Source organism: Telmatherina bonti (genome assembly GCF_933228915.1).
Source record: "Telmatherina bonti genome assembly, chromosome: 13".
NCBI lineage: Eukaryota > Metazoa > Chordata > Actinopteri > Atheriniformes > Telmatherinidae > Telmatherina > Telmatherina bonti.
In genome coordinates, this window is record NC_136611.1 from 30,281,487 (window position 1) to 30,425,665 (window position 144,179).

The following is a 144,179-nucleotide window of genomic DNA, read 5'->3' on the forward strand; positions in this document are numbered from 1 at the left end:
CCAATGAAAGAAAAAGGAACAGGAAGAGACCAACACAGAGGTAAAAAGTGCAGATGATCCAGAAGCTAATTTAGCTCATAGCTGCTCAGTCTGTCCTCCTGATGACCACCTGGAGGCTGAAAACAAGAACAGGGACTTTTGATATTATCAGAACAAAGCTGTCTAGCTGTTCAGCTTAAGGGTAAAATTAAGGAAGTTAAATGATAAGATTCATAAGAAATAAAAAAAAACGATATGTACGACCATTACACATAAGTGCATATCTCTGTTATGAGTACAATAATGATAATAAAAGAGTAAAACTGGTTGGAGGAGCCCCTGTGAAGTGTTTCTTGGGGCCCCCTGAGACCCAAGAATCACCTCTGATGACACCAACCGGTGTATAGAAATAGGGTCCATTGGACACAAGTCAGCATCCACCACAAGGACGCTACAAGGAATCAGGTAAGCTTGTGTAATCACACCTATATTTTCTGCTCTGGATCAGTTTTACACAAATAAACCAGAAGTATAGTGCAAATAATAAAATGAATTGTTTCCATTTTCTTTTTAGCATCACTGTTTGCTATGACTTGGCTGGCTATTTGAAAATAAGTGTAACTAGCAATGAAAGGAGAGTGTACTTGTTTGGATGGAGGGACTGTATAAGAATTAATTGGGGAAAATACCTTACTTAAGGAAAGATAGTGGTGGGAGGTACAATACCACTACTATTACTACTACTACTACTAAAAATTAAAGAAAAAAATGGTAATAATAATTATAATAAATTATGAGATTACAATGTTGGCAGAGCTGTCTCTTTCCGGGGTATTGTGTTTCATATTAGCCTATATTTGCAAAATCAAGGAAAAAAATCCCTGCAAGACAATCACCCACTATACCAAGACTATATTTAAAGCAATTCAGAAGACAAAAAGGAGCGTATTTACCATCATGACAATCATTCACAAAAATTGCAACAAAAATTTACTCTCAGCCTTTTCCCCGTCCTCTGTCAGGCCATTTGGATTGTTAGCAACACAGCATGCTTCCACAACTGTGTTGATGACCAAAATCACTTCAGAAGTAATAAGAAGCAAAGTGAAAGCAAACCAAAACATATACTGACAATAAATCCCATCAACTTCTCAAGCAGCTAAAGAGAATCCATCTTTACTGGATGAAGAAACCAGACTTGAATGAATGAATAAGTTTGGTAATGTGATTTAAAACTGAGCACCTCCCTAGTGAGGAGGTGTTTCTTTCACTCACAGGAACATCTTGAATTCTTCTGTTTCTACAGGAAAACGTTTTACATGCAGCAGGTACTGTGAGAGTTCTGCCGACATCCCACACATGCAATAAGATGACAGTAGATGCGTTTCCATTACACCTAGAATTGCGCAAAAGCTAAATATCACACTGTAAATGGAAACACCTACATTTTTTTTAAAAAAAGTCTCAAATATCACTAAAAAGTTTTCTATGGTCTCATGAAGTGGTTTTTTTAGATACTGAAACATATTGCAGAAGTGTAATGGAAACACGTTTTTCGTATTTACGTGTCTGCGGACGTAACTTTGGGGATCATGACCAGTTCATTTCCGGTAAAGATGGTGCGATGTGGGAAAAAAAAAAGAATTTTAGAGTTTTAGACAAGAAATGAGGGAGAAAAGCTTCTAAAAACCATGGCAAATTCTCTGCAGTAAGTAAAAAACACCAAAATAATGCTACGTGCCTACTTTGCATCTCGCGACAATAACGAGATTTTACGAGACTTGAGGCTAATGCGCTACACACTGTTCAGTGGAAACATCTGCAAATTGCAAGTTTTTTTTGTCGAAACTTACAAATATCACTTTTATTATGCAAAAAAAATGTAATGGAAACACCGCTAGTTTTAACTCTGTTGGCCACAAATTTGATCTAATGTAACTTTATCTAAAAAAAAAAAAAAAAAAACATTCTGCATGTTTGTATATTTTCATGCTGTTTAGTTTTCTAAGAGCAACTTTTTGGACAGCAGGTGAATTATAGAGTCAGAGTGGCAGTGGCTGAGATGTCAGGCTGATTTCCCATTGCTTTGCAGTTCTGGGACCCAGTGGCCAAACATCCAGTTCCACACTGCCAGACTGTTCTGAAGGGTCTATTGTGTTTGTCACCATCTGTCTACTCCGGTCAGACTTGTTGTCTTTCATTTGGAGGACCCCGCTTCAGATGTTTGTGTGTGTGTGTGTGTGTGTGTGTGTGTGTGTGCACCCATGTGTTTCAATATCAGTGTGCAGGTGTGAGTGTTGCTGTGTTTACACATGTACCTGTATGCTATTGATTTTCTTATATATGTGTCTGGACGTGCACAGAAGTATTTTCACCCCCATCAATCCCACATGCTGTTACAGAATAGCATCTCGGATTTGGAGCCCATTTTTTCTGTCGCACAACCAGTGAGACAATCAGTCACACACCCATCCACCTTCCTCACATGTCTATCATTGCTGATAGCAGTTTCTAACTGGGCCCAAGAGAACATGGTGTGATGTATCTGCCATTTCTTCTCAAATAAAAAGCTCCAGCATGATAGACAGATTGATATATGTATAAAATAATCCATTTGAAAATTGGCTGGGAAATTTGAAGATAATATGATGATTGGAAAGAACATCTGTAAAAGTAATGTGCAAATCTTTACCAATCTCAAGAAGCATGAAGAACTACACAGATGCAGTCAGGAAGGTGGTGGCTGCTGATTTTCATCTTTACAAAAAGCTGCTAGTTTCTATGTAATTTGACGTAGGAAGGGAACATCTCCTTGTGGGCTTAAAATCTAAAACAAAAAAAAAAAACAAAAAAAACCCAAAACATCCATCTGCCTTGTAAAATAAAGATAATGTCATAAAATAGCAATAAACACCACTTTTTTCCTTTGTCTTGTAAGAAAACGTGGAATTTGGTACCCTGCTTATTGAAAAACATTTAATCTCCTTTTAGGATTAAAGAGGAGCCTTCAGAACAAAAATATAATCAATGTTTGGGGCATGTTGTGTGCAGTTCATATTGCACAAAGCAAATACAGAGGTTGACTGGTGTTCACAAAAATGGCTCAATATGAGATTTTCCACCACAGCAGCAGGGCTTTTGGGTGACATGCGCTTTTGTTTGTTGTTTCCAGAATTGATGTCACGGGTGAAGCTGAAACAAATCTTTTGTCACCTCTTAAATCTGGCCAATTCAGCACCGCAACAGAAACAAAAGGCAGTGAGCAAGGGGACTAATTCTGTAAACATTTGTGCCTCCTTACACCTTCCCCCAGGTTCCTGAGGAGAAACAGCCTCTGCAGCCACCTCCACAGTGTTTGTCTTTGTACACCTTTAGACAAACAATGTGTTCACATCCATGCCCACAACAAATTGTGCACCAGTCATCAATAACACACCCACAGAGGCCACAGGGAGTAAACTATTTCTATTCTCCATGTCACACACATAACAGATTTCACAAACTGAAGTGATATGTCTCCCGCCAAACCTAAAAGTCAAAGCAAGAAAATTACGCTTTGGCACTTTCACAATTCATCACTTTCCATGATAAATCAAGTGTTTTAATATATGTATGTATGTATAACATTTTTAGATTAATGTTTTACATTTACATACATTTAATGATATATAATCAACATACCCACTGTGTAGGCCCTATAGTGGACTGAGAAGCCAAAAAAATCCTCATCCCTGGTGGCAGCTGGGATTGCCGTCAATCCCCTTGTCACACTAAAATGGAGAAAGTTGGCTTTGAGAAATATGTGTGAATATGTGCAATATGTTTAAAGCATGTCCAACAAATATCCGCTAAATAAAGTGATCTGATATTTTCCTAATCATATTTATGAAGTGCTAGCCTAATTTAGATAAATTGTTTCTAAGTCATGTGCAAGGAATTGTTTTATAAATAAGCGAAGGATGAGTCATAAGTTTGAGACGGAGGAAGGAATAGTTGGGCTATTCAAGCACTTTTGACGTCTCTTTCTGCAAATCCTCTGACTTGTGCTCATTGATAATCATGCCTAACTACTATATGTATGTGTTAAGATGCTGCACAGCTCAGCTCTCAATCATACCTGTCTAAAGATCAATCAATACGCCCTGATACAAAGTAGAAAAAACACTGAACTCCACTGAACGGTCTACCAGCAGGCTATAGACTGTCCATTGGCCCTGTGTCAGGATACTTCTGAAAGGATCATCTGGTGTCTGTCATCAGCAAGGTTGTTCTGCAGGATTTAGGTCTATTTTCGGGCTTCAAAGCTTCTTTTAGGCTTTCATAAGCATCCAGTTCCTACAGCTGGACATAAAATGATTTTTCACAAGACTTTAATGCTCAAAGACAAGAAAGCTGAAGACAAAGAGATTGACTGAAATGAGATTACTATCACTTATAACGATAATTTGTCATTGGATTGATGTCTCTCCCATATTTTAGTCTATCACTGTTCAGCTATAACTATATTTGAGACTAGAGTCTTGAGCATCGCAGAGCTGGAAACTGCTGTGCTCAGTGCACATGTGATCAGTGCATGCTCAATGCTTTAGTATATGAGTGAGAGAAAGAGAAAACTGAATCTTATTCAGGTAGCTGACAGCATTAAAGTCTTACAGTAACAAAACTGAATAGTTTCTGGTGTCAAACAGTTAAATCTTTTTGTAGTAGCAGAACGTTAGAGCTTCACATTCAGGGATCTGTCACCCTCAAGGTTAAATCATGATGTGTCAAAAGACAAAAATGACAACATCTCAGAAGTAATTAGCAGTTTTTTTAATCTGTGAAAGAAGAAGTTTGATGCTGACAAATGAGTAGAATCAGCACCCATCAGTGCAATCTTTCTTTAGTTGAATGCTCTCTAACCCTCAGTGGTAAAAAAGCTACGCTCAGGTAGAATAGGAGAAGCTCTTGACATTTCATTAAAAGCAGTTTGCTGCTCTCAGCTACTCCATGCTGTGAAATGAGTTGAGAGCAGCTTGTGAAAAGTTGAATAAATGATGGAGCCCTTCATGTTGCAGATGGAACTGACATGCAGCCTCAGTTTAGGGTGAAGTTAAAACTTCAAAGGAAACTATCTGCTTGTGCGAATACGTAAAAAAAAACATCTTAAGAATGACAAAGTGTAATACTCTAACAAACCCTCCTCCTTCTGATTTGGTGGTTTGTTTAATGTAATATTTTAAAGTCAACATCTTGGCAATGACTTCCAAAAAAAAAAAAAGAATGTACATCTTATTTTAGTTCTTTTCTGTATGATTCACCCGCGACCCTGAATTGGAATAAGCGGTTCGGAAAATGAATGAATGAATGAATGTATGATTCATATCTATAAAAATGGGGTCAGATGAATACCAACATGTGAAACATTTCAGTAGATCATTTATTTAAACTACCAAAGAGAGTGTGTGAAAAACTGAGTACACCATAAACACTTCCAAGACTTCAGGAGGTGAGGAGCATTCAGGTGTGTTTAAACACAGTCATAATTAGGAAAGACAGAGTTATAAGGCCATTTCCAAACTATTTAGAATAAATCAGAGTCCAACAGACAACTTTTCACCAATGAAGCTAGCCATGTGTGACAAACATGGCTTGTCGTAGCTGGAACAACATCGTTCGGACGGGTAATACCCAAGTGGGGATGTTTGGCCTTCATGGAGAGCAGCAGGTTGGATAAAAACCAAATACAGCATGTTGGCTCAAACACCTCAAACCAACTCTCAAGCTTGGAGGTGAGAGTCAAATGTGTTAAAGTCAAATGTGGGTTATCTTGGATGAAAGTGGGTCCTGTGGCAGGACAATGATCCAAAACCAAGGCCGGATTATCCAATGGAAATTATGGGTGCAGGCCCAGGGACCCATGTCGACTTGGGACCCACGTAGGGCATACACCAGCAGTTTGGACATGAAACAAAATGTATTGTTTCATGTATTGCTATTGATCACACTGGCTGAGAGATGTTAAAAATTTTGTTTCAGTGTATCGTTCACCATTTTCACAATGTTGCGGTGGGGAAGGGGGCCCCTGGAACACTCTTTGGGCCCAGGAGCCTGTGCACTTGTAATCCGGTCCTGTCCAAAACACAGTACAAAACTGAAATAATACCAGTTGAAGACATCCAGTTGTAATGCCTTATGCATATCCAGCGTAAAGAGGTTAAACATTTCTTGTGAGAGAGTTACGGCATAAATGCTACAAGATAAAATTGTAGGTTGTTTGCGGGGTGTCTTTTTCACCCGCCCCTTATTGGTACTGTTTACAGCCTGGTGTGGTGCAGCTGACACCTGCCATCAATGGCTGAATCTTCACTCTGCAGCTTAAAGTCTTTATCTCTGCTTTTCCCCTGTAATATTTAGCAGCTTGGAGCTATTAGTTTACAACCCCACATCCAGCTCAACCCATGAAACAAACCAATCAAATGCCCAGCACAGCACTGAGGCTTACAGAAATCCATTGGCTTTGTTGGGTTATTGATCTCGCCATTCAGAGCCAAAGCCTTTCTATGGCTCACAGGCCAATAAGATAGACACACATTTATATAGGATAAAAAAAAAAAATAGAGTGAAAGAGGTCTGTTATCTTTGAAGTGGTGTAAATTACCTGCTGATAATAATCCCATGAAGGGTCATGAAAGTTTAGATGCTCTGGATTTGGTCAGCTTGGGACTTTTAGGGTCAAACTTGATTAATTTTAAAAAATAATACTTGTACCTTTTACAGATAAATTAGACAGTCAGCAGGAAAAGAAAATCCCCTAATTACCATCTTTCAGCTGTATGAATGAATTTACAGTGGCTACTTGCAGGCCAAGTGACATATGAGCAACCGGTGCTTTATGTTCTCACAGCAAATTGGAATCGTTGGAGGGACATTGCATGCTTATTCATCGGGGCCTCTCTGGCAAATTCCCATTTGCATGAAATTAATATGTGGAGAGAGAAAGAAAATGGCTGAGCACTCAACTTAAACTCATTAGCAAGCCCAGCAGGCGCATTTGTTCCCCAGCTATCAAGGAATTCTGGGCTGCTTTTCATTATGCATTCTCGCTTCATGCCTCGAGTCTCTATTTGATTGGATAACAGCGTTTAACTGCTGGAGATAGGGAGCAGAAGACAGAAAAGACACTGCCTGCAGCAATGTGCTTTAAGTGTTTGGTAAATTTTAAAAGATGTTTTGTCTCCGAACAGCAGAAATAGATTCAGTGCCTCAAATGGCAGAAAATGCAGGAACTTCCATTAGGAAGTATCAGATGAACAATTGAATAAAGCAACCTATTTTATTTCTCAATCGATCACAATTGCAAGTAGTCAGATAATCAATAATGAAGCAAAGCTGTTCACGTAATCACAGCTCCAATGAGATTAATTAGTTACTCATTACTGTATGAAATATAAGGTTTTGGTATTATTATGTCTTTTCCTCATAAACTAATGGTGTGCAGCTTCAATGGCGGCTTTGCGATCCCTCAGCATCACACTGAAGACTGCAGGGGTGCGTCTTCATCAAAGTATAAAGAGATCTTAGATTCAGTTTGACAAGTTGTCTTGGTAGCAGCACCCACACATTCCCAGCACATTCCCAGCACATTCCTGGAAGGACAATGTCAGTATGAGAAAAGGCAAAGTGACCAAGACAGCCATCTCCTTGCAGGCTTTGATACCTGCGGGATCGATCAGGGGCAACACCGCCTACATTTGGTTTTTGTGGCCCTCTTTTCCACAGATCAATATTTATCTGCTTATGATGCTTCAAAAACAGCATCTCAGCTCAGTGATTCCTGTGGCCAAGGACACGCTTCCTCCATTTTACCAGTTATATTCACTCCCTCTAATCTAATTATATCTAAGCTGTCTCCTGAATGTTTAGTTTATTGTTTCTAAATGGAAAAAGTTGAATGCATTGTGGCCTTAATGCTCTGGTCAACTATCCTTTAATTGGGCTGTAAAAAGAAAGCAAGAGCTGGACATGATGTGAGTTTTTGAATCAGGCTGGTCTGCAAATAAAACTGCTTTAATTCTAAAGAAAAATCTGTTGATTCTATTGGAACTGCAACAATTAGATGAATTTTGATGTGCAAATTCAACACAGTCAGATGCTGAAAAGAAAATATGGGCTGATAATGAGTTCTGATGCTCACCTTCATTAAGAGCTAAACTGCTACAATACTGCCAGTATACCGTTCAACACTCCATTGCTTGTTTTGTTGGGGAAAACAAAGAAAAAAAAAAACTCATAAGACCTCAAGACTCAGTGCAGAAACACTAGCTGCAGCAGTTCCAATAGAATAAACAAATTTTCCTTTCGAGTTAAGCATTTTTGTTGCAGACCAGCCTGAGTGGATCTGCCAAGGAGATGTGCTTTCTTCATCAGGCCATAATTACTCTCTCTACCTACCTTGCACTGAGAATGAATTGTTTCCAGTCGCAGGAGCTGAGCTGAAGTATCTTGCTGTCTTTTTTATCAGCAGATGGGAACAGTCACATTGCCAGTTTTATTTTGGACCATATGGTGGTGACAAGGAATCTGCCCTTGCACTGACAAACTGTACAGTTCCCACTCTCCATGTGGTCATCAGGACTGGGTTATGCTGACCACAAGGAAACATTAAGGATACAAGCAGTAATACAGTGAAAAGCAAGCTTTTTTTTTTTTTTCTTGTTGTTCCTAAAGTCATGTTTTATCATTAGCTGTGTGGGAGGAGCTGAGTTTGCATGGAAATGATCAGAATTGTTACCCTTGGTGGATTCATGTAAGCTTATTCTACAACTGTGTGCAACTTTAAAACAGTACATTTCTAGCAGTAAGCAATGAAAAAGAAAAGACTGTCAGCACTTCTTTATATGATTAGCTGCCATGGATGGATAAATGTCTGTGAATATTGATCCCTCAAAGGTATAAATCCCTTATTGTTACTCACTCTGTACATCCATTTTATCAACACAGACCACAGTAGGCATAGTAGGTTTCATCTGAGTGTGAAGTTAATCTGCTTAAAAGAGACTGTGGCAACATCAAGGTTGTCAGTCTTACAAAGGGCTTGTGTGAGATTCAATTGAATGAGATGAGTTGCGACAGTTGATATAGAGAGCTGTTGCACTGATGAAATGGATTCATTGTGACGGCTGAAGATAATGAGCTTTACTCAATCAGCTTGAGAGAGTGTCCAACTGCTGTTTCAATAGCTACCTTGTTGACTGTCGGGGGTCTATCGGGGACAGACAGGCATTGTTTTCTCTGCACAGCTTTGCTCTGCAGAGGTCTAACCTTGCTCAATGCCCTTGAAAAAAAAAAAAAAACACATATACACCCAGCTCCCTGTGGGGACATGTTGGAAGACAATCATGAGTAATTAGTCATTAAAGAGCCAGCTTATCTGAGATTCCAGGTAAACAGATAAGTAATAAAAAGACTGATGTGTACCAACAATATCCCAATTTCTGGGATGGGTTTGCTAACAGCAGATGTGACAGGAAGTGCTTTTCATTTCACTCAACTGAACATGGATATTTTAGGCAAAAAAAGCAGCACTGACAATGATTTTCAATGACATTTTGATATTCACTTCTCACATTAATTCATTATATATGATAGTGACAGACAGTGAGAACTGGCACTTTCACTTTTAAAGCGTTTCCTGATGCCTTGTAATATTTTGGCAAGACATTCTTCAGAATAGCTTGTTTATGTTGTGGACTCACTGTTTTCTTAATGAACTGATCAGGTTGACTAATATCAAATTCATACAAAGATGTAGTCATGTCACCTTTTACATTACAATAGGAAAATGATCAAGGAAGGAGAACAAATATCCCTTTACGGTGCTCTGGCAACTTCTGAATTCATTCCATTTAAATAATGTGCTGTTTACACCAAAATATAGGACACTCACTTTGGTGTAGCAGCCTGTCAGCATTTTGAGATCCAGTGTGGGTGCACAGGATTAACACACAAAAAAAAATACCCATCAGAGTGACCCAGAACAACAGTACTGTGACAATGTGCTAACAAAAAAGACAATGCAGTACACCATAGTCTCCTTGAAAGAAACGATGGCTTGTGTGGGAGGTGCAGCTATTCTCCAACAGAACAGTGTAAAGCATCTGCAGTTAAACACAATTATTTTATGTCTTTTTTTTTTTAATGGAATATGGATTGCAGTAACAAGCAGCAAACCGCAGGTGCAGCTTCGCTACAATAACCAAAAATATCCAACGTCCCTGACATTTCTGGATGATTCCCATCAAAGCACTTGCTAATGTTTATCTGTGTTCATTTAGCATGAAAAAAAAAAAAACATTTCTGCTTGATGGGATTATTTTAAAGTCAAATTGTCAGCAGTGCATCTATTGGCAGGAGTACAGAGAAATTACAGAACATGACGACAGGTTAGTTTCACATCCCAGCCTGAGCAGGGAGTTGCAAAAACATAAAACTCCTCTGATTCTGCCAGTTTTCCACTGTGTTACTGACACTTCTGATACTGAACCTTTGACTCTCTTTCTTCTCGTTTTCTGTCTTTGTAGATATTTCATGTGTATCTCCCTGTAGACATTACCTTCACCTTAAAGCCATTTCGCATCACTTTTAGTTGTTCTGCATCTTTTAAGTTTTGCTACCTCTTACATGGCTTTTTTTCTTTTTAAAAAAAACCCAAAACATTTTCAAAGTCACAGCAGCCAGTTTGGATCCTGTTGACTCTTCTTCTTCTTCTTCTTCAGTAACTTGCACTTAGAGCGATGCTGATACTAACAAGTTGCAACAAATCACCTTCTTGTATTGGTGGTGGATTGGAGTTGGCAGGGGGCACCAGAGGTGGCCAATCAGTCCACAGCTTGCCACCTATCAGGGCCCACCTCTGCTTCTTCATAAAGTGCAATGTTCCCTTTTTCATATACAAGCAATCAGTCTGACAGAAGATCTAATTATTCCCAAATAGTGCTTATCTCCACATGCCTCATCTCTTATCCACAGTGCTACACATTAGAATTAATCAAGCTTTAATTGGAGAGAAAAATTTCGAGGTAATCTAATTGTAACTATGGAATTCATACTGCGATAAACGGTGCATCGTCTACATGGAAAAATATCACAGATTAAGAAACACGTCTTTTGGTTTATTTACTGCTGCTGCTTTTAAAGTATTTTGTTTGCTCACAGTGGTAGCAGCGAACAATTACCCACTAAGCATCCTGCACTCCTCCACAGAGATGTAGCGCTGCTCTAGCAGTCATCAATCCTTCATGCTAGGAGGTTATTTGTGTGTTTTTTTCCACAATTTTACAGCATATGCACGTTCTAATAAAAACTGGAGAGAAGCTGTATGTGCATAAAATATAGGACACCCAGCCAATGAATCCACTTGTCATGTTTTAGGCATGCATCACAATGGCTCATACTGCTTTAGTATGGAAGAGTAAGCTTATTATAAATGTGTTTTGATGTTTCTGTGTCCTGGTGTGATGAACTACAGCGCGACTGTTATCACCACACTGTGTAGCGGGAGTTAGAGGGTAACAGCTCAAGGAAATTAAATTAGTGGAAAGCCATAAATATCTTGTAACATTGTTGATAGCGCTACATGATTTTGGCCAAATGGTAAATGAACTCCCATAATATCTGTGGTGAAATGAAAACCTTATTCAATCGAGGTTAATAAATCATTCATGCTCCCACTTTCTATTAAAGTCTGGTTTGGTCACTTCAGCTATGCACAATAAAGCCAGACAGGGTGGGGGTTTGATGGAAAGAGCCGGTAAGGTTAGCAGTGAGAACAAGGCAACGGGAGTATTGAAGAGATTTTCAAAGAGACATTTTGTGAGTTTAAACAAAGCCAATCTGGCCTGATCCCTCCCCCTGAGGGCAGGTCGAACTCATTAGCCTCCACTTCAGGTAGTTAACGTGCTATGCATTAAAAAAGGTCAGTTATTATCATGTTAAACTATATTTGCAGAGCAAATTTTGACAACTTATGAACTGAATTTAATATAATTCAGGTTGATGACTGATTTCTGTTCCCGCATGCGGCTGTCTACAGAACGGCCTTTCAAGGAGACGTGTAAACACACATCTAAGCCTTCTCCACCTGGACAGCACTCTGTTCTTTGCAGCAGTGAGCTGGGGTGGAAAGATCAGGGGCAGGGATGCAGACAGGATTAGCAAGCTGAAGAAAGAGACAATGCTCTGATGGAGAATGGAACAAGGCTCACATGTGCACACAAGCTGCATACTGGCTGTGAATCCAGTGATATGTTCCTTCACTTTTAACATATACAGAACAGATGTATGTCTTATTTTCCTCTTCATTTTAGTTGCTATCACTAACAAACACAGAAAAGAAAGTATCCTTCTAGTCACACAATGAGGTTGACAAGAATGATTCCATATAAAGGATGTGGAGAAAACAATCAAGAAAGGTTTCTTCCAAAAGCTGCAGATACATCATCAGAACAATATTGGTCTTTGACAAAAAAAAAAAAAAAAAAACACTTTCAAGAAAAACGGAAATAGAAGAATGAAATAATTTCTGTTTGTATAATATGAAGGTCACAATAAAAATCTTTACCAGACCTACAGTCACAAGTCTAGCATGAATAAAACATAGCTATGGTACTACAAGCCCAGATAGCTCTGATAGGATGAACCACCATGCTAGACAACAGAGAAGCATGCCAGTAGCCAATATAACCAATATGACTTGGTAACCAGGAATGGTTAGTCCACAATAAGGATGATAACAACTTGTTTGTTTTACGAAGATGTGTATTCTATTGAAGGTTCAGTCATTCTTTCTCCGAACTGCTTAATCCGATTAAGGGTCATGGGGAAGCTGGAGCCTATCCCAGCAGTCTTTGGGCGACAGGCAGGGTACACCCTGGACTGCTCGCCAGTCCATCGCAGGGCCACACAGAGACAAACAACCACTCACACTCACTCCTAAGGGTTACAAATTCACCTATCATGCATGTCTTTGGACGGTGGGAGGAAGCCAGAGAGAATCCACATCTACACAGGGAGAACATGCAAACTCCACACAGAAAGGCCACTGACCAAACCTTGCCCCAGCCTTCTTGCTGGCCACTGTGCAGCCCCTATTGAAGGTTTTGTTCCAGAATAGATTATATTTATAGTTCTATGTAGTCAAGGCTTTTCTTTTATTTTGCCAAACCATATATTCATTCTAATATTTATGTTTACATGGACTGAGAGTGAGAGCCAGTGTAACTGCTATATCCAACAAAACATAATGCAAGTCCATTTAAACCCCAAAATCTCCACATCTAAGTGCCCTGTTAAAATTTTTAAAAAAAAGAAATCTTTTAAATTAGTTATATAAAGTAACACGTGCTTCAAACTAGAACATAATTCTTAAGGGAGATCCCAAACATTCATCACTGACACAATATGCACTGTATGTCTGCCTGTCTCCAGTTTTCAGCCTCGTATTTGATGGATTGGTTAGAGAAGAGAATACTGATAATGTCTTTTGCTAGATGTTGCTTGGAAATTTTATTCTTACTAACTTCAGATTAAAGACATCTTCAGCAACCCGCAGCATGCACTGACTGCTAAAATTTATCTATATTTCTCAGTCAAGACTTTCCTCACTTTTTATTATCATCAATATAATTGTTAATAGAAACACACAGCGCCCTTTGGCATATTACTTAGCCCTCATCCCTCAGAGGATGCCTGAAGACAGCTGTTGCCAGCAGAGGGAATCTGCAACAAAAACATTTACTCCAGGAGAAAGTGGGAAATAATTATCTGCAAGTAGCTTGAGATGAAACAGTTGAATGGTGCACAGATTAGAGAGCATCCTCCAGTGCCCATTAATCAAACACATTGTAATTAACTATAGATCGACTTTCTATTCCTTTCGCATAAAATAGATTACATGGCTGAGAAATGGAATGAGCAATTTCTCTCACCAGGAGACAAATACAGGAAAGGGAAGAAACAACAAAGGAGTTTCAATTTCTGTTCATGTTTGAAAATAAGAAAACAAAGAGATTTATACACCCTAGTGGTCATGAGAGGAACTGCAGAATGGCGTCCACATCAGCGATAGTTGCACAGTAAAATGAAAGGATTTTACACGTAATCTTTGTAAACCTATGCAAATATGTTCACAACATAAATCTGAATGGAAAAGAAAGCATTGTGCCATGGTTACATGTTACCATGGCGTGGTGTAAGAGCGCTACGCGGCCAGATGCATTGTAGGAAAATACACTGAACAAAAATAGAAAGGCAACACTTTTGTTCGCTTCAATGATATTTATTCATTCATAAAAAGATGGACGGAGCCTCCATGACGTCACCCGTAGGTTTCTGAAGAGCTGAATTGCAACTCAGTGGGCGGTTCCTACCATCGCCATCTTGGCAGGGGCATGCATGTCGTCTCGCCAGAAAAATGCAAATATGAGCAAAGAGGTGGAGCTGAGAGGGGGGCTGTGAGCATGGGGGTGAATGATTGACATCGAGCAAACTTCTAGCTAAGAGCCTACCGAGCTAACCCAGAGCTAACAGGGCCTAACAGGAGCTAACCAGCTAACGGAGGTAAGCTAAGCTAAGTCACGTTGTTAACTTGCTAAAAACTTGTTCTGCGTTCTTCTTACTTGATTTGGGAGATTGGGTACCTGTCAGTCAAAAGGACACGCCCCCAAACTTCAAGATTAAATTACTTTTAAACGCACAGTTGTCATGAAAGTAAACCTGACCTATTAAACAAGAAATGGATTTTTGAACCAGGCTGTAAACATGTTTATTTCTGCTGTGAAGTTGGTCTTTTTTAACGTGGGAGTCTACGGGGATTTGTTCTGTTTTGGAGCCCCTAGTGGATGAAGTGGGAACTGCAGTATTTTCCACTTCCACAGAGGCTTCCCTTGTAACATACAGATACATACAGATTTGTGTGTGTGTGTGTGTGTGTGTATATATATATATATATATATATATATATATATATATATATATATATATATATATATATATATATATATATATATATATATATATATGTTTAATATCTAACCCTCTAAACCTTGAGCTTGGCCCAAGGTCTTCATCTGCGTCTGTGTAGATTTTGGGGCAAAACAAACATTATCTTGAACGGTTGAATCTTTAGCTCCAGCAAATAGTTATTCAACACCAGATTAGGATTCACTAAAATGCTCATCCTGCAGTGGTACAATTTTATCAAATCAAATTTCCACTGCAGTCCCAGTTACTCTTGTATTTCTTCTGCATGACATGAGTCATGCACCCGTCAACTGTGTTGACGTATGTACTTGCTGAGCAGGAGAGGAAGCTCCAGGAGGTCTGAAAGTGGTCTGTTGCAGCAGAGTAAGACTTGTATTTTACTTTAGCTTTTATCACAAGAGCAGCAACGTGATGACTAAATGAGTCTTCAGGTCATGTGTCTTTCCTCACCTTCACTTCTTTTATGTGGGACAAGAGGAGCCCTCTGTTTTTACTGGAAAAAGTGAGGGGGTGGGTACTGGGTAGGTACAAGTACTATTATTAAGCACAAGTAAGGGAGCTACTGAGCAGCTAGTCTCTAAGTATGATTATGTGTGGGTAGGTTTAGGAAGAGGTTGTGGTTGGGTTTTAAACTGCTTAATGTGGCGTACTGAATGATGACACTAAAGGCTTTCTCTTCCACTGAGTGGGCTTGTAAGAAACCAGCTTTGTATCTTTTTCATAATCCTGTCGTGTCCTAAAATGAAAATATTTTGGGATTTGAATCTGCATAAAACGAAATGAATATAAACCAAACAGAATCGCAACCACTCACTCGTAAAATAAATAAGTGCGACTAAGTCTTGCAAAATGATTATGTGTGGTTATAATGCCCTATTTTCTATTTTCAGTGTGCAACATAAAATCCTTGAGCTCTAATCTTTTGTCATCCTGACTGGTTGATGTTCGCGTGATGGATCACTGTGTGCCGTCATAGATCACTATCTGGCTGCACTTTCATTATGGTTGCTGTCATGGACCGCAATCATGTTATGCTACAAAAACATCAATGACATGTCAAACCAGCATGCACATGAAATCAGCTTCGATGTTTGTTACTATTTAATAATATGCATGTTATTAATCTGGCAGGGTGTCATGGGGGCAAATTTCCTAATACTGATGGTTCTTGAAAAATGGTCTACATGGAAGCTTGATCCTGGGCTTTTTGTTGGACCATAATTTCATCCTGCCTCTCCTCTGGACATTTACACCTGACAGATCTATAGTGGAAGAAAGGTTAAAAAGACACTCTGCCACACATCTGCCCCCCCCCAAACCTTTTTCTGTCTTTCTGTTTCTGCTGTTCTGCCCTCTAATCATCCATCAGGGATGGTGTGTGTTTTCGAGAGGAGAGAAGTGGGGAGAGAAACGATGACCCACAGTTCTCTGCAACCGCTTCGACCTCTGCCGCTGCAGTCCCCTGTGGCTTTCCCTCACACACCTCAGCCACTGCACAGACCAACATTTATTCCCCTCCCTTTGCCTCCCACACCTCTGCACCACACCACCCACATGTCCTCTTCGCTGGCAGTCACATAATTGTTTTCTGTGGGAGACACACTGCTTGTGTGCATCTCTATCTTTAATTACAATCACGCAAAAGGGGGCTTGAGCAGGAGGTGCCCGACAGACAGCTTTGATGTTGTCTGCTCCTGGCCCTACACTTTTTTTTTTTTTTTTTTTTTTTTGTCTTTTCATGTCCTGATAAATGTCAGAATACTTCAATGTTAACCCCGTTCTTGCCACATATCCCTGACAGCAGTGGGGTAGAAGCACAATGTGTTTGTCCAGAACAGACTGTGAAAGCTTAGATTCTGGACTGCTTGTTTACGGGAGGTGACATTAGCCTAAAAACAAGGCCGTCGTTACTGTGCACCAAAAGTAAATTCCAGTCTGACCATCTGCATGCTTTGATGCCAGCAGCCACTTTTTTTTCTCTCCCTTTTTTTTTTGTAAACACTGGCAGAAGGTTTTTGTACGTGTGTGATGAAAACATGCCTTGGTTAGATTCTGCTGTTAGTTTTACTGCATCCACAACATTTATTATTATTATTAAAGGTAACAGAAAGACTTCTCATACGATGTAATGCCAGGTTTTCTTATGATTGCATTTTTGTGAGCATACACATGAAACATAAACCCACAGTGCAATTTAAAAGAGATAAAAATGTAAAATCAGATTGAGTCTGACTATACTGCAACATTATTCACACTGTTTATGCAGTTACTTATTTGCACCTGGAATCAGTCCCTTCTGTGTGTGCACGTGAGGACTGCTTAGCCGCTGGATCTCTGATTACTGTCGTGAGCCTGAGAGTTGGCTGCTAGTTCATTCAGCCACATGTGAACAAGAACCTGGACTGAGTCATTCACTGAGTCTCCCACCAGCTGCATTTTGCCCTTGAAACACTGAACTTATTCCAGAGTCTTCTATCTTGTGTAGAAAAAGGATCAATAAAAAAGATAATTGGATTAGTTTACAGTAGCATGAAAAATACAGGCATCCAGCAGCTGGCACGGCTCAGTTACTGGAACAATTTGAATAAATAGGATGTATTATTTGTAGGAGTCGGGATGATTTCTCATCATATTTTAGCTGCAATCACTAAAAGCATTGCATTCTGATGATTCACAAGTGTTTAAGTTATTATTTAAGCTTAAAATGAAGATGTGCATTGCTTCGTTTCCTAACCAGCAGTTGCAAAGTTTGGTCTATAGAGTTAAATTTCATATAAGCTTACATGTTATACTCTGAAGTCACACAGGGAGCTAAACAAACCAGCAGTAATAAAAGCAGAAATACCAGTAATCTTTGAGATTAAATTACTGTGCTTTTATCAGAGAAGTCTTCCAGCTTTGACAAGAACCTAGTTCTCATTGTAAAAGACAACATTTTAGACTCCCTACCTGCTTCTCCATTCTGTCGGCTCGCAAACCACCAACTTCTGTGAATAATTGATAATAGAAAAACAAATTTATCCCTTTAATCCTCAGCTGACTTTAATTACAGCATGTTTTAATGAAAGTGGATTGCCATGCAAAACCTCCAAACCTTTGCTTTGCAGGTTTGTTGTGCAGATTTTCTCTCTGAGAACCAGGATATCAAGCGCAGCTCCCCTTCAAAGACACGAGTGATTTGATGATGACGTGGTACTTCTTTCATGTCCAAAGTCAAGGGCCAAATGTGAGTCAGGATATTAATTGGAGCTGCCTGTCAGGTGGCTGGTTAATCATTTTAGCAATTATTGTGGAGTGTATTTATGTGTACGAGCTGAAACCAACATGACCTTTCCTGTTCACCATTCCTACTATGACATCAGTGATTCACATCAAAGCAATATTAAGTAATTTAGCATTGCATACTCTGCAAATTGCAATTAAATTAAAACAGAAATGCACATGAACTTTTTTTTTTTTATTTGTGTTTTCATTTGATTAATTCACACATTATGCATCAGTTTCACAGTTCTACAGAGAAGAAGCAGCATTCATCTCTCCGACCCACAACAGAGTGGAGATCTGCACGTAGGACTTGTTTATAATTAAAGCAAAGTCTTTTCTAAAAGCTTTAGCATCGATCATTTTTGCGTGCGACTAAATCAAATTTCTGTATTCTATTGTTCATCCATTAATAACAGTTTTTCTGTGTATGATTCTCACCCATTGTCTCCTGCAGAAATTGAATACATGCTGAAGAACTGTTAACACGCCACGCAGTTTCAATCAGTCCGCAAATAAGTCGGCGGTGTCAGCCATAGCTGCTGCACACAGGGATTTAAAACAATAATCTTTCCGGTATAATTTACTGGGCAATATGGATAGTCCATTTATCTTTGATTAGTTTTCTTGATGCAGGGATTTGTTCCCTTGACTCCATGTTTCATTTTTCTTTCTAATTACCTGCACTGATTCGCCCATCATGCATCGGTGCGCTGGCGAGATATAATTGCTTCCGCCATAAATCAAGAAACATTCGGGGATGTTTGGAGAGCAGCAGCTCCATTAGCGCCAACACACAGCAAAGCCCTCCTTGTGTACATTTTCATAACTCCAATCAGTCACTCTGACATTCTGATATTTGATGGTTTCCATCTCCAGCTGAGTGTCTTTGGAAGTCTCACGCTGATTGTCACGTCACTCTTTACTCTGTAACACGTATGCACAAGTGAGGCATGCTTGTTTCTTCATGTTGTTCAAAGAGTCAAGATACGGCTTGTCCCTACTTAAGTGAAAAGCACTTTGCATGTGTGACCCCCCCCCCCCCCCCCCCCCCCCCCCCCCGCCCCGAGTGGTGCATCTCAGATAAAGCCACAGATGTCTGCCAAGGTTGAGGAGCACAGGCTCCAACTCTGATAAGCTCTCAGCTGCCCTGAGTTTTTCCTCATCCCTGTAATGCAAACTTTTTTTTAATTTTTTTTTTTTATAAAAAATAGACAAAAACCTGCTTGCAGCTGCACAGCACACATTTTGTGTCCGCGGGGTTATCATTCTAATTTAGTTAAGGCATTAGGCAAATCAACATCTCCCACAGCAGTGCAGCGGGGAGAAGTGGCTGGAGGTGGAATGTGAATGAGCTAAGTTAAGGCAGACAGAACTGGGGCTTAGCTGTTAGCCTCAGGGTCAAAGTGATAATGTATGAACTTAGCTCTGGCAGGCGAGCAGCCAGCACTACATTAATGACCAACGAGTGTCTTGGTGCAGTTGCTTAAAACTGAAAGCAAAGAAAGCGAAGCTGCACGTCAGCTGATCAAGATAAACACACATTTATTTGTTGTGCTGCATCACTTCCTGTGTTCTGACTGCATCAGACTTGCTTGGTTTCCTCATTTCACAGAGGTCACACTGACCTTTAAAGGTGGAGTATGTAAGATTTTCAATATTTTCGAAAGAATTTAACTGAAAAAATAACTACAATCATAATTAGTTTTTTAAAACATGTAGGTTCCAGTCTGTCCATATTTGATGTGTTGTTAAATTACAAGTTTAATTAATGACAAAGACCCTTAAATGTTTGCCTACCAGTAAAAAAAAGTGCTTTTTGTCATTTGTCATTGATTAAACTTGTAATTTAATAACGCATCAAATATGGACAGACTGGAACCTACATGTTCAAAAAAATATCTAATTATGATTGTAGTTATTTTATTAGTTTTTTTTTTTTTTTTTAAATATTGAAAATCTTACATACTCCATCTTTAATACCTGTCATTATGCTAAAGCGTCTTCCATATTAAAATAAACCAGAATAGAAGAAGTTTTCTTTTGTTTAAGGAAAACACATTTTGTATTTTTGTGAAAGGTTTTGTTCATTTAGATGGTTTAATAATTCAGTTTGTGTGAGCATACTTCTTAGCTTTCACTATGCTTGCCTTACATTAAAAAAAACACATTACAAACAAATATCTGTCACATACAACCAAGGTACTTCTTTATTTTATTTGTCATTTAAGCTCATGAAAGATGTCAAAATCATTATGTGACTTTTTTAGATTAAAGGTGAAGTTAACAAAAGCACCTTTTGGGACATCATTGTAAACTAGTTCATGTCAACACAGCTGTAATGTTCCTCTGAATAAACAAATCTCTGACCTTTTCATTGAGGTGGCATCATGCCCACCGCCTGGGGTCGGGTTTGTCACCCTAGTAACCGAGTCAGTGGAGAAGAAAGGTGTTGCTTTCCATGGTACCAACATATCACCTCAGAGCGATGTCATACTTGTTCCACTTCATGCTTTAAGAAGTTGTTGTCCTTGCTAGCTGAAAAAAATATGTGCTATTTAAAATGACCTCTGACATAGTTACCTTTTAAATCCACACAACTGGTTTCCATCAAATGCTGATTAAGTTATATATTTCTTTGAGAGACACACAACTTTACCACAGCTAAGCTGAACAAGGACACAGATGTGAGATACGGTTGGCTGAAAACCCTACTGAGATATACAACAGCACCATCACTGCCAAAGGCAAATATGACAAAAACCTCTTTTGATAACATGTTGTGGAAGTGTGTGATCTGTTGACTTCTAGCTGTGGTTACTTTAAATCACCTTGTCTGAACAAATTTACTCAGCCATGCTCGCCTCTTTTGAACTAACCTGGAAAAAAAGCTGCTTCAGCGGATGTGAATCACAGGAGTGTAAATGGAGGTATACAGTAGTTACAATCCTCAAAGCAAATACTTTGTGACTCCTGCCCACCGGTACTCGCTGACATGTTGTCATCTTTTCAGTTGCCATGACAGTACATCAAATGAGTTAAGTTACAGGTGTCACTGACTATGATGAACCAACAGACAGTTACCGTCTCAGTCTGCAGAGCACAAGCCACCCCCCCGACTTCCTGCCAACACAACTGTTTAGGTTAATTCTTGTCCAGCTACAAAGTTTACCAGCTGAAACCACAGAGATCTGAGGTGCTTTCTAAAGATGTCTTTTTAAAACTGAAGCAGAGCTTTAAAACATTCATTCATTCATTCATTCATGATCCGAACCGCTTAATCCAAGCAAGGGTTGCAGGGAAGCTGGAGCGTATCCCAGCAGTCTTTGGGCGAGAGGCGGGGTACACCCTGGACAGCTCGCCAGTCCATCGCAGTGCTTTAAAACATCTAACAGCTTCAGTGTTTTCTGAACACAAATAATCATTACAACCTTTATTTATGAGCCTCTGATTGAAGGTAAAAACACAAAGGAACAACGGGGTGAACAGCCATCAGGTTCCACATCAGCTTTAGTGTATTGCTGCCTTTCCCTGTGAGTTCATTTTACCAAACTATCTATGTCTGACAAGTCTATCAGAAACAGAAAACAAGAACATACATGTGCTTTTTTTTTTATCATATTGGGCTTGAAGGCATTTTGTTTTTCATGTGTACGATGTTCTCAAGAGGTGGCTACAAACAGAGAAAGAAAGATTGCAGTAGGTCATCAGAACACTGACTGCAGATCAACAATCATTTTAATATGTCTTTGGTTTTGATTTTCAGCCTCATCAGTATAGACAGTAAAGTAAATGCTAGCTAGCTCATACACTTACAACACACATTACTACATGATGTATATCAATACCTCCAAAGGTTTGAGGGGTAAAATGGTTTCCAGCATGTGCATGCTTCCCTACTTGCAGCCTGGATCTGCATCCTATAAGTAAGGAGTATCATAAGCAAGATAATCAGACAACATAAACCAAAGACTGTTAGTTGAATTCTGAAAACAATTAATATCCTCAGCTTTCAAATGACTGAAAAATAAGTAAGTATGAGACGTGTTTTACAGTGTCAACTAATGTCAAAAGGCCTTTGTGTTAACACTTTTAACTTAATTATTATAATGTAAATTTATACAAAATAAAATAAAAGAAATTGTAAATTTGTTCAAAGTGTCTAAATTTGTTGAAACTAGTAAGTAAAATCATTTCCTAAAAACATTTTCTTTGCAGCTCTTATTTCAAGGTTCAAATTGCATCATAGAAAACTCCTCAGCTTTTCTAAAAATGTAGTGACACATTGATCCATGTAGAATTTATTTATAAAGTAGTTAATGTGGAGGGAGCCACTTTATGCTTTCTGTGAACACAAATTAGATGAATATGCAAACATTCCTGGCTGTCTTTTAGCAGTGCTAGATGCATTCCTGTCTGACCTGTGTCCTCCCACTGACTATGCAGAAGAGGCAGCACAGAGTGGGATGCAGCTGGCAGTGACCCAGGTTAATATGGTTAAAACACTCACACTGCCAGTGTCTGCACTTACACAGGAATGCAGGGTGCTGAATGCAGACCGGAGAGCAGGAGTCCTCAGAGTCTCACAGAGCAGCACAGGAGGATGTGATACAGTAGCTGTAGGTGCTGCATAAGCAGCTGTGTAGATGTCTGCTGTGTGGCTGAGGTGGCTGTAACTTTGATTTCCCCACAGTCTGTTTCCTGCAAACCTTGGATCAAATCAGCACCTTTTGTAATAAGCTTATCTACTGCAGGAATTTTAATTAAACACACCGTATATTCAAGACCAACTATAAAAATTCAGTCAATATGTTAACATATGTTGTACAGACCTGGAAAATGCAGGAGATGCAGGGAAGCAGAAGTAGCCAATGCAACATACAGAACAATGCAATCATAGCATGAAAATGGGTGTTTTAAAACTGTTTGTCACTGTTATTGTGATAGTATATAAAACCAGACATCTGAGTGCCCTTAGCAACTCCTCTCTGTGAAGAGTGAAAAAAAAGCTTTTGTTTCTGCTCTCAGGAAGTCAGAATTCATTACATCTTGAAAATGCAGATCATCAAAGTGCTGCAAAGATTCAAAGAAGCTCTCCTCTAACAAAGAAGGGTGCTACAAAGATTTAAGGTTCTACTCACCATATGATTATTGTAAAGATGAGGGGGAACTGAAGAAGATACACCCACAGGTGACTGTGATCTGGTATGAAAGAGCTTTGGGAATGCGATCTGCTTTCACCTAAACTAATATGCAGGAGGGGAGTTATACACTGCTCACTCAAAGCTAGAGACAGTCAGTTTGCAGGTTAAATTCACAGATAACCGAAAAAGTTAATGCCGCACTCATAATATATCAGTAGATGTAAGCAGAATCATAAGGAGGTCCCTTCATTACAAACAATGTATTGTAACAAAAAGCTAACAACAGTATGCTTCAACATAAATGTCAATATCTCAATAACTTATGTGTGGTCTTGCTCTAATGATGTCAAAATGTGAACAGTATGATGAAAAGGACTGCTTAAATGCAAGTTTAAACTTGCTTTTAAACAGACACTAGAAAATGTAATGTACATTCCCTTGTGCATTAGAATGTAATGGTTGACAAACACGTCTTCCATTTGTAAAGGTCATAGTGCGTCTGACATCAAGCAAAAGAATAGTGTGTATGTCATTCTTTCACTAATCAGAGGCTTCACTACAGATAAATATATATATATATACATATATATACACACACTTTGTACAGTGTATTTGCTTTTGCATAATATTTATTCATCTGTAGTGAAACCTGAGAAATATATATATTTATATATATTTATATATATTTACACAGTATATATATATATATATATATATATATATATATATATATATATATATATATATATATATATATATATATATATATATATGTTTACACAGTATATATATATATATATATATATATATATATATATATATATATATATTACACGATATATATATATATATATATATATATATATATATATATATATATATATATATATATATATATATATATGTATATATATATATATATATATATATATATATATATATATATATATATATATATATATATATATATATATATATATATATATGTATGCTTGTATATATATATATATATCTACACTTTGTGCAGTGCCTTTGCTTTTGCATCATATTTATTCATCTGTAGTGAAGCCTCTGGTTAGTGAAAGGATGACAGTTTTCGAGCTGAGTGTTTCACATGCAAGGACAGTTGCATAACGCGCACATTAAAACGCAGCCTGTATTAAGTTGCCAGCATCTCTCAGCATGAGAAGTGAGGTAGAAAATGTTTACTCACACGGATTAAAGGAATAATCTGTTAACGCATCTTCACACACATTTCCACATGTCGCAAAGTGACAAGGCTGCTCTGCAGACTGGGAGTATTTGCCGCTTTCATACTTGTGCTGTTTATTAATGCAGCCAACCCCAACACAGCCGCTGAATATTCATGAGAGTGCCTCCAAACGTCAGGACGCAGGAGCGGCTCTCTCCCCCCTGCCAGGGAGCGCAGAGGCGGAGAGGAGGGACAGCATGCCAGAGCCCGGCTGCATCTCTCCCACCAACACCGAGCGACAGCATCGTTTGACTGCGTTTAAGGACCAATCTGCCTTCAGCTCGTCTCGCACCGCAACCAGGAAGGCAGCGATGGACTGACGGCAGGAGAGGAGGAGGGAGGGACACCAAAAAGAGGGAAACACAGAGAAAAAAACGCCTCTTTTTTTTCTTCTTCTTCTTCTTCTTCTCAGCGAGTTTACATTGAGTGAAGGCTCCTCGGCTTTGTGTTTGTCAGAAAAACAGGAGACGGACAGACGGCGACAGCCGGGGATGCTTCGCTCCAGGCGGCTGTAGCAGCAGCGCACCTCCTGTAACATGGACCAGACATATTGGGCTTAAGGAAGCAGCGATTTAACACGTTGTGTGGGGGGGAGCGATGTTTGGCAACTGGCTGAGGTTTTTCAGGAGGATGATGATGATGATGATGATGCCTTCCCTGGCGTCGTTTTTTCTCCTGTAACATGTAGCAGGAGCGACGGGGAAGCGCATACTCAGCTGTCTGCAGGCTCGTTCAGACCCTTCACCAGCTGGAGCAACGCGCTTTGGATGCCACCAACCTCTCCCACTCTGAACTTCCAGAAGACGCCAGAGATGCCCCGCAGCGAAGTGAGCTCAGCCTCCTGAGCTGTCCGTGGTGCTGAGCAGACCAGCCAGCTCCTCCACCACTCAGCCCCTTCTCTGCACACAGCGAACACAAAGCAAATCACTGAAAGCTGTGATCAAACCTCCTGGAAGTGGAGTAAGGTTCCAGAAACAGGACACTGCGCATGGACAGTTTCTGGGCTTGACTCGGTCAGCCAGAGAAAAATCCTCTTTCATGGCTGTGGCACGTAAAATCAAAACTTTGCTGACGGTCAACATCTTGGTGTTCGTGGGGATTATCCTGTTCTCGGTGTACTGCAGGATCCAGGACCGATCCGAGGAGCTCATCCAGATAGGGCGTGTTTCTGAGCAGAGGCTGCGAGCCAGGAATGGAAAAGTTTCCAACTTGGTGGACAGGCAGTCCATTCTTCAGCGACTGGAGAGGCTGGAGGATGTGGTCTACAACCAGTTAAACGGTAAGCTTGCACTTCTTAATTGTCTGAAACAACAACAGATAAGTTTTATATATATATATATATATATATATATATATATATATATATATATATATATATATATATATATATATATATATATAGATATAGATATAGATATAGATATATATTTTAAAGGCTTGCACCCCATCTGCACTGCATGCACCCAGTTTGTCCTTAGAGCTGAACCATGAGTCAGCTTGGTAGGGAACTGGAAAAGCAAAACAAACAAACCAAAAACTCACAGAAACAATGTCGAACGTTTTGTTGAGCAAGCGTCTGCTGCCCTGAGCTTGCTTGTAAGAAACTAAGGAAGCAGTGAGATGCATACAGTGCAGTACCTTCTGTATGTGCTTACACTGTCTGTTTAGACAGATTTTACTGGGCTGTAATCTTTAACAATCTTACAGACTCTGACACCTCCCTCCTATAATGAACCCGTTGTTAACTTCGCATGAACTTCTACTCTTAATGTCTGCATGCATTAGATTCTCACTTAGCAAAAGTCTACAGGAAATGGTGAATCGAGATTTAACAGGCAGTCTTAGCTTTGAATGGAAGTCTTGACAGCACAATGACAGACTTGTAGGCCTGTGGAAACACTGAGAGCTGAGATCCTCAGCAGTCATTCTTCAAAATGAGCCATCATCTGACTTCGCCTTGCTCTTATCCGCACAATAACAACTTGTTCATAAGCACAGTCAGGCTTTCGTTCACGCAGATAACTTAGTCTTTAGACTCCCTGCAGTAAATATGAAGACCAGCCTGCAGGTTATAATGAGATGGTGGGCTTAAGGTGAAATGATTAAATGTATGTCAGCTGTGAATGACTGTATTATTATAATTAACAATTAATCTGAATACTTTTTATTCCCAAGAAAGCAATTTAGTTCTGTCCTTATTTATCAGATCTTAATGTTTATGTAATCTATATTCTGATCTGTTATACATTGATTAAAAATACAAAAAAAAAAAAAAAATCTGTATTTTGTCAAAAGTAAACCCCAAATGTTTAATAGTAATTGCAGGAATATAGAATATGTGCTTGTTTGTCTTGCAATGAAAATTAAGTTTAGATCATTTTCAGTTGTTTTTTTTGTTTTTTTTTTAACTTAATTTTCTGTTTCTCTTTAGAGAATGTAACATCAGCCCAAATAGATAATGATCAGGCTTGAAGAATGTGTGTAACAGGTGAGAAAAGCATTTCCTCATCCTGACAAATATGCAGGCTACTGTTAGAATAAAAACTATTTATTGAATTTAAGATAATGAGTAGTTTTTCTCTCAATTCCACAGAATAGTGAAATAACAGAAAAATAAAAATATCCATTGATTTATTATTGCTGCATAAACACATCAGATCCTAAATGGAGTTTGGAAATATTCACAGGAGATGATTGAATTGATTAAAAAATAAATCTTTTAGAGATGCTAAATTTCAGCTTTTTAAAAAAACACATTTCAGCTCAAACATGTTTTCCAAAGAGTTTCAGACATTTATCCACACTGTAGTAAACAGCTGTGTAATTTGAACAAATAATACTTTCCAGGTAAAGGTAAAATGAAGCCAAATAAGAAGCACATCTGGTGGGTTTATTACTGGTGAAAGACCAGGGTGAAATGGTGGTCCAGTGCAGAGACAATGTCTGCAGGTTTAGAGTTTTACACTGATCATGCATCAAGGTAATGTATTTTATTTAGCCCCATTTTACTGTTCGGGAACTATAACAACACCACAAAGCGAGATAAAAACACCTGAAGACAGTGAACGCATCTGTCGCTGTCGAGGCTGAAGCGTCTTCCACGAACTCCATCTTCTCCTTTGTGACTGTTTTATTAGCAGGACATCTCGTCCGTTCATATGCCCACAAAAACGGTGGCACTGTGGAGCTTTTTCTGCAGGATCTTGTTATTCTGCTGGAGCTTCAGCAGCTGTTTGAGGGTCACTCTGTCACTATGAGTTATGTTTGGCACCTGGCATCCAGCCAGCAGGCGCTACCTCTCAAACAGCACAATGCATCCTCTCAATCACTGGCTTCAAGCGGAGACAATACGAGAGGGACATAAGCCCACAGAGGCTGCACAACTTTTATAGACAAAAGGGATGACGTGTATTTTCCTGAGTAAAATGTTGATAGACGATCAAATGTTGAGCTTTTTATGAGTGGAGAATATTTCTGATAAATGCAGCTGGTGGACTCATTTAATATGCGTTATGTATTTTCAATTTTTTTTCCCCCTTTGAACATTGGACGGAAGGTGCTCAATTCCTCTAAGGCTTAACTTACATAGTCCAAAGAGTCACCTTCATTAATTATTTTCAGACGTGATTCCCCAGTGCAGCCCAGTTGAGTCTAAGTAGCTCGGGTACAAGAGCAGTACAACACGCCACAAACTAAGTGCGAAGCTGGCACAGTGGCCTGCCTTCCAGTTATCATATGAATATACAAGAGAATAAAAGCGTTCTGGACCCTGGAGTGAGTCCAAGAAATGTGTTCAGAGAGATGTGATATATGTTTGATAGATTGGATTTATTCAGAATGATTTCATTCTGTTTGAGGCTGGTTACGCTGAAATTCAAGTAGAGCTGCACATTACGAGGCATGCAGCGGTGACTGACGAAATGTACAACTCGCAAACAGTCTATTTCTGCACAATCCAAGTCAGAAAAAAATGGTGACTTCAACTGCAGCTGTGTAATTTATCTTGGACGGAGGCAAGAGCGCATGGAAACATTTGCTTGTTGTCACAATCTCTCCATGATTTGTCTTGAGCTCTTTAATAGCGTACTTAATCATATCCTCAGACTGCAGGTCACCAGCCCTTTTTTCCCACATCGCACACAGACCACAAATTGTATTCTATGGCTATGGGGAATAACTATAGTGAGAGGAGGACTCAGCAGCGCGCCAATAACCATTACCATGTCCAGCAGCAATATGAAGTAATTGCCCATTCCCTCTGTTGTTTATTGCTTACCAATGGCACGCCATGGGAGCCACGGCAGGGTCCAATTAGATTTAAAGGACATAAACAAGTCAGATAATTCCTTCTTTTATGGTTGTCTGATGGACAGTCACCAGACTCCTAACATGTAAACAATGGTCAAGCATTTTCAGCAGCTCATTCAACGCTGAAACGAGCAACCTGAGGGTTACCATCAGCAACGTTCTGCTGTCGACGCCGCCAGCCTCAGAATAATCAGATGAGGGGTGCCTAAGCTTGTTAACAAGCATATGAAGCTCTGTTTTTACCTTAAGTATGACATTAGAAACAGTAAATGCCTCTTCACTGTTACCTACCTGTTAAAGCCCTGAGATTCCGCATGATGCACATTTAAGATGACCCTCCTGAGAAAAAGCGGAAATGTATAATTTTTTTGAAGAAAAACAAGGATTTTTCAGGTCACAGTGGATTTGTATGTTTTAACACGAAAGATGTAGACATCCAACATAATGAGTTTTCCATTAAGTAGTGCAGAAAATCAAATCAAGATCACAGAATTGCTTCCGTCTTTGCTAACCCAGTGTTCCCTGTAAAATATTGAAGAAGAGCTTGTTTGCGTGTAATGTTTTGTGTTTGGAACAGCTGAAAGTGCTGCAGTTAAAACTGCCTGTTTTACTCGCACGTCTCTCTGATCTGGCCATAAAAAGAAAAGTAGCATCAGATAAAATGCAGATAAAGCTGAGATTTATAACCTTTTCTAAGATCATAGAGACATGTTGGACATTGCTGGTTAAGCCCGCTCGCCTGCAGACACACACACCATGCGCCGTGTTTGTTGGATTTCTGTCGTAGGTGGCTTTGAATGCAGGCAGCGTTTGAAATCCCTTACTTTCTCAGTGCAGCGCTTGAGTCATTTTGGCATGTGTGAAATGCAGCACATCGAATCGTAGAAATGCAAATGTGACAGCAGCTGTGGTTTACTATCCGTGTGATGTTTTTGGATGTAGCTCTTGTCCTCAGAAGTTCGCCTCCTATCCTTCACTCCTAAAACCTTTATGACTCAAAACAGCTGAGACCTAACGTCAAACCTTTGCAGCATGTAACCGTGGAGTCATGACAGGCTGACTAAAATCGATGTATCGCTAGGTCTCTGCGAGGGAGATGTAGGGTTGTAATATTAATACTGGCGAAAAAAAAAAACGAAAAAAAAAACCAGAGTACACAGGTTTAACAAGTTTCATGCAATTCCCTTTGATCCAAATGGGCTTATGGATTTCTTTTTTTTTTTTTTTCTTTGATTCCCTGATTTTATTATAAATGAACTTCTCTGCTGTTTTCTATCAGCATGCTGCGTTGCAACCAACACTCAACCAATGTGTTTGCTGTTGTTCTGTCAAATACTTATCGCATAAATCAGCTGCTAAAAGCAAACACTGCTGAAATCTTGTTTCGGAGACTCAAGTTTGACTCATACGTGACACAGTTGTGTCCTCGGTTTTTGCTTTTGTTGGCTCTGTGATCCCGTTTGGCGCCAAAACCACTTGAATGAAAAGTGTTGTTGAATTTGAAGTGGTCATATCAGTGATTTATGCTATTTAAATACCAATACAGCAATGCCCATGTAGTGTGTTAAGGGCAATTCCAGCATTATGGATGTTACGTTCAGATAGAAAATTAGAAAATAAACTAAACATTGACAAGCCATTGATTTGAATTAGAAAATTGAATATAGATATTTTAGTTACACTTATTGGGATAAAGCTGCAATTTGAAATGTTTTGACCCTGTGGATTTTGAGAGACATGACAAATTATCCAGCATTATGGATGTTACAAAAATAGAGGAGCTTTTCAGACTCACTAAACAAATGATGAAAACTGTGAAAATTTCTTTTGAAGACTGACATGTTTAATATAATTTTGTAGGGAAGGGTTTGAGGTACCCAAGAAACACATTTAAGAAAACCTTGTTTTTTATGTTAAGGAAAGAATTACAAAAATGTGCCGTTATGGATGTTAGACTTCTGAGATAGACAAAAGACATCGTCTTAAAATAGAGCTTTAACTTCATTTTTTCACTTCAGTCGCCTATTTAAAGGGTCAAACTACTCTGGTAGTAAAGGCTACTTTAAGAAGAAAGGCTACTTTACTTTAGGAAAAACTACTTGTTTCCCATTCAAACAGAAAGCACACAGGAAGTAATGTTTACCCCCACATTTGCTAAATTTACTGTCACCATTCGTGACAGTAGATTCGACACTGTCAACATTTCATTGTCAATTTCATTTAAATGAATTCTACCTGCAGACATACATGTTAAGCATTGAAATTATTCTTTTTATTTGTGCTCACTGATTGATGGATTATAAATTATGTAATGATGTCATTATCAGTGGAGCATTGTGGTGTAAGTTTCATGTTTCTGTTATAACTATTCTACGATGAAAACTTTATATATTATTTTGTATCCAGTGGCAACGGATACATGCTGGGACACTTGGGGAAATATTTGGAGACGGAAAAAGAAACAATTGCTTACTAATATTTGTTTTTCAACCTTAATAAAGTTGGGACACAGTGTAAAATTGAACTAAATAGAATAAAAACAGAATCAAACAATTTGAAAATCTCATAAATGTCATTCCTAATAGAGCATCAAAAGCATATTAAGTGTTAAACTCAAACAATATTAGCTCATTATCAGTTTGATCGCAGCAATACTTTAAAAAGCTGAAACAGTGCAATGGACGGCTGGTCCAGATCAAAACCAAGCCAGTATTTCACCACCAACTATCTTACCGAGCAACATTTCAGTAACATGACTGGGTATAAAAAGAGCATTTCAGAGAGGCCGAGCTTCTCAGATGTTAAGATGGGTTCATTAATCTGAGATAAACTGTTGAGCAATTTTAGGAAACATGTCCCTCGACATTCATTCATTCATTCATTTTCCAAACCGCTTAATCCAGTTCAGGGTCGCGGGGAAGCTGGAGCCTATCCCAGCTGGCTTTGGGTGAATGGCAGGGTACAACGTGGACAGCTCGCCAGTCCATCGCAGGTCCCTCGACATCAAACTGCAAAAACTTTAAGATGCTACAGTGTATAAAATTATGAAAAGATTTAAAGATCCAGGAGAAGTCTTTGCACATTGGACAAGGCTAAAGGTCAAAACTGGATGTTTGTGATCTCAGGGCCCTCAGGCAGCGCTGCATAGTTCACCGTGAAATCGTCAAATGCTGATTAAAGCTCTACATGCAAACAAGTAGCTGTGCAGACATGATCCAGAAACACTTCTGTCTTTTCTGGACCTGACCTGCAGACCAAAGAGGAAAAGGACTATCCCGCTTGTTATAGGTTGTTCAAAAGCCTGCATCTCTGACAGCAGGAGGCTCCATTTGTGATACACTTCCACATCTGTGAAGCTCCACTGAAGCTGAGAAGCAAAAAGAGGTTTTAGAACAACATCTGCTCTCATCCAGACAACATCTATTCAGGAAAGGTCTTGTATGTTTTAGCAAGACAGTGATGCATCCATCCCAACAACAAGACTTCGAAGGAGAACACTCTGGGTGCTGAACCGCTTGTAGTCCAAACCTTTCACCAACAGAAAACATTTAGAGCATCATGAAACAAAAATATCCAGAAACAGAGCTGCTACAGTCCTTCAACAGAAGTCCAAGCACACCTCCTGGTTTCAGCCCTGATTTCTTTACACAGGAGTTCTTCCTGAACAGGCCCTGCACATAAGTGCCTGGCCCATAAGCTCACAGACTTTATATGTCTCGACACTTTTTGGAGGTTTTAGATATATTAAACATGGATTGGCACTTTAAACAGAGACTAAAATCCATCTTTGTTTCCAGCTCTGTCAACAGTTTTTTTTTTTTTTTTTCCCAAGTAGAATTCGCCAGCAATCCTAGATTCCTAAATCTGTCCATGTAAACAGAAAAAGAAATGAACAGGTTCTGCTTTTACGGTGTCGCAGCTGAAGTTATATTCAATTAAACTTACTTTAAACAAGCTGACCTTCATTTCAGTGGCTGTCTCTCCTCCAGTGTTTTGTCACTCGCAGCAGAAATGCTCCAAAAATAAGCTCCCCTGGAAAAATAAAACATTAAAAAAAATAAAAAATGCTGCGAGAAAGTGAATGTGTTGCTATTCGGTTCACTCCTCTGACCAGCGCTGGATGTGTCACTGTTGTCCCACAGCTCACGGCCAAGCTGAGTCTCCTGTCATCAGCCATGCACGTCACTCCCATCCCTCTCCTCGTGCGTAGGTGCTGATGGGATGGTAGCCTCAAAGGCGCAGCTGCAACACCAGATATGCTTCTTATCTATAATGCTCAATTATGGCAAAGAAACTGACACTGTTTATATGCTAAGCCTGCTGAGGCAAAGGCTTGATGAGGAAGAAGAAATGTCACACTCACCGTCTACTATGCTGACACTTGCTTGAAGCTTGGACTGTATCTTTATCATACATATTGAGGTGCAAAGTGTAAATGCGTTGTAGTGTGTGATGGGGAAGCTGCAGAGACGCAGAGAAATACTTTCCATTAATAATATGTAGATGAGGAGGAAGTTGACAACAGAGCTTTGAAACAAGATAAGAATCAGTTCTTTTCAGCCTCGAAGAATCATGATAATGAATTCAGAGGCTCACCTGACGATCAGCAGGCGACCGCAGACCATAACGCAAATTTCACACGGAGCAGACGCTCTTCTTTCTTACGCTGTCGGCTCGAGTGATGCAGTGTTTGTATCACTAACAGTTAATGGTGACATAAAACAGCACAGAGGCACACACCCGTTTGCAAGGCTGGATAAACAATGATATGGAAGGATTTTGGATGTGTATGTTGATTCGTGTAGATGAAGCGCCCTGTGACAACATTGTTGTGAAGTGGCGCTATACAAATAAAGCTGAATTGAATGTTGTGCCACACTTTTAAATTATTATTTAATTTAAACTATGTATTTCAACAACTATTTTGGTCTTTTAAGTCTTTCATTTCACTTTTGTTTTGTTTGAAAGATAAGAAGGCCCTCAGTCTAACACACTTCCAACGCACCTGCTTTCCCTACTAGTTCTGCTCTTGACAGATCGCCTAGGCAACCAACACAACGGTCTTTTGTAAGATAATTGTGTGCCCTGAAATTATGCATTTTAGTCACAACTATATTGCTTCCCCAATCCTTGTCAGTCACTTATTACTCCCAATCTTTGCCAAGTTCATCCAGTAGCTAAAGCTAACCGGGAATAAAAAAAAAAACCAGAAACAAGAATGAAAAAAAGGGGGTAATGATATAAAATAAAGAGAAAAGAAGTGATAGAAGTATACTTGTATCATAGCAGGTGCCGTACAGCAGCATCATAAGGTGATTTTATTCCATAGCATGGACAGCGGCTCATTATATACACTTCACACCTTTGTGATGAAACTGAGAATGTTGGAAACGCACCGACAGAAATGCTCCAGAGAGAAAACCATGTATTGTATGACAGTCCAGATCTATCGGCTATAGAACTGCCAAGATGCAATGAAATCCCAACAAATCATCTCAACTTTTACACATCAGCCTATTAATAAAACCTTGCATTTGAAAGATTTGATCTGAAACAAAACACTATCAAGCTTCAGGGAGGAATTCACATCAACCCTTTTGATCCAAATCCGAGTCTGTTTGCTCGGAAAATCTGCTTCATTTGGGGAAATGTGAATGCGCCTAGCGAATTCTGATTTGGACCAGTTAAGCAGACTCGGTCCACCTATAAATACAGGTTTGGACAGCAGACAACAAAAAAGTCACTTCCTGCATTTGGCGTAGCATTGCATTGTGGGTAAATGCATAGCGATCACGTCAAGAGTCCTCTGCCTTGTCTGTTGTTCATACTGCGTCCGTTGTTGCAGTGTGTGTCTGCCGTATACATAAGGCAAAATAAAAACCCAAAACAACAAAAGTTTCGCTCCATGTTTCGCCCACAAGTGGAGGAAACAGTTTTCTTCTTCATACGCGTCTTGTTCTCTCATTTGCTAAATACTAGTGCAGCGCCACCTTTGGTGAGAACAGGGATTTATCATTGTAAAGGTTTGGCTCGTTTGATCAAAGTGCGATCTTGGTTCGCATGGATACACCTCCTACATCTGAGCCCAGTCCCCAACTGGACCGAGTCTAGTGGACTATCTTGATGTGAATGCACCTTTAAAAATGCATCCAAGTCGCAGCAGAGCATTTCAGCTTTATCGCATAACTGCATGCACAAAAATACTGTGGATTATGGCACATTCATAGGTTAGTTAGGTTAGTTAGTTAATGCCTCTGTTCTGTTTTCTCTATTTGGTGTACTTGGTATTCATGACAAGGTCTTTTTTTTAAGATAAAAATGTTACTGATTATTAAGAGATGTTTTAGGGTTCCAATGCATGTCCTAATTACACTTACCATCCCCCTTGATGTGCCTGCACTTGTTATGAGTGGCAGTGCTCGAGTTAATGCAGCTCTTCTCTGTTCTCTCAATATTTCACTTGTTTAGGCATCTGAAGACTTTAAACCAGAAGGTTATTTTTCTTCTCTTCGAGAGATCACTCAGTCCCCTACCTCCCCTCTTCATCAATATTCAGATTGCAGCTGCCTCACTTTGGACAGACATAAATCCACTTTTGCTCCTAAATAATTAATAAAAAAAAATAAAATAAAATAAATAAAAAAAGGGTCATTTTTTAATTTGTTATTGCTTTTATACAGACAAATCTGATACATTTTCATGGTTTGTCTGTGTGATTTAATAGTTGCTGTAAGTTTACTGTATCACGTCTCGGATGATGATGATGGAGCTTACAGACAATGACTGGCACCTGATGTTAGAAAAGGTTTACATCCAGCTGACTGTTTGGATAGGAAATAGAGCCTCAGTGGATGAAACAGATGCTTGGCTATAATTGCCTCATGGTGAAATGATGAAGTATGGCTGTGCTGTGCGGCGTCTCGCGCTGGAGATAGTGACAGAAGAATGCGCCACAGGAAATATCAGTTTTATTCAGATTTCTCTCAGCTCACATCGTGTCCCTTCCTGCAGTACAGCAGCACAGGCATCGAGTTATTGTCTTCTTTTTTCCAACCATAAAATAACAACTAGATTGCTTGATGCTTTCATACAAAATGCCTCACAGGATCATGGGTACATACATTTTTAACTTGCACTGTTGCAGTGGGAATAGAGCTCTTAATCCTCAGTAGCTGCTGTTGGTTTGATGCCCTACCTGCAGGCAAACACTGTCCCATTCTCTCTCTCAAAATATGTTTCAAAAGCTTCTATTTTTGTTTGTTTGTATTCACCCTTTCTTTTTTATTGTAAGAAATGTTGGTCTGCAAGAGAGGTGTTTGGTGTTCACGTCTGATGAATGTATGCAACAATCAGTTTATCCTGAATGAAAGAAGAAACGTGTGAGATAAATCAAAGCCAGACAGTGCAATCACACACCCTCAAATGACCTAGCGTGCATCATTAAAGCACTGGTTTTTTTTTTTTGGTTTTTTTTTATCACGAGTTACATCAATGCAGAAACCTTCAGAAAAACTAAGAACAAAAGCTCTAAAATTTGATTTCTTGTAAACAGCAAACTCTTTACAGGCTTTGCTGATAACTTATCATAATTATAATGTAAGGTTATTAGCTGCTGCTGAATCTTAATAATAAAGTTTGAATAAATCCAACCAAGAACCCGGGTCTCATCCTATTATAAAATTCTCTCCAACCAGGCAAAGGCAGGGGAAAAACTACACAAACAGCAGAAAACAAAGCCTACAGTCATTGTTCAGCTTCCAAGACTCACACAGAGACATCGAGGCCCTCCACACTCCAGTCTCAGAGTATCTGTTTTACTGTGCAGCAATGCCAGATGGCTCGTCCATGGTGTGAACCCCACCCTTTCTTGTCAAAATGCCACCACATTGACTGGTGCAGGGCGTGCTTAATCTCTCTTTTGGGAGAAGCCAGTTTGCAACCATTCAGCTCCAATTACAAATCTTCAGTAGCACCCGAGGATTTGAGGCCATCCAAATATGGTGATTACTGCACAGTTCTTGGAGGGGTGAAGCTGAGGGCTGAGCTCTTCATTGGTATGCGCTGTTTACTTACTGTCTGTGTGTCCATCTGTTGATATGGAGAACAGACGCAGCTCGATTATTCTGTGGAGGCCACGCTGGAAGCTTGACTCGCATAACAATGATCTGACATCATCTCACAGTTTCATGGAATTTTAAATAGTGATCACCGGTGGATGTAGCAGGGACACATGACATCATGCCCTGATGGCACACAGTTGAAATACAGGTGCTGAACAAACGTGATGTTTCAGGTTGGGTGCTGCTGAAGGGAATTCAGGAAGAGTTTTTCATGTTTTATTTCCATCTTGTGAGATTTACTGAATTTACATTTTAGTGTCCAATTTAAGTCCATTTGGAGCCAGTCTGAGGTCACCTCTGTCGGAGGTGATCTAACTGTGTGATGGCACGCTACAGATAAATTACTACACCTAAAAACAAAATATCAACTGACTTAAACATTGTCTACTCTCGTGCATCATCGTCTACGGTTTTGCAGCTTTTGGCTGGACAGTTTAACGTCACCGTTTTGGAGCTCTTAGTGAATGACTGAAGATGTTTTTTCAAGGCAAGTTTTAAAGAGAACCGAAAGAGGGGTTAATTGTGTAATCAGTAAATGCATCTGTAGGAATTCATTGGATAACAATTTGGTGGAAACCATTTTAAAAAAAGTTAACAAATTCTTATGTAAAATTTGCAAAAATCATATTTTTGCAAATTACTTGCTAGCATCCACCACCATTTGTGTCACTATTTCAGACGAAGTGGAAGTGGGAGTATTGCTTCACTCCTGACTCAGCTCCACTCATGACATAAATCAGTATTTATACAGTACTAGTCAAAAGTTTGGACACACTTTCTTATTAAATCCAATGGTCTAATTATCTGTGTATTTGGCGTAATATCTGATTTTGGTAACAGTATAGATACAGCTATAAGATTTTCAACTCCAATAATTCAATCTGATTTGTGTCTCTTCACTCTTTTTTCTATATAACTAATACATACCATCAAATCTATGCTTTCTGTTATTAGCCTTCAGTGCACCAACACTGCCAGTAATGGCCAGTAACTCCATCTGGTCCTTCTCAATGAGTTCCTGCACACCTGCAGAAATGTCTTCTGTTTCAGAGCTAAATCTTATTCACAAATTTGCTGTGATGGTTTGCATTTCAAAATAATCTCCTAAACAGTCACACAAGCATGGTACAGTTTTAATTATTAGTCGTAAAACGTTACAGTCAGTGCACTTCTATGCCACTTCAGTGCGCAGTAGCATTAAGATGGAAGTCAAATGCAAGACATTTGTTGGTATGATTTAGTCAACTCTCATCTATTCTGATTTAAAATCCAGTCTGAAGTGAATCAAGTGGTTAGTCATTTGAATGAAAACGCTTAAAAAGCAGAATTGAGTGCGTGCGGAAGACGATAACCAGAGACTGACACAACATGACTTACAGCTGTGCTCTGTATATCCAGTCTGCTTCTTTTGCAGTGCTTTCCCTCTGTGTGCCTCAGCATCATCTCATCTATGTGACGCCTGTGTCCCTGTGGGTGTTTTGCAGCTTTTTTTTTAACTGACAGGCAGTGTAATGATGCCCCATGGATGCGCCCCAATGGGTCTTAGAGCTGCCATACACCAGTTCCTCCCAGTGCTGCGTGTCAGTCAGCTGTCCCTCTGCATGGCAACCTCATCTCACCTGTCTCTGCATGTTTTCTGGCACTCTGCTGGAACACTTGGTCATCTACATCTATGTGACTGTCTTTCTTGCATGTCATTTACTTGACAGGTTTAGCAAAGCCCATGGGTCTGGTAGAGGGACCTGGAGGCCTTGGCCAGGGGGGAGCCGCTGCCACCCTGGGAGAGGACAGCCGTGATACAGAAGGGAAGTATGAGGAATATGGCTACAACGCTCAGCTAAGTGACCGGATCTCCCTTGACAGAAGCATCCCCGACTACAGGCCTAAAAAGTATGTAACCTTTTTATTTTTTCTTTCTTTCTGCCATGTGCATTCACCTCCCAACAGCTCTACGTGTCTTTTTACTCTTGGCAGGCTTGTGTCATAACCTTAAAAGTGGTAACCAGAAGGTTTGGCAGTTTAATCCCTACTGCATTTGATGGGTTTCAGTTTGTAAAAGCACACAAAGCGCGGCGCCTTTTGCCAGGATAGTGGCATTTCTATCAAGCTTTCTCTTTTTTTCCCTGCCCTTTTCTCTTTCTTTTTAGCTCTTTAATGGTATTTAGATGAACCATTAGGGCATTTACTGTTCCAGACATGGGAAAGTAGTGAAATGCAGCATAAGGCATGCCAGATTTGAAAAAGTTAAACTGTGGTGTTGAAGATAAGTGGATTTTACAAGTACTTTTCGAATCCTGCGATAAGATCAAAAGGTGATTCGTGCCTTTTTATGCATTTGTACAGTGAAAAAAAGTTTGAATATATATATATATATATATATATATATATATATATATATATATATATATATATATATATATATATATATATATATATATATTTATATATATATATACACACATATACATATATATATATATATATACATATATATATATATATATATATATATATATATTCTATAAATATAGAACTATATTTCTTGAAGATAGAAATTTGATATTTATTTCTAAATACTTGCAGAAGTGATGCAGCTTCTTTTATATGTAACATAGCTGTCAAGATGTATTATGATGCTTAGAGGAAGTGTTTGCTGATGTTGAATTGCTGAAATGTTGAAAAATAGATGTATTGAAATTGATGAAACATGGTGTAAAATGAGTTTCTGTGATTTCAGCGTAGATGACATAAAATACTTGCAGTTGGGTGCATGACATATAGAATGTCACATACATTTTTAAAAAAAACAGCCACATGGCAGTTTTCATGTCGTCGAGATAAATGCAAATGTCATTCTTAAAAATTCAATTGATGCCGATGCAAAAAAAATTACTTTACCTGGAGGTGTGGCATGAATTTGGATGCAAATAAATGTACATATTCCAGTGACACGCGCAGCCATTTTCATCAAATTTAAATGATGCAAGTAAAACACACACACACACACATATTAAAGCAGTGTAAGCATGTTTTTTTATTGAAGGAAATCACAATTCGAAGAAGACAGCATGATGGTCCATAACTGCCTCTGACAAGTTCACCATCCAGATTTTAGGTCATGGAAGCTGATAACTCTGGAACAGGGGTGGGCAGCTTTGCTCCTCGACTGCCACAGTCCTGCTCTGGCAGCAAACAGTAAATGATTAAGTTATCATCATAAGTAGATGCATGACAACACGAGGGATCAGTGGCCTGTACAGCCTGCACATTCTTTTATCCCATCTATAGGTAGGGACGCTCAGATACCCTCCACCCAGCCACTTCTTCTAGCTTATCTAGGGGGATCCTGAGGTGTTCCCAAACCAACCAACAGATGTAAACCATGAGCTCCAGCCACTGCGGTGGAAACTCATTTCTGCAATCTCCATCTATTGTTTGCCTCACTCAGCTAGCGGCCAGTGTTTTTTGTTTTTGTTTTTTTTTTTGTTTTTTTTGTTGTTGTTGCTTTTTAATATGATCAGATCATTTTAAAATAAACCTGATCATAGACTCTTGGATTTTTTATATCATATCTTTCCCACTTGATTTAATGGAAAGTGTGTCCATGCTTTTGACTGGTAGTGTGAAGGATTGTGATAAGTACAGCTCTGTGTTCTAGACGCACATCGTGCTTATATGGACTACAGTCTGTCTGTCTTTTTAAATGTTATTTTTATGGACCTTGAGTTTGAATAAATAAGTAAACAAGTGAAAATATAATTCTATTGATCAATTTACTGCTAATAATAGTAATAAAATGCAAATGCAAGGTAAGTTTACTCGTAGCACATTTCATGTACTCGATCATTCAACATTGTTGGAATTGTATTAAAAGAAGAACAGCAGGGTGCAGAAATGCATTAAAAAGTATATAAATTAATATAAAGAGAAACAGAATCATATTGACACATAATTAAACATGGATAATGACGATTAAATGATTTATTAAATGATTTAATTAAGACTACAGAATGCATAATAAATTCATGAATAATAAAGCAGGATGCTGGGGATGAGGTGTTTGCATGGATGGGGCACTCCCGAAAAACAAATACAAACATTATGATGTTGAATCAACAATATCAGTTTAGTCCTGCTCCAAATGAGGTCATATTTCAGATATCAGAGATCTGGTTATTGAACAACCTCATCAACCTAACATTGGAAAAGCCCAAGAAAAGGGATAGTAGAAGTAAAAAAAGATCTTTTCAATCAGGTAAATCCAGGATTAGTCTGCAGGTTTCATTATAAATGATCTGATGATGTAATAAAAAAAAAAAATAATAAAAAAAACAGCAATGACATTATTAGATAGCAGAACTTTGAGTGTTTACCACAGTTGATTCAGTGGAATTATTATAAAGACATAAAAAAATTATTTTCTGCATTTTTGTTCCTCTTTTTGTTGACCTCCAGGCACTTATCCTTGCCATGTGTGAGTCTCTGTGCGTTATGCTTCATAAGAAATCATACAAAACATTGAGAAGAGCAGCCTGAAGTGAATTAACCATCTGGCTTTACAGGGGAATCACCAACTCTTCTCATTCTGCTGATCAACATAACTGTTGTTGCTGAGTGCTACTCTGTCCTGTGTGTGTGTGTGTGTGTGTGTGTGTGTGTGTGTGTGTGTGTGTGTGCGTGTGTGTGTGTGTGTGTGTGTGTGTGTGTGTGCGTGTGTGGTGTCAGTTTACACCACAGCTTCATGAGTCGTGAACTTGTCACAGTTTGTGCAAAAGGGTGTGTGGCATTAAAAACGTGTGAAGTGTGAGTGTCTTGCTCAGTTCTTTGGGGGGGGGGGGGGGGGGGTGCTTGACAGCCTGTTTGGTCACGTTTGGTTGGATGAGCTAATATCACCATCTTACTTTGCATACAGTCTCGCAGCAGTTCATGAAACTGCCATGAAATGTTATCTTGGCTGCACTGATATCTATTGATTAATAATTCCAGGCCTACAATGTCATATGTCATAAACCTCCATATCAGGGGTTTCCACTTCCTCTACATCCAACAAAGAAGCCTGATTGTTTCAAAAAGTTTGTATGCGGAAAGTTGATGTTGATTAAAAGGAGTGTATTTTTATATAGAAAGTTATGTGACTTGAAGACCTTGTTACTTTTCAATGACTAAATACTTAAATATGCAGTATTTATTGTCAGCGGTCAAAAGTTTTGTTTTCCATTGTTTCCGTATTCATGCTCACAGTGGGGGATTAAATTAAACAGAACAGTCAGCAGAATCTCTTAGTTTTCTGAGCCAAACAACTCTTTTTTACAAATGTGAATTATTTAAACATGATTATGATGAACCAAACTGCCACAGAGAGACATAATATGATTATATTTGTATCATGCATTGGATTAACTTTTTAAGGTCCAATCAATAAAAAAAATATTAACATAAGGTGTAGTTTTCTTCTTTAACATGAGGATTTCATTTGGCCCTTTGATTAAATGGAACAAAATATTAACATATTTTTGGGGTTTTTATTAGGCAAGGCAAGGCAAGTTTATTTGTATAGCACCTTTCACGTACAAGACAATTGAAAGTGCTTTACATTAAACATTAAAAGCATAAAAATAGAATAAAGAAAATACAAATCACAAAATCACATAAAATCATAAATTATATTAAATAATTAAAAGTAGAATTAATGAAAAGTTACTGTGCAGAAGTCATGCATTGGCGCATAAAAAAAGAAATGTTTTTAACCTGGATTTAAAAGTTTCTATTATTATAAATAATAATAATAATTATTATTAGGGGTAAAACGCAAGTCTCAGATTGTGTTCAACAGGATTTTGTTAAAAGTTTTCACCATAAAGTGAAGCAAACTGTGTGTTTCAAATATGCCACATTGAGCTCAAAAAAAAAAAAAAAAAGAGATTCATCAAAGTCACTGCAAATTTACCCCTACCTAATGGTAGACCAGGACCTTAAAGGGTTAACAAAAGTAAAGTGTGTCCAAACTTTTGACTGATATGTTTATGCTGCAGAGAGGAACGTTTCCTGCAGCGTTCTGGTGGAATACCATAGACTGTATATAAAGAGATGGACGGACCCTCCATGACGTCACCCGTAGGTTTCTGAAGAGTTGAATTTAAGCTCGGTGGGCGGTTCCTACAATCGCCATCTTCATCCCGTCTCGCCCGGAAAATACAAATATGGGAAAAGAGATGGAGCTGAAAAGGGAGCTGTGAGCGTCATGGCGGATGATTGACATCGAGGGAACTCCGAGCTTTCTGTAGCTAAGAGCTAACCAAGCTAACCCGGAGCTAACAGGAGCTAACGGGGGATAACAGGAGCTAATCGGCTAACAGATGTAAGCGGGCTAATGTAAAGTCACGTTGTTGACCGGCTAAAAACCGTGGCTGTTCTACGTTCTTCTGACTTGAAGCGTCAGATCGCGTACCTGTCAATCAAAAGGACACGCCGCTAAATATGCCGAACTAAACTAGAAAATAATATCAAGCTAAAACAGAGTAACTGTAAACTTGTTACTCTTAAAGAGAACCTTAAATGTATTTTTCGTAACATCACCACACCAGTGTGTGTTCTGTCCGTTACTTCAGACTTCAAAGTTTGATTGCGTTTTAACTTCGACTGTGAAATTTTCTTTTAAAAACAGTTGTTTCTCCAAACTGATCCCATTTCTTTAATCTCCTTCCAACATTTACATGATTTAGCTCTTTAGCATCGATATATTTTCCCAGCATCTGACTTACTGTCCGACGAATCCCTTCTCGTCTTTTTGTTACTTCATTCCAGGCAGTCTGGTCACACAGCATCTAGGCCTTCAGAAGTAGCACAGAAGCAAATTACTGTAGACACCCTTAATCCTAGCGTGAAGGCTTTTGACAAGACAAATGTGATAGTTGAGCTATTTTTCTTTTTAATATTTCAATAAAAGGCATATAAAATCACTTGATTTTTTTCTTTAGTAAGAGTCTCAGCTGACACCCAGCAAGCGGCCTTAATGGTCCTTTTTCTAAGAAATTTTAGATTTCGTCTGTGAACTAGAGCTGTGATACAGTGGGGGCTTGGGGATAATCAGGGCTGCCAGTGGCATTTATATTACACTGTGTCAAAGAACAATGGCTACAGGCAGAGGCAATGAGAGGAAATCTGACAGCAAAGAGAGGTTTCTGAGGGCTTTAGTGAGGATAACAATTCATTTCATCCATGCTGCTTTGTTCTGCGCTCCTTTTCACACCCAGAAAAATGAAACAAGAGTGGAACGTGGGGGTGGGGGGGGTGGGGTTGAGTTAAAGAGGACATTGCTAATTAATAAACTCAGATAAGGTTGTTTCTGGAATGAAAGAAGTTTGAGGAAATTTCTATTTTTAAAGCAACCAGTGATAGTAATATTGTTGTCTAAAAATCTTTTAACAGGTCGCCATGGTAATAAACTGAAAAACACCTCCGACTGCAGGGAGCAAAAAGTGTAAAAATGACATTATGAGTAGTGCGTGAGCATCTTGATGAAAACGTGCATAACAGCTGCATTTTACTTGCTATCAGTCCGGTTTCTTCTGACGTTCTTTACAATAAAGAGTTGAATGTTGACCGAAGCAAACTGCGACATGAAGCGGTGGAGTGTGGCAGGATGTGTGGCTTTCAGGGACAGGTATTGGATTCTCCTGAACGATTCAGCGTGATAGTCGCCCCGACTGTCCAAACAAAGACTTGCTTATCTCGCCATATGACTGTTTAAAGAAGCTATCCATGCTGAGCGATCTCAAGTCACTTGTCCAAAAGCCTGCAGCAGTGCAGCCTGAACTGCATGCTCTAGTAGGTCGGGAAGAAAGAACAGATATTTGGAAATGAGGAACATTTTCAGGTTTTTGTGTCATAAGTTAAGACTTAGTAACAAATGCATTTTGGGAAATATAATGGCTTTGTATCTTTGTTGAGTTGTTGTTGTAAGTTAATCCATTTTTTTTAAGCTGTAGTTATTCTTTTTGGGTGGTGGTGCAAAGACTGACTTTGTTTTTCTGCATTTAGAACTTGGACTCTTGTTGTTTTCTTGTTGTGTTTGTTAGAGATTGACTTTCATTTTGCCTCACCGGCTGATTTTGTGTCCTACATTCGGATCTGCCTTCCAGCATTCATACAGCGAGCTGAAATAGGGATGTATTTGCAATCACAAACAAAGGTTAAAGTATGAAATGATCAAGGTTAATGCAAACTTTGACTAATGGACTAAAAGGAAGCACGAGCCACAGTTTCCTGTGCCAAAGTCTAATGCTTTGTGGATACATCCATTCACCTTGACATCCTCCATACATGGATTAGGAGGTGAAGCCATGACTCAATCCCAGCCTCCCCTCCCTTCTTCCCACCACAGCTACCAGAGTTTATAACATGAAATAAATTTCATTATTAGTTGAAATATATTTCTTATGCAGACAACCCACTGGGTTGAAGCTTTTCCATTGTTTGCCAAGAGCCACTGTAAACATGAATGGATCAAGAGCAGCAAACACTGGGTCTGATCCTGGATTTCCTTCAGTCTGCTGGTGCATTCTGAAAGGTTTTATAGTAAAGGTGAGAAATTAAACATCTCTACTTCTCACCTTGGAATTTGTGACATTTTGCTCTAAATGAACACTGCAGTCATAATATCATCTATTTATTGAACAGTTTTAATCCTTTTATTGTTGTTTTAGTCCATCAGTGTTACAGCATTTAGTAATTGCAAGAAAAATGTTCTCACTTAATGATCTTCTCCATGGTCTTTCTGCAGCTCTATCCCAGTATCTTTCTCATCAACACCCAGTACTGTAGTAGCAATTTCTGGCTTTTGCCTTTTCTCCTCTAATGACTCCATCATCGTTGCATCTCCGTTTCATAGCAGTCGCTCCTGCTTTGTGGGGAAAAGTGGTTTTTGTTGAATCTGCCGTCACATCAGAGCAGTTTTCAACAGAGCGTAAGCTGCAGCACTCGGCTGACATGCTTCTGACACATACATGCTTTCTATTTATAATTTTTTAAAGGTCTTTTTAAATGTGACTAAGAATATAAGTAGATCTTTACTTCAAACTCTTTTTACAGTAACTTGTAAATTAAACTTAACATAAAAATGTAGCAGAAAAGGTTTTTTTTTTCTAAACGACTGTGATCAGTGGTTGTGGGTGGAGGGGAGTGTTGACTTGGATGTCAGGCTTCATACAGGATTGGAAAGACTTCATATTGCTGCTTCTGCAATCCTGTCGTGTTGGGAAAAGGTTAAACGCAGGTGCTGTCTAATGGGCTTTTAATTGAACAGGACTGGTTGCGCTCTGTGATGTGTACATGGAGCCAAAGTCTATTGCAATGAGTAGGAAAAGTCCACACTCTTTCAAGGTTCTCTCTTTTTCAACCTTCCTGTCTGCAGCAAAACCAATTTGTGATAATTACAGCTGCAATTGTGTCTTGTACAAAAGCCTGTAATCCCCATTCACCACCTGCTAGCCTGTATTTCTCCCTCATGCCCTTCACTTCTGTAAGTGACATTCTTAACTTGGATACAAAGGGTCTTAAGTAGGATCTATATTATTGTGAGTCTGGTTCTGCTGTTTGCTGGCCTTTAGAGGCTTATATGTACAGGACTGGCTCGATGGAATGAAGAAACGAAGAAGGAGGGAAAACAAAAAAAGGCAGGCAAGATGATGAGATTACTGATTCTCACACAACAAACAAGAAGATATGAGATGTAACTTTTGGCTCATAAAAATAAAATATGATTCAAATCATCAAAATCATCTCTTCACCCTTCAGTTAGAGGATCCCTAATCAATTACTCCTAATCTTAGCCTACCTTTATGTTCACTTTGGCAAAGATTTCCTTTCTGCTTCATCAAAATAGCAGTTAAATCCAAACTACAACACCCTGAAGACCCCTCATCTGTGTCCCTCTGCCTGTAGGGAAGGTGATAAGCAGAAAAGAAGGCTGAAGAAACAAGCTTACCTCATCTCCTAAGTGTCTGATACTGCAGAATGGGATCATAAGGTTTCCGCAGCCCAGAAACTCCTACTGCAAATTGTTGCTCTTTCCAGTGCTACAGTTTATCTCCTGCAATAGGAGGGGGGGGGGGCTTGGGCTAGGAGGGGAGGTGACAAGGCAAACGGTTATCTTTAAACAGAGAAGTGCTAGCGAATTGGAAAGTTGCTTTGGTGTTGCCTGTACTGCACAGGTTATGGGAGGTTAATGTGAAATTTCACAGCAAATAAGAACAGCCAGCAGGGAAATAGTCAGACGGAGTAGCCAGAGCTGCAAGCTGCTGGAGGAGGAGAAAGGGGGAGGTGTGATAGGAATACATCTTAATCTGGCGCTCTGTTTCTGTCAAAGCTTGTTCCGGATCAAATTATGAGAGCTGGCCAGTGAGCTCAGTCCCATTACTAGCAGATGAGTCGATCGCTCATCCTGTTACGGCTCTACAAGGCTTTCCCCGCTGCTGGAGACAGGTACAAATTTAAGTTTGAGTGATGCTCTAAATTGGATCCTGTAACTAGGGCAATGGAACTACAATATCACTTTATGATCTCAACACGGAAATCGACTCTCGCACCACTTCTCGCCCAGTACCAATCAGACTGCCGTGCCCACTGTGACATTTTCAAGACATCACAAAGTAATATTCATCAAACTCTGCCTCTCGTCCTGCCTTTTGCCTAAGCAGGAGTGAAATATACATTCCTGCGTTGCTTTGCGTCGTTATCGTGTGAGATGTGGTGTAAAAAGAAATCGCCTCCAAAACTCACGGCCAGATTTTTCATTGTATTTATAGACCTGGCAAATGTGATTGTAGAGAATCCTCGGAGAGAGACCAGAGCCGCTCTAGGAAAGCATCAATACCCTGGAAAGGACTGAAGAATGGCAGCTGAGCGGTTATCAATCAAAACAGGTGCATTTATTCCGCTGAACAGAGCAAGACAACAGAGTTTAAAGAATAGATAGATGGACACAGCTGTCCTTTATCAAAAAAAAAAAAAAAAAAAAAAAAAAACCCTCGCTGGGGTTTAGTTTTCCTTTTCATTACCTCTCTGTCAAATGCATGTGGGCTGCGGTAATGGAAGTGATTGATAACAGAGCATGAAATTAAACTTTTCCTCTCCAGAGGAGCAAACACGACGTAGCCAGTAACTGTAGGCTCGCAGATTGTCATTACCACACATGAAGAGAAGTCGATATCTGGCTGCAGTGTCAGGAATGATATTTCATAATTGAGGTTGAGTGCATTGAGATGAATTTCATCGTACAATAACAAAACACCGGCACCTTTTTTGAGTGTTATTTACAGTGTGTTTACTGGAATTCATCTCAAGAGCAAGAATTCAAACTGGATGCCAGTAGAATAAGTATGTAGGAAATTTTATCTTTTAGTCAGTAAGAGTTATGAAATCGTTCACGTTTCCAGATCAGTTAGACAAATTCTCACAAGCTAAATAAAAAAAATAAAAAGAAGAGGAAAAGCCGAAATGACATTTGTGAGTAATGTTTGCAAGCTCCAAGACCAGAGTAGAACATACACACCAACAAGAGGACAGCACACATCTGTACTGGTTTATGTGACAGAGACAGAGCGTAAAAAACAAAGGAACTCTTCTAAATGTGCCAGATTTAGCTAATGGGCTAGTTTTCATCCGTTGTCCCTGGCCAGGGATTATGACGTCTCCCTGGAAGTAGGAAAAAGAGAAACAAAGGATAGTGAGAAAAACAGTTATCAACAATCTAATAATATTAATTGATGAGACAAAACTGCTGAAAAAATGAGCAAACCGAGACAATTGATAACTTTGTTCAAATCTATACAAAGCCACCAAGTTACAAAGTAAAACTATTAAGTAACAAAAAGAATAAAAACATCCATCAGTAAAGAAAAATACGAATCAATAAGTTAAAACTGATCCAAAGATGATAAAGTAAAGATATCATTCGATAATAATGATTCATTGATTCATTCAAGCTTTTTGTGAGATATGTTAAATATTTTGCCCTTTAATTATAACATGATGGCACCTGATCATTTTTACACTTTTTTATGGTTTAATCTGGAAACTACTTTAATCACAGCAGTAATAACACTAGGCCAATGCTATTATAACTATAATAAATAAACATCATGAAGCCTGAATGATGCTTATCCCACTTAAACTGCAAAAATGGGTGATAAAAACAAGCTCTGGTTCATTCACATGAACATTTTGGAGATGGGAAAGTGGAGACGAAGATGCAGGGTGATGTGCTGAATTAATTTAGTCTTTAATCAGCAGTGTCCTCATCAAACTACCAAACCAAAGTGCAGACAAGAAGCTGGATCGACACTTTGGCTCCTTCTTTAGTAAGAAGACAACAGATATAAAAGGTTTTAGGAAAGCATGTCGTGCTTTTTCCCAGACATGAGCACAAAGTAACGAGACTTCATGATAAATTTCAGCAGTTTCGCAAATCCAACGTAATGTCATATGATATCTGAAAAACCTGCTGATCGCATTATTTTAAGCATCTTCTAATGCCTTGCATCTCATAAAGTATTGTCTTAGTTTTCAGAGATATTCTGAATTTAAAGACAGACCTTACGGAGATGATCCAGAGTGCACCTTGCACCGCACACCTCCACTGTCTGAACTCATCATCTCATTCTCATTGATAGGCAAGTGGCTTTCCACACACTGTAAAAGCATGGGTTTCATTTCCTCATAAGTCAGAAGGAACTAAGAATAAGAAGCTAGAACTTGTGTGAAAACACCTCAGGGTGAAGATGCCACTGCTGCAATCATTTTGGTGTAAAGCAATCACATCTACTGCAGAACACATAAATATTACAGTGATACTTGTGTGTCATGCTGTATGACAGATGCACTGACACTGTTGGAGGAAATCATGAGTAGAAATATGAGGAGGGAACACATCTTCATGGACGAAAAGGGCTCCCTGGCCTGCATGCACCTCGACATCTATGCACGATAGCATACATGCATATATTTCTCTGTGTTCAGTGTCAGGTCACCGATCGACAGGCAAATAATGTGCATTGATCATCATGAGCATGTTAGCTTCAACGTGAGCATGTAGAAGGTACGACACAAATCAAGATGCACACACTTCTTTCTTTCTCAATCTTAGCTTATCTTTATCTGTACTTTTGTGCCCTTTCTTTCTGGGTCAGTCAGCAGCGTATTTTTGGTCCAGCAGCTCTGGCTTGCTGATTGGAGGACACTGGGGGGAGGGAAGGTCTGAGGGTTTGTGGCACTTAATCCAAGTCCTTACTCCGTCTTTTCCAGTGTATGATAAGAGAAATTTTGCCCTAAACAATATTACCTCATTGCCTTATTCATAAGTTAAAAAAAATAAATGTACAAAATAATGAACTGCTGTCTTCACAGCAGCTTTTTTTTTTTTCAGTTTTTTGCAATTATTATGTGAAATTGTTTTTTTTTTTATATAACCAAAACCTCTAAAGTAAAGCATATATTATAAATTAGCTGAAGTTTAAAATAACTGTCCAGTCTTGTGTCTGGATATTATGGTTTTTAAAAAAAAAACAAAAAAAACAAACACTTTTTTAATAATAATGAGAAATTCTTCAGCAACATGTTTCATATTTGCAAGAGTCATAATGTATTTATAACAGATAACAGAAACTAAAGCCTTTGAAAGTAATTATATTTCAAATCAGAGGCACCTCTGGGGAGAAAAAAAACATCTTTGTTGATTCTTCATTATCCTTCAAGGCTTTATTATATTTTCTTGTCTTTGAAATCCTGTGTGAGCCTGTAAATGTCTCTGAAGCTAAACTTTCACTAGTGAATCTGCCTTTTGGTTTTGGTTTGTATTGATTTGTAAAACACTAATAGCAGCTTAATGTTAGATCTTTCAAAACTTAATGCAGCTAAAATATGCCCTGGCTGGGTATATTGTGCACAAAACAGATGCCCATTTATCCATTTTCTATGCCCGCTTATGCCAGTTCAGAGTCACGAGGGGGCTGAGGACTATCCCAGCAGCTATTAGGCAAGAGGTACATCCTGGATGAGTCACCAGTCCATCACAGAGCCAACACAGAGCAATAGACAGCTACACCCAAACTCACCCCTAGGGAGAATTTAGAAACACCAATTAACCTGACATGCATGTTTTGGGACTGTGGGAGGAAGCCCAAATACCTGGAAAGAACCCACACATACATGTGGAGTTTATCCAAAGAAACAAGCTCAAACAAGGAGGCTTTCCACCACACCGACCGCTCTGGCGCGGATACAAATGTGCAAATCAGAAAAGGAGAGTGAAAAGGAAAACATAGAAGAACCTTACCTCTTATCTTTATTGTAACACGCACAGAATTTTCTATAGAATTTCATAAGTTATTATGTGATCCCACACAATTGCTGCTTCTTTCTTTGCCAGTGTTCATTACTGAAGGTGAGAAATGTCTTGCATCAGCCTGCTTCACACACACACACCCACACACACATGAGCCAGTGGTTGCAGCGGGAAGCTACTGGGTGAAGAAAGGAGGATGTAACTTTAGCACCGTGCTGGGATCCATCTGCTGTGTGGCTGTCCCCCTACGGCCTGACCCCGTGGATGCTGCTGACAGGTCCCAGTGGTATCTGGGCACCGAGCACCAGTGGAGTTCAGATGGCTCACAGCAAGAGTGGAAGAGCAGCTAATGTGATGTTGCATTGCAAGACCATTTAGTTTAAAACAAACCCTTTAGAAATGTCATTACCAAATCTAAAGTAAGGTTCAGAGTTCCATATAATTCTGTTTTCAAGTTTAATAGAAGATAACAAGGCTTCAGGATCTACTGAAGCTGTGTGGAGCGAGATTTGTTTACAGCACAGTTAATAGTGGTCTAAAGTTCTCATACAGATCAGTAAAAGTCTCTCCTAAATTATTCAACCACAATTATAAAAGCCCCCTCATTAGCTTTACATAATAGCTCAGCTTCTTGAATAGTGTTGGGGAGGAAACACGGGGAAACCGAGACAGACAAGAATGAAATGCATTTTTTATTTGTGGTGTTGTAGAGTAGTTAGGGTTGTGTAGAAATATTCACAAGATGTGACATGAGCGTTCACAGACACTGACTTTGTGGGGGATTGCTGTATTTTCTGGAAATGACAGGAAAGTCTTAGAAAGACTTAGAAAAAGAAGAAAAGACTGATAGCGTAGAGAAGTAGCACCATGTACTTTGTCAGTTTGAACTATTTGCTTTATTAAAATTGGTCCATTTAGGTGGCAGCTTGACAGGATCCCAACCATAGATGTACTAAAAAGTTGCCATGGAGCCCATATACGAGAGCAAAGAGATTCAGCAAGAAAGGCCATGATGGAGAAGGAGAGGAGAGTGTCTGCAGTTCATGAAGAGAAGAAAAGGGCTGAATATTAGGAGAAGGAGGATACATGACACATTTAAGTTCACTTCACATTAAGAGCCATTTTGTTCATTTCCTTTTCAATATGCATCAGATTTGATGGTTCCCATTCAGAACGAGAAGTGCTTTGCATCTGATGTGAGTGTGAACAGGACTGCCCATTAAAATGGAGCACGTCAGTCACATACAGTATATCAGTTCAGAACATCATTCAGCAGCTCCTTTCTCCCACCCCCACCGCAGTCAGAACATCTTCAGTTATGTTGTGTAGAGCTGTCAGATATCCAGTCCAGTTTAGAGCCATATACGAAAGAATCAAATCAAGACTTGACAATGCAATTTTTTGGGGGTCCGTTCAGAACAGAAAGATTTTTAAAAAAATAAATAAATTTTATATATATATATATATATATATATATATATATATATATATATATATATATATATATAACAATACACATGCATCCTGTTTTTTTTTGTTTGTTTTTTTTGCACTAGCCTAGATTGTGACTGACAACCTGTTTTTCTTTTATCTGTTTCCATATCCATGTGATGTTTGTTTGAATATTCTTTTTTCTCACTTGTGTTTCAGTCTTGTGTTTTTCCACGTGTAGTCAGTTTGCCATCTTGCACCTGATAGAGAGCCTTTTAAACTTTACATGTTGCACCATCAGCAGTCTGAATATAATGGTTGTAGTATGTTGGTTTGCGACAAAAATATTTGCTTTATTGAAAAAAAGATTGGATGACACATTAAACCATGAGACTGAAAACCATCAATGTGATACTGACAGCACTGCGTGCATGCTGGCCTTTAACATGTTAACTATTATAAGGGCTAAAGTGGGATTGAAGGTAACTTAATTCTATTTTACACTGTTTGTTGTTGACACAGCCGTAAACAAAGAGGACAAACATCAGAGACATGGACAATGTCATGCATCCTAGAGCCTCCATCAAAGCAGAAGGAAAAAACAGGAAAATTACTGCATACATTAAACACAGCACTCACAACACAGGAGATCTGATTACAAATGGAATAAATATGCTAAAAGGTGGTCATAAACATAAAAAGTTCAGTGTACAGATTCAATACACCAACGCTTCATTATCACAGTACTCTGTCATACTACTTGTTACACAGTAAGTAAGCCTACATTACCTTTCATTGGAATAAAAACAATTTCAGATCGCAAGCAAAAATAGACTAGAAACATACTCCTGTATCATGCCACCTCCACTGCAGCTGTGGTCACAATATAGCAACATACAATCACGCCCAGGAGCTGATGCTTCACCACCAAATTAAACTGGGCCATCAAATAAAATCTTCAAAAAGTGCTATTTTTTTTACCTTGTTAGACTGGTGTACTGGTAAAAGAAGTGATTTGGGATCGATCCTGTGTGTTTTTTCATATATAAGGCTGTTATCTTCATGGGAATACACCCTGTCAGCAAACATTTTACTCATCAGAGGAAATCATGGACTGAGTTCCAACCAGCAGAAGGAAACTGTGAGGTTTATTTCTCAATAAGGACATCTCATAAATCTTTCCATGTGAAGACTTGGGCTAATTAAGAGCATGTAACTAATCACACTAAGTATGTGATGGCCTTGTTCGCTGCAGGTGTGCTTTTCCCATCGCCCTGCTTTGCACTCACCAGTACACCTAAGTGGAACAGGGCCACTGTTGATGTCCTTTATTAAGTCAAAATGTTTATGCACCGTGATTAAAGTTTGTGCTGAGTTAAAGCTCGCACAGAGTTTTCTGAAACGCTTCCTGGAGTCTTTTAAGCTGTACAGGAGAAACATTTCAGTCTTAAGGCTCCTCTACTGTAGGCTGTCACTTTCTAGTATTCTTAGCTGTAATTAAATTAAATGTAATTAAGGAACGTAAAAAGAGATATAAATGTGACAACTTGTGTTTCAGCAAGATGGTAAGACACACATGTCAGAAGAGAGAGTGCTCAGGTGTAATTAAGACATTGCTAAGCGTTGCTGGTCCACTCTCAGAGTATACTGGGACACTAAAGGGAATTCATTTTTATTTGAGCTTTTTGTGCATGACTGCTTGTGTGAAATGTTACATAACCAAATGAAATTCACAAATTTGAAATGACTTTGGCTCTGGCTAATTATCCTGAATTCCTCTCATCAGGTGTAAGCAGCTGACGTATCCAGAGGACCTACCTCAGATCTCAGTGGTCTTCATCTTCGTGAACGAGGCTCTGTCGGTAATTCTGCGCTCCGTCCACAGTGTGGTGAACCACACACCGGCACACCTGCTCAAGGAGATCATCCTTGTGGACGACAACAGTGACAGTGGTAAGACCTTTCATAGCTTCATTAATAGGCTGGAAATATGAAAGTGACTCACCATCACCAGACGTCACTGGCACGCATTATAAACAGCCTTTAACTTCTGGCCTTTGATACGCTCTGCTGGACATTAAATGGCAGCAGTGGTGTCTCTGCCAGACGCTGTGGAGGATTAATTCCATATCCTTCAGATCAGTCCGTTCTCATCTCGCTTAGACTCTGAAATCATGTGTCACTTGCATCACAATCACAAAAGGCTGTCGCTTTGCTCATGCAGTTCATTAACTCTTTCAGCAGTATGAATGACAAGTGGTGTTTTGTGTCACTGGCTACACAGTAGGACTTAATGGCTGTAATCTGCAGGATCATATAGCTAAATAAGCAATGTATGCATATGTGCATGTGTTTGTGCACGTCAGACAGAGTAAAGCTTGGTTTTTTTAGGAACAAATTTTGTGGAAAAACCTGTGAGTGTGAACATTTCAGCATCAGGTTTTTTTTAAATTGCTCCAAAAAAAAAAAAAAAAAAAACAAGAAACAATTTCATGGGATTTATCTTATCCTTGTTTAAACTGCTTGGTATGACTGTTTCCATAGCAATGTAGGCAAATCCTGAGCTGTGTGGATGCTGCTGACAGTGCATGGTTCCACATCCCAAAAGCTTTCCTGTTTGCAGGGAGAGGGGCAGTGAACTAGATTACAGACCACACTTGGCCCTTCTTCGCTTGGCACAGAGCAGCCAACCTGCCTCCCTTCAGGCTGCTGGAGGAAAAGGGCGCATAAATAACATGCTGAAAGACGGCCGAGCAGGAAGCACCACTGGCTCATCTCTGCTCCCTGCTGAGGCTCTAACTGTCTTCCATTAAAAGGGAGCCGTTAAAAGCCAGCAGACATAAATGGAAACCAACCCCCCACCCCACCTCCCCTTATTATATTAGTCACTCCACACACATTAGTCTTACTGGGGCTTTTCTGAAATAGCTTGTTTTTTTTAGAACAACCCAATTTTCCCCTTTTGAAGGCAGTGATATTTGTTCTTTTTTTTTTTTTTTTTTTTTTTTTTTTTAATGATAAAATTCTCCTCTTTCCCATTAGACGTTACTGTTACAAAAGGCCTGTGTTACTGAAGTTGACCCTCTGGGTAAAGACTGAAGGGAAAAGGACTAGCATTTTCTCATATTTCTCTCTTCAGTTCCACTCTGTTGCACATTTAGGATTAGTTTTGTTTGTTTTAAAAATGGCAGTGGCCAAAAGCCAAACACGAGGCTTTAGAACATAGTTTACCAACCAAAGAGTCTAACTGCATGTGAGTCTACCTGGCAGTGTGACAGCGGTGGCTGAGCTCCAAGGAGCAGCTTCTTCACAAATGTTGGCTCACAACAGACGATGTGTACGATTTTTCTCCCCCTCATGGCTCAGTATAACAGAACGTCTCTATGATCCTCTTCATTGTTATAATGGTAAAGGCCTGAAACTGTCAGCAGAGTCATACAGGGCAGCCACGTTACAAGCACATACATGAGCAAAAATGGATTCAATAAATGAATAAAAAAAAGAAAAAAAAAAGATTTAGTTTTAATAGTATTTCCATTACTGACAGTTTTAGTTGTGCCTCAGAATTAACAAAAGATTTGAAGTGAAAATCACTTAAAACCCCCACAGCCATATGTCATGACTGCGTGGGGATACATTAAAGCAGTGATAACAAGGAGTTCTGTGACATGGCGAAAAATCTTGTAACAATATTTCCTCTAAAAATGATGAACTTAATCTTGATCCCAGTGTAGTTTGTTCGTGCTACTGGCTTGTAAAGTGGAAAATAAGTATCATGACTGCAACATAAAAGACATGTAGGACAGTTTTAGGATGGTTTTGTGATGCTGTAATGGCTTTGCTTTGTTTTGACTGCTTTTCTCATGGGCTGGCAGCCACATATGATCAGATTATGCTTTCTGTTTGAAAAGATCCGGTGCACTGAGTCGCACTGGCTCACATTTTCATGCTTTCTGTGTGGTCCCGAGGGTTATGTCTTCTCAGGTGATAAAAAAAATTTGTCATGTTTCCTATTTTGGCATTCACCATCCAGTGGCAAATTATGCACATTATTTTATTCTTCTGTTCATCATATTATATATATAGAATCAAAACCACGTCCATATTGCTGAGGTGAGTTCCAGTCTGACCCTTGCTTTCATGGTTTTCCTCAGCTCCGCTCGTTCTCTCCTACATTTCTGCTCAGTTTTCTTCCTTAGGCTGTTGGTAGATAATCCTTTTTTTCTCACATTTTGGGGTTTCTTGAAAGTTAGCTTAGAGGTGCATTACTGCTGACTAGTGCACTGAAATGGGCTGATCAGGTGTGTAGTCCAGGGTATACGCGGGTATATGGAGTATACCCACTTCTAAACCCCCTGTGATGCTGCTTTTACTATTACTATTACACATGTACCTATGTTGCCCAGCAGCTCAGATAAGGTTACCAGTACGCTAGACTGGTGCAGTTAGCCATAAGCTGCATTAACTTCAGCCTGAATGTAGACATTTTATATATATATATATGTGTGCCAGAATTGGTTTAGTTATTCCATAACTCTTCCTCCCTGAAACCGAAGAGCAGAAATGATGTGATGATGAGCAGAAATACTGATGGATTTATGTATTGTCGTCCTACATGTCCTTGTTTCTGAAACAGTGTTTTCTGAACTTCTTTTATTCTGTTTTTTCTTTTTTTTTTTTTTTTTTAAATTAAATAAAGGGCAAAAAAATTAAAGTATAGAGACCACTACACCACTGGGGCTGAGAGTTACACAGCTGGTTCTGTAGATGGACTTACTGAAAGCATCTCATGCTAATCATCAAGATCTTCATGAACCTCATCAGAATTTTAGATCGCTTTATTGTCTTTTGACAGCAAAAGATCAAATGGTCTCAAGTGCAACATGCACCATGGTTTCATCTTCTTTCACTGAACTACTTTGATCAATTCTGACAAAACAGCAAATTAGATCAACGGCATTACATTTAGGTTTGGAAAACCAATGTGAAGGATTCACTTAGATTAGTTGTTTAAAGTTGCATATACTGTTGTAATGATAACAAAGTTTTCATTTGTACAGAACTGGGTGAAAATAAAGAAAAAAATTATTTTCATTTCAGTGTTAGAATTGTAAATTTCACTTAAAGCCCAACTTCTTGTATTATCATGTCACCATAGCTGACAAAAAAGCTGGGGGGGGTGATGCAGGAATGTTCTGTTTGTTGTCATATTCAACTAAATATTCAACTAAAACACTATAATGTTTCTTACATATCTACAGACAGAGGAATATTGGCCTGAAGAAGGACCAAAGCAAAATGTCATTGCAAAGGTTGCTGACCGTGCTTCTTCGTTTTGTGATTTGACTCCCTGGTAGTCTCATTTTTACATCAGAAATTTGTATCTCATTTACTCCATCTTTGCCTAAATGTTTGAGATTTACCCTAACTGTCAGGTAAACTCTCCAGGCATGGAAACACATTAACACTTTCAAAATACAATTGTCTCTACTGAGAAACATGTGGGAAATGCAAACTGATGGACAGGCTGTAAACATTTGTGTCCAGTTCCCTGAAATCAGAGTAAATTACTGCAAGGTGTTTTCACTGTCCATTTGCTTTGTGCTTTCCTAATGAGATGCAGCTTTCAGGTCATTATCACATCTGTCACTTGCTTTTACTCAACATTTACCAACACTGATGATGATTTGTGGAGATGTGAGCTGATTCCTGGAAGCTGCTCAGCTGCAGCATTACGCAGTTAAAATGCAGGCTGGGCGCCATGACCTTTGCTGGATGGGTCTCCCCTCGTTTAAGCAGAGATCAGTGAGATGTGCAGCGTGCAGAATCACATGCTTGAAGTATGTTTGCCTTCACGCTGTGCCGTTTCCTTTTCCACGTCTGCCAATGACAACACCGATTTGGAGGCGGTTTTACAGATTTCTTCAAAGCAAACCAAACTAAATTCTCCCTCCTTTTCACAAGCTTTGGCTGAACGTGTCAACCAGGATGTCTCCAGGTTATTGTTGTACATAATGTTAAACAGCAATGAAAGGCCTAATGAACCCCACAGAATTCAATTCCAGCAAATGCTACCACCAAATTGGTAACTTAATGATTCATATAATGAAAACAGGATGTAAACTGAGCACCAGAGGAGTTGAGTTTATTTTAAGTGATGACAAATTACTTAAACATTGCATACATTAAATCTGATTAAGGCTTCTGAACGTGTGATTGCTCGTTAACGCAGCACAAAAAATTTGTCTGACTCAAGCAAACAAAATATAATTAAGACAATACTCAGGCTTTTTATTAAACAGTGGTTCACATTTATTCCATTTTCAGCTTGCTTGAAGTAAAACTGCTTCTTCAGTTGTTAAAGATAATTAAGACTGTCATAATACCGTTAAACACAGTTAAAATAGTATTCTGTCAGGATTTGGTGCAAAATCAGAAGACTTGCAATCTGATGTTCAAATGGCTGAGACCCTTTAACAAAAACATGAATGTTAAAGAAATGGGAAACATGGATAAATAAATGAATGAAAAGAATACATTATGATATTGATGATTATGGTGTAAATAACGTAAATAAGTAAAATGAAAAGAATGAAAGAATACATGATGATATTGATGATTATGGTGTAAATAACGTAAATAAGTAAAATTAATTAATGTAATGATTCATCCTATTTATTGAAAGTAACTGAATGATAGCATGTAAAATATTGTTTTAAAGTGCCACTGTGGGGGTTTGATAGATCTCACCCTGTGGCAACAAGCATCTGTCATCCATCCTGTCTGTTCTCTGAGCTTTTTTCAGCCAATTTCAGCCACTTTGTTCTTTTCCTCTCTTATTGCAATAATTGTATCATATATTTGTTTGTTTTTGCTGTGGGTGTGGCTGGAGGTGTGCTCCAAATGGCCAGCGTGTTGATATCCAGTTGCTAGCATTTGATGCAATGCTGTAAAGCCTAATGCAGGTGTCATGAGATGTTATAAAAGTTGGGAAATGTGGTTTATTATTCCGAGAAAGTTTTAAACACATAACACTAAATAAATTAATGTTTGGTTTTTTTGTTTTGTTTTTTTTAAATAGAAAAAACAACTCAGGAAGTAACTGCATGTTTATGTGACTGGGACAACCTGCAGGACAGTGTGTCTATGAATGTGATGGTGGTGTTAAAAGTAATGGATTTGAAAACTCTAACATTGTTTTCAAACCAAAACCAAGTAATGTCACTGCATTGACCCAACTAAAACATTAGAGGAGCAGTTGTACACTGTTCCCATACATTAGAAGGTACATTTAAAATAAGGGTATTTAACATGACTGCTGAATATATTCCTCTTTAACTTTTATTGTTTGGCATCAATATTGCTTTAAAGTGTAAACAAAAAGGTAATTTCAGTCAGATGGAAGTTTACGCCTGATGGTTGTTTTTATTGGCCCTGCAGGGTAATGCTGGTGGGCTCCAAAAACAAGACCCAATTTACGGTTTCTTGTAAAAACATAGTCCGATTCCCAAAATGTTTGTCCATTCATAAAGATCTACACCAAACTGTTGGAAAATATTTAACTATTGATCCTGAGAGGCTGTTATGCTGGGATGCAGAGCATCAGTTTCCCTTTTATTAAACCGAAATATTTAATTTAACATCACTTTACTTGCTGTAAGTCTGTTCTTGTACTTGGTAACTTGACTAGTCTGCCCATGAGAGATGAAACCAATCGATAACCAACCTGTTTCCTGATCAGTGCTTGAGACAAGTCTATAAATCCGGCTACATCGTCTATGGCCTGGGGTTTACAGCACAAATGGATGTCTTTCCCCAGAGTGGATCATTTTACTGCTGCAGACAAAACCATAACTATCAGTTACAGTAAGAGAAACCGTACTGGATTGAAAAACAGAAAATCCTGCAGGTTTATGTCTAATAAAAGTGCACTACCAGTTAATGAGCAGGCCTCACAGCTGCAACAATGGGAACTTTTAGGCTTCACCAATTTTCAGAAGCACATTGAATCACTCGCTTTCGTTTATCCTTAACATGCTCGTCCTCTGTGCTGCCAGAGGATTTCAGACGTTCCTCTCACGGTCTAGTATTCATTTGAATCTTTCCTCCATGTTGTAATGCCAGTTCTTAAAAAAAGTATTCCTTCTCTGCGACTCGCCTGCTTTGGAATCAAACCAACATTTTATTTGCCAAGATCAGAGGGAGTCCCATAACTTTTCTCATTCCCAGTGAAGCCCAGTAATTATTACAGTGTAATGGCTTTTATTGTATCGTAGCTGAAGGGCAGGCTAATGATTCAGGAGTCTCATTGCACAGATACAGAACTTGCAAATAGACATGACAAAGATGCTTCATTCTTCAGGGAGGCATCCAATGCAGCTTCCAACAGGGAACGGTTCACATGGGAATGCTGTAAGGATGAACTATTAATCCACCACTGTACAATACCTGACAAGAGTAAATGTACACAACATGCTCATTTTTAACCTTCATAAGATTTCTTCCTTTCAATTTGTAACTTCCTGAGTGCTGAAATATATAATGAAGATTGGAGGATTCAAACAACTCCAAAAAGATGTTGAATCCCTGTAGCAGATATGACTGTAATGAAAAAATATTTATTTATTTCTGAGGGAAATTGTGATTGTATTGCAAATTCCATATTGGAAAAAAAGTATTCTTTTATGATTTTGAGAGTGTTTATAAAGGCTTTGTCTTTCCTCACTTATAATATTGCAACTCTCTTTTACAAGAGAGTCTTACCTTAACTGCCTCCAGTTGCTCCATATTTTTGCTGCAGGTTATTAAAAAAGCAAACATAAATTTGATCACATCACCTCGACATTCTTGTTTCTCTACACCGACTCCCCATCAAGCTGATTATTGATTTTCAGATTTTAGTGTTTGTTTGTAAATCGCTTCATGGTTTAGTCTTACTTAGCAGAATTCGTATGAAATTACACTCCACGTAGATCCATGATGTCTTCTGCACTTTGTGCAAATGATCTTATTTACAAAACAACATGAAAAATCCAAGACTCTTCCTCCCATTCTGCCTTTTAGAAACCATAAAAACATCATGCGAACCTGTAGTTTTCTTTTCTCATGTTGTTTGACTTGTTCTTAGATCTGTTTTAGTAAAAGCAATGTCTAAAAAAGGACAGGTCAGCATTTTATTCTGTGTATCACCAATTACATTGTGGGCTCTGTGGACCAAAGAGGAGATATTTCTCAAATGTTTTGTGCAGACATTTTGTCTTCACATTGTTTTTCTTATTTTTTAATGTATGATGACAAGAAACCTTTCACATTTTTTGACTCTTGAGCCAGACTTTATTAGAAAAATACTTTTTTTTTTTTTTAATAAACTTGGAATTGTAACCATGTTATCATCTAAAAAAAAAAAAGGGGGGGGGGGGGGGGGTAGCTTCACAAGAAATACTGTTTTATTTGGATAGTTTACTATAAATTATTGATATTTTATACTGAGGTGTTACAGGGTTCTTTGCATCTCTTAACATACAGAAAGTGCGTTCCTACGTTTATCACAATAAGCACACAACCCTGTTATCTGTTTGTTTGTGTTGAACAAGTTCAGTGCCACTCAAAAAAGATCCTCAGATAAATGAGAACAGAAAAAGTTCCCTTGACTCATCGGTTGCTTTAATTTAGTATTGAATGCCAACACTTGTTTGTTTCAGGGGTCAATGCTCCTAAATTCAACCTCTCCCCCTGCTGCTGCATGGCATCCTGATATATTAAGACCTTCAGCTTGAAAAAAAGAGTCCTGACAATCTTTCCACTCACTGCATCTCCTCAATCACACAGACGGGGGATTAGACTGCCATTTTTTTCCCCCCCTATACTTTCACTGGCTGATTTATGTTGTGAGCCAAAGTCAGCAGCTAGGTGTGGATGCTGCTCAGAGCTGGTGTCCCACAAGCGTCCTTATTAATCTCTCCTTCAGAAAGTGGAACGCTCAGCAGTAACCCAGAGGAGAAGCTCAAACAACCATCAATCCTCCAATGAAACACAGACAGCAATTTGCACAACTTGCTATATACCCAGCAAAGCGACTTTCCAGTGAGAACAGCCAGCTTCGTCTGTGAGAGCGGAGCACGCAGACACTGACGGGGTTCTGTTCAGTCCTGAAATTCAGAGGTTTGGACTAGTTTTCTGGCAAAATAAGCAAACAAGTTTGGAATAATCAAAATGTTTCTTTAAAAAGGCTGGATACTATGAATGAAGATAATGGACTGTGTTAAAGTGGAACTACTATGTGCATTTCAGGCTCATTTATTTTTATTTCTCAGACCAGAAGGGCTGGGATTGATCAAGTTATTGTCACAAATCGCTTTATTTACTTCAGACCGACCCTCTCCGTAGGTTGTCAGATCAGCCTGTGGGCAAAACGAGTGGATTGAGACTCTTCCACATTAAGCCCCGCCTCCCGCCAGATATAAGTTGCCACTGACTGGTTAGCTGCCACTGCACTACATCGGGAGCGCGCACCACAACTGCTTTCGCCGTCATTGTAACATCTCATAAACAGAAGGATTAGGCTAATATGAACTAAATAAAAGAAAAACAAAATACAATGTCAACACACAGCATACAGCCCTACATGTTCGAACCTGAATCAGACCCTGAAAACGAAATGGAAAACAGCAACCCACAGCAACGAATGCAGCAGGATGTCTCTCTTTGGTAAACTCACCAGCCATCGTTGGAAATAACTTTATCCCACGTTTTCCACCCGCCTGATGTATTTGTACATGCCCTTGTTAACCAGTAGAAGGTAACCAATCACCGAACCTTATCCCCCGGAACGTCACAAGGATTTCCAAGTAGAAAAAACTCTCTAAAACGACGCGTTTTTTTGTCGCCATGGAAACCGAACAGAGAGAGTGCTGGAACTCAAACTCAAACTCAAACATGCGTTAGGTGATAAAAAACAGTGCCGTTCACATGTCTGATGGGGATTCAACACTGTAACACTGTAGAAAGCTCAGAAAACTGGAAATACCACAATAGCACCCCTTAAAAAAGAAGCTAACGGCTTTAATAACAATCAGTAAAGCTAACACATACAAATTAAATAGTCTCCCCTCACCCACCCCCACCTTTACTGGGTGGGATGAGTGGCTTGTCTTTCATCTCGAGCTCAGGTCCCCCAAGAAGCTTCGGAGTTTGAGAGTTCTGTTCAGCATCGTAGCTGTTCCTGGGAGTGTGCCCTTCTGAACTGAGATATCTGATGTGTCTCTTCGAGCCACCTCTCCATCGTGCTCAATGAGCACAGCTACTAATGTTGCCTTCATCTTCCAGGCTTTCTCCAGTTCTTCATCAAACCTTCTTTCTCCAGTTTCATAATATTACCATGACTTGGGATGGCTACACGGCTTTCCGCTGCCGTGATCACATTGTCTGGTCGGCAGAGGTGGCAATTCCTGGTCCGGAAAGTAAAAGTCCTGCCATGTTTTTGGATCTACCTGTACATTTGAAACAGGTGTTTTCACTAACAGGCTCTTTTACCTGGGAAATAAACTCTGCTCATTAAATTCAGCTCGTTTGGTGACTAGTTGGAACAGCTGCCGGACAGGACTTTTACTTTCTGGACCACCTTTCAGGAATTCCACCTCTGATGGTCGGCCATTATTATTTTGTCGGTCTGTACTTGGAAGTCCCACAGGATCTTAGCTCTTCCATTCTGCACTACCTTGGGAGAAGTTTCCTCTTGTGACCTACGGGTTTCCAGTACAAATCCTGCACAGATGTCCACTATGCTGGCTACTTGGTTATGGTGTACCATCTTTCCCTGATGGTAAACCCTGTTTTTAGATGCTGGATTATTTCAGGTAGTGTTGCGGTAGATCTGGGCCTCAACTCCTCCAGTGCTCAAGACTTGCTCCTGTGCTGCCATGATTTGTGTCTCTGTGCTGTCCTTCAGTGCAGCGCTCTCTAGCCATTGGTAGGACTTCATACTACTCTTTACAGAAAACTTCTAAAAATAGCATAGTGCAAAATCCTGTGCTGTGAAAATACCACCTGTGGCTGAATGAGGTAGAAATGATCATATTTCCTCTACTAAACATTGAAACCAGTTTAAATGAAGAGTTGTGCCATTTTAGGAAAAGTCACCGACCAGCAAGACTTTATGATTTAATTTGACAAACTTATTGAATATGCACATTTTAAAATGGTCGAAATGATCATCTTGGCCATCTTTGTGTGACGTGCAAATAATGTATGCAAAAAAAGATTTAGTACTAAGATATATTCATGACTACAGATTTAATATTTCTGTGAGGTGCGGAGTCCAAAGCCTGTGTTGAGTAGCTACCGTCTGGTCTTTGGGTCCGAAAACTTGCCTGATTACCTGATTTGAATAACAATGGGTCAGTAAGTGCAGTGAGTAAGTGTAGTAGAGGGATGGGAGACTGCAATAGAAATTGAAAATCCTGGTGATTATATCATTTTCAGAAGGGTGGTGGGATCATAAATAACTGCTGATTAGTTTATTGCAGTTAGTGCAGTTACTTTGCGTTTCTTGTTGCTATTCTAGATATTGACAAATATAAAATGTGAATAGAATTTTTTTTTCAATTGATCAGTTCTAAGCTATATTCTGAATGAAGAAACAGCAAATACTGCAATGGACAGGTGAGCTGCCCAGGGTGTACCATGCCTGTCGCCTACAGACTGTTGGGATAGGCTCCAGCTTCCCCGCGACCCTTCATCGGACTAAGCGGTTAGGATAATAAATGAATGAATGAAACAGCAAATACTCTTTTTATTGAACCTTTATAAATATTTTAAACCTCCAAAGTTCCACAAGATCAATATTAAAATTTTAAAAACTATTTAATATATCATAAACAGACCATTGTTATAGTAAGCAACAGTATTTTAAATGTTTATTTAACTATATTGGTTTAAAAAAACAATTCAGACCTTTCTCTAACTATTGTCTCTCCCTGTTTACTTCTGTCAATAATATTAATCTGATGCAAGTTCAGAAACAACGGCTAACTGCTGGATGCCACGATGTAATGTTATGATGTGTCATGAATGTGTCTCGCTGCTCTGTGAAACCTGTTTTACAAATCGATTTAAGATACAGTTTATCTGATGCCTTGGTTCCTCAGTGTTCAGGACTATTGATAACAGTGGAGAGCCGGTATTTTGTACAAATCAAACATTGCTGAAAAGTTATTTTGTCTAATCTGTAACTCTCCAGTTTATTTGTCAATTGTTTCACACTAAGAAAAAATAATCTGTTTTGTGTCCATATTTAATGAGGACAGGTTAATTTTCTCTTTGCAATCTGTAATAATAAATGTGAAATTCCATGAAACATATTACTAATCAAATACATCATGCTATTTACATCTGGATTCAGCCCATATAGCATTTCTGTGCTGTGTTTCAGGTAGAGTGATTACCCGTCAGTCAGAGGTTGCTCAATCCCACCACCCACACATGTTGAATTGTCCTTGGAGAAGACATAGAATCTTTTATTGCTTCACAACATGCTCATTGGTGTGTGTACATGTGTGATGGGGAAAGTGAGTTCCATGTAGGACTACAGAATATGAAGTGTTATACAAATGGTTAGAAAGAAATGCACATTTAATCATTGATTATTCATACTAAAAGGGATTTATGACATCTGGGGATATTGGAAAGTATTTCATAGAACGTAATCTAAATATCTGACAAAAACCATAAAACATATTTTGCCTTGACAAAAAAACAAAAACAAAGTTACCATCTGGATTTTTAACTAAGCAAATAGGTACGAGCCTCCTATTGAATATTACTGCCTAGGTGACTGTCTTTCAGCTGGCAACAAATTATATAACCGTAACTGATGCAATGAGCTTCTTGTCTTTTTAAATGACCATTTTGTATGATGTATCCTGTATTCATGGAAAAGATGTTAGTCTGATTAAAAAGGATCAAATCATCAATATGCATGAACCAGAGAAAACATCCAAGAGGAGTACAGAAACTACTAAAATTTGGTTAAGAACTGTCCAGAACATTATTAAAACAAACAAAACAAATTTGGTGAAATCAAATCGAAGAAAAATAACAGTAGAACTCAGGATTATGTTTATTAGTAAAGGTAAGAACATTTCCAAATGCACAATGCAAAGGGAACTCAAGGGATTGAAAGTGAACAGCTGAACCATGAGAAAACCTCGAATTGGTGAATCTAACCAGTTTTCTAATCTAATCTCCAGTTTTATCCTGTTAAAGAGTAATGGAGCATTAAGGTAAGAATGATGTGGATAAAATGACACAACCATCATGCCTAATGCCTTCTGTTAGAGTCTGTGAGGGCAGTCTATGATCTAGCATTGCTGCATTTTGTCAGGTCTAGGTTCTGCAACAGTGTGTGCCCAAAGAATGAGGTAAGCGGACTACCTGAATATATTGACTAGGTTTATCCATCAATGTTTTTTTTCTCCCTTGATGGCATGGGCATATTCCAAGATGATAATACCAGGATATATCAGGCTCAAGAGAGTGGTTCAGGTAGTATGAAGCATTTTTCACTCATGAAATGACCACCACAGTGTCCAGACTACAACCCCGTTAAAAATCTTTGGGATGTGCACTGTGGGCTTTGTACTGTGGTCAGACTCTTCCACCATCAGTACAAGCACTTGGTGAAAAACCAATACAAGACTGGACTAACTGGATAAATCTTGTGATATTGCAGAAGCTTATCGAAACATTGTGACAGGAAATGTACGATGTAGTCAAAGCTGAAGGCAATCCATAAATACTGTGAACTTTATTTTAAACCTACAGGCAGTGTATTTATGTTTTAAATAATAAAAATAATTTTCCTAAATTAATTAACTTATTTGCGCTGGTAACATCATGACATTACAGTTTTGTGGAATTCCATGTGGCAGGAATACTCGGCTTTCTCTGGGACTGAGATGAGGTGAATATAGAGGAAAATCCATGACAGCCGTCGCTTTTTGGTCATATGTGGTCTTTAACTGGTTTTATTTCAGTTTTAAGGTGTGCTTGAGCTCATTAATGCTCTGCAGTGTGAATAATTCTCCACAGAGAGAAGAGCCATGGTGAACTGTTGCAGGTAGCATAATCTGGAATATTGACTATGCGCCCTACTTAAATTCAATACATATTAAAAACACTGTAGTATAATTCAGTCTTTCATTGAGTTTCTCAATTATAATCCTCTGTCTGCAAAAGAATCAGCAATTAGCATGGCTCAGCACGTGCGGTTTTTTTTACAGCTATCCTACCTATGTTATTATATTAGTATGCCATTGCCAACACAAGTGAATGAACTGTGTTGATGTCCTGAAAAGTGACAAAGAGATGTTTTCTTTTGACATGATTATTTCGTTGAAAAGAAATCTTTGTGTTCATATTTGTTAGGTGTGTTGACTTTAGTTTTAACTGATTGGATTGATAGAAAATTGGTTTCCTCAAAGTCCTTTGCTTTGAAACGTTCAGAAACACTCAGCTATGATACTGAAGCCCATCTTCGATTAAGGCCAGTCATACTACTGACACTTTCACCTAGTTCCTGGATCATGTTTCCGCTCCATCAGAAGCTCATTAGCCAGCAATACTAACATGGAAACTCAAGCCAGCTCAGTTAAAACCAGCATGACAATGGATGTATTGGATGAAAGACAATGGATTGGTTTACTCTAGCAAGTCTGTTGAATAGACTCTCTTTTGAATGTTGCTAGTAGCAACACGTAGAAAGAAAATCTGACTTCTTGTACCACCAGTTATTTAGAACAAGCTGCATATTTTGGCTGTGATAATGTGGTAGACCTACAAGACCTTTCCATACAAATGCAAAATGCATTTAATTATTTTAGCTATTCCACAGGTTTACTTTATTTACTCATGGGGAAGCCTACGTCCATGTTTTATACTCCTCTAGATCAACCGAATGTCTCCATTTCTAAAGGTCAAGTTCAGAACCCGAGTTAAACTGAGTAACCATGACAATTTCTTCAAAGTAATTCATTTCAAGCGACTCATATTTTCAGGTTGTATAGACTTTTAGGTTAAACACAGAAAAACTCTTTGAACAACGTCAAATTATGCAGTTAATTTTTGCCACGTTATATACTTTAAAGAGTAGTTATGTAATTTGGAAACATTTGTTTTAAATAAAAATAAAAATAAATAATTCTAACAGTAAACTGGTTAATCTGATTATGTAATTTAAGGTGGATTTTTTTTTCTAATGTGCTTTCTTCTAGTGGAGCTTAAATTCAACTTGGACCAGTACGTGAACAAACGCTACCCAGGCCTGGTAAAGATCGTGAGGAACAGCAAGCGGGAGGGCTTGATCCGAGCCAGAATACACGGCTGGAACGCAGCCACGGCTCCAGTAGTCGGCTTCTTTGATGCTCACGTCGAGTTCAACACTGGCTGGTAAGAAAAGGTCAATTTTGACAGGAAAGCTCTAAGCTGTTTCTCTGTCCTTCCTAACCTTTGCCTTTGTGCTTTGCTGTTTTTATGTTTTTAGTACAGAAGGAGGTCATGTCATATCATTATCTTTGAAGATGGTAGCTTGGTCTGATCTAAGCATTTTGATGTACACTTGCACAGAGCCAGGTTCTAACTGAGACAGCACTTTTAGCAGAATGGCTCGTATTATTGGTCAGGATTTATTGCTGGTAAGCTTTTGATTCTTATGCATTTACTTTTGAATTTTAAACAATGAGCTTTGGTTGGCATAAAAAGGCATCCCAATTAAAACGACACCACCTGTTCTGCAAAGTGACAAGTAGGAGAGCTAATCTCTATGAACGAGCTCACAAAGGAAGTCCAAATGAGCATTTTAACTTTATTTCCCTTGCAAAGCTCATCTTGAGATATGAAATTGCTTCTGGGGGTCTCAGTCCAATGAATGCTTGCTACTTACATTTACAGCAAACAAGTCATTCAGATATGTGTAATTGGGACCTAATTTAAAGCTGTCACGCTGTCAGTGTTTAAAGATGAAATATCCAGCCCTTTTCCTCAGAAGCTGTCTGGGCAGCAATAGTTGGATATACATGAAGGGAAAAGCGAGGGAATGGAAGACAGCAAAGGTAGTGGCTGGGTTTTAAATTGGTAACATGGACTACAGATTTAATCCTGCTTCTTTTGGCTGAATAGATCTAAAACATGGAGACAGATTTATGTTGTTAGCCAAAGTTAGCAGCTGGAAGTCAAGTTGACAAGATTAGCTCTATACATCACATCATAACCTTTTACAGCAATTACCCGAATGGAAAGAGGAAAGACTACAACCAACAATAGCTCTTCTAATTGCTCTTATATCTACACAATCTTACCTTTACTTGTAATTATCGGACTCTAACGTTCTCTTTAATACTTCAAGAATTGAATAGCAGTTATTATTTAGCTTCCCTCCGAAAAGTCAGTGACGTCTTCTTTCTCCTTGTATCTGCTAAGTTTGCTACGCAATGTTAAAGCCAGTTCAAGTATTGAGGCAGCAAACATTTAAACCAGAGAGCAATTCTCAAACAGCTAAATTATGCTAGGTTATGTGCTAATGCAGCGGTTCTCAACCTTTTTGCAACACAGTACCCCTTGTAAAATATCTTTTCAGCCAAGTACCCCCCAACCACTGCAAAGTATTTTTAGTTTAGAAAACATGAAATACATCACTTTGTCATTTGTGTTTGGTTTATTAAAATGTTGTTTGTGTTAAGGCGACAGTGACTGACGGATATGATTTGGCTAATAACAGGTGGGCTTAAATTCAAGTTGGAATGTAGGATTTTAGGAGGAATGAAATGGTGTAAATCTTAATGTAAATTCAGTTTATGAATGTACACTTACATTTATTGAAATATATGAAATATTTATATACTATTATATTCATATTATTTTATTTAATGATGTTCTAAAGAAAACATGAAAAGAAGTTTTTTTTTAAAAGATTTCAAGTACCCCCTGGAATGCCACTAAGTACCCCCAGGGGTACACGTACCCCCATTTAAAAAACAGTGTGCTAATGGAGCTATCACAATTATAATTAATTCAATTTCAGTATTATCAAAAACTAACAGTAATGGATAATATGAATCTTGGTAACATTATCAGCCATAGTGTGATGGTAATGTTAGCTAAACCTTGTGCTCTACTGTGAACCATTCAGCAGCTCATTCTGTTAAGTTTGACCTGCCGATGATGGTTAGAGTTGGAACCTTGTACTTGCTGAGTTTGAGGGCTTGTCCACACATTGCAGGGTATCTCACAAAACCCAGGTATTTTTCTCAAATTTGGCCTGCTATCCACACGAAAACACAGATGTATCCAATCAAAAACTATTCTTTCAAAAACCTTTGACCAAAGTGAAGATTTTCTCATCTGCATGCTGATATATATGTGGACATATATGACCAGGGTTTTGAAAAGTCATGAAAAGTCCCTGTCGGCAAAAAAAAACCCCAAAAAAAAACAAAACCATGATGTCACATCTTTCAAAATGTTGGAAAAAAAGGCTTTGGTCTCAATAATGTAGTTTAATTGCCACATTACACAAAGCTTGAAAGAAATACATCAGTTGCTATATATCACATGAATGGGACAGAGGCTCAATCTGCTCTCGGACCAGATGAGTGGCCAAGCTCAAGCCAGATGTTCATGCTTTATTTGAGGCATGCCAGATCTGCCACTAGGCACACATTATGCAAAGGTGTTACATGACACAGAAAATTGAAGAGAATCCATAACTATGAAAGGCATTTCAGCCAGTTTGGCATTTCTTGTTGTCTATGTAAAGAGGAAAACCTAATATGCATAATGCTATTAATTGAACGACTATACACATATCAAAGGCAGCCTGGATTATATCAATCTATTTTTTTGTGTGTGAACATTAATATTAATGCACTGTGAATACAGACACGAACATCTTTAAACACAATACTTGTATGCTCACACTTCTGGGCTGTTGAGAGCGCTACCCTTCGGTTCACAAATCTAAAATGAAAACACTAACAGGGCAGTGAGCTTGACCATGAAAAAAAACTAAAATAAAAATAAAAATCCCCCCAAAAACCCAAACACTTACTACCAAAGATTAGTGACCAACCACACAGTGACCTGGTGACCCTTACTGAGGGATGTTTTGATCAACCTTCAGAATTGCCTCCCTGCATGCTACCCATGACTTGAATGAGAACTACAGGCCCAGAGGCTGCACGAGGCAGGTCACCCAGCCAACAAGCAGCACTCAGGCAGAAAGCTACATCATTGCCTGTAGGTGCATTACAGATGATAATTGATACCCTTGTGGTTCCCTCATCTGTTTCCCCATCTGTTCTTACCCAGAAATAGATGTGCCTTGCCTGCTCCCACATAACCCCTCTCACCTCCTCACAGGTTTCTGCCTTCTCAGTTATCCAGCTGCCCACTCACCACCCTCCCTTCTGTTGCTGCACAAGCTGAGGCTTTAGCTTACCTGCTGTCATTGGGAGAAATGTACTTCCTCCAGCATACACACCATGACTCATGCTATTATGCACATTTCACCTGCATTCTCCTTTGACAACCTACAGCCATGGGTTGTTGTTTTTTTTTGTAACCCTTAGATCTTTGTTTTGCTGTGTAGTTTGACTTACAGAAGTCAATGAGAAGTGTAGAGTCACTGTGATTTTTCTACAAGTGCTTTTCTGGGTAATGGAGATACAGCCACAGAAAAGATGATAGGCAACTTCAAGGAATGTGTTCAAGCTGCACAAATATCTGCAAATCTGCATTTTGCAAGTGTGTGTGCATTTATTAATCTACTGTAAGCCAGCAAACATTCTGATCTCCTTTATCCAGATACATTCACTGGTGTTATCTACACTTTGTTAGAGTGGTAAGAGTACCTATTCATCATAATATGATTATTCACCATGGCATGTGCAGCGATAAGTGAGAAGGATGATTCCTGTAGATGTTGTGGTGAATCTCCCTCGATGACCTTGCACATGCTGCCTGTTCATACTGAGCTGGAGACAGAGCACCGCCAGCTCTCTGCTGCAGCACTGATTCATTGGCATGGTCTTTCCCCTGAGGAGCTATACATTTGCAGTTGAACTATATTGATAGTTTATATTATTTTTAAAGCAAACATATTAATATTATAGTGTGTGGTGTATTTGTAGCATTTCATTCCCCCATACCAAGTTGGTTTATGAGGATTTAAAGCTGTTTCCTCCAAGAGGAAAGATGGAGTCGGATTTCGCCTGCTTAGCTTTGTTTGAAACTAAAGTATGAAATCATTGCCTATTGTTAACGAGGTATTGCATCAACTAAATGCGGAGTCCATTCCCGGTAACACTCTATAACCACCCAAATCCTTATGACAGTAGCTGTCAGTTGGGCTTCAGACTGGGTCCATTTTCCTACTGCATGCTGTAAATAAACATGATTGATAGAAGAAAAATAAGAGTATGCTGTAACTGGGACTCACTGAATGCTGAGCCCAAATTCATACAGTAGCTGTAGATAGGAAGCACTGGGAAATTGATATTTTTGTTAGCTTATTAATGATTTTCTGATCAGCAGAGTAAGAGCTGCTGGATGTTGAGGGTATGCCGAAGATAAGATTAGGATTGTACGGGGGTTGTAATGAAAGACACGTTTCAGGATATTGATGAATGTTACTGCTACTGTATATGACCTGCTCAGGCTAGAAAAGAGACACACTAGAATTTATAAGAGGGAGAAAACGAAGAAACCATCTTTCTTCATATTTCTGCTCTGTATTGTGTCTTGTAATATCATGGAGCTCTCTGCTTATTATGTCATGCAGGCGCAGTGGTGTTACAATAAATTCACTGCTACATTTGGGTTTTTTTTCTAGCACAGACAAGGATGATTTTTATATCCATAGAAAAATACATCTATCTAAACTCCTTTCAGATGTGTGTTATTTCAACATAATACTGAGCATATTATTCAAGAAGTATAGTAGAATCTCCCATTGCATTGTTGAATCCATTTCCAGTTTATACGTCGTTCACACAGTGGTGCAAAACGTGGGTATGTGTGGCGCATAGTGGTGATGCTTCAGGGACACCAAAATGAGGGGGTAGAAATTATTTCAACTATGCATTATGTGTATATGACAGCTCATGTGCGCGTGTAAATAATGTGTTTATCAGTATCAGTGGAATGTTGCTGATTAGGCACCCATGTTGGTCCTTTCACCACCCTTTCATACACTAGGGACTCCATTGTGCTCTACGTGGAACCTGGAGTGCACTTGAGGGAGTCAACGAGCGTTTTCATTTGAGTCTTGCTGTCATCTGAAGATACAGATAGACAAACAGAGAAGGAAGCTTTTAGGGTCTCAAAAAGAGAAACAGAAGAGGGAGGAGGAAAACAAATTTGGTTGGGATGATGGACAACTTGTCTAAGTGGCTACAGAGCCGGCTCTTATTGGTCATATAGCCGACTGCCTGGGGATCCACATGCTGCAAGTGGTGCCGCTGTTACACGTCGAACAAACAAACTAAAGAAAAGAGCTCCTGCTGGTCCCATTTCCTTCTGCACTGTCTAGAAAATAAAAGGTCAACAGATACAGAAAAATAATAACACTTCGTTGTTTAACATTATTTGATTGAGCTGGCTTGAAGTTTGTGTTGAACAGGAGCTGTCATATTTCTAATGTCTTCATTTTATGTGCTATGTGTTGTTTTTAGGTTTTAAATATTTTGAATTGACCTACTGTACAGCACTTTGTGCGCAGTGAGGAGCGAAGTTAAAGGTCACAGGTCGGATTACACACACACTGACTGGAGGTACTGGAGGTACTGGAGTTACTGGAGTTACTGGAGTTAAGCTCGACAAATTGATTTTGTGAAAAGCTACATGGAAAACTGATGATCATCACCAGCACCTGGTGTTGAAATAAACATTTCACACCTGGTAGTTTTACAAATATTCGCTGGAGACAGCTGTTATTCAACTGTTGCTACTGGCGAACGGGGCTGGATGAATAGTGTTCCTCCAAGGCCTCCATCTTCCTCTGCTGCCAACATCTGATGCTGCTTCGTTTGGAGTGCATGTCTGCCAATGAGAGCAAACTGCCTCATGTGCATTTTAAATACTCCATTTATTGGTCATGTGCAGTTTAGATTTGACAAATATAATATTGATAAAAACAAAGTCAGTTCTTGTAAACTGATGTAAGAACAGTCAGTCAGCCTGCATGCACATACAGAGGACAGCCAGCATCTCACAGCAGAGTTCACACATTTTCTCATGATTTATACAGTATATACAACTGTTTTTATCTTATCCATCAGTGGCTGGATTAAATCTATGTTTTTCAGAACACTGAATACACATTCATAAAGGCTTTTCATCCACATGAATTCATTTAGAAGCTTAACCATGAACCACTTTTTTTTCTTCTAGCACCTAAATTGTCTGAGCCATTCTTACGTTAAATTGTTTGGGTCATTTAGAAAAGCCACACTGCACCAACATTTCATTCCCCCCGCATCACTGGCCCCTTGGTTTCGCTGCATTAAGTCCCGTGAAGATCTTGAGAAGATCTTATTCTAGGAACCAAGACAACTGCTGCTCTTGAGGAATAATTCTGAATGCAGTTAGATCACATTATTTGATAATTCCCTCCTTGAGTTTTTATTCCCTACTTGAGATTCACCAATCTGGAAAATTGAAATTAAAAACTGCCCTGAAAGGGGAGGAACGCGATGTGGAATCCACAGACCGACCTGCTGCAAATAAAGAGAGTAAATGTATCTTTGTCACTCATTGTGACACATTTTTACGTTGTTTTCCATTTATTTTTTTCATTCGGACTTTCATAAAGATACCTTCATATACTTTTATTTGGAGGAATTTAAATCCTATTCTTATTATGTGATTGGACTCAGTATTGATGAGCTCAAGAAAGGGAAGAGTGGACAGGATGGAAAAGAAAAAAAGATGCACATGATAAAAAGCAAGTTCAAATCAGTTTCTTTGGCCTGATGTCACCACTTGACATGAATAACTTAAATAGCCTCCTTCCCCACATTTTTTACCCCACTTATTCACATTTAAAGTTCAGTTTTAAAACCTTGTTAAAAAGCTGGAAGTCAAGATTGACTTTTATTTTAAAAGAAATGAACATATATATATATATATATATATATATATATATATATATATATATATATATATATATATATATATATATATATATACACATTTTACTGCAGAAAAAAAGTAGAAACCACCTTTACGTCCATGATTGATATTGGTGACATTTTGTAAACATGTATGCAGCTTCCTCCCCTTTAAAGACCACATTCAGTGTATTATGCACATTAGCATCTTTTTGGGAACGCAGTCTCACAATCATCTCTGTATTTAGAGAGTTGGATATCACTTAGTGCTTACAGACAAAATACTAGTATTGCATTTTCCAGCTGTGCATCTTGGACATTACAGCCTGAATAAAGAGTCTAATTTATAGCCTCTTCTAATATACCCTTCAATGAATACTAGGGTATAAAGGAAAATAGTGAGGGAGGTGTATGATTATTTTCATCAGTATAAATGATCAACTTACCTGAAATAAGTTCTGACTGCCAAGAAATAAAGAAGACTGATTTTGAGAACGAAGCTGAATTTCTGTGAAAAAGCACAGTGAAAGAACAAGAATAAACACGGCACCTGAAGATTAAAGTCTAAAGAATAACTCAAACCAACATTTGGTCTGTATGTATAGCTTATGTTTTATGCATCAAACAGGTTTTTCTGAACAGGTTTTGGAAAGATATACAGTTCTGAAACACGACCTTAAGAGACGTGATTAAATCGCTGCTTACAGACAGAAGCAAACATGACAAAAACTACATCTGCATGAAAAAGTCTACATAGATCTGATGCTACACAGAAGAAGATTGCACTAGTAGCTGCACATAATGAACAATTCTTCACACCGTTTATTTAACACAGCGAGTTAACAAAAGAAGGCATGACAGGTTTCTTCAATACATCTCAAGACGGAAAGATACAGAAAGGTTTTTCCTTCCAGCAGCCATTGTCCTCCACAATGAGACTTAGACTGTCGTTCATTACAATTTCCTTCCTTCCTTCCTACAATTTTCCTTCCTTAAGAAAACAACCAAACAACCAGAAGAAAAATCTATGACAGCGTTGCATTTTCCCTCTGGGGATAAAAAAAAAAAAAAAAAAAAAAAAATGTCTTTTTTCATTTCATTTCAAAGCAGAACGGATATGTTGTGTCACAGACACTGTGAGGAAATTGATCCAGTTATTTGTTTCTAAAGATCCGGCGCTCGGACAGGCACTCTGCTTTAAATGAACCATTTTTAACTGAACTTTTCATGGACTTTTTACAGAATGTTAAGAGTGATAACATGTTATTTACAGGGACTAGATATAGATGTTTCATTCATTACAAAAGCCTCTCAGGCCATAGGTTTCACTTTTACTGACCAAACCCAAACATCTCCATTAAATGCTCAATGCTTCATCAGTCGTGGTAGAAGTGTCTCTTTTTTGTTGGTTTTTCTTTTTTACCTTAACAATAGCAATGGAAGAAATGATGGTTACCCACTGTGTTTTTTTTTTGTTTTTTTTCTCTCTTATATCGAACAATAAAGTGAAGAAAAGGTCAAATCTCTAACGGTCGATGACTTCAGAGTAAAGACAGAAAGAGCCATCTGTCAGCCTCTCACAAGAGCCTGCAGTACTTATACCAATCTCTCTCTTAAGTTATTAAATAATGGCTTATTCTAAGCACCAGCTCCTTTTTACTGATGTCGCCCCACACACTTCAGTTTGGATCCTCTGTCCTCTACCTTCATATGATAAAAAGTCATTTTGCTTTTGAAAGATAAATACCCCTTTTTGAAGGGAACTTGGAGGTGGAGGGAGGGGGGGGGATCAGGGCAAAGACAGAGGAGTAATTGAGTGGGTGGAGAGATGGAGAAAGTTGGACTGTGGGAGTTTTTTCTTGAGAGATGTGTTTATCACGCCGTGATTGCTGCCTCATTTTAAATGCATAAGTTTATCATGTGATGAACTGTGTGTGCATGGAGATCATGTCTCAGTATGCCAGAAGTATTTGTGTCAGTATGAACACTGCTGTCCTTCAGTATATTCTTTCAACAGCTGGGGGAGGTTACCGTACAGCGCGTGTGGCGCTAATGAACAACCACGTCAAATAAAAGCAAACATCTGAACCACACAGCACCGCAGTACCGAGGCTTCGTCTCAAAAGCAATTAAAAAAACTGTTTCTGCTGCAATGAAGAAACTGAGGATAAACACATACACACCTCGATAAAGGCATGTTTTAGGAAATAACTCCCTCTCTTTGGACTTAGAGGAGAATCTGGTAGCTTTAAAGGAGCCTTGAGGCAGGTATTTCAGGTTAAAATAAAGAGAGTAAATAGGCTGAAGATGGTACATTAGCTTGTTTTAGTACTTCCACAAAATGAAAATAACATGTTGAGGAGTTGTGAGCACCTGAAATTGTAGCCTCTGAAATTAACCAGTGACATGTTGAGAGAAACGGCATGTTAACTACGCATAAAAACCACTTGCTTTTAAATTTAGTTGCAACTTTGACCCAATAAGAGCCACTCTAAATCTTCAAGTGTTTTTCTGAATAGGAGTGTTCCATTTAATGTTTGTCAGCTGTGGCCAATGTGAGATCAAGACTGAAGAAAAGCAAGGAAAGTCAGCTGCAACCCTTCCCTCAAAGCGTGGATTTTCACCTTGTCAGGTTCTACTTCTCATCAATTCTCTTCTGGAGAAATGTGCCACTTTTTGACATTTTGTTTTCACAAGCGTGGGATAGAAAATATAATATCTGTTGTCCCATGAAAAATTCATTTTGCAAAACCTTCCCATCACACTGTGGAAGGAAAGTGTTTTGAATGTTGAATAAATGCTGATCTGAAAGACTGCAAGGCTGCTGAAAACACATGCAAATGTGGAGGAAGTGAAACTTCTACAAACATCCGTGGCTGTTCTCCAGATAATGCCGTGTCTCCGTTTTGTGTTTACCATCGTGTGTTTACCTGCCCAGGGACCGGACATGCTAATTAGCTGTTAGCTAACTCTGGTGCAGTCATAGAATCTCTGTCAAATAAACACTAAAGTTAAGTGAAGTAACTTTATGTTTAAAAAGTATTTTAATTGCTTTCATCCAAATAGACATTTTCAGATTTCACATGACATCAATATTCAGTTACATTATTTACTGAGTCGATTTTGACCAACTTTGCTGTTATATTTATAGTCTAAAATGCTACAGGGCAGAAAGAAAATGTGCATGGATAATTTTCCTGCTAACTGACTGGTCGACTCTTCGGAAGCGCATGAAGAAGCTTCTGCATGTCTAATTCAGAAACTCAGGTCTTGGCTGTCTTTTTGTTTTACCTCTCTAAAGGTCTGAACCCATTTTGACCCGGATGAAGGAAGATCACACCCGCATTATCCTACCTGCCATAGACAACATCAAATACAACAACTTTGAGGTGCAGCAGTACGCCAACGCAGCCCATGGCTACAACTGGGGTTTGTGGTGCATGTACATCATCCCTCCACAGGAGTGGCTGGACAAGGGCGATGAGACAGCCCCTATCAGGTGAGTGCATCAGCTGGTGAGCAGCATCCATTATAGATGAGGATGTTTGATGAAATATGGATAGCCTTTGGATATGACTTATTCATGTATGGAACCATCAAACTCAGGTGTTCTACAGTGCATTGTGCCACACACAAATAAAGCCTGCCTGCAGTAAGCTGTCTAATTAATGTGATGAATATCTTCATTTTGATGCAGGATCACGAGGCCATGGCGACGTGGTGTCATTAGTGTAATTGTGTCTGGAATATGAGGAGGGGATTCTATTCACTCCTTCTGATTAGAGGACTGCACGGGCTTCTATCACAAAGAACTGGTCAAATCAGAATTTAAATGTAAAATGAGGGAAATTGTCTCTTATTCGTAACTAAAAAGTTCAGCTTGCTTCAGCTGAATGAGCTGATAACAGTTTTTTTATATCTAAAATTTTCTCAAGTGACTGAGCCCATATTGTAGTCATTTACAGGTTTATAGGTTTATTTTAATGTTAATTTTTCGCCATGCATGTTGCTGTTTCTCCTTTTGGCTGTCATGACTGTCTTCTTTGGGCTCCTGTCTGTGAAAGGTTCCTCTCCAAAAAGGTGTGTTTTGCTCCGAATCGCATCTTGTTTAAAGAACAAGTTAGCATATCTGTGGATACACAGAAACCTGAGCTCTGCCAGTATATCCCACATCAACATGAATCACTTTTTCCTTTTTTTCATAATCGCCTTAAGTGGGCTTTTAAAGCAGCAAAAGACGATATCTTGAGGATAAATTGGGGCATTTTCAAATAAATACTGTACAAGATGAAAACAAGCCTGGAGGGTGTAAACAGTCAAGGGGAATCAGTCACATTGAGTAAAGTATCCAGACTTGGCAAAATGATCATCACCAAGGATCTAAAAGCTGCTTTGAATCAAGAGCTGCTTGCTGATTCATGAGGGTTTCAAAGCTATTTAATGTTGACTTATTAATGAATTCTACCAACATGGGTAAATTTGATTGGTTGTTGGAATTACAATCAATTTGTTTTGCCTCCAAGGAACATATAGGTGAGACATTCTTATGCTTCTTGCCTAAATGTTTTCCATCAATGCAAAACACCTTCACATCCTCAGATACTGAAGATTTCCAGTTAAGGGCGGGGGAAATAAAATCCAAACCAGTTTCATCGCTTCACAGTAACACCACAGTTTGATACAAGGTGTCTTAAACAAACAGTGTGATGGCAGTCTCCACTCTGGACCTAAATATTGGATGTCCTCCCTAAGCTCCATGAAAATCATTTATTAGCAAGCAGGGAGAACAGTAAAAGAAGGGTTTGGTTTGGTGTTGGTTCCTTCTCCCTGTTGACTTTGTGTTGCGAATGGACAGATCTCCTCAGGGGGCAGCTGAGGTGTGCCGGCTGTGTGGATTTCTATTGGAAATCATTGTCCTGCTTGTTTCCTCAAGGCTTGTGCCCATCAGTGACTGAGGCTCCGACACCCTCAGAGCTCTGTCTCAAAGCCTTTTCAAGCTGTTCGGATAGCAGATGCAAAGATCGTGAAATTCTACCAGACTGTGGAAAACTGTCAGATTCAGATAGCATTTATTTCCTAATACACAGAAATGTGTGATATTAAGTACATACCATCATCACTGATAGGAAAGAACAAAATTATAGTGGAAATAGCCTCCATAAACTTTGGAGAGGTGAACAAAAATGTGTTTCCGACATCGTTCAAATTCTGTTTTATGGAAGTTTTATTTTTGGCAAATAAAGAATCTGCCTGAGAATATAACTTTGTTATCTCCAGGCTGTGATTTGTGTGCATGTGTGTGTGTGTGTGTGTGTGTGTGTGTGCATGTTGGAGTGAGACTTCATTCATTCATTCATTCATTTTCCGAACCGCCTAGTCCGATCAAGGGTTGCAGGGAAGCTGGATCCCAGTCATTGGACGAGAGCCAGGATACACCCTGGACAGCTCGCCAGTCCACCACAGGGAGTGAAACTTATCAAACAAATTTATAAAATTGATGAGAAGAGATTAATAACACAGCTTGAGAAATAATTGGCACCTACAATCTTATATTGAAGCCAGATGTTAAGGTTTTTAGGTAGGTCACCAAGTTTAAGTGGTGTGTATCTAGTATCTTATCTTACTATGTCTTATTGTCACTAAAAACTTTTTTCCTTTTTTTAATTTTTTTTTTTATTGTATCATGCAGATAATTTTAGCCGATGATGTTTTAAGTAGTTCATCTACGCTGCCTTTTAATATAACTGTCACAGTACCTGCATTGTTCCTATAACTGATGAGGCACGTTGTCTAAAACATGGAAATATTTCCGTATATTTTGGATCTTTGTTGTCAGAAAACATGTTAATGGTAGCATGCCAGATATGTCAGTTGTTCTGCGGCTTTTCAGACATGCTTGGGATTGAACCACATTTTTAAAAATGATAAATAAAACATTGACATTTAGGGTAATTTACCATGACTTTTGTGGTCAAATACAGGGTGCATTGTGGTGCTTTCTGTTAGTGCTAGAGCATGCAACGTTGGTCATACAACATGCAGCAACAGTCTGCCATCGCTGTGTTCTGGCCTTTAGATGTACTGCAAGCAGGGACCAACGATGAGGTGCAAGGGGGCTTATGAGCCCTGCCGGCTGACCATCTGCACACTAAAAATAACAGGAGCCTTGTCACATTAAATGAGAAAAGCAGTGATAAATTCCACCATTCATCTGGCTGCGGTTGTTTTGAGGCTATTGCTTTTGATGGTTTCTGAAATGGGAGATATCAGTTCTGAACTGTTCAAAGAGCTGAGCGAGCCACTGCCACTTCTTTCATGCAGAACTTTTACCAACATTTCACCAAAGACGTATTTTACTCATTCATGATTTAAATTTGTCAGTTAATTTAGTCTTTTCCTCTTTTGGGACTGTCTTCACAAGCGGATTCATCTCAGTTGAAAATGAAAGCGATGGAAAGGTGATTCTTAAAGCCACTTTAGCTGAATGGAATTTTGCTATTTCTTATTTTTTGTTTGTTTTTGGGGTTCTTTTTTTTTTTTTTTTTTTGCATTTCAGGAGGAACAGCTGGCTAGTTAGTCATTTAATTGGCTTCAGTTAATTGGCTCTACTCGGGGAATTACATTAATATTGCTTGTTTGATCACCTTGCACAGCAGACAAATGAAGATAGCTTTAAACTTTGCAACAGATAGTAGCACATGCAAAGCAGACCCATCGCATCTCTTGTGGCATGAAGAAGCATCACAAGTAAAACGAGCACAGTATTATGTTTGCAATGATTTCAGCTTCATTGTGTATTTAAGATGAGTTTATGTGTTTAGACACAGAAACTGTGTTTGCATTGCCAGGAGGCTTTTTCTCCCTCTAAGCAAAAGCTCAGAAATTTACACAAAGTTTATGCTGCACAGACAGGTGAGATAAGTCACTTATCCAGAGAAGAGATGAGAGGAACAAGGCAAAGCACAAGCGACATCTTTCTTTTTTTTATCTACACGTCCTGTATAAAAAATGGCACTTGAAAGCCTGGCTGTCACCCACTTATGATTTAAACAAGACTGGATCCAGCTACAGTATGCCAGGAAATAAAAGTGTGTGTCACCAAGCATGAATAATGATAGTCTGCACAGATCCGTTTTGATGAAAAATGTGTTTAACCACATCTGTAAATCAGTAATAACTATAAAGCAAAAAGGAATGGTGCAAGTTTTTTGCAACACATACTTATTGTAATTTTTTAAAGTGTTAAAACTGGAGGTACTTGAAGTTATAGCTTTAACATACAGTATGAATGTTCAGCTCGGAAACCTTTTACTGTGACTGAGCAAAACTCATAAAAAAAAAAAAAAAAAAAAAAAGCTTTTCAGTGTAATGGTACAGGAAGATTTGGTACCTTTTGTCACTATTAGTTATATACTGATCCAGGATTTTCAAACTGGCACTTAAAAGTGATGGTCCACATGGTGTTTTATGAGGTCTAAACCTAAAAGCACCTTTCTCTTTGGCTCATACACTGTATGGCTCAGAGCACTCTTTTAAGACAGAGTCAATAAATCACAGCGCAGCTAAAAGCACTTTAAAGTACTACCCACCGCTATGTCTCTCAAACTGAAGCTGCAGACATGCATTTGCCTTTCATCTTTGTGACTGCTTGTGTGTAATACCATGTATGCTGAATGCACCCCAGGCGTTATGCTAAGAAAAATTACTCAGGCAACTTGTTGGTGTCTGCACAGTTATAATACACCTCAGGACCCTGCATAAAGGTTGTGTTCAAGGCACTTAAAACCTGACAAGATGATGTTTCCCTGAAAGGGCTACATAGCGTCATTTTGGAGTGCTGCATTGAACTGGAATGTGTTATGGTTATGTTGTGCTATACTGTCATGTTTTCTTCCCCTCAATGTGCATGGTATGTGTTTAATCTATCCATGCCACAACTATTTTTAAGTTAAATTATATGAACATTTTAAGAAATGTTGCATTGTAAAGAATCCATGGAAAATCCTTCCTTAGTTCTGCATCTGTCCTCAGTGATTCAGTGCAGGTTTTTGCCTTTTAGCTCATTATTTTGACCTTATAACTGGAAAGGTTTGCAACCAATTCCAGCATCAGCTGGCTGTTTTTAAGTAAGAGAAGAATATGAACACTGAGCCTGATGAGGTTGGGACCAAAAAAGTTACCAAATCAGGTGCAAAGTTATTCAGATTACATATTTCTATAGTGATTCAAAAGACCATCACATTCCCCCCTTTTCTTCTCTTCTGGCCACTCTGTATGATGGGTTTATCAGGTAGCAGCTCAGTCCATGACTCCTGACCTTTGTGCTGTGCAGCAATTGTTCAGCAACACATGGTAAAAAAAAAAAAAAATCATTATGGCCAAAAAGTCTCTCCATGAGAAGGAGTCGTGGTCATACTTAGTCAGCGTGGATCAAACCCTTAACCAGTATTTATTTGTGAGAAAGTTGAACAAAACCAAAGGTAAAAATTTTGGTATTTTTGTAAGATTTTTTTTTTTTTTTTTTTTTTTGGCAATTTTGCAAAAGTTCAATATTTTGCACTTTGAGCTGCAATATTTGTTTTTTAGGAAAACCATCTTAATTTCAGGTTGGATTTGCTGAAGTTTTATATCTTCCAGTCTGTTAGCAGCTTAAGAGATGCAGGGATCTATAGTTTAAGTTTAAAGTTAGATTTAACTTGTTTTATTCACTTTACTTTAAAAAGTAAATAATTATAGTTATTAGTTACCCCAAAAGTAACTGAATTATTGCTTAAGAAGAGAAATTAATTACTCTGAAAAGTAATTAGCCTATTCCAGCTTTTTTTTTAAAGAAATTTCCAAATATGTTCCCTTTAACAGACACTCAAATTCATCTGCAAGTTCATGTCTTTATAATAAAAGTGAATATTGAATCTGACTAAATGGAATAAAATACCATTATCAACAATATTCTCAGGCTGCCTGGATGTCACGTTTCCTTCATTAGTCAATCATCATCACTTTATTTTATGTGGTTGTTTCTCCCCCCTTCAGATGAACGTCTCCAGTTTTATCCGTATCGCTCTGGTTCCTCTCAACTTGATCAGTCGCACAGTATTGTCCAAGCAAATGTGAAACTTCTGTTAACCCAAAACAAAAAAAAATTATCTCATCTCACAGTAGCAATGCGCTGTCAGTAACATTTTGTTGTCAGTTACAGTAACAGTGTTGTAACCATGGAAATTAGTTTGATCACCTAACTTTGTTAACAACACTACTTATTTTTATTTTTTATTTTAACTCCCATCACTGTTCAAAAGTATATTTTGGAGCTTTTATCTGGTCTGTGCTTTCTAAACGAAAAAGCACTGTAAAGCAGTGGATACTTGCAGTTGCTGCTTCACAGTGTGCTCATCTCTCCATCTGCTGTACCTCTAAGCTAAATGAAAGGAAACAAACAAGCCTCTCTATGGTGCGTGCAAAAACCCATGATGGGTTCTGGAAAGCTTGCAGGTTTGCAAAATGTTGTGGTTAAATGACAATAATGATAAGAAAAATTCTCTGTTTCTGCTCGTTCAGAACTCCAGCTATGATTGGCTGCTCCTTTGTGGTAGATCGGGAGTACTTTGGAGAGATCGGTCTGCTGGATCCTGGTATGGAGGTCTATGGAGGCGAGAACATTGAGCTCGGCATGAGGGTAAGGACGAGATTAACATTTAATTTTCTGCTAAAATACATTAAATTTAGCCACTGTGTAAGGAGGATAATGAACTCTCCCACAGCTGCTGCTGCTGCAAAAAAACCTTTTATATAAATGAGACTTTTCTTTCTCGCACAGGTTTTGTCTATGGAGTTGTAATTACATAGTCATATATAGTCAATTACATACAGTCCTGTTTGGATTGTTTGGGGAAATCTATTAACAGTTTAGATCAGCTTATGATGAAGTTTTTACATTCTGCAGCCAATACGATCCAGCTTAAAAATACAAAACCCAGGGGCGTCAACAGAAACCATGATTAAACTTTGCAGTTTCTTAGATGGAGGTAGAGGGGGGGAAAAAAACCTGCTAATGCAAATCTTCAGCCAACCCAAAGGGTCTAAAGCCTGTATACGGAAAATGTAAATCTCTTTTGCTGCTGCTTTGAGTTGAATTTAACGCTTCATGTGAGCGAAGGGCTTGCTGAAGAATTGGTTAGCGTTTAAATTCAGAAAATGTTTCTCTCCAGCCAAGTGGAACCAGAAAGACCCCGCTCTTCATTTAACGTCATCCCCACATCCATTTCAAAATCTTGAGATGGCTTCAACGACACCTCTGAAGTGGTGGCTGCCTTTGAAAAAGCACTTGAACAGAGGCTGGAGAGTGGATCTGGGTTCACAAATTGCTTCAGTGCTTTATTGAAGCCAGAGACATTTATGGTTGTTGATGACCATTTCAAAGCCACCCATTATTCCACACAGAGTAGCCGCCCCCCCATATAAATAGCATGGGGTTTTTTTCACTGTCAGCTCCAGTAATGAGACAATCATCTGCTGTTAACATAGACTGATAACTCAGCAATTTCTGTTTTGTGTCAACTGGCAGTGGCCTTCGGTGTTTTGTAATTCAGCGAAGCTGCTTTTATGTACCTAACAAACCATGCTGGTGTGGTGGAGGAGGTTTGTGGTTGAGATCAATTCAGCTGCTGCAGCTAAATAAACCAAGAACAACTCTATTGAACTGCGTGATATAGTGTAACTGAAGCGGTTTCGGCCCTTGCATATACAATTTTCTCAGCGAATGTCTTTTCTCCCAAAGAATATTCACTCTTAGTGCTTTGATTCATGAAGTGAAGAGAATATACCGCTCTGTCTGCAAACACAATACACCACAAATGCAATTACCTCTCCTCCTGTTTGGCCTGTCTGCACGGAAATGAAACACATGCTACCAGAGAGAAGGAGCCATTCAGTGTAAGCACAAGCTTGAATAAGTCTACCATCAACAACCTGCTTCCACCATTCATAATCTACAGCCACTAATGGAATGGAGTCAGGCTCATGGTGAATGGACCGCAATTACTCCTCTAAGGCTACAGAGGCAGCTGATTGTAGCGAGCTGAGGAGTTGCCATTTGGGATAGGTTTGATTGACAAGAGCATGTTTAACAATTAGCGGGGCAGCTCACAATAGCGGAGTTTGCCGAGCATCGTCTGATGGCCGAAAGCGAACGAAAGGCAGGGATCCTTGTGAAAGGTTATGGTGATTTTATTTGTGAAATATGGCCTTTTCTAGCTTGCTGTGTGTAAAAGAAAAAAGGAGCCTCCAACAGAAATGTCCTCTTGTGTAAGCGGTGCGAAGGCCGGGATGTGCAGGGACTTATTATACGGCACATTGTACTGCGTGCGATGTCGTTTCCAAGAGGAAAGCGACAGAATAAAGCTAATGCAGGAATAAGGAATCAAAGATCTGACTGAATTTTTATGTTTGTACAGGCGTGAAATAATTTATAAGGCAGAACTTGTAAGTGAAAAGAAATGGAAATAGATATGAAGAGACGGGGAAAATAGATAAAAGATGCTGCGTGCTTCATGCAGTGAAGGAGATACTGTTGTAGTGTAGGACAAACAAGGACCCAAGTGCAGATTGGATGTGGATACTAGGACAGGTTTATTGTTCTCCTGGGCAGAATGGTAGGTGGCCAGGCAGGCAGGTTGACGGGCAGGCAGGCAGGTTGACGGGCAGGCAGGCAAGAATCATGCACTGGTGACAGAACAGACAGTTGTGAAACAAGCAGTTTAAATTCTTAAGCAGAAATGCTGCAATGGCCGAGAGCTGTTACCACAGATGAAACAACAATCAGGCGATGACTGGTGAACTGAGCTGGCCTTTTATCTTGCTGCTGCTGCTGATTACCCGATGAGAACCTGGTGTGGACTTGATTGCCAGGGAAACAGGCACACCCACTGCAGCACAGGTCAGAGCAGGAACCACAACAGATACATGCAGAGATGTGCTGACACTTTGCTAGTTTTACGTCTGGCTACATTTCAGGCTTTGTAATCAATAAGTTGGATGTAATATTGAGTCGGCAGCTGTGCTGGTTAACAAGTATCTTCCTTTCCTGTCACTGCAAGCAGCATAGGAATTGGTACCTCTGTAAATAGTTGCAGACGGCTCGTCTGAAGTTGATACAACCATGAAGGTCCCTTTGCAAACAGAAAATCAGCCAGGGACAGAAATAATAAATTCTGCCAGAAGTGTCAATACAAGTTTATCTTGTAGCGTTGTCTCCCACTCCTCCCGCTTTGTGGATCCTTTGCTGATGGAGCATCTCAGGAGGGCTGGGTTTTGTCTTTCATTAAAAAAATATCTTTATTTTGATAACTCTGCCTGCAAATATAATACTACTTTAAAAGTATCACGGAGTCTCTAAGCTGTGCGTAAACATGTGACATAGAATTGTGTTTTACTTTGAAATTTTAGATTATTGTAAATTTTATTATTATATTATATTATATTATATTATATTATATTATATTATATTATATTATATTATATTATATTATATTATATTATATTATATTATATTATATGTTATTATATTATATTATATTATATTATATTATATTATATTATATTATATTATATTATATTATATTATATTATATTATATTATATTATATTATATTATGTTATATTATATTATGTTATATTATATTATGTTATATTATACTATTCATTCATTCATTCATTTTCTAAACCGCCTAATCCAATTCAGGCTTGCGGGGAAGCTGGAGCCTATCCCAGCTAACTTTGGGCGACAGGCAGGGTACACCCTGGACAGCTCGCCAGTCCATCGCAGTTATATTGCATATTATATTATATTATATTATATTATATTATATTATATTATATTATATTATATTATATTATATTATATTATATTATATTATATTATATTATATTATTATTTTATTATTATCATCATCAAACAATTCCAGCTGCTTCATGAAGTCTGTCTCAAGTCCAATCAATCTTTCCAAGAAACTCATGTGTGGTGTAACTGGGTGGCCTTTTTTTCTTGATGACATTTAATAAAATCACCTGGAAATCCTTTCAGAGGTAATGACTGTTTTTTTTTTTTGTTTTTTTTAAACTTCTTTGAAGCCCAGTATTCATAAGCACCTGGGCCAGGCCTCGAGGCATCTGGTCATAATCTCCCTGTCGTGAGGAGAAAGGAGCTAATTAAAGTCTGGCAGTACCGGCAGCCATACAGGAGCAGAACATAATTACACTTCACTTGGTCCTCACTTCATCTCAAGAAAAGCTGTTACAGTGCAGTGACAGATTTCTTTATAGTTGCTATGTTTTCATTAGTTTTATGCAATACAAGTTGTAAATGAAGGACTTGCATTTCATTACGCATAAGAACAAAATCTGCTAGTTATGTCCATGTACATTCTGACTGATTGTTTGTCACAGGATTAAATCCAAAGTGGAAAAAAATTAAAATTTCATAAAGTGAAATCCTCTTTATCTTTTCAATGCACAGATTTATTACAAGTGGAAATCTCGTTGTCTTCTAGACTAATGCAAAGCTAAAATCCACACTGGCAGAAAAGAGACAAATAAAACATGTTTTCATTGTTTTCTATTCAAATTTCTTTTAATAAAAAATACAGACTTCTTGTATTATTTGGATCATGAACAGGTTAAAGTGAGTAACAACAGTAGGTGAACTGATCAGATTTTAACAGACAGAGCCCTAAAAATGTCTCTCCAACTGTGATGAAACTAATGTTTTAGGTTGAGGAAGATTCTGCTGTGCAGCAAATAATGTAGCAATAAAACTGTCACCGTGTGTGTGTGTGTGTGTGTGTGTGTTTGTGTGTGTGTGTGTGTGTGTGTGTGTGTTTGACAGCTCACCTGTCAGGTGGAGATAAGTCACAGCAGGTTGTGATTTCTAGTTAGGTCCGACAGATTCTGTTCCTGGGCATTAAGAAGCTATATAAACGGTAATTTAAGCTTCTACTGCTGCTTTATTATCTTTAAGAACTGTACATAACTGCAAAGCTGCAGGTAACTCTGAGAAAAGGCATCTAATCTCCAGCTGCTTTTTTCTAACTTGGATTTTATTTTGTATTGCTGAGTCTTATGAGCAACTGTGTTTCAGCGTTGTTGCTCTCTATGTTGTTTATGGACCAGTGTGGCTGTTGGATGACTGGAAAACCTTAATGTTCTCGTTATTCTGTTTCAGGAAACTCAATGACTTTGTGCACAGCCTGGTGTCTTTTGATGGCTAAGCCATTTTTATTCCATAGTTTTAGCATTTACTCAAACTCTGATGATAAACACATTAAGTGTATCACCACAGAGCAGCCTGCATGCATGTATATATATATATATATATATGTATGTGTGTGTGTGTGTGTGTGTGTGTGTGTGTGTGTGTGTGTGTGTGTGTGTGTGTGTGTGTGTGTGTGTGTAAGCTTTATATTAAAAAAACATTCCAGGATAAATACTATTAAAAGCAAGACTTGTAAAAATACATGAATATTAAGTAAAGCAAGAAATCAGATGTTCACCTTATGACATAATAGTTATAATAGTTACTATAGCTTACACTAAAAATTTTGGGAGAAACTGGCAAAACTCAGTCATTTGTATTTGTTTGGTCCTGTGTAATCTGCAGAATAAAGTTTATAGTGACTTTAATGTTATTATGTAAATCCAAATCTACATGTTAAAGCCACTGGAATCTTTTTCTGAATTCCATCTGATATAATGATAAATGTAGCTAAATGTGACTGTTTAGAGAAGATTTTTGTGTCAAAACCTTTAAATCGATCTGTTTTTTTTTTTCTTAAATCTCCTAACTTGCATTTATAAAATACAACACCTCTGTGCACACTAGTCCAACTCAATACTTTTATCACAGAACTGATTGCAGCTATCTGTATAACAGAGATGATTTAGTAAAATATAAAGTAGGTCTCATATTTCAAGTGAGGCACATTTGTAAATTTAGGGGATTAGGGGATTTTTTTTTTTTTCATTTGTCTTTTTTGTAAGAAATTTTCATTTGTGCCATCCTGTATTTACTCCAATAGCAACTGAAGATGCACACCAACCCATTTTCCAGGGGACTATAACTGAAATAAGAACCCATATTCTAATTGATTAAATAAGAGACTAAATGCTTTTTTTACATTTTCTTACTCTGTCTGTAATTTTTACATGGTTTATTATGTTTCTGTTTCAGGCTGCATGTGTTGCAAACTTTAAAAAGGAGTCCTTTTGTCTCAGGTTCGTGTTTGAAAGGAGGCAAAAAGTAATGATGGAAAAAAAAAACATAAATGTTTTTTTTTTAAAAACGAAGGTTTGAAATTGTTCAGACACAAAACATAATTGCAGTAGATCAATGGAATATGTGCAAAGAGCAAGGAGAGCTACTGAGATTATATGTGTGTCGTAGCCAGAGGTTTCTGCCACATCGTTCCGTAAAATCTTTAGTGCTTTACTGGCTTCATCTGTCGGTATTAGACTCATTAGGAACTATGTGGAACTGTGCATTAGGATATAAATGGTTACATTTGTGTTAGATAGGGCATGCTACACACATTTATTTATTTATTTATTTATTTATTTATTTTATTCATGACAGAAAGCAAAAACACTCAAATGTAATGTATTTGTTGCTACTGACATGTAATTAATTTAAATGGAATCAGACGCGCTGGAGAGCAATCGCTGCAGAAACAATCAATGCTGAAAAACAATACCTTTCTGCAGCTGATATTTGTCCTCATTGTGTTGAACATAAAAAGGGAATAATTACACCACCAGATATTTGTAACTTAATTGTTCATTCATGGAGCAATTGTTTTCCCCACGTTAACTCAGCCTTGTATAAAATGGCAACATTACGTTCCACTGGTGTTCTTGTCGTGGGAAGTAAAGACAGAAACTGAGATGGCCAAAAGAACGTTGTTCCAGTGCAAACTTTCGCTTTTAGTGATGCAGCAGCTTGATCTTGTTTTGCCATTTAAGTTCAATGGACTGATTATAACTTTATCTGGCACAGTGGTCCGCTCCACATGAGACCTATCGAAACCAAATCACCTTGATGACATAGTGGCGGTGCTGGTTGAGTGACAGCAGAGAAAGTGCCAATCTCAACTTTGCTTTTCAATCCTTTTCCTTTTCGAGAAATTCATCTTAATAAGTCAATATAGCTCAATGAATATCATGTAAAACTCAGTGGGGGAGATGCATTTAACAATTCTGATTAACTTGTCAGTAAAGTAAATTGATTTCAAGATGTTTTTCTTCCATTCGATATTCCAAATAAATACCCAAACTGCTAAAAATCTTTATATATAATTCATTCATTATCCAATAGAGGAGCCAGTTGAGGTGGGCATCTGGTCAAGATGCCTCCTGGACGCCTCCCTTGCGAGAGGAGACCCTGAGGAAGACTCCCCGAGGATACGCTGAAGGGATGATATCACTCGGCTGGCCTGGGAACGCTTTGGGATCTCCCCTGCAGAGTTGGCAAATGTGGCTGGGGAGAGGGAAGTCTGGGCTTCCCTGCTTAGGCTGCTGCTCCCGCGACCCGACCTCAGATAAGCGGCGGAGAATTGATGGATAGATGGATCATTCATTATCCAAACTGCTTTGTCCGATTAAGAGTCCGAGGCGAGCTGGAGCCTATCCAAGCAGTATTTGGGCTAGAGGCAGGGTGCACCCTGGACAGGTCGCCAGTCCATCGTAGGGCCAACACAAAAAGACACACAACCACTCACACTCACACCTATAGGCAATTTAGAGTAAGCAGTTAACCTATCATACATGTCTTTGGACAGTGGGAGGAAGCCGGCATACCCAAACAGAACCCATGCATACTCGGGGAGAACATGCAAACTCCACACAGAAAGGCCACTGGTCGAGCTGTGAGGCCACACTGCAGTCTTTATAATTGTTTCAAATAAACTCTCCAATTCAATATTATGATGTAATTTGATATCACATAGTTTCACTTGACTGTCTACAAATGCATTATCTAAAAGATGGTAATTAATGTGTCTTAGTCCGTCTCCTAAGTAAGATACATTAATTGGCAGACAGTAAACTCAGCAACTCATCTGTTTGTTTTTCTGCCGCCCACTTCTCTCAGATTCCAGTCTGTTTATTTTCAGACAGTTTGCTTAAAGAAAACAGGGTAATGATAAATTCATACAGCCAAGATGAGCGACTAAACATCGGGTGACACAGTGACAGGTGCAGCTTCAAAACATTAGGTAGATGCAGTTAGATGTCATCTTTGGTTTATTTGGAACATCTGCCACACTGATACAGAACATGGACATTTTAACACAGCTGATTACCGCACAAGCCATCTGGATTTGTACATATAAAAAGGATCACAGAGAGCTGATAGACTCCAGATGTGTTAGTTTGATGAAGGTACAATGTCTTATTATCATATTAACAAAAATGTGTGGATAATCACACACTGCATGTCACATATTTGAGAATATTTAGTAAACCAGAAAACATTTGTTTTCCCAGTTAAGATACTGGGAAGTCATTTAACATTGTTACTAGTTTACTCATTTATTAGCTGTAACTTTTTTCAAAAACAGGATTGCTAAGACAATATGCTGTCTGCATAATTAATTTAATATCTTTTTTTAAGTGACTGAGACTGCATTAAGTTCATATAGGTTCATAGCAGATTCAGTTTAAAAGGTTAACCCCAAGCATCGTACAATAAACATGTTCACTTCCAACAAAGAGCTAAAAACATGTATCTTTGTATTTTGTAACTCTAAAAGCAGTTAGACTTGTCAGAAAAGCAACTTTATTGTCTACGATGTTTATTGGCAGCACTGAAACAGTCTAATGTGAAGTCAAGCCTTTGGAAACCGCAGTATTATCCACAATAACATATAGCACATATGGTTCCTCTACATATGTGAGTTGATGTATTTCTAGGAGGTTGTCCTGTTTTCAGCAATATGTAGATCACACGGATTGTTTCTTGAGCGCGTTTGCCGCGCAGCAACCGAGCAAATCTCAGTTGTGCTTGAATTAGATTCAATCTCCTGGCTGCAGCCCTCTGCAGACAAAGCAGTCACCTTGCAAAGGACACGAACCTCGTTATGAGTGGCAGCCATCTGTGGACTGCAGCCACTCTGGCACTTTCAAAATCAACAGCATGCCCACGTCAATCAAGCTGAAAATGGCTGTGTGCGCTCACCATATGGGAGCCCTTTATAACTAACTGAGTCATTCCAAAGATGAGGATCAATCTAAAATCTCTGAGTGAGTCTAATGTTTCACTTTAGCAACTGGAAGATGATAAATGTGGAAATTTACTGGATAGAAGTCATAATGAGGAAGACTGGACAAGGCCCAACATGTGAACCCACCTGCTTCCCTCCATATGCCACACTTTCTTCTGTCTAGAACTAAAGGAGGTAAATTTAGAGCCTTGAGTCAGAGCTCTACCAGGAATCTTGATCTCATCTTTTAACTTGTTGTTCACCACCCCGCTTCCAGTTTGCTTAGATGTTAGCACCCCTGTTACAGGACTGATTGTTTCTGTGGCCACAGCAACATGTGAGAATCCATCTGCTCTTCGTCAATACCTTCGATGCAGTGGTAAGAATAGCGCTGCATATCGACTGAGTGTTGTCTCTTCCAGTGCCTGCATTATTTAGTGCTTGAATCAATGTGTTCAGGCTTAATAGACTCAGGTTTACTTACTCCATTGTTCATTACTGTATGTTCCAACATGAATCTATGTTTCGGAGAAAGACAAATGAGAATAGATGCAGCTGTGAAAGGCTCCGATTGGGTGTTGTTCCGGGAATGACAGCAGCTTCAGCAGGACTAGCCGCCAACATATGGCAAATGGAACCGCTCCACATGTGCTTTGTAGCATGGTGGAATTTATCTTTAGGTATGCATCACATCTGCCAGGATTGCAAAAAAAAAAAAGTGTTTATGATTTACATTTATGCATCAATGTGTGCTTTGCATTCATAATTCACACATAAGTATTATCTTGTCTCTTCCAAGTCCTGCTTGGCTAGGCAATATCTACAACAGATTCTGTGTTAGGAAAAGCATACTTTATGTGTACTGTTCAACCAAGGCATGCAGCATTTTGCCTTGCCTGAGCAGTCTTGGAAAAATGACATGACTTCCTGAGCAGATAATCATACGCCAGAGATTCTGGTGTCACTTTGGTGTTCGGGGCCAGAGGGATTGCTAATTAGACAAGCCTCATAATTTTGACTGTCGCTGATGTGAATTTTAAACTTAATTAAAAATCTCTTTCAAGAGTAACTGCAGATACTCCCTCGTTAATTTGAGCACATTATGACAATGCAATTAAGGACATTTCACATGAATTTGGCATTGCACATCCTTCCGTGATTCAAGACAATTGAATTATTTGGAGAGGCGTGCTGCCTGTGTTCGCTGCATCCTCACAGGATGCACGGTAATAACTGACAAGGAGATTGGCCCACCATATTCATTATCAGAGCATTAGCTAATCTGTTTACACAGTTGCCTCTATTGAACGTCTGACTCTGGTTGAAAAGTTGAAATGATCTGACAGGGCTGAAGTATTTGAGGAGCACTAGTTCGCACTGATTTTGCTGCACCAACAAATTGGCAGGAATATCAGAGATGAAGGGCAGCGACTGGGAGGAATAAGCTTTTGACAGGAACAGTTAAAAGGGTTTCTGCATCCATCACTCTCTCCATCAACACCCTCTGTACTATAGATGTATGAAGTGGAGAGGAAGGAAAAGAAGGTGTGAAATGCAGCGTACCTCAGGAATTCTGAGTCTTATCCAGCCAACACAGAAGGGAGACCACAGTCTCCAACACTTTGAAGCATCACTCATCTTCATAGATGAACTTCAGAGGATGGAAAAGCATGTATGTATTTCTGTCCAACTATCTGATGCTCATTAACTTCCCTGAAGCATTAATGTGTGGTTCAAAGCTCAACAGGAGATTTTGTATTTTCAAAATAATAAATGTAATGCAACAATATGGCTGTGTGAAAAATGTGCATGAGATGACAGAACAGTGCATAAATATCAGCATGATCAACACATGATCATTTTCCACGAGCACCAACAAAGCCCAGTCCTGTACGCCACTCCTACTGGTTTAGGTGTTTCCTGCAGGATCTTCTCAGGCTGAGTGGACACATTTTTAGCACCTACTCCATTGAGGTTCTGATGGTGCAGAGTTGTGCTGATATGATGCGCACAGTTTGCAGGTCACTATTGACCAGAGTTTTACGTTACAGGCTGAGTCATTACCGTTGGGTACTTTGGCTCGAATCAGCAGGCAGCAGCACGACGGCTTTTTAACCAGCAGCTTTCACTGACTCTGTTCATGGAATCTTTTCGTAAATACAAGTCGTAGACTGATCAGCAGATAAAGCATGACCTTGATGTCATCCATTGTTGTGACATGTGTTGTAAACATAGACTGCATATAAAGAGATGGACGAGCCTCCGTGATGTCAACACAGGTTTCTGAAAAGCTGAATTGAAGCTTGGTGGGCGCTTCCTACCATCGTCATTTTGGCAGGGACATGGGCGTCGTCTCACCCGGAAAATACAAATATGGGCAAAGAGGTGGAGCTGAGAGGGCAGCCGTGAGTGTCATGGCAGATCATTGACATTGAGCGAACTCCGAGCTTTCTGTAGCTAAGAGTTAGCCGAGCTAACCCGGAGATAACAGGAGCTAACCAGCTAACGGAGGTAGGCAGGCTAAAGCTAAGTCACGTTGTTAACCGGCTAAAAACCGCGGTTGTTCTACATTCTTCTTACTTGAAGCGGGAAATCGGGTACCTGTCAATCAAAAGGACACGCCCCTAAATATGCCGAACTTCGAGATTAAATTACTTTTAAACCGACGAGTTAAAAAAAAAAAAATCACTCCCCCCACAGTTGACGTGAAGGTAAACCTGACCTATTAAACGGAAATGTATTTTTGAACCAGGTTGTAAACATGTTTATTTCTGCCATGAAGTTGGTCATTTTAACATGGGAGTCTATGGGGATTTGGTCTGTTTTGCAGCCAGCCCCTAGTGGATGAAGGGGGAACTGCAGTTTTCTGCACTTCCGCATAGGCTTCACTTTTAACCGCTGGACGTTGTCGCTTGGTTGCAAACCAATTACTTATGATACTTTAGAGCCCCCTTGCTGCAAGGGACTCCGCCCACAATGAGGGCACCTAAATGATAATGGAAAAAAATGAAACCAGGTGGTGTGATGATAACCCATATAAGTCTGGTTCATCATAGCTGTTCAATTCAATGCTTGATTGTCGGTGGAGAGGAAAAAACTCGTTTTAACAGGAAAAAAGCTTCAACAGAGCCAAATTAAAAAGGAGTAGTCATCTGTCCCAAACAGTTGTGGTAGCAGAGAAAAGGAAGGTCAACAACAACCACAACTCTTGGCCAGGGATCTGCTGAGGGGAAAAAAAAAGAATAAACAGTTCATGATATTTAATATATGATATATTATACCTGGGATGGCCTGGCAGCCTGTCCAGAGTTTTCCCCACCTCCTGCTCAAAGGCTGCTGGGATAGGCTTCAACTCCTCGGCCCCTGATTGGATTCAGCGGTTCAGATAATAAATGAATGAATGAATATATTATACATATAATATACTTATACATAGGGAGAGATGATTATGAAGAGACATTTAAGCAATCATATGAACGACAAGCTGATACTTTTTAGAGTACCTTTTGAGAGCTCAATAATAAGGAACAACTGTACTCCAACCTCAATGCACCAAATGCATTACATAAGTTGTTTTTCTGCATCGCTGCGAAACAGGATCGGCTTTATTTTGGGAATAAGTGAGATCTTCTTAAAACAAAGAACATACCATAAAAATCATGACCTGAGAAAAACTGATGAGTAAGTATATATAGTGAGTCCCATCAATTGTGATATTAAAGCTAAATTTAAAAAAGGACGATTTGAGTCCATGCTGAGCATTTTTCCAACAGTGTCCACTGTGTTCACTGCACCCCAACCAACAATTCTTCACATATTTCTAAACTGTTCAGACCATTTTGCAATATTATCCTTTAAAAATGTCCTATGAGTATAGAGATAGGGGCATGCAGAATTCCCCAGACACATGAGAGCACAATGTGTGCACAAGTAGCTGTGTCCTTCCACGTTAATTGTAAAATTTCCATTTAAACTGCAATGAAGTTGTGCACACAGGTCTACTCTGGAATCCACATAAAAGTAAAAGATAAGAAATGACTGGTAGTAACATGAAAAGCTGGCAGGAGAAAAAGGGATTGAACCAGCAACTTTGTGATGAGGAGAGAACTGGAATATTAAATGAATGGTTTTTAGACGCTGGATGGGACAGAATACTTATCTCGGATGTGTACGGAAGGAGAGCTGCTTGATTAATGCAAGTCCACACTCTGTTCTGAATGCATTAGTCACACTGCAAGATGATTATTTGTCCAGGCTTTCAAAATGTTACTAGCCTGCAAACTGAGCCTATAATTAAACATCTACAGGATAAAAAAAAAGTAGTCGTTGTTGGGTTGAAGTAGGCCCCCCCCCCCCCCCCCCCCCACCAACAACTCTCGAGTTTCCTTCAGTTTCCATTTCACACTTAAATTTGCAAAATATTAATGTAATAAGCTTTGAAAATGAAATGATGAGCTATATAAAGGTAAGACAGCTGTAAATATCTGCTGCTCTGTTTTAATTCAGCCAAATGACAAAGTACACTGATAGCATAACTACATGATACAGCTAGGGGAAACTAGCATTTTAAATACCAGCTTAGCCAGAACATCAAAAGTAACTTGACAGACATTAGGAAGTTTTGTTAGCCTATCAAAATACTTGTAATGTCACTACATTTGAGAAAAAAGTTTTCAAAACATAAGTCCATAATAAAAAGCATCAGTACACCCAGCAGGTCAGATACACAACAGATGCGCTCAGTTATGTTCGAAATCTAATTAGATTCTCACATTTCTTCACACCCACCAGCGACTGTACGTTGCTGAGGTGCATCAGATAAGTAAAGATGAACTCTGGCTGACCCCTGACTGTTACAACACTCATCTGGGCAAACCTCAACTTTCTGTTTGTCAGAGATTGCTTTCCTCGCAGTCTGTCGAACACGCCAGCTGTCTTGTTAGATGAGGCATGGTGTGGTCTGCATGAGCTCTGCAAAACCATCATCTCAGTCTGGGTTCTTCTGCTCTGCAGCTACTTCTGCCTTGTTCTAAAATTCCATTTTGACCACTGATTGAGAAAAGACTCACATCATCCCTGCAGTACCTCCCAACCCCTCCCAAAAAACGTTTCCATTTGCATCGCTAGCAGCAGTGGTTTTAGTATTAGCACAGCCCTGTTGTAGAGTCTTACAGAAAGTGCATGATACACCTGCTGAGGGCCGAATGAGCCACATAGTTTGAAGCGAGACAGCTCAGGTAGAAGGTGGTTTGAACAGCTTTGATTAGTTTTGCAGGTCTGAGCACTTAAAAGTTTAGGAAGCCCTAAAGTAATGGTAGCCTGAGCAGCCGCCTTTTCTATTGCTTTCTATCAAGTGTTATTTTTCACCTGCATGAGATTATTTCCTCATGAAAATGTATTAAAAGTGAGCAGTAAAACCCAACACCTGTCTGCATGCTCATCATAAGCCTCTACATGCTGTATTTTCCCCATTTATTGGCTGTGCTGTGTAATGGTGCAGATTGAGGCGTGTTTACTGCTGTTAATAGCTTTTATGCTGATGTTTTCTGTATCCTCGTGGAGCTTATTAGGCAAATGGTCCGGCTGCAATTAACTAACTGCATGTACAGAGACAATTAAATTAAATTAGCAATTACATTACCACTACATCAAAAGATCTCCATGTTAAGTGCTTTCATTTAATGATGCAGGCTGCAGTTTCATTTAGGGTCACCTCCAGATGGACTTTATAAAAATGCAGTCCTGATGACTGGTGCATCTAGTGCGTGGGTTGTCCTAAGTGGTAGTAGATAAAGCTATTTTATTTGGTATTTAAATTTTGTCATATTTTCATACTACTTGAATATTTAAAAGCACAATCTCATAATTACAGCATGTTTTTCACCTTTTTTAATCTCCATTCTCACTCCAAAATGATCCGTTAGTGCATGAAGCTGGACATCTTCAGTCATGTGGAAGTAAAAATGCATCGTCTTTCAATTCTTATGTTGTACACATCAGAAAACAATCAAATAAATGTAAATATTCCGTTTTTTTTCCCAATTGCCCTGTAATAGATTTAAACATTTGATGTCTGTGAGGTCTGAAGAGTCGAAGATGCAGCTTGTTTGTTGTTTGTTGTTTGTTTTCTTCCGTGTCCATGATCGTTGTACATCTGTCCTTGAGCTGAATTTGTATGGACATACACTTCTGGGACGATCAGACCTGTCCTGAATCTTTTCACCTTACGGATTATCTTTCTCTCTGTAGAATGATGTGCTCCAAATTGTTTGGGAATGGCCTTGAAACCCTTCCCAGATCAATGAAGCAGCAACAGTTGCTTGTCTAAGATCATTGTTCTCTTTCCGCCTTTGCACTGTGTTGAACGCACACCTGAAGGCTCCAGTCGAGCAAACTGGCAAAACCGCTGCTTTCATAACGCCGGTGCTCACACTTGCTGATTATCAAGTAATAAATGACGTTGGATTAGCAGCTCCTGGCTGCTACTGACCTACTGAAATGCTACTGCACCAGTGTGGATGTAGGCTTATTTAATTGCATACAGATGCGGATGCATTTTCGTTTCATTTTAAAAAAACAAATATATTTTTTTCCATTGCTTTTCCACTAAAAGGTTTTTCTTTTTACATTCTTTTTTTTTCTTTGGCTCTTTGTGTAAACCATAAGAATAAATATTATAGACTGAGTTACTTTACATCAGTGTATTTGTGTGCTTAGGCACCTGTATTGCATTCAGTTTGATTTAAGCATCTAGATCATAATAGGAAATACAGTAACAGATGATTGTTTTATTATTGGACAACTCAACTGAGCTGAGATCTATAAAAATACAACAGAATTTTTTTACATTAAATAAAATTTTGTCATTGGCTGTTTTCAGCATTAAGGGGGTGTGGCTTGATTTGTTTTGCTGAATCTTCGTCATCAGTCATGTTTATGAGCAAACAGGCACTTGATAAATGAAGATTACATTGGGAATGAATCTGTTGCATTGGCACCGTCCATCTGCTTTGATGTATACAGTTTTTTAACTGTACAATGGAGGCCAGTGAACTGTATCCACATTAGAAGTCAACCCAAAACAACAAAGTCGCTGTTGATGGGTCAAAGCGATTGGTCCAATGAATTGTAAATTTAGCCCAAAACCACCATTTTTTTCATTTATCCATTGTCTTAACCGCTTAGTCCAATACAGGGTTGCAGGGGAGCTGGCGCCTATCCCAGCAATCGTTGGGTGAGAGGCAGGGTACACCCTGGACAGGTCGACAGGCCAACACAAAGAGACAAACAACCATGCACACACACACCCTCACAGGGACAATTTGGAGTAACCAATTAACTTGCATGTGTTAGAACCAAGCAGCAACCTCCGGCGGTTAAAAGTGAAGCCAATGTGGAAGTGCATAAAACTGCAGTTCCCCCTTCATCCGCTAGGGGCTGTAAAACAGCAAATCCCCAAAGACTCTCATGTTAAAAAGACCAACTTCACAGCAGAAATAAACATGTTTACAGCCTGGTTCAAAAATCCATTTTCAGTTTAATAGGTCAGGTTTACCTTCATGACAACAGTGGGGGGGGAGTGAATTTTTTCTAACTCGCCCGTTTTAAAGTAATTTAATCTCGAAGTTCTGCTAATTTAGGGGCGGTCCTTTTGATTAACAGGTACCAAATCTTCCTTTTTAAGTCAGAAGAACGTAGAAAAACCGTGGTTTTTAGCCGGTTAACAATGTGACTTAGCTTTAGCCCGCTTACCGCTTAGCTCCCGTTATCTCGGGGTTAGCTTGGTTCGCTTTTAGCTGCAGAAAGCTCGGAGTTCGCTGGATGTCAATCATCCACCATGACGCTCACGGCTGCCCTCTCAGCTCCACCTCTTTGGCCATATTTGTATTTTCCGGGCGAGACTATGTACATGACGCTGCCAACATGGTGACGGTAGGAACCACCCACAGAGCTTCAATTCAGCTCTTCAGAAACCTATGGGTGACAGAGGCTTGTCCATCTCTTTATATACAGTCTATGGTTTGAACACAGGTTTGTGCACGGTGGCACAGTGGTTAGCACTGGGGAGGGGTTTGGTCAGTGGCCTTTCTGTGTGGTTCTCTCCGGGTACTCCGGCTTCCTCCCACCGTCCAAAGACATGTTAGGTTAACTGGTTACTAACCAGTTAGTACTCTAAAATTGCCCCTAGGAATGAGTGTGAGTGGTTGTTCGTCTCTGGTGGGTGGCGAGCTGTCCAGGGTGTACCCTGCCTGTCGCCCAAAGTTAGCTGGGATAGGCTCCAGTTTCCCCGCGACCCTGAATTGGATTAAGCGGTTCAGAAAATGAATGAACGGTATGGTTTAAACGGTGGGAAAAAGCCGAAGTACCCGGAGAGAACCGACACATACACAGGTGGAACATGCGAACTCCACATAGAAAGGCCACCGTTCGAGCCTCGCCCCAGCTGAGGCTCAAACCAGCAACTGTCTTGCTGCGAGGCCACAATGCTGACCACTATGCCACTGTGCAGCCCCAAAACGCCCATATTATTGACAAATAAAGATAAATTGCTGTTGGTTCTTGTTACTTTGTTTAATGGCCAACTCCCACTTAATCTTTATTATTAAATGTAATTATTAAATGTAATTATTATAAATAATAAATAATCTCCCAATATTCTGTTGTAATGCTCCTCTGAAGTCAATATCTTCAAATGTGAATCTCTAGTGTTTTATTGACAGTTTATTTAGTTAACAGGAGCTTTTCTGTTGATGGTATATGCATCATATGTACTGGAAAAATATTTTAAACAACTGTATGCCATTTCTGTGGATGATTTATAGTTTTATCAAAAACCTCAGATAACATAAAGTCACTGATTGCCTTTGTTTTTTTTTGTCACACAATAACAAGCATCAACTAGCTGTTAAGAGATGTTTACATTTTAAGTAGAAAAAAAAAATTAAACTAGAATAGATGGTTACTGAATACATTTCTACGGTCCAATAGGAGTCCCCTGATAGCTGACATGTGGACCATTGTTATCACTATTTTTCCGCAGTTTTCCAAAATGATCAATGTAATTGTGTTTTCCAGTTAATTAATGCCAAAAAGAAAGATAAAAACAGGTTGGAGTAAAAAAAAAAGCTTTTTTTTGTTTTGTTTTGTTTTTTTGTTTGTATGTGTTTAAATGTCTACTGGTTAGTTTAAATAACGCTTTGAGCTCATTTGTGAAGAAAATGTTTCTAAAGAGACTCATGTTGAGATGCTGTTGTGCATTCACCCTTATTTTGTACTTTTAAAAGTTAGATCCCAGCAAGAAAACAATCGCTCTTCTGGAACTGAAAATTTGTTTCAATTCAAACTGCTAAATGGGAAAACACATATACAATTAACCAAAGTGGTCCACACACACACATTTATAAGCAGTTAACACATTAAGAGAAGCTTCACATTTTCTCTCCTTCATCTATTGATTTAACACAGGAAACACGGATAACGAAACCAAAGGAAGACAGCATTATAGAGAGCTTACCGTATTTCCAAAGGTGATGGGTGGGATCTGCAGGGACTAAAAAACCAATACATTTGTATTGCACATACACACACAAAGGCCCTGATCACAAAGGCAGATGGGAGAAAAACTACACCTGTCATGAGGCAATGGCAAAGCAGATGAAACCAATTCCAAAGCACCGATGGATTTCTTTAGTCCAGGGTCACTGCAGTTGATCAGCAGTGAAAATGTGGGTTTATTCAGTCAATGGAGGTGTTGGAGCTCAGGTCAATACTAGCAGACTTATACAGGTGAAGCCGTAGAGGCATTGAGGATGAAGGTCGTCTTGTATGCGTTTATTAAGACACAGTTTAATACAAGCTTTTATACACCCTTTGAGTATTACAGAAACTTGTATATTAATGAGGACTGGATAGGTAGAGTCTCAGTTGCACTGTGCACATGGTAACATGCTTCAAAGACCTCATTGTTCCTTATATACCAAGCAGCGTACTTTGTTCGCAGACTGCAGGCTTACTTGTGGTTCCTAGAGTCTCAAAGAGCCGAGCAGGAGGCAGAGCCTTTGGTTATCAGGCCCCTCTCTTATGGAATAAGCTCCCAGTTAGTGTTAGGGAAGCAGACACCCTCCCCACCTTTAAGACTAGGCTGAAGCCTAGTCTTAAAGGTATAGCTATAGGACTTATAGCTATAGGACTTATCTTTTTGATAACTAAGGTACCTTAGTTATGCTGCTATAGGTTTAGACTGCTGAGGGACATTTCCTGATACACTGAGCTTCTTTCTTTTTCTCTTTCTTTTTCTCTCTTTTATCCCCCCATAACAGTGTTGCATCATTAACATGTATGTCTCCTGTCTCAGCAGGTCTCCCTGGCTGGGAGTAGCAGTTCCTGTTGTCTGTTGTCTTTCTGTCCTCTTCCCCCCACACAGCAGAGGCAGATGGCTGCCTGTCCTTGAGCCGGGTTCTGCCGGAGGTTTCCTTCCTGTTAAAAGGGAGTTTTTTTCCTTCCCACTGTTGCCAGTGTGCTTGCTCAGGATGGGAGATTGAGTTGGACTCAACTCAATCTGTTGGTTTCCTTATATAGCCTGTTATGAATTGGCCTTCATTATTTTTTCCCCTCTGTCTGTAAAGCGTCTTGAGATGGCATTGCTGTGATTTGATGCTATATAAATAAAGTTTAATTGAATTGAATTGAATTCAAAGCACACTCATTCAAACATCCAAACATGTCTGCTCACACGTTTATGCAGTTTTCCTTGGAGAATCGATTTATGTTATTTTTGCTGTTCATACAAGTTTCATCTCAACAATGTAAGCATGACAGCTTGCAGGTGTATGTGAATTGACAGATCACCTTCTTCCCTAATATTTTCATCCAATGCTTCCTTTTCCCAAATATTCCCTAAAATGCTGTGATCAGATGGAAAGCCACTGGTGCGTCCCACAAACTTGTGCCATAGAGCCCTACTGTTGTAACTATTAGAAAACACAGTGTGATCAGTGTTTTACAAGGTGACAAGCTTCTATGTTAAAAATAAAATATGCAGTAGTATATTCTGAGGTAATCCCACATGCTGCCTTTGCAGTCAGAAATGCTCAATTATAAACAGAAGGATGCCGAAAATGTACCAATTCACTACATCCATCGTCCCCATAAAGTATCAACTTCTATATATTCAATCAAAACACAGGTTTCTACCCTTTTTTTCCACTGAGAACATAGTTTCCCAGCATTATGCTCCTTAAACAAGCTGTGGGTATCATTTTGGGGTCAGAGAGAAGTTAATGGATGGGAGCATCTGTTACACGTTGAAAGCGCTGGCAGTTTGTTTGGAGGAAGGACATTAACGTTGGCTGTACGGCATCCTGGTGGTGTGTCAGAAGAGCGTAACTGCTGGGCCACCTCCCCACAGTGTGGCATACAGTAGATTTGCAGAGTTGTAGGCTGTTTGTCAAAAGAGGGCGTTGTTTTTGCAGCGAGTTCATTTTTTTGTTTGGATTCTGAGAAATGACTGTTTTGCTCCCATGTGACTTCCTGGCTCCATTTCCTTACCTTGACCACATAGTCGAGGGTCACAAAATCCCTCAGTCGGCAATCAATCAGGTACTTTCTGCTGTGATTGATGTTTTTAAAGATGACATTTATGTACTGCCTGGTTTTATATATAACCCCTCTGTGCCACATGCAGTGCTCCCGGTAGCAGGGCTTTTTGGTTGTCATGGGTAACTCTCTGAGGGCTGCATTGATGTGAAGACTTACTAGAAGGCTTATTCCATGGCTCCATTTCTCACCAACTTCAGCAAAAAAAAATAAATAAATAAGCAAAATAGTATAATGATAATAAACATAAATAGATAATGGACAGTTATCCCTAAATGCAGTATCCAGTAAAAGGCTCAGTCCTTGTTTTTTCAGTATTCATCCCTCACTGTTTCTGCTTTATGTTAGCTGGTATCTGTGCCATTGATAAATATCTGAAGACACTCATTTGACCTTTATCCCTGCCAGTATTTACATTTGTTTTAAATGGTGAGAATGAGTTGCATGTAACCCAAGCCATAGTGAACTTAACTAACTGCAACTGTTCAGCACTGGCATGGAAAGCAGAAGATTTGTGTAAGAGAAAGAAAGAAAGTGTGTTCCCTTCATACCGTTTGCTAAAAACCAACATGTCTTTTGTTTGATTTTGCCATTTATTAAATCAGTCTATCAATTTGAATAAACTCAGTGATCTTATTATTTGATTAAATTCTTTAGTATGATGTTGCACCAAATACTGGAGATAATAAAATTAGGAGCTTCCTAGTGGGCCAACAGCCTCAGATTATGGCTGTAAATACTGTTTCCATCGCACCCAGAATACTCATATGATTTCTGATTTTCAGAAATTGAAAAAAGTGGAAGTCAAGATCTTGCAATATAAAAAACATTAGTACAAACAGCTTTATTTTTAATGTTTTTATTATTTGGTATGTGGTAAGAATTACTCTTAAATTCCAGGGATGTTTTGCTTTTTTTATTTTTTATTTTTTATTGTTTTATTTTTTTTGCTGTTTGCCATTAAATTTCCATTATGTATGCTTAATAGACTTCTGCATAAACATTCCTCTGCACAGCTATATTTGACCAACTTTCCTCTTCTCTGCTGTCCAGGTGTGGCAGTGTGGAGGGAGCATGGAAGTCCTGCCGTGTGCCAGAGTGGCCCATATCGAGCGCACCAAGAAGCCCTACAACAATGACATAGATTACTACGCTAAGCGCAATGCCTTACGGGCAGCTGAGGTGTGGATGGATGAATACAAATCTCACGTCTACATGGCTTGGAACATTCCCATGAATGTAAGTTTTTTTCCCTGACAGTCTCTGAGCTGTCTGTGCTCCCTCTCCTCCCATCACTCGTGCAGCCCATGGGTTTAGAGATACTATTCAATAGAAATTCAACATTCAGATTTTATCCCACTTGACCTTCACGCTGGAGGGAGAAAACAGTTGAATCAGTCCAATCAGATGAGAGGAGCATCAAATGAACGAGGCAAGCCTCATGTCTAATCAGGATTTTCATGCACATCTGTTTAGCTTAATTGCTTTCAAGGGTCTTTAAGATGGGCTGCAAAATAGTAAACAGCTGCTTTCATTAATAAAGAGTTTAATATTGAATCGTAATTACTTCCTCAGCTACGCAGAAAAAGGAATGATTATTAATGAAGGACATCAGCAGAGGCCGGTAAATGCTGCTCAAAACAAAACACTGATAACTAACAAAATAATAACCGCTCTGTGGCAGTAACACACAGCTCTGATGTGCTGCTGATACCTACATGTCACCTTAAAATGCAGCAGATATCCTCATAAGAGAGCTCAGTGCCAGCAGGGGATGGTGGCTGTACGTGTGCAGCATGAACGAGAAGGAGACAGGTGACAAACTGGCCAATCCTTGTGTGTTATTACAAACACAGTGGCATGGCATGTTATTACCCTGGCTGTCCTGCGGTGCAGAGTTATTTTGTGCGCTGTAAAGACCTAACGCTACTAATCCCTCTCCAAACCCACCCATACACACTCACAGATTCTTGTTATTGTCAAAGGTACCTGCTGAGAGCACAATTACTTCAGATGGGGAAGGCTTTATGATTCTCCTCAGTGGGCAGCCTTAAGTCCAAACAACATACTTTATGGTGGTGGTGTTGGTTTGTGTGTGTGTGTATGTGTGTGTGTGTGGTTGAGGCGGGGGGGGGTTTCACCAAGTTTAGCAGCTCATAATGGATAATGGAAACAACATTGCCTGGAAACAATGTCAGGTAATAGGGTAGCTTTTGTGTATGTGTTTGTTGGTGCGTGCATATGTGTGTGTATGTTTGTGTGTGTCTTTATTTCTATGACAGGACCAATGTCCTTTTTTTACATGCATGTAGTGGATATGAGCTGAATATATTTATTTGCAGATTTATTCACATTACAGCAGAACACTGCATATGCAAATACTGATATCATGTGTGAGAGCGAGTGTGTATCTGGCTTTAGGCACTTCAGCTATTAGGCATTCCCCCAATCAATCTGGGAAACATCCTCCATAATGCAGGCATGGCCGTGAGGGCTCATAATTAAGCAGCTGATTAGAATTTGCTCAGCACAGATCATGTGTAATGAAGGAACAATGAAGGTCCCACATGACAGGTGCATCTATCTGTCTCTTAACTAAATGCTAATTGCATCCACTCTTCACCTTAATGCTGTTGTACCTTGCATTTCTCCAGCAGCCTGCACTCTAGCCAGTAAAGTGCCTGCTGTCTGTTTTATTTTATTTTATGTTACCTTTTCATTGTTTCCTAATATTTGTTGACAGAACCCTGGGGTTGATTTTGGGGATGTCTCCGAGCGCTTGGCCCTTCGGAAACGACTGCAATGTCGGAGTTTTCGTTGGTACCTTGAACATGTCTACCCAGAGATGCGGATCTACAACAACACCATCACATATGGCGAGGTGAGGGAAGTACATGTCATAGGATGTATACTGATTATACTGATCATCTTCCACTGTTATAATGGCTTAGAATTACATCTAAAGGGGATGCTAACGCTAAGGCAGTGGCTACACAAATGATAGGAACAGAAATGAGTTTGTAAGAACCTATAAGCAATGCATTTTGAGTTTTGAGTCACATCTCCCTCACAGATTTATCTCAGAAGGCTGTTATCTGCTTTAGTTTGCACAAAACCTTTAGCAAACACCAGCCAAATAAGAGATGATACATGCAAATAACTAGCTGGAGATTATTACAGCGACAGAACCAACTCTTTATCAAACACACAACACATGAAAGAAAGATGAGAAATGATTTTCTTGTAGACAGTCATGGGTAAATGTATACTATCTCTATAGCTGGGCCAAATCACTACACAGAATTAGATGCAATTTCCTCATAATGAGTTTTAATTTATACTTATTTGTTTTCCATTCCAACTTGATTGCTTTGGGATTGGCTGTAAACTCAGCACAGCGGGGGAGGAAAACAGGCTTATGGCAGGTTGTGGGATTGATCTGGTTCCTGCGTCAGACACTGTTTGGAGCCTTGCTGAAATCCACCATTTTTCCTTATATTACTTTCAAAAAAGGAAAGACTGGAAAAATTCCATCAACCCTGCCAGTCAGCAGACATCCGAATTAACTTCAAAACGTATCAAAGCTGTTTGATTTTACACCTTCCCTTTGTTTTCCCCTTTGATTGTCTTGACTCTGGTATTCAGCTAATAAATTCTTCAGAATGCCTTCCACTAAAGTGGCACTATATAAGATCTGTCGACAAGATGGGAAGCAGTTACCTTGTGTTGCCACACAGCCGCAGTCCCATCTGTCACTGAGCATCAGCGCCTCGCTCAGCCATACTGACCAGACCAGCCAAGTGGAACCTTCCCTGACAACAGCACATGATAGACATGTCACAACCTGGAAATGAAGTCATACGCATTCAAATCACACAGAAGTGAAGCTCATGCCCAGTGCACACCATCTTCTGGCCTGGAGGAGAGGAAGAGAGGACCTGGACCAGCCACTGCATGATGATGCTTTATCAAGGCACAGCCTTCACTCTGAGATTACATAAAACTCTGAAGACTTACAAAGTGAGCAGGCGAGAATGAAGAGACAGTGCACATGCGCATGCATGCACATAGGAATTAAATGCTGCAAGATTCAGAGGACTGGAGAAATCCTTGAAAAGAAATAGGTAATTGATTTGCCTCCAGGGTGTGACTAAAACATCTTTTGGAAGTGTGAGTAGTGAACCTTGGAAAATATTGCAAACTACTGGATGGGATGTTTCACGTTGACCATTCTCAAGCTGCTGTGTTTTCAGACATTTTTGTTGTAAAAGATATTCAGTTTCACAAAGCAACAAGAGACCAGTTGCTCCAATCTAAAGTTGTATAAATTCACTGGTTACCCTTGGCTAATAATGCTGTTTCACGCTACCACCACTAGATAGAACATGTAAAATTAGTCTTATATTAAAAATCAGCCAAGTGTAAAACTAAAATGTTTCCTACATTGTCCTTGCAACCAATCCTTGTGCCGCCATTTACTTAAACATTTCTGTTGATTTTACTCACCTCTTTGTCTCTGCTTCAGACACACCAGTATAATATATAATAACCTTTATTAATTCCTTTTTGTTAATTGAGGGGCAGTAGAAACAAAACAACAATAAACTCATTTATGTCTAAAAGTTAAACAGAAATCAAATGACTATTCAATCATTAGGAATTAATTTTGTCTTGTTTTACCTTCTTTTTTTTCCTTGTCACTTTTCAAATACTAGTTTTATTTTATTTAAGTTCTCCTGATCAAATGTTTTGCCCACTATGTGATGTAAAAACACCTGCAGGTTTGTTAGGTAGTTGCTAAGTTTGCTGGCTGTGTTCAGGCAGATAAAGCAGTGACTTTATTAAGGTTTCTTTACAGACAAACTGCCTTTGGGAAATGGTAAAACAATAAAATAGTTAAGCTGTGGAGTCACTTTACAAAATCCATCCTTGGATTCATAGTTAATTTAAAAGTATATAAATCATGCTAGCATGTTTAAAGTAGCGCGTGTGATTTTTCTTTCAGGTGAGAAACAGCAAGGCCAGTGGTTACTGCCTGGATCAGGGCTCTGAGGACGACGACAAAGCCATTCTCTATCCCTGCCACGGCATGTCCTCCCAGGTCAGAACACACTTTGGAAATATTTGTATGCTCACGTTGACAGCTGGTCATTAAGCAACCATTCATAAGTTCACAACCTGCCAGTGATTCAACACGTTCTTACAAGTGGTTATTAACCTTCTGGCATATGTCAAAGCTCAGTGTTAGATTTACATATTCTGGTTTTGATTATAAGTCTACAGTACTGCTCATGATGATATTGAGTAATAAAATGTTTGTAAAAGTCAAATTCTTTGAAATGGGCTGAGCGGTGGCGTAGTGGTTTGCACTGTGGCCTCACTGTGTGTGGAGTTTGCATGTTGTCCCCCATGTATGCAAGGGTTCCTGCCGGGTACTCCGGCTTCCTCTCACCATCCAAAGACATGCATCTTGTGTTAATTGGTTACTCTAGAATGTGAGCGTGAATGGTTGTTTGTCTCTCTGTGTTGGCCCTGTGACGGACTGGAGACCAGTCCAGGGTGTACCCTGCCTCTCGCCTAGTTGCTGGGATAGGCTCGAGCTTCTCCACCACCCTTAATCGGACTAAAATGTTGGGAAAATGAATGAATGAAATTCTTTGAAATGTCTTTTACTTTGTTAAAACCATAAAACTAGCTGTTGGAGCTTTTCGGTAAAACACATTTTACATGAGTAAATACGCTGTAGGCTAAATATAAAGCAAGGTACTCATTGCTTATAAACGTCAGCATGTACCTACATGGTATTTGTATTATTTTTTCTTTATAGTTGTGTTAAACTGAATGGGTGGAAGTCACCAAATGCCACATGATTAGCTTTTCTGCTGATGGTAGAACTGTAAAATTCAAACTATCATGTTAGCGATATGGTCCTGATGGTACAACACAGTACACAATACTGCTCTTATCAGGTGGGTGACATAACCAGAAGGTATCGTCAATCCTACATATAGCTTCATGCTAAAGCTTTCAAGTTCCTTGAACTACTTCTGCTGTATGGGCAAAAGATAAATTGCATCTACTGTACTCAGCTGTTCACACCATACATTGTGTTTCACAAGACAGAAAAAACATGTAAAAACTATATTTTTAGCAAACCTGCCACCTGATACTGAAGGACTACACTACCAGTCAAACGTTTGGACATACTTTCCCATTAAATCCAGTCAGAAAGTGGGTCCAGATGTTTGACTGGTAGTAACTGCCTCTTGCTATTACTACTACAATGTAGGAAAAAGCTTTTTTTTTTCAGATGGAACAATATAAGTGAGTATAACTGTGATTAAAAATAAGCACTCGTTGAAGTTTTACAAGATTCATTTTATTATAAAGAAGTAAACAATATTGCATTTAATTATATTCACAGGTGTATATATATATATCTATCTATATATATATATATATATATATATATAGCCTAGATGTGAAATAAATCTTAGAAAAATAATAAATAAATTTATTTACAAATAAATAAATGTGCATCAACAAAGTAGTAGAGCAGAGCGAATGTATATCCGAATTCCTTGCCTTTGTAACAAGAAGGAGTAGAATATACTCCAAGAAATTTACTGTTCAGCTACATCCCAACCCTCTTACGCCATCATGATCTTTTCACTGTGGTTAGATTGTGCAGAAAACATTGAATATCTGGGACACTTCCAGGTGTAATTATGAGCATAGAGTGGGTTCTGCTGAAAAATAAATGTGTTTGCGAAGCACAACATTCGTTTGAATAGATAACTTAGCAAGTGGCACTGTGGGTGGGAAACCACTGTTGTGCGGTAGGGTTGCTTGTTTGTGATTCTATAGCCTATCCAGGAGAAAACAATGTGCCGTTTTTCTTTTATATTCCTAAATTTCCTAACTCCTGAACATGTTTATTATCTGTTATTAGTTGGCGTATTTTAAAGAGACCAATGGCTCACAGTGCTTTTCCTTAGAAACGTGCATGGATCTTTTTTTTTTTTTTTTTAATCATGATTCCTGGGGATATAAACAAATGGAGATTAATTTTTCCCTCTTTGTTTTATTAGATTACAGAAATGACCGACATTACCATGAGTGGGTCAAATTCAATTGAGTGAGCTGCTGTTATTTTGCATTTCTTTTTCCTTTTGCTTCATCTACTTATGAAAAAAAATGTAATTGGTGAGGAAAAAACTTGCTATGCACCAGAACAATGTCACCCTCTGCCAGTTTAGCCTCTGGTAATCTGGTTGTTGTAATCTATGGAGTAAGTCACTGCTGTGCAGAGTTTTATGAATAGTATAATTTCCATTTAGTAGCTGCCAATCTAGTTTCATCCACTTCACAGTACAAAACATTACAGAAATTACTACTGTGTTACTGCTGTTTTTTTTTCTTTTTACATTTTAAAGACGAAACCTGAAACAAAGTCACATGGCTCAAATGGTTCAGGAAAACTCTGATTTAGGTTTTTATCCAATCCATAGGATGTATAACCAAGTGTCATCTGCATTAATATAAAAACATTGATAATAATCCAGAACACTCTGTATTCAGAAGACAACGTGACAAAACTCAGCTGAGCTAGTACCGTTAGGTCTCTAAATTGTAAAAGAACCCCGCTATGATTGACAATATTGAAGGTGGCAGCTATATTTACAGAAATGTTCTGCAGACTGACTCTAGTACACTAAATTACTGATCTCAGAAACATATAGGGAGGTTTGAACCGTGGTCTTTCTATGTGGAGTTTGTATGTTCTCTTCGTGTATGCGTGGGTTCGCTTTATGTACTCTGACTTCCTCCCACCATCCGAAAACATGCATTTTAGAATAATGGCTGTTCTAAATTGTCCCTGGGAGTGAGTGTGAGTGTAGTTGTTTGTCTCCCTGCGATGGACTGGCGACTTGTCCAAGTTGCACCCTGCCTTTCGCCAGTGATTGCTGGGATAGGCTCCAGTTTCACTTAATAAGACAAAGCAGTTTAGAAAATGACTGACTGATTGAGATAGATATAGCCTTGTCAGACATAAAAGTAAACTTTGTGAAGTTGTATATCTTCGGTCCTATTCAACAAGAAATCCAAGCTATATTTGGTATTGTTGGGTTAATGTAGAAGTAATAAACACCTACTACATGACTGAGGTTAGAAAGACTCTCCATTTACTGATAAATGTATGTGAAAGAATTTAACTCAAATTCTCATGTTAGCATGACATGATCATGTCTCCTGAGTTAAAATCAGGAGATTTTCTCTTTAAGGTATATTTGTGAATTAATCATTCAGTTAATTATTATCTGAACCGCTTTTAGTCTGATCAAGGGTCACGGGGCAGCTGGAGCCTATCGCAGCAGCCTTCGGGCGAGAGGTCGGCAGTCCATCACAAGATATTTATAAATTTGTTGCATAATTTCCATATTGAAAGTAGAATAAAAGTTGCGTCCTGATGCAGCAAACAAACACTTCATCTTTTATGAACTGTGACAGTACGAGTTACATAAGAAACTTGTGATTAATTTGACCTCCAAAAGATGGTTGCAAAACTTTTACAATAGCATTAAGCTAATGGAGCAGCTAATGTTAATTGGCTTGGCACAATCATTTCCATGTGTTAATTATTTGTTATGGTCTCATTTCAAACAAATTAGCATATTAAAGGCTGCCGGGCTGAGTTGTAAACAGGTATTAGTGTGGCTTACGTGAGGTGTGTGTCGTGTGCAGCCATAGCTGACACCTCGGTAAAATCTGCTTAGAGCATTACAACCCCAGAGGACACGGAGAGCTTTTGCTAAATTCCACCAAGAACTCTTAATGAAACTGCTGACTCTGACCTTTAGGCTGTCGTCTTTTGGAAAAAAGAAGAATTATGTGTCTCACATTAGACCAAGTTGGAAATATGTTTATGTAAATGTCCGTCCTTAGTCCACAGACGCAATTTTATGAGCATCCTTGCAAGCGGCCTCAATAAACCTTGAGGAATACAAAAAGGTGCCTTGCTGTTTTCCTATTTGTTCTGAGTGGCTCTTTGGGACAGAACATTGCATCAGAAATCCTCTTCATTCCCCCCTGTGACAAGGAGAAACACTCACTCAGGCTTACTGCTAAAATCCTCCACACAAAGTTAAATGTAAGTTATTTTTACAGGCTAAAACTGACTGATGAGGGCTGATCTTCCATTTTCTCTTTGGCCCAGACATGATGGGAATAATAATTGCTCCACTGCATCTTTAACTAATAGATAAATATCCCTTCAGAGCCTCCGTGTACGAGACAAAATGTTGAGGAATTGGCTTTTAGGATGGGTAAATAGAGAACATTTTTATCTATGAAGTGGTTTATATTGAACAATTTTACAAAACGGAGGGGACAAAGGATACAGTCTTGACTTGTTTTGCTTGTTGATTTATTTATTTTAATCTATTTTTAAATGAAAGGTGAGGAACAAAACACATTAAAATAAACCTTTTTTTTTTAAAAGCTAAACTCTAAATCAACTTTTCTAGCATCTGTTTTACTTTTTTCAGCACAAACCTCCATCCATATTAACTGTTTTGTTTGTTTGTTTTTTGTTTTGATTTGTTTTGTGTTTTTCTATATAAAAACTGGTATAAAAACGAAGCTTTTTCCGAGCTCTCCAAAGCTCCCTTTTACACAAATACTGAACCGAACAACCCAATCCGTATCCATGCTGTACAGTGAAGGTGGGTGATGAACTGTAGCCTTGGATTTCTCCAGCTGAAGCTTAGTTTGACTCATCCCAAAGTTATCCTTGTTTTGTGCTTCATTTCTTTTGAGGATTCGAACATGAAAGAAACAAAACAAAGAGTATTTCTTCCACAAGGCTGAACAATCCTCTTGATATGTCTCATATCATGCCTCCATCTTGTCTCGGCCTGGATCTGATGGTGATCATTTGGATCAATTTGGATCATTTTCCATGTCTTGTCTAAGTTTGGATTTTGAGGGATAATTATAAGAAAATTTGACACATCCTAGACTGACACAATCTGCGAGGATGAGAGGAAGTCTGTGTGAGTGGAAGGAGTGCTGCTACTGGTTGGATGGGTTTTATAAATTAGGATATTGAACTGGGGGACAAAGCACAGTAGAAACCAACATAAACTCTGAGCTCAGACTTAATAATTTTACACCTTCTGCCAAATCTGCCTGACAAAAACAAACCTTTTTTTTTGTTTCTGTCGTTTCAGCAGTCTGTATTTTTATAGGAAAGCAGTTAAACAGCAACTCTGCAAACCATATTTAATCACATTTGCTCACTGAAGCACATGTTTCGTGTCGGCTTTCTACACACGTCCTTCTAAAGCTATAGTAGGTAATCTTGCTCAGAGACCTTTTTTTTACCCTGAGTGAAGTGGTTCCTCGTCCTGATAGTAGTCTATACATTTTGTAATCATGAACAATAAGAAAGTTTACTGTAAATCTGTAAAAACTCTGACCAATCCAAACATTCAGACCGAAATGGAGTTGTTCATCTCATATACTTCATCCCCTCCTTCCCCTCCCACAGTGCATATCTGATAGCCACACCCTGCATGTAAACAGCGTGTTAGGATGAAAAAAGAAAGTAATGAAGAAGAAACTCGGAAAGCAAACATGGCTGAGAGAGAAAATGCAGGAAGGATTTCCCCGACCCGGCTCGGTTTTTTTGCCTCCTCCTGCTGAACAGCAGAGAAAGAGAAAATCCTTGGTGGAAAAAGCTGCAAATAAAAAAAGCTAGGAGCAAAACCAGATTATTGATTGGAGGGGGAGGAGCCAAGACAGGGTGCCACTTTTAAATCTAGCTAGCACAACATTACCTACCTCAGCTTTAATATGTGTTTGTTTCTTAAAGGTAAGTTTTGTTTCTGCTCTAACTAAATAACACAGTTGTTGGCTCTCTGTTGCAGCTTGCTCGTTACTCTACAGAGGGTCTTCTCCAGCTTGGACCCCTGGGCTCAACGACCTTCCTACCTGACACAAAATGCCTCATTGATGATGGCAGAGGACGAACTCCCAGTCTGAAGAAGTGTGACGTTGTCACAAGGACTTCCCAGAGACTTTGGGACTTCACACAGGTAAACAAACAGCGGATCTTTTGTAAACATAACAAATGGTGACGTTTAAATAAAGCTGCAATCTCTGTTACAGAACAGATGGTCTTATTTCACGTCTTTTTCTGCAGAACGGTCCAATCATCAACAGAGACACTGGTCGGTGCTTGGAGGTGGAAATGTCCAAAGATGCCAACTTTGGTCTTCGCCTGGTGGTCCAAAGATGCTCCGGTCAGAAATGGATGATCCGAAACTGGATTAAGCATCTCAGGCACTGAGGAAACTTCTGACACAGTTTGGGTAGTGCCTCAAGTCACAGTCGGCTTTCAAACTGTGGACACTTCAGAGAGGAGCTGGAATTGGTAGTGCTACAGTGTGTGATATCTCACACTGCAGACTGTGTAGCACGCTGAGCTCCCCCCCCCCCCAGGCCACAGAGCTCTCCCAAATCCAAATCTGTCTTAAAGGAAAAGAAAAAAAAAACGGAGGTGATCAATTCATTAGTTTCACTGAACGGGATGTTGAAACTGGACATTAAGGCAAGCTGCACTGTTTAAGACAACCCAACATTTCTGACATTGAGCTACTTGTACAGAACAAAGTTTCCACCGCAAAAACACTCAAATCACCGGAAATAACAAGGCCTGTGAGTGCATATGTCTGTTGACTTTTTTTCTGGGTGGATTTGAACAAATAAGGAGAAATAATTGTCAGCAGCTTCATTAAAGTAACTCTTTTTTGCAGGTAATTTGAGAAAATAGCTTTGGGAGGGGGTGATGTGCTGCCGTCCTTAAACAAAGAGACATTTCACCTGCACTCACACCAACCTGTACACTTATTTGTTTCTTTGGACTGTATTGCTCAGGTTGACAAGAGCAATCGTGCCTTTTTTTTTTTTTTTTTTTTTAGTCTTATTTTTTAGCAGCAACTGACCAGGGAATGTCAGCCCCAAGCATGTATTACAATATTTGAAAAGTAAATTATAAAACCATGTATAAAACAGTCTACTGATAGTAATTTATTGTAAAAAGTGAAGAATTGTTATCCGTCTTCTGATAACATTTAGGATATTAAAATACTTTTTATGAGGTGCCCGTCTGGTTTTTGTTTTTTGTTTTTTTTCACCTTTATCTGTACTGCCACTCTGATGTGAAGATTTGCCTGTTCTTGCTGTGTTACACAAAAACACACTTCTCTTTTGTACGGTCGCATGGTCGGCTGCTAGCAACCGCTCAACGATCGCCCGTCTTTTGTTGTGCTTTTTCTTACAAACAGCTCAAACCTCCATCAAGTTTCAGGAGCCGTGCACTTCAATTGTTCCAGCCATACAGCGAAAAACGGGCCTTCAGAAAGAAAGTTTTCCAATTATTGTGCTCACAGAGAGCTTCTGTGCTCTCTCTGTTCGCTCTCTTTTTCAGGCGAAGCCACAGCTGTGGCTCACTGTTGAGACTAAATTGGGAGTCTTTGAAAATTCCTGTAACATATCACTTTTACCTACGAATCTTAAAACATACTCCGGATATTTTTTAATGAAATGAAGGATTCTATAAGCCAGCAGAATCTGCATGAGTGGTATTACAATCTGACATGATGTCGGTTTTCTGTGGATGCTGCGTCAGATGATGAATTTGAGCCTGAAAAGACTCAATCAAGGGAAAGGATTTTCCTTCACATCACTGGTTTGCTTAAAGCTCTTATAAAATTGCAGATAAATATTTTTTTATATCTCTATGTACCAAATGTCAGTCATTAATAAACAGCAGCTCAGTTCCACATAGTGACCAGCACACCAGGACCTTTACAGACTACTTGCAGTGGATAGCTAGATTTAAGCCACAATGTTTCATCTGTCCTGAGAACTGAACACATTTATTCCATTCATGATGCTGGTTTATGTGTGTCCAACTGAGTTATCTGCTTCTCTACAGTGTATTTCAGGCTGAAATGGAAGCGAAAAAGTCCCTTTTTCTGAGGTTATTCATGCTTTCCAAACTGCATGTACCAAAGGCCCATTTTAATTTGGTTTCCAGCTGGTTTACCCGGAGAGATTCCCTCCACTTGCCAGTGCGTCATGCTTCTTCACCTCTAATCATTGCACATGAGCAATGCATCATCTGTGTGTCCTCTAAACAAAGATTGCTCCATCCCTCCTGAGGTAATATCTTATTCAGGTCTCTGACAAGGTTTGCAAACACACTGCCAGGACAATGTCTTTTGTCAGGGAAAAGCTTGAACTGAGAAATTATTCCAACAATATGGGTTTCCCTGGACGTAACATCTGCAAAATAATGTTGCCACACCTGACAGAGTGAGTGGATTCAGTAGGTTGCAGTTCTATGCTTCACCTGTCTAGGCCTTTTACTGGGAGCTACAGTTTTGTATGTGGCTGAATGTTTTCGTACGTTTCACTCTGCATGGCCAAAGGAACAAGAGCAAACCAATGCAAAGCAAATAATCCTGTTTGGATTTATGGTTAAAATTGCAAAGGTCGTGAGGATTGAAGTCTGCATCTAAAATCCGTCATTAAAAATTGCAGATCTTTAGTTTGGAGATTTATTTTGCAGTGGTTACCGTGGTTACAAAACTGGCCAAATTCAAGCCTTGAAATCCAACCCTCTGTTTTGCATGAAGTGATAAAGCATGAGGGATTAATTTTCATGCTTTATTGTTACATTTTAGATGGATTATCATTTTAAAATGTTTCTTGTTAAAGTTAGGGATGAATATTTGTGTGTTTAATGAACTTAAGTCGACTTAACAGGACTACAAATACAAGTGAGTAAAAGCACAGGACCCTGGAGCCGTTGCTACTTTGTTGCAGCAGGTGAAAAAGAAACCCAGACGATATTTAAACTGCATTTATTTTACCTTCAGAAAGGATAACATAAAGACATTGAGTGGTGGGAGAATGGGAAAATTCGGCAAGTGTGTATGCCTGACTAACACTGTGTGTGAGACACAGGACTGTAAGCAGGGGGGTGTTGTTAGAGGCTGGACGAACAAGGACACCAGATCCGTTTCCTGAGCCCCAATCTCTCATTCTCTCTCATTGTGATGCTGACAATACTTTTCCTCTATGCCCGGGCTGCAGAGGGATTGGTGGCTTCTGTATTCAGACAGCTGCAGGCTGGGGCTGCAGGAGCTTTTTTTGGGGTCTGTCTTTCAAGCGCTTCAAAATACATCATTTCTATTGTGGGATCAACTCAGCACTTCCCCATATCCTCATTAACAATGTCTGCACGTGTATTCATAACCAGGAGCATGACAGGAGAGGTTTATTCGTTCACATAGAAACTGCCAGCAATTAATACGATGTCTGGAAAGCGCAGAGATCTGGACGGATAGTCAGCGCAGGGAGTTTAAAAAGTACAGAAGTTTTAATGAGCAAACTTTAAAGGGTAGACACACAACCACGTAACTGAAGGGATCTGGAAATGCACATAGCATATTACCATATATTTTATCCATATATTATATTTATGTATATATTACCAATCAAAAGTTTGGACACACTTCTCCCATTGGATTTAATGGTAAAGTGTGTCCAAACATTTGACTGGTATATAAAAGTATGACATATATATATATATATATATATATATATATATATATATATATATATATATATATATATATATATATATATATATATATATATATATATATATATATATATGTACATATTTGCATAGAGAGCAGAGAGACAAAGAGCGATATTTTGATTTTTACAAAGAAAAAAAAAAAGACAGGATGTTTGACTAAAGAGTCAAAATGACCTTTTAGCTTTATCTACCTGCATCCATCTCCAGGGATTCTTAAAAGAAAAAAAAAGCACCCATATTTTCCTGCAGTCTGGAAAACAGCCAGACTTTATGGTAACTGTCAGTGGGTTATTCCAGCATAGATTAATACCATGCAGTTTATGAGCCCTTCTTAAGATGAGACGATAATTTCTCTTTGGAGTATTTCACCTCTTTATTAGTCCCCATCTGAGGCAGACAATCTTCACTTCGTTCTGAGCTCACATAACAGGAAACAGATGTCAGATGAAACTCATTCTCTCTGTATCGCCTGTTTAATATGAAATGATTCACACAGTCAAAAATGGGAAGAGAAAAGAAGACTGGAACAAATTACATACATTTAAAAGGATATTCTATAAATCCTACTTCTGACAGAACTTCTTTTTTTGACAAAATAAACACGTTTGTTCTCTGCAGCTGCTCTCATGTCTGGGCTTCATTTCGTTCAGCTGAGCTCAGTGAAAGCAGTAAAACATCTTCGTTGAGAAGGAATCGTAATTGGAAGGAAATCTTGATAGATCATGACTTTAACTCCACCGAGAATCTTTCAGATGCAGAAGAAGTCTTTGCATTGCACTCAGATTACCCCCATCATTTAAACAAGACCCTGGTGAAAACTGAATGTGGGTCAGGCAGTTTATATGGGTACGAATGGAAAAACACTACATTTCTTGACTGGCAAGTTTTTCCTACACAAATATTTGAATTTTAAAATGTCAGGCGATGCCTTTTTAACCTTGTCTTGGTTTTAAAAATATCTTTACAATCTGTTTTTCATTCACTTATTCAAACACTCATTCAGTCTTCTTCATTATATGTCTGCTTCTTTCTGTTGGATGCAATGTGCTACACACACACCCTGCTGTCTTTTAGGCTGTTTGCTTCCTTCCAGCTGCAGAGCTGTTTCTGTATCAGCATAAAAACCCAATAAAGTTGCACATCTGTCATTCAGAAACCTTGCTGTAAAACATGACATTAAATACAGCGTGGGATGGGAACTTAGACCACACAAACGGCATCTTTGTAATATTCATAACTATAAGCATCACAAAAAAAAAGTTCTTTCAAGTTATTTTAGCAGAAATGGTAAACCAGTGGCTGAGTGATTAGCTCAGTAATTGACTTTTGCTGTTAACATCAGTTAAGTTGTTTTTATGATAAGATTAAAAGGAAAGCACTAAAGTAAAGCTGGATATGATGAGATTTAGCAAGAGTCAAGAGTTCATTTGTAAAATTAAAAAAGAAGCTACTAAATGAAAATGCAATTTCTGTAACAGCATTAAACAGTGCATCATTCGGGGAAACTAAAGGCGCAGACACTTCACTGTGCATGCCAATGTCTGGGTTTGAAATAGGTTTTATCTTCGTCTATCCTTTATAATCTTGCATTATTATAGTTTTTATATGATTATTTCTGTTGTTGTTTTTGTTGTTGTAAAGATGTCTTGCTAAATTTTTGGAGCTGACTCATTCCACATGCATGCTACTGTGTGCACAGAACAACATTAATCATGTTGGATTACAGTTTTGTTTTTTCGGTAAAGTGAAATTAAATTGTTCATGTAACGTAGGGGGTGTGGTAAAAAAAAAACTGCCATAAAAACTCTTAATGACCATGTACGCTTAATTAAAGTCACTAACAACCAAATCTTAGTGCTTCGAAATGCTGTTTAGTTCCAAAGAAAATTCCTGAAGATAAGGTTTTAAGAGACATCCTCTTCTAACTGGGACTTTATACACAGTCGACTGAAAATAACTCATGGTTTAACTGTTAAAAGGATATTTTTAAGTTGTTACTTGAGGGATTTGTAACTCCATAGTGGAGGTTATCTGTGTTGCAAATGCATTTACATATTCTAAAGTTTTGGATTTAGATTCATTTCACACAGGTCAGAATAATTGTACATATATATATATATAAATATACATGCATACATGCATACTTGCCTGCCTTCCACCAGAATTCCACAATCAACATCAGAGATCAGTTTCCTCCTCTGCCGTTGGAGTACCTTAAGGATCCAAGAAGTTTCTCCCCTGGCCCAGGACAAGATCTCCCAGATTTGAAAAGTAATATAAACATTGCTGATTCACTCCTCCACCGTCTCCGTAGTCTGCTTTTGGGTCCACCTCTTCGCCCTGGTCTCTGACCATGACAGTATCAAGCTTTTATCAGGTCAATGAACACCGGTGACTGCCGGTGATGGATCCCTGTGATCTGAATCCATAACGACTTTCAGATAGAAGTTTATGTTTATCATTGAATTGTGTAAATCATTTTTCCAAAACTTTGGAAAAACAAGGAAGCAATGAAACGGGCCTATACTTACTAAACTAGTGTCTGTCTCCAGTTCTGTATAGTGGAATGAATTTTGCAAAATTTTGTTTCTTCTGGAAATCTACCAGTTTGAAATGAGAAATTACAGATATGCCAAAGGTTGAACCATTGGTTTAATGGTTGAGCAGTACTTTTAAATCTCCTCTATAACTTTTTTTTTTTGTTTTGATATCTATGCCATTGCAGTAGCTGATGTTCTACTTTTGCATTTATTAAGATCCACGACTTCTTTCTCCTCCACTGCTGTTAGATTCATTGAGTTTAGATTTCTACTGATTAATGTTTCATTCATTTTGTCAGCTATTCCATGGTATAATTTTATCTGCCAACTTTTGCCCAATACTCACAAGAGTTTTAAAATTATTAACCATATAATTGATATTAATCGTGTCGTTGTCATTAAAATATTGTGGACCATTTATTTGTCCAGAACTTTTCCTAATGATATTGTTTCATATTTTTCAAATACCTTTAGTATTGTATTTATTCCTGTCCAACAATTTGCTATCATACTCCTGTTTTGAATTACATAAAACAGCTGTCAATTTATTTTGATACTTTTTTTAACATCTATTTTCCCATTTCTTCTGATCTATATTTTAATAATTTATAAAAATTGTGATTTTTTTTTTTTTTTTTTTTTTTTTACAGGTAATTTGTAATCCCTCAGTAATCCAGAGTGCGTCCAAGTTTTTCTGTCTTTCTGTATATTACTTTATTAGGCAGCATCTATTACATAGTAAATGAAATGTAAACAGAAAAGTTTGGAATGCTTTACTAATATTGTCTTCCTTCAACACTGTCTCCCATTTCTGTTTAAGCAACTCATTTTTAAATGCATTAATTGTTTCTTCTGTCTTCATTCTTTATTTTGTCTAAATTCCTATTCCTCTTTCTTGTAGCAGCTGTCACTAACAATGAAAACTAGTAAATGGTCAGTGATTTCATTAATTAAAAGTCCACATATAGTTTTATTTCCAAATAAATTTGTAAAGATGTTAAAGTTAAAGTGGTACTGCAGGAAGCAATTCTACTAGGTCTAGTCATTTTAGAGTAAGCTGCATTGTATCAATAAACTCTTTTGTTAGTTTGTGATTGTTTGTTTTGAGCAGATTAACGTTGAAATCCCCAGAGATGAATATTACCTTCTGAGTAGTAACCGTATAAGTTTCCTCAAACCATTCCCTAAGATCAAAATGTTGATGGACAGGCCCTTCTAGTAGATCTTTCAAACCCCCAAGTCTTACAGGCAGCAGCCGTCAATCCCTAAAAATTCCCATTTTTAATGCTGAGATAAAATGACCGTATCCACTCTCCAAGTCTGAAATAACAGTAAGCAGTACTTTTACATCTCCATTCAAGAAAAAAAAAAAAACAAAAAAAAAAACTTCCCTTTTGTTACTGCTTAACCTACAGAAAGGTAATTAAATTTTTTGTGTGGAAACAAGATGTGAAAATTTGAAGTTTAAAAAGAAATACCTTTGTACCTTTGGAGAGCAAAAAGACAAAGACTAAATAATCTGAAAGAAAGATATCCTAATAGTTTCTGGGAATAAATTGCTTTAGGCACCTCAACAGTCACATCAGCTGTCAAATGGACAAAAATTGCTGGTCTTTGGACTCGCTGCCCTCGTGGTCTGAATCAAAGACATAACTGACAACCCTCGGCCAGATCAAACAGCTTACAGAGCATTTCATCTATTTTTCTTTATGTATCTTGATTTAGTGAGAAGGTGTATTTTCCTAATCAACAATAACTGGTTTGTTCTGTCAATAGTGCAAAGGGGTGATGGTGATTTTAGACAGTTATGCTGTACGAGCTGTTGGAAAGAGAGAAAGGAGGCTGGATACGTGCTTGAACAGCTTGTGGATCTTATAATGAGATCTCCTGAGATGAGCCACACAGTAGCTCCAAGACACAATTAGGCCCAGTATCGCTCTACCTCCAAGTTAGAACAGTATAGGCAGCACTGAGGTGGTATGTGAGCATGTTTGGATGAGTATGTATGTTGTGGAATCCCCAATTGGCATGACTGATATTTGAGCCACGCACTAAATAATAGACCATTTTTTGGAAGAAACACAGAAAGTATTTGCTCATAATAACTCGCTTAGTCTGTATGGACTATTAGCGTTCACAGATGGTTTCCCTCATAATGTTTGTGACATTTAAACCAACCAATGACCCGAAGAATTTCCCATCCACCACGTCCATATGGGGTCCATTAGGGTCACATTTGTGTTGCAGATTATGGTCTCCAGTTTCCAAGGTGGCTTCACCAGTGTTGGGTCTGACTGGCTCAAGCCAAAATGTGAACGTGCAAAACAAATTCTGATTCGGATCAAAGAAGCAGACTCAGCTTGCCTACAAACCCAGGTCTCGGTCCATTTCAAGTGGACCAAATACAGGAAGTGGACCACAAATCTTTACCCGCGCTGCAGGTAAACATAACCAAACACAACCAAAGCTTGTGTGTGGGGGATAATAGATGGCTGTGGTTGGGAGAAGAATAGAAGCCCACTACAATCTTATGCATCTGTATTTATCTTTTGCCTCTGGTGGAGAGCGAAACACATTTTTTAAATTTTCGGATTTATTTGAGAAGTGCAGCATGAACTAAATCTTGGTTCGGAATAAAGTGAAACCAGTCAGCATCTGGTGTGACCATCATTTGCCTCATGCTGTGCAACACACCTCCTTCACATAGAGTGGATCAGATTGTTGATCATGGCGTGTGGATTGTTGGTCTACTCCTCTTCAATGGCTGCGTAAGTTGCTAGATAACAGCAGGATCTGAAACATGCTGTCGTGTAGACCGATCCAGAGCATCCCAAACATGCTCAATGGGGGACATGTCCAGTGAGTTTGCTCGTCATGAAAGAATGGGGATGTTTTCATCTTCCAGCAGTGGTGTACAGATCTTTGCAACATGCAGACGTGCATCATCATGCTGCAACATGAGGTGATGGTTGTGGATGAACGGCACAACAATTGGCCCCCCGGTATCTCTGTGCATTCCAAATTCCCTAATAAAATACACCTGTGTTTGTTGACCATTACATACGCCTGCCCATAGCACAACCCCACCACCGCTATGGGCCACTTGATCCACAACTTTGACATCAGCAAACCGCTCATCCACACAACACCACACACACTGTCTGCCATCTGCCCTGAACAGTTTAAACTGGGATTCATTTGTAAAGCGAACACCGCTCCAACGAGCCAGATGCCATCGAATGTGAGCATTTGCTCATTCAAACCGGTTATGACGAGCTTCACACAGGTTGAGGCCTCGATGAGGACGATGAGCATGCACATGAGCTTCCCGAGGTGGATTCTGCAGAAATTCTTTGGTCATGCAAACCGATTGTCTCAGCAGCTGTCTGGGTGGCTTAGATGGTCTTGGAGGTGAACATGCTGAATGTGGAGGTCCTGGGCTGGCGTGATTACACATAGTTTGTGGTTTTTAGGCCAATTGGAAGCACTACCAAATCATCTTAAACGCCTTTTGAGACAGCTTGTGGTTGAAAAATGAACATTCAGTTAATAGGCAACAGCTCTGGTGGACATTCCTGTTGTTAGCATGCTAATTGCACGCTGCCTCAAAACTTGTGACATCTGTGGCATTGTGGTGTTGGATAAAACTGCACAGTTTAGAGTGGCTTTTTATTTTTGCCAGCCTAAGGCACACCTGTGCAATAATCAAGCTGTCTAATCAGCATCTGGATATGCCACACCTGGGAGGAGGGATGAATTATCTCAGCACAGGAGAAATGCTCACTAACGGATTTTGAAAAACTGGTGAACAAAATTTGAAAGAAATGTTCTTTTGTGTTTGTAGAAAAGGTTTTAGATCTTTAAGTGCAGCTCATGATAAACAGAAGCAAACACAAAAGTGTTGCATTTATAAATTTTGTTCAGTGTGTGTAGTAAATTATTTGAGATATGTTTGATCAACTTAGTGGAATTACATAAAATATTAGACATTAAAGGGATAGTTCTTAAAATGAGTGAAGGCATATTTATCATAATATTGTGCAAGCTATCAATAGGACACTAAATCGAGCAAGTTGCATTAAGTGGTAACAGAGCACAACAAGCAATCGGTGACCTTATAGACCTGCAAAAGTTACATACTGTCAGTAAACCTTGTTGTATCCTGCAGAGGTCAATAGTATGAAAGTCTTGTCTGCAGGATGTTATTTACCACCATGAGCTCATACTAGAAAGTGAGAAGCAATAGAACAAACAGAAAATACTTTATTGATATGCAGCTCTTCCCTAATTCTAAAGTCAACACAAACATGCTCACAGCTTTGTGCATTACAGTGTTGGTAGGAAAGTCAAAGAACTGTGAGCATCCCACACAATAATAATATACTGTGATCACATAAGATTATGGAAATCTGATTGGTGATAAAAAAAAATGCTTCTGGAGACTACTTTCTAAGGTTTGTGTAAATAATAAATGTTTTGCATAATTACAGTGTATTTTATGTTAAAACAGTCAATAGCTTATGCACAATAGAACATAAAAAAGTAAAATGTAGAATATAAGAAAAGTTTGCTGTTTTATTAATAAAATGATTTAAGCTTTAAATAAAACCACAAAATGGAATAGGAATGTGAAAAGAAAAGACTGGAAAACATAAGGATCATTCCTGAAAGGTTACACACATAATTGGGGAAAAAACACTTTAGAAAGAGTATTTACTTCTAATTGGTCTTTATTTCTGTCTTTACTCCTGAATCTCTCAGAAACAGCAATGGGAAGAAGTTTAGCAATAAAAAAAACATCTCTGTTATAAACACTTCCACACAGAAAGATTCTGCCACCACAAATCTTCACACACAGCATTCTTGGATTGAGAGATGCCGTGTTACAAACCGTAATGTTTTTTGATTGTGACAAAAAAAAAAAAAAAAACTGTGGTTTTAGAGTGCATTCACAGAAAACTCCGCCAGACTTCTTCCAAATTGGGACTCGGCTCAGTTGTAGGGGGTTGTATCCATATGGAAGAGATTGTGTTCATGTTGCACTTAGGTCAAACGAGCCAAAACATAATACATCCCCATTCTCACCAAAAGTGGCATTGCACTCGTATTTAGCAAACAAGAGGACAAAAGGGGACCAAATATTGGGGTGAGATAATACTGGAGAGCCCAAAAAATGAATGTTTACCAGGAGATGGGGAAACAGGCAGTCTCAGAGTAGTCCTCCAGAGCAGGGAAAACAATCTCCACAATCCAGAATCTCAAGGTCCAAAACCAGTCCAGGGTCTACACCAGTGCTTTAAGTGGGCCGGTATGCAGCGATACACAGTACCAGCACTTTTAAATTCTATCCCTTTTTGTACTGGGACTTTTTTTTACAGCGTAGTGCAAACCGGGAAGACAGCGTATAGTGCACACCGGGACTACTTTTTACAGCGTATAGTGCACACCGGGACTACTTTTTACAGCATATAGTGCACACCGGGACTACTTTTTACAGCGTATAGTGCACACCGGGACTACTTTTTACAGTGTATAGTGCATACCGGGACTACTTTTTACAGCGTACAGTGCACACCGGGACTACTTTTTACAGCGTATAGTGCACACCGGGACTACTTTTTACAGCGTATAGTGCACACCGGGACTACTTTTTACAGCGTATAGTGCACACCGGGACTACTTTTTACAGCGTATAGTGCACACTGGGACTACTTTTTACAGCTTATAGTGCATACCGGGACTTTTACCAAGTTTCTTCAGCAATCAGTATACCCTCCTATGACTTCACCACATATTACAACTTATATTTGTTCATTTTACTTTAAAAAATAAAAAAAAAGTTGCCTCAATTGTTAAGACCGGTTTATACGCATAACGCTTGCTGTACTGCAGACAATGAAGGTGAGATGCTGCAAACTAAGTGTATGGCTGGTCAGTATATTTTGAGTTTTTGAAGATTATTTCTAGATTAAAGATAATATTTCTAAGTTGCATGGACCAGGCCTAATGCTGGGAAAAACATATTTCACAGAGGAAAAGTGTAATAGTAATACACTGTTAAATTAGTCTGGTAATAAGCTAAATAAGTATAAATGTATAACTTTTTTTGTTTTTAACCCTTTCATGCATAGTGGCCCTGTAGTGGGCACCTATTTACAAGCTTTTTTCTTGCATATTTATGAATGAAGAGGGTATTTTTGTAAATAAACCACTTCAGTGTTTTTTTTGTTGTTGTTGTTTTTAATGTGAAAAATGTTGCATTGTTTTTATTATTTATTCATACGTGAAAGGGTTAATGAACTTTAAGTTTATGTATTTACTTTTCAGTGTTATTTTTAATGTCCAGCAATGAGGCTTGAAGTTCATAAAAGTGTCTCCAGGGCACTTTGAATTTGGCAAATGTGGATTTGATTCAGAACTTGCTGTGTTTGTTTTTTGTCATTTCTGTGCTATAAAACTATTAATCTATAGATCAATTTTTTAGATCCTACGGAAGTGTAGAGCTGTCATCCTCATAAAAAAAAAAGTTTGGGCCTTATTATGTTATAACGTGATAGTTTTATTGTAAAAACGTGAAAAGTATCACGTTATAACGTGATATGTTTTATTGTAAAAACGTATAACCACTTGAACGCTGGAGGGATTACATCTCTCAGCTGGCCCGGGAGTGCCTTGGGACCCCCCGCAGAGTTGGCGAATGTGGCTGGAGAGGGGGGCTTCCCTGGTTACTGCTGCGATCAGAACCCCGATAAGCGGTAGAGGAGGGATGGATAGATGGCACTTGGATCCACATAAGATGATGTTTGCATTCATAGCGATTCTCGTGCCGCTCAAGTTTCAATTAGAAATGATGCCACGTCATGGGGATTGGACTCATTTTTCCTTCTGTACAGACCCATGCCTTATAAAACTGTCCTTAAACTACGCATATTTATTACAATGGATCGAAAGTGTTCCAAAGCACCATAATTTCACAATGTCTCAACCCAAGTATGAAGAAAAACTCTATCAAGTCCTGTAAATGAGCCATTTGTGATCTCCTATCCACCCCGCACACAATTTCCTCATCTAAAGTCGAAAATGACCAAGTTCACGTTTTCAGATACGTGATATGTTTCACGTTTTTACAATAAACTTATCACGTTATAACGTGATCCGTTTGACGTTTTTACAATAAACTTATCACGTTATAACGTGATACGTTTCACGTTTTTACAATAAAACTATCACGTTATAACGTAATGAGGCCCAAACTTTTTTTTCATGAGAATGACAGCTCTAGGCTTCCGTAAGATCCACATGTAAGTATCAGCCATGTTTTTCTCTCAAATTTGCATGACAGACTGAAAGCAAGTCATTAAGGGAGTACCACCACTTATTTTGTTCCACTTAAAGCACCGGTCCACACCAAAAGACATGAGCAAGTAGAAGAAATCCAAGGAGCAAGCAACAGGCAGGGTTCAGCAACAGGAGTTCAGTTCATACCAATAAGGACAAAACAAAGACATTGGTAGGGGACAGGCAGGGTCAAGACCCGGTTTTCTCTCAGAGTCAGGTAGATGAAAGCTGTGGAAAAGACAGAAGATCTCACGCCGAGCAGATCTGGGGCCAGTGTTTAAGTCGAGGGAAGTCCAGGTGAGGATAATCAGCAATCCAGCAGAGGAAGAGTGCAGCTTGTTAAGGGCAGAGCAGAAACCATGACATGATCTGTACTTGTGTACCACCACCTCACAACATCGTCATTTCAGGGCACTTTACAGACACATCCATTCGAACCAGTTAAGGAAAACCAATAGATTCCATCAAATCATGACTTTGATCCAATCCCCCGTCCTGAGCTGTGTTCAGAAACCGTGGAAAGGAAAAAAAACTGGATAACAGGAAGGAAAACCTCCATCAGAACGCGGCCCGCCTCAAAGGCCTGAAATCACAGTTTGATTCAAGTTGGAGTTTGCAGCCATCTGAACTCTGGACAGCAACAAAAAGAAAGAAAAAACAAACTTCAGAGTCAAAAACGTTACATTTATTTCTCAAAATGTTTGTGTGTGGGTGCATAAAAAAAAAAAAAAAAAAAAAAAAAGTCCCCTCGGGTCTAGTGGTTTTAAATTTTTCCAGCAAGCAGAAAACCTTAGTGAGCATGTCTTACAGAGAAAGTGGTTTTTTGTTTGGTTGGTTTTTAGTTCGCCTTTCATGAAAGAAATGAATGTAGTTAAAGTCCAAAAAAAAAACCATTTTCTAGGTTAGTTAAAAGTCCAAAGTTAGATGACAAAACCAGTTTGTTTAACCATTACGTGTTTAGCTTTGCTGGGTATTGTTCAGTAAATCTGCTTTCTAGAACGTTCTTTTCCACATCTCAGAATTATTGATGAGGTAAACGGTGAACAGAACTTCATCATATCCTTTTATCCTTTTGATTTGCATTGTATGAGGTGTGAAACAGCTTGTAAAGTTAGCTATATTAACACACACACACACACACACACTCCATCATCACCGCTCTGCATGTGGACCCTCCAGGGCTGCTTTATGCTAATAAGCTCCATCAAGGTCAGCCAGTCTTTTTCACCGCTTCCACATCCTCATGTTTTTTCCACGTTGTAGACAATGATGACTTTAATGGCACCATTTCCTAAAAGAGCTCAATGACTTCAGGGAGCATGCATTACCCAAAGCAGCGTTTGAGGTTATTTGCCACAGCAAAGTTCTCTCAGCCCCTGAACTCTCGCTGCAGCTTCACTCCTGCAGTGATCTCTTATAATGTGTTCCCAGCTTTGGTTCATGACAAGGACAGAAGCTTTTCTGTCTGCAGCAAAGTGATGAAAGCTGAAATACTGTGTGTGATTAACACAAGCTCGGGACAATTTTAACTCACTAACAAAATGATCAATTCCTCTTGAGTGCTGAATAACTTAGCGGGAATTGCATACTGATGTGTCAATTAAATACACAAATGAAAAAAACACACATTTAATTTTGGTGTGAGGGCGTATTAGGGTTGTTCTTCAATGCTACTAGCCTAAAACACTGTCAATGTGTGAAGCACAAAGTTGTTTTGGTGGTTTTAGCATGTACACATAAACAGACCCAGATCAAAGGCTTACTGACACTTCCACTTCCCTGTTTGACTTTGACATAATCCCCTCAAGCAGAGGAGAATGAAAGTCAACATGTCCTTCTAGCTGCAGCACATGTACATGCAGATACATGTGTGTCTTTGTCATCCAATATAGAAGCATGATTGAAATTGTGCAGACACACGTGACCTCTACAGATATCAGGAACCTGCTGGGAGATGGATTCCTTTTGTTTATTGCTGCCTTTTGCAGCTTGTTGCCAAAAAAAAAAAAAAAAGTACCTTACTGCTGGTTTGTATCAACGTGTTTCCTTTCCAAAAGAATTTTATGTGACTTTATTCAGTCATTTAGTTTCACATTGCTTGTTGCATCCGATCCAAGCTGGAAAAAACTGTCTGAAATCCACAGATCCAGATGTTTCTAGAATATCAAAGTTCAGTTTTGTCAAAATATTTTAACAGGACTACATTTCATCTGAAAAAAATATTTAAATAATGAAATAGCCCACTTTATTTTAATTTAATTCAATGTATTCATTTATTTTTAGCTACTGTTAGTTTTCATTGTTTTTAGGTTTATTTGTTCTTCGCTTTAACATTTTAATTTCCCATGCTTTTCCTCCTGGGGATCCTTCCCACCGGGGCCTCTACCTGCTCAGGCTGCAGGACTGTTGCCGTGACGATCTTCCTAGTCCACATCACAGCCCCACAGCTCTGTTCTTTGTACCTGTTCTAAGACTTGTGAAGACAGCTGTTCCATTCACACTGCAGCCCAGTTCTGAGTTTTTTCACCCATATTGGATCATTTTATGACAGTCTGAACGATGCAGATCCAATTTTTTAAAACTCCACTCAGGCGTATTTCAGATGTGGTCCTAAATCGCATAAATATCCAATCTGGGTCAAAGCAACCTGAGTCTGAAAAGTCTGAATTTCATCCAACTTTGACATCACAAAATTCAATAAACATCAGAAACCTTTAAATATGTGTTGTTCTTTTTTTTTTTTATTGTCTTTTCCTTTTGTCTTATTGTAAATGAAAATGATGACAACACAACAGCATCACTTTAAATACATGAATAAATACAGGAAAGTAATGAAGGGAGAGGAGGTGGGATTTGGGTCATGGGGTATATATTAACAGAAAGGATCAGGTTTCACTGGGGGTTATCCATGGATAGGATGGGCTTGGTAATCATCCTAATGGCTTCAGGCAGGTTCAGGCGGGTGCAGGTTGGTAAAACTGGACTCATGCAGCACTCTGCGCTGACAAACTCACCTGCAGCGTCTGCACACGTCTCTGTACAAACTTAACAGCTACTTCTGCACAAAGAATTATCGTTAACATTTGTGCTCTTCTTTCTCTCAGTGTCCATATTTTATTGATCACTTGGGCACAATTTTGTCAGTTTTGAGTTTGCAAGTACTGCCTAATCAATAAACACACAGAAAGCATCCTTATTTAGGTCCTTAAACAACATGCATGGCGTTGTGTTATCATGTGAGCATACGCTTCAGGTTCACACTTCAGCAAAATGAAAGTCGCATTGAATTTATAATGTTAATGACAACCCAAAAACATCAGATATCAATAAAACATTGGATTTAGGCATTAAGACCTGCAGTGGGAGTTTAGCCAGGGCTTTTGCTCCACCGCTCCTAATCTCTGGAAAGTTCTCTCCTCATCATTAGCTCTGCTGGAAATAGGGATGGTTTGCATCGAGGCTCAATTAAAGTACCCTGTGTCTAAACTGGTTGTCTTTTTTTGTTCATATTAACCTCCGCCAAGGAGGTTGTGTTTTTGTTTGTTTGTCTATTAGCAACATTACTCAAAAAGTTATGGATGGATTTTGATGAAATCTTCAGGATATGTTGGGGGTATCATGAAGAACAAATTATTAAATCTTGGTGGAGATGAGTTCCTGGATTCTGGTTTTTAAATAAAAAGTACAAAGCTGACACGGCACCACTGACTACCACGTCATCGTATGCAACGGGCGTGTGCATAATGTGCGTAACATTACTAGCCATTCAGGTTTAGCTGAAATGCTTTTGAGTGAAGTTATTTAGTTTTAGCTTTGTTCCAGTTGTAGCTAATTTACTGTTAAGCCTATTGCATAATAACCTGATGGCATGGAAATGACTTGTAATAATGAATTGAATAGAAATTACTACCAATAATTTTGTGTTTTACAACATATTTCTTTGAAAACAAATGACCTTAGCAGTCTTTTTTTTTTTTTTTTGCAATACATTGCATTATATTCAGCCAAATGGAAGGAATGCAAAATCAATAATTAATCAATGTTGTATAGGCACTTGTCCTCCATTAATGTTTAAAAATAAATACTTTGTTGGCATTGACCCTAATGTTTGCCCAAGCTGATCTCATTGAAAAACATGCTGCAGCTATGTGACTGTGCAGTTTCACAGCAGAAGCTGAAAAATAGTACTATTTGTTTGGCTTCTCTTCTTTCCGTTTGTTGAGGCTGCTCAGCCAATGATGCATAAACATTCACCTGAACTGTCTCTACATGATCATGGTCAACTGACTGGTATCTTGTGATGATATTCCCCAGTGATGTCTTGTGGGTATACTGTTTCATCATCTATCTGGCAGACAAAGCTTATCCCACTGACCCTCATCCAAAAGAACGCAAGACTGAGACTCATCAGATGTATAGTTTTAAAATCTGATCAGGAGGCAGAGCTATAAGGGTGGCTGTGGTGGCACATTCCACATGCCAGCTCAGAAGACTGACAGGTCACTGAAAGAGGACAGAGAAATATTCCCAGATACATATGAACAAACGGTGTCAGTGCACTGGTTTGAAAGTAAATGTTATAGCGGCCTCCCTCAACACCCCCTCTTTGTAACTGGATGGTTGGCGTTTTAGCCAAAAAACTTCCTTTTATGCAGGTGGGCAGCATCTTTGGGGTCATCTGCCAGGGCGCCACCCTAACGGTGTGTTCAGACCAAACGCGTTTTGAGCGTCGAAAACACTCAAAACGCTGAACGCTCGATGCTGGTCAATGAACTGCCACTTTTGTGTCCGACGCCCAAAACGCTTCTACCGTGTCTGCGGCTTGTGTGTCTGGAGCGAGCGGCAAACGCGGCGGAAAAGAGAGGAGGGAGGCGGCGCTTTCCTTCTGGTCAGTTTGAATGATGGCGGATTCAGTAGAGATATGGCATGGTTTTATTTAATAAATAAAGCTAGAGGACGTTGTCGTAGGGTAGTAATAGTCAGTGTTAGTGCAACTAGAGCTGCACTCAGCAGAGAGCCGCCGCCACCCCCAAACAAAGCGCTGCTAGGCAACGTATCCTGCTACGTTGCCAAATCAGTAACATTCAGCTTTTTAGCAAGTAATGGTTATCCTAAATATTGCACGGAGTAATGGCATCTCAGCCCCGTGTCTGGGTTCACAACAGGAATCCTCCAGGAGCTGCGAGCTGATCGTTCTGATTGGTTGACGCTCCGTGTATGAGACAACTGGGTTGTCGAGCGGCCAAAGTTCAGCTTTGTCCATCTCTGGCTTTTGACGCGTGCTCTGTGAGCTTAAAAAACTTCTTAAATTTTCGGCCAAAACGCGACTCGAGAAAGCTCGACGCCCCCTTGCCGCGCCTCCCCATAGACTTTACATGGAAACCTGCCGCTCTTGTTGCTCAAAACGCCTTTGGTCTGAACACACCGTAAGCCCTCTGTTCTCTTTGATGACCTACAACTACTGTGCCAGATCCACCACTAATCACATCGTTCAGTTTGCAAACAGCACCACAGGTGATGTGGGCCTCATCAAGAATGACAACAATCTTGCTTACAGTTAGAAGGTACAACATCTGGTGGGGTTTTAGTGTTAGTATACTTGTTTTAGATATAAACCAAAGAGATAATCATCAACTTCAGGAAGCACTCCTCACTAATGACGTGAAATAGTGGCTGGGGGTCCAGATAACAGATTCTCTGACCTGGTTGCTTCACACTGAAGGCATTGTCAGCAGAACCCAGCAGCACATGGACTTTCTTTGTCAGATGAAGGGATCACGTCTCTTCCGATTCATACCACATCCCACAGAGGCACTAAAGAGAGAATCCTGATCTCCATATGTACAGCAGCCTGCGGCTCCTCCTATTCAAAGTCTCTGCAGAGGGTGGTGAGGACAGCAGAGAAAGTGCCTTCCATTCAGGTCATCACAAGGGATCACTGCCTGACCAGGCCCCAGAACATCAGCTCTCACCATAAACTATTCTCTGTAATGTCTTCTGGTGAGATGTTCTGCAGCCTTCAGAGCAGAACAGTCTGATTCAAACATCGCTTCTTCTCACATGCTCTGTATCAGCATCGGCCAAGCTGGAGCTTTGTGATCCAGTTTCATCTGAGCAAGTTGATTTTAAAGCAAACTACAGCATGAAAATGTGGACAAGCATAGCCTGTAAACAGTCTTATTTTGTATAGAAAAATAAAAATGAGGAAAGACAAGGAGATATACTTTATTGTTCAGAGGGAACACAGAATAGGCCGACACAGGTCTCAACCCAGTGTCAGCAGCCATGGCAACTCCTAAAGTGGAGCTAGCGACACAAGTCTTTGTGGTCAGTCTCAAGGATCCAGCTAATCACCAACATACTGTAAACAGAATCCCTCTACTGCCCCAAAACAATCAAGGTTTGTTTTTTTTTTGTTCCAAATATTTACACTTGCTAATAATTGCAAAGAAGTTTTATTTCTCTATGAGAAAATATACATTGGTCTTTACACATTACTGTCACAGTATGTCATGTGGATATTTTTGCATTATAATGCAAAAAGATCCATTAAAGACTATAATTATCTATAATGTCTATAATTATAGAGATTATAGACATGTAAGACATATAGGAAAACGTTCCTATTTTTATGCCTTGTGATATTCTCTTCTTGGTTGTCCTTATTTTAGAGTCTATGTGGTGTGTTTTGCATAGACCTTTCCGTTGTAAACAATGCCAATGGAGTGTAGATTTTAATTGAACTCTGTTCAATGTTGAGAAAGTTGTGTAATTCCTGTTTTGTAGAACCTTTCAACAAAGATTGATTAGGAAACAAAGAATTGGCTGTTTATTTTTGTAAAACACTAGATTTGGTTGTTGTTGTTGTTGTTGTTGTCAGCTAAAAGCTAATTAAAGTTTGTTGTTAAAATGAAAGCAGTCGAGTACTGATACTGATGCTTAACCAGTGCATCTTGACATTTCAATGATTCGTTTTATTTTCAATATTATAGCAATAAAAAACAGTTAATATCAGCTACTGTGTGAGCACAGATACACCAAGGTCAATCAGCAACCCTGAAACTACGACGTCGCTGGTTTGGAGTGCTCTGCAGAAAAGCTGTTTCTAGATAACCTTGTAGCACAAATGCAGCGATGAAATTACAAGTTATGAGAGAAGAACTGCAACTGCAAGGTAAATGAATACATCCACTGATGCCACAGTTGTTGTTGTCTGGATAAACTAGAGAAAAGAGCTGTAATGTGTTTTCTGAAACAGAACCAGGGCTGAATTTCTGCAGCTTTCATGCCAAAACTAATCCTGGGACCCAAGATAACAGCCCCCCCCTCCACCCCTTTCCACCCATCCCATTACCCTGAAATACTATTTGCGAATCAGCTTGCTTTACACACAAGCAAAGGCATGTCATCATTTTACATACGTTGATCGTCAGCAAAACGTACTGATGCAGGTCATCTGGAGGTGGTGCATAGATGGAGGTACCTAATTGAATTGTCACAGGCGCTCCACTGTGCCATACTGCCTATTCATTGGCTGCCCTCCAGGCCTCTAATAACACGGATGAATGGAATCAGTTTTACCATGCAGCGATGTGGTAATGGGATGCTTAGACATTCATGCACAAGTGTGTGCAATGGGCTAAAAGGAGGTAAAAAGCAGCCCAGTAAAGGGGATTCCACTCAATCTGTAATCTTAAGTCAATATATCAGCCCACAAAAGCAAACAGTATCCAGTCATGTACTCTGCTGTACATGTCAGTAAGGTATCCATCTGAAAAGTTGTGGAAAAATGGTGATGCCTGACTTAGCGAATATGTTTTAGTAATACGAAAGGCTCAGACGGTTTCTGGAAGGCTCAGAGCTGTGCTCTCTGCCTGATTCACCTTGAGGTCGGTGCATCTCCATATTCTCTCTGATGGCTCTTGTGTTGTGCAACGCACCAGTGAGAATCAGCAAGGGGAGTACGGGAGTTTAATGTAGAGCTCAGAGTATATCTCACATATCATATCTGAAATATCTCTTTACCTAAGGAAGGTTCTCTGTGAGCATGAATACCTTTCTTATCTTCTTGCCCACATTTGCCACATATGATATGCACAGAATCTTTGAATGACTGGGATACCGCAGCTGCAGAGGCTTTTTTTTAACACTGATTCAAAGCTGTGCACATTATTATATTTGCTAATATAAAATAAGAAAATGTTAGATCTAAAGCATTTAATGTTAAAAATCAAACAAATGCACTTGTTTTTAACATTATTATTGCATGTACAAGTGAAGTTTAAAGGTCTTTGTAAAAGAAAAAATCATGAAGAATGAGCAATTGTTCAGTGTAATGGGTGTTTTCTCATCCTAAATATCAAAATATAACAATTACACAGTGTTATTTATGTCAGGGTCGTGTGACATTACCAGTGTCTGGTGGGCGTCTTTGTGCATCTTCACCTCGCCAAAACACTCACATGTAGGAAAATACATGATAATATACAAGACTTTCTAAATTTGTGGTGCAATATCCCAGATTTATAGGGGAAGTTCAGGGGTGACAACCCAAACCTAAGAGTTACTTTAAGAAAAGGAAAAAGCAGGTATTGATATTTTAAAATAATTTTAGAGTATATTGATCAGTGGGATTTTCAGTTTGCAAAATACACCCTCTAAACTTTATAGCAGACAGTTATGAATTTATTCTCAACTAGTCCTGTCTTTGATTTCAGCGTGGCAGCCTGTAATCGCGATGCGTCAAGACACAACTAGAAAAGAGCATCCTACTTTCAGTAAAACGTTATATATGAGGAAAACTCATTTAACTTCTTAAGAGCCAAGCTGTTGTTTTTTTACAAGCATTTTTTGTTTCACCGTGTTATTTGGGCTTGTTTGAACCAATTAGAATAAAATCAAAGCATCATGTTTTGATTTTATGTACTTTTAGAGAAAAATGATGTCCTCATATGTGGACTTGTGGACATAAGAGCTAAAAAGTGCTGTCCATGTATGTGGAGGCTAAGCCCCAAAAGGTATATGTTCCAATTCACTTTGCTCTCCTAACAAAGCATGATTTTATTTTAATCCTTATGTTCAACAAGTTAAAGATGTTACATTAGATGTTTAAGTTTAATTTGATGAATATTTAAGTAAAAGGAGGAGCTGTTTCCGTGGTTTGGATTATCACTTGCTGTGGCTTTAGGAGTAGTAACATGTTCGGTTTTTGGTTTTAGATTTTTGTCCACTGTGGAAACATCTTACCAAGTCTATGTTTAAGTTAGTATCCACCTTGGAGATGACATTTTTGTAATACTAGAAAAAATAAACTTTTATCTTTTCTTCAAACCAAGATGACCGGGACTGGATGATTATAAGCAGCAGGAGGCATGTGGAGACCACGGCCGCAGTTGTAAGCATTGCGGCAGCGATGCGTGATAAAGTTAGTGTTTTTAGTTTGTTTTTAAATTATAAGTCAACAAGGTCATTTTCAGCAGGACAACTCAATAAACATATTCAACAGCAGAGCAGAACAGTGCAAGGCTGACATCTAAAAGAAATGCCATCATGTTTCTGCAACCATTTCTTAGTGAGGGACGCCAGCGAGGTCCAGTGTATATTTTTATTTTAATATCTCACAATGATTAAGGTTTCTTCAGATTTATTTTGTTTTATAACCTTGGAAATTCTAACACATTCTGAGATGATTTACACAAAATTAGTTGATTTGTATTTCAGTTTAAACGCTTTCTCAGATCAGTGCTCACAATTAAAATGTGCCAATATTTCTAAAACGTGCACTATGTGTTGTAGTGTGCCTGTGTTGGTTTGATATATCCAAAGCATACATAGGACTAAAGCCAACAGACAGCACAAAACAAAAAGAAAAAAAAAAACAAAAGCACACAATACTCCAGAAGCTATACGCAAAACTCTAATCTATTCACCTTATTTTTATGAAAAAACAATTAGAACTGATGTGCCAAATTAACCCAGGAATAGTTTATAATTGCAAATATGCAGAGTAGCAAAGGCAAAAGAATAACAATGCAAATGTCAATCCTCTCCAGGATACCAGAAGCTTTGTTTAAATGCCAGTCAGAGATTGGCTGAGGGGAAAATGGAAATGAAAGCTTAGTGAACTATTCTCAACAGATGTGACTCATCTCAGCAGTAAATTTAGAAGATGTACTCAAATATTCACTCTGACAGGTTCCCTTTATCTCTTTTTTTTTTTTCTTTTCTTTCATTGCAAAGAAAAGCTTTAGGTAAATGAGTGGCTGGGGGTGTTTGTGAGTCCTCCAGCTTCTCTGCCGTGGTCATTGCCTGTACTGGTGGAATGGTGAGTGTTATTAAAAAAAAATAAATGGCCTTGCTATGCCACTTCATAGTATTATCACTGACAGAGTATTGATTTGACCTGAGGGTTGCTTTCATTTGCAAGTATCAGTCCTGCCCGGGCGTCATGTACTCACTTCTCCCTCTTTCCTCATCTCTGAATACAAATGAGCTGCCTTCTTTTATCTATCTAAATAATCAGCCATGTCTGTTCGAAGGTAGGCAGCTGCCGATGCCCTTGATGTTTTCTTAAAGGGGAAGCTTTCACAACTTGCACGACTACACTAATCCATTCCGCAAGAAGGACATTGAGTGAACAGTTCTCTCTATAAATTAACTTAGTTTCAAACTTACAAAAGAAATTTCTGGGAAGGTTTTGCAAAGTGAAGGAGGAATCTGTCAAAAGTTGTTTCTAGGAAAAGGGGAGTTTGTGTCTTAGTCCATAACCTTTGCAATCAGTCCCTGAGCCGTTGCAATCGGGTGAAGTGGGGAAAAAATACATCACTTGCATCCCTTCTGATTAAAAATCACAATTAATCATTGCTGATTTGCTCCGCCACAGATGATTATCACCAGTGGAAAGCATATCGCCGGCTCAACAAATGGAAACTGAAATGTACCAATTCATTACATGTACTTTCTTGAGGAAAATATTTCAAGGACACACTGTTCCAGCAATATCAGACCATTCCACAAAGCTGGCTTATGAAAAATGTATAACTATCAAAGCCAATAGTTTGAATATGTCCTTCCTTGGTACTTCAGAAAGTTGTGTTTCTCAAAATACCAAAGTTGTTTCAAACAAATAAACAATGTGAGCAAGTCTGATCCTGAACGTATTGGAGATAAGCATCCTTTTTTTTTTCTCAATCTGACACTGAAGGGCACAAAATCCCACTGAAAGCAGACAAATGATACCCATCTGTTATTCTGTGCTGTCTCAAAAGTCATGCATTGATGTCATAGCCAATTCTATGACTTTAACTATCAATCTCACTCAGTGGCACAGGAGGCTCCCACTGGAAATCACTTAGTCGAAATTGCAAAAGAAATAAACAAGTATGTTCTGGGTTTAAATAAATCTTGTCCCCTTTTGTCTTTGAGAAAATTATAAATGAGTTGTATACAAACTGCATAAAATTAGACTTTCAAACACACTTTTATCAGACTTTTACATGTTTGCAGCCAAGGTTAGAGTCTTAGTAAGAGGATATTTCTAACATCCACATAGTCTTCCCGTTAGAGACGTATTTAACACTCAGTATGTATCAACACAGGGCACGTTTCAGGGAAGGTACATTCTTAAAGAGTGGCTGTAATACACATATACATAAAATTCAACATCATGTCAGCTGATTATTACATTGAGTCTTGGTGTTTAAAATCGGGAAGAAGTTTATATTTACCTCTCTAATTGGAAACCTATTTTGTTGTTGTTGTTGTTGCTGTTTCTGTTTCAGCTCTGGTAAAGATAGTGCCAGGCACGCTGTCTAGTCTGCAGTGATTAATGGTTTGTTTGACAGAGAAGAGTAGCCTTTTATACCCAGAAACGATTGCAGCACCAGGTGCTCTCACCACAGATTGATTCTCTTCTGTGTCTGCTTTGGAAACGCTCATTCTCAGAGATCAATTCAGCTTGAAGTGTGAATGGTCATCAGACAAAAACAAAAAAATAATCAGTTTGCTGATCTCCATATGTATGATTTGCATTAGGAGAAGATTTTGTAATGAGGGGTCCCAGCTGTCAACTCAGCAGACAAGCTTTATGTCACCAGGCAGCTACACCATGACCAGAACATCACCCCCTCCTCTACTGACCTCAGATAAGTACCCACACCCTCCACACTATCCACACTGGTTCCATGTTCATTCACAATAGATTATATCGCAGCCAGCCTCTAGTGTACACAGTAAGAGGTTTATTTTCTGTGGGTTTGCTGTCTTTCTCACCTTGTTTGCCTTTGTTCTCTTCGTTCACAACTTTTTTCATTTTTTTCTTTTTCCCAGCTGCCATCTCACTGAATCACACAATATAAATGCTAACCTGCACAACATATATATTAACGTATACATACATACATCCCCAAAACTCTCATACTAAGGATTTGATGCACAAACCGAAATGTTCAATACACAACATATATCAGAACACAAATATCCAAATGTATACATAGACATATATTCATATCAGTAGAAAGCATGCAACACTCAGACTGCTAGTGTCACCAGTTGGGTTGGGACATACCTGCAGTGTAAACGAGTGTACACGCCAACGTTCAGCTACATCTACGTCTATACTTGCCGCATGCAACGTTCAATACTGGTGGTCCCCTCTAGGGGGCAGTTCCAGTTCTCAGACTCTGAAATAGTAAAAAAAGACTAAAAGGCCAATCTGCTGGTCACACTGAAGTTATGGGAAATTTCCATGAACTACAGTTGACCAATCTGTTGCTAATTGTTAAAGTGGAACTATTATGTGCATTTCAGGCTAATTTATTTTTATTTCTGAGACCAGAAGGGCTGGGATTGATCGAGTTATTGTCACAAATCGCTTTATTTACTTCAGACCGACCCTCTCCGTAGGCTGTCAGATCAGCCTGTGGGCAAAACGAGTGGATTGAGACTCTTCCGCATTAAGCCCCGCCTCGCGCCACTGCACTACATCGGGAGCGCGCACCGCACCTGCTTTCGCCGTCATTGTAACATCTCATAAACAGAAGGATTAGGCTAATATGAACTTAATAAAAAAAAACAAAATACAATGTCAACACACAGCATACAGCCCTACATGTTGGAACCTGAATCAGACCCTGAAAACGAAGTGGAAAACAGCAACCCACAGCAACGAATGCAGCAGGATGTCTCTCTTTGGTAAACTCACCAGCCATCGTTGGAAATAACTTTATCCCACGTTTTCCACCCGCCTGATGTATTTGTACATGCCCTTGTTAACCAGTAGAAGGTAACCAATCACCGAACCTTATCCCCCGGGACGTCACAAGGGTTTCCAAGTAGAAAAAACTCTCTAAAACGATGTGTTTTTCATTGCCATGGAAACCGAACGGCGAGCGTGCTGGAACTCAAACTCAAACTCAAACCTGCGTTTAGGTGATAAAAAACAGTGCCGTTCACATGTCTGATGAGGATTCAACACTGTAACACTGTAGAAAGCTCAGAAAACTTGAAATACCATAATAGGACCCCTTTAAGGTACGAGTGTTTGTCTCCGTGCAACAGGAAGGAAAAATCATAAAGATGCTGTTTGCTGGGAATGAGCTCTTCAAAACTATCGGCCATTGTGTTTACCTCTGATCTCGTGTTCACGCTGTTGTTCGCATGGTTGCCTCCATGGTTGCGGCAATTCCTGGGCCAGAAAGGAAAAGTCCTGTCTGGCAGCTGTTCCGACCAGTCACCAAACAAGCTGAATTTAATGATCAGAGATTAT

The 144,179-nt window shown here is 39.0% G+C and overlaps 1 protein-coding gene across 1 annotated transcript; it reads left to right on the forward strand.

Annotated features, from left to right (window-relative positions):
* Positions 1–25,695: 25,695 nt before the first annotated feature.
* On the forward strand, positions 25,696–117,212 carry galnt9 (polypeptide N-acetylgalactosaminyltransferase 9; the record flags this gene model as incomplete). Its single annotated transcript, XM_079251998.1, has 11 exons — positions 25,696–25,936; positions 38,795–38,975; positions 54,644–54,810; positions 69,126–69,300; positions 79,318–79,515; positions 85,575–85,692; positions 106,913–107,098; positions 108,603–108,740; positions 110,865–110,960; positions 116,791–116,958; positions 117,066–117,212. The coding sequence occupies 11 exons, from the start codon at positions 25,696–25,698 to the stop codon at positions 117,210–117,212; spliced, it is 1,815 nt and encodes a 604-aa protein (XP_079108124.1).
* Between the last annotated feature and the right edge of the window lie 26,967 nt (positions 117,213–144,179).